Genomic DNA, 108,225 nt, shown 5'->3' with positions numbered 1-108,225 from the left:
GCTCGCCGTTTACATGTGAATTACCAAATTCCATGGAGGCAAGCTAGAGAAATTGTAGAAAACTGCAACATATGTACACCATTAACAAAAAAGACTCACATAGCAGGAGCAAACCCAAGAGGCTTACAGTCTAACGAACTTTGGCAAATGGATATAACTCAAACAGATTTATTTCCAAGAAAACCTTATCTTCATGTTGTGATGGACACTTATTCTCGGTTTATGTGGGCAATTCCTATGTCTTCTCAAAAATCTAAGGCTGTTTGTAGTTTTCTTTTACAATGTTTTTCTGTGATGGGTATTCCATATTCTATAAAAACTGATAATGGGGCCAGCCTATGTTAGCAAAACTTTTGAATTTTTTTGTAAAGAATGGCAGATAAGACACCTGAAAGGAATTACTTACAATTGTAGGGGACAGGCCATTGTAGAAAGGATTCACAGAACCTTAAAAACTCAATTACAAAAAAATAGAAAAAGAGGTTTACCACCAACAAATTTGCTATCTTTGACTCTTATCACACTAAATTACTTAAACTTACCCCAAGGGGAAAGTTACACTGCAGCGGAAAGACATTTTAAAGAAGATATTCAGAGACAAGAAAAAACCCATAAACCTATTTGGATCAAGGAGGATGAAAAATGGATAGCTGGATATCTTCTCCAAAGAAAAAGGGGTTATACCTATGTTTCTACAAATGACAACCCTCCCAAGAAATTTTGGGTTCCATTACACCTTGTTAGAAATAGGCGAATGGCTAAAGAAACTGGTACATATACACAATGGAATATTATGCAGCTGTCAGGAGAGATGAAGTCATGAAATTTTCCTATACATGGATGTACACGGAATCTATTATGCTGAGTGAAATAAGTCAGAGAGAGAGAGAGAAAAACGCAGAATGGTCTCACTCATCTATGGGTTTTAAGAAAAATGAAAGACACCCTTGTAATAATAATTTTCAGACACAAAAGAGAAAAGAGCTGGAATTCCAGCTCACCTCAGGAAGCTCACCACAAAGAGTTATGAGTTTAGTTAGGGAAATAACTACATTTTGAACTGTCCTAATAATGAGAATGTATGAGGAAAATGGAGAGCCTGTCTAGAGTACAGGCGGGGGTCGGGTGGGGCGAAGGGAGACTAGGGACATTGGTGATGGGAATCTTGCACTGGTGATGGGTGGTGTTCTTTACATGACTGAAACCCAAACACAATCATGTATGTAATTAAGGTGTTTAAATAAATTAAAAAAAAAAAAAAGAAATAGGGCTAGCACAAATGATCAGGTTCAGACTATAAACTCCCTTCAGAGCAAAAACAGAATATTCCAGACACTAACAGCAGTAATATTGCTGAGGTTTCTGGGGCAAGGAACAAGGATTTAGCTGTCACACACCATACATTGAGACTGACGGTAGTGATAAACCTTTATACTCTGAGATGCAAAAGGAAAGACAGGAACCTGTCTTAACTGGGCTCCAAAATATAGGAAACTCTTGCTACATGAACTCAATATTGCAATGCTTGTATAATATTTCAGACTTGACTCAGTATTTTCATCAAGATCATTATAAAAAGGATATTAACAAGAAAAATCCAATGGGGCATGAAGGTAAATTAGCCAAAGAATTTGGTTGGCTCATCAAAACCATGGGAAATGGATTTCATAGATATATTAACCCTGAAAGCTTCAAAGTAACAATTAGTTTACTAAATGACCAGTTTGCTGGACACAATCAGCAGGATCCACACGAACTACTGATGTTTCTAATAGAGGGACTACATCAGGACTTGCTTACTGTAAATCTAATGACAGAAAAACTACACATCTTATGGAAAATGAAAATTATGAACAATTTAGTCCAGAACACCAAAAGGCTCACAAATCTATCATTTATGATCTTTTTCAAGGACAATTCAAATCTATACTACAGTGTCTCACATGCCACCAAAAGTCTGAGGTTTATGAGACATTTGTTCATTTGTCTCTGGCTGTTACATCTACAGATAAATGTACATTACAGGGATGCCTCTCTGAATTTTTTAAAGAAGAAGAGTTAAGGGATGACAACAAAGTTCTGTGCAACAGCTGCAAAACTAGAAGGGATTTTTCAAAGAAAACATACTTATGGAAACTGCCACCAGTACTTATAATACATTTGAAACTTTTTGCTTTTGATGGTAAACAAATAAAAAAAAATTGCACACTTACGTAGATTTTCCTTTAAAAAACCTCAATTTAGTAGAATTCACTTCAGAGAATAAAAGCAATATTAAGAAATAAAACTTGGGGCCGGGTGGTGGCGCTAAAGGTAAGGTGCCTGCCTTGCCTGCGCTAGCCTTGGACGGACCGCGGTTCGATCCCCCGGTGTCCCATATGGTCCCCCAAGCCAGGAACAACTTCTGAGCACATAGCCAGGAGTAACCCCTGAGCGTTACTGGGTGTGGCCCAAAAACAAAACAAAACAAAAAAAAAAAAGAAAGAAAACTTATCATCAGTGTCAAACCATTATGGTAAAGTTCACTACGGACACTGTACTTCATACTGTAAAATTGCTGCAAAACAACACTGGATCAATTTTTATGACAAGAAGATCAAAAAAGTCCCTAATACATTGGTGAAATCTACAGCAGCATACATCCTGTTTTATACTTCTTAAAGTTCTACAATGAACACCAGATAATCATTTCACTTCTTTATCGGTTGCTATTAATGCACTAGGATTCTTTCCACAGGCATGATCAATGAATATGGATTGAAAATCATGGACCCTCAATGTGTTTCCTTGTATGATGGATTTATGTCTTAATTTCATTATTGCTCTAGGTCTCAGTTAATCATGAAATCTTACAATTTAATTTAGTCAAGGTTCACCTGAAAGAAAAATTTCTCATCATATTAATGTTGTTTTTCTTTCTGAATATACTCATTTAACGACTTTCACACTTTTTATTTTAACATCATTGCTTTATTTCCCTCAATTTAGGTTTTAAGACACTGACATAATGATAATTTTTAGGTGGACTTTCTTCACAGTGCTTCTTTTTTTTTTTTTTTTTTTTTTTTTGTGGTTTTTGGGTCACACCTGGCAGTGCTCAGGGGTTATTCCTGGCTCCAGGCTCAGAAATTGCTCCTGGCAGGCACAGGGGACCATATGGGACACCGGGATTCCAACCGATGACCTCCTGCATGAAAGGCAAAAGCCTTACCTCCATGTTATCTCTCCGGCCCCCACAGTGCTTCTTGCCTATGATTGATTATCAAAGAGTTACTGTTATACAATAACTTTGTATATATACTGTTATACACTTATAGTAGAGTTGTCCATATTTGTATTATGTATGAAATTCTCTTTCAGATCTGCTCTGCTCTGCCATAAAAAATTTTTTTTTGAATTTGAAATGATTTATCTAAACAGTTGCCGGCTATTAAATTTTAAGGTGCTTTTAGTTGATTCAGCTGAATTCTTTTTTCTTTTGCTCTATTTTGGATCCTTTCCAACAAATAGTTTTTGGTATGAGTGAGTGTTATGACCATATTTTTTTTTGTTTTTTTTTTTTTTGTTTTTGTTTTTGGGCCACACCCATTTGACGCTCAGGGGTTATTCCTGGCTATGTGCTCAGAAATCGCCCCTGGCTTGGGGGGACCATATGGGACGCCGGGGGATCGAACCTCGGTCCTTCCTTGGCTAGCGCTTGCAAGGCAGACACCTTACCTCCAGCGCCACCTACCCGGCCCCATGACCATATTTTTTGTGAAGTCTTTATGTGTATGTCTTGTTCAGTGTCTGTCTGTTTTGCATATTTTGTATTTAGTTCCCCTTTTCCTAACTTTATCTTCCCCAATTTAGTCTTCCTTATCCTTCCTTCCTAGTCCTTAACATTTAATTCTCAGGATTCCCTTCACATGTGCAACTCATCTCCTTCACCCACAACTACAAGTCTCCTGATCTCGGCCTGAGGAAGAAATCCGTGACCGTTGGAGTTTTGTACCATGTTTGCTGCAAACTTGTTGGAAATGAAGCCACCTGGAATTTGTGTCACAATATAACCCCAGAGAAAAGATCCATGGATAAGACCCACAATCTCGATCCCAGTTAAACTGTGCTTTCTAAATTTCTGGTTTTCTTTTTTTTTTTTTTTTTTTTTTTTTGGTTTTTGGGCCACACCCGGTAACGCTCAGGGGTTACTCCTGGCTATGCGCTCAGAAGTCGCTCCTGGCTTGGGGGACCATATGGGACGCCGGGGGATCGAACCGCGGTCCGTCTCCTAGGCTAGCGCAGGTAAGGCAGGCACCTTACCTCCAGCGCCACCGCCCGGCCCCAAATTTCTGGTTTTCAATCCACATACACAGTGCTATTGTTGACCATTTCTACAATGGCTACCCCAAGATTGCACCGATCCCAAAGGAAATACAGAAGCCCAACCAACTCATGATGGCTTCAACCCATTTTTCCAGACCCATCAAGTGTCTTTTGCCAGTCTTCTCAGAGTTCCAGACCCCTCTTCTTTACAGATTGGTATTGGACTCTGTAGAAATTTCACCTTTTGTATTTTTCTTATAATTGTAATCCTTTGAATTTATATTTGGTACTACACTTCTTTTGACTATTAGTAATTAATGTTTTTCTATTTTAGTTTTTAATCTTAGGAATTGATGTTGTATTACATTAGGGTTTTGCTTTTTTGACTTTAGGTTAGTGGGTTAGATATTGTTGTCTATAATTTCCTAAATGATATTTTTGTCTGGTCTCAGGGCTTTTTGCATGGGCGCATCATAGGCAAAATACTAGGTTTATAGGAGGTTCCATCCATTTTGGATGGGCCCTCAAGTTGTTTATTTACACAGGGAGGGTCTCTGCCTTAAACATTTTATTTTGGTTTGTGACTTAAGCTCCCATCTATAAATAATCAACCTTATTGGTACATCAATTTCAGACATCATATGGACTTCAGCCTGGATTAAGAACTTGGATTAAGTTCAGAAGCCTATTGATCATCATTGCAGTGGCCCCCCACTGTGCAGGGGGTATATGCTTCTTCCTCCAAAATAAGGGCCAATGACCTCAAAGATGGGCTTTCTGGTCTACCTGGACTTGAATGAAAATGGGTTCGGAGAGATAGCTTGAAGATAAGGCATTTGCCTCACATGCAGAAGGTCATTGGTTCGAATCCCGGTATCTGCCAGGAGTGATTTCTGAGCGTGGAGCCAGGAGTAACTCCTGAGCACTGCCAGGTGTGACTCAAAAACCAAATACCAAAAAACCACCACCACCACCAACAACAACAAATAAAGAAAAAGTGCTTCTTCTCACCTGCTACACAACCTTTCTGGCATCTCTTCGAAGGATCTATGTACGTCTTAGATTTATCTTCTCAGGAGCTTGATACATGTTTTTGGTTTTAGACACCCTGCGTTTAGGTTAGAAGTTTTTCTTTACATTTTCCTGTGATGCGCTTATGCAAACAGCAGCTCTTTTATTATTGACTAGTTTTTCCTTTAATAATTGTAGACAATATTGTTTGTTTACTAAAAACAAACGGGGAATTGTTGTGTATGTAAACATTTTAGGGGATTATTATATTACTGACCCTACCCTGATCGGTGATTGTGCCCTACCCTAGGGTGTGACCTGGCATTCTGCCTCCACCCTAGGGTGGTACCTGATTCTGCTCCCACCATTGGGTGGTATCTAATCCCACCATTGAGTGGTACCTGATTCTGGGGGATAAAAACAAGGGTCTGTGGAAGGCGAAGGGTTTTTGGCTGGAACTGATGCTGAGACGTTGGACTTCAGTCTTGTCCACTGAATAAAGCTAATATTTCCACAAGCCTGACTGTCTGCGAGCTGTTTACCTGCCGTTTCACCTCAGAACCGCCGGCGAACAGGGTGGCAGACGCGTGCTCTGAGCTGGAGGGGAAAGATCTCATCTTCCATCCCTCCATCAGTCAACCTCTTCAGGGATTGACTTGCAACAGTAGACGATGGAGAACAATCAAGATATCGTAAATACAGTGCCCTCACTCCTAAGAGGCACTATTACGTGTTGGTTGGCTGAATAAACTTCACTGCTCCAACGATTCCACGAAGTCGTGAGTTGCTTAAGAGAAACTGGGATTCGAACCCGCTTCGCCCCGACCTCGACCACACCCACCTACCGTGCAGCAATACTGTAGTACCACCTCCACGCCTATTCCCTTTCCTTCCGGGAGGTGGCGCTCGTGAACCAGCCTGCGAGGGCGGGACTTCCTGCCTTTTGAGCGGCATTTCCTGCCAAACCCGGAAGAGCCTTAGTGTCCGCTGGTGCCGTGACTGGTGCAGCGAGCTGATTCCTCCGTCGTGGGTGGCGCAGAGGGGGTGCGGTTCGGGGGCTCCCTCGGCCCTCGAGGGTCCCGCAAGCAGCTCACTAAGGCCCGTTTCCCAGGTGAGCGGTGAGGTGGTGGCGGTTTGTCCGCGGCTTTGGGAACGATCGCCCCGTTTGAGCACGTGGGTTATTGGCAGCACCCTCCTAGTTTGACTCCCTGGGGAAGTCAGCTGCAGGGCGGAGAGGTGGGCTGTGTGATCGGCCCTTCCAAGAGCAAGCACTGGTTCTAGCCAGCAGTAGATGCCAAGGCACTGGGGCCGGGACATGATTTTTTGCGGGGAGAGGTGTATGAATCCCCTTTTTCAAGGGGACGAGCCAGAGAAAATTTTGTGTTTTGTTTTGGTGCCACGTCTGATGGTGCTCAGGAGTTACTCCTGGCTCTGCGCTTAGAAATCACTCCTTTACAAGTTCGGGAGACCCTATGGGATGCCAGAAACTGAACCTGTGTCAACCACTTGCAGGGCAGTTGCCCTCCCTGTTGTGCTATCGCCTTGGCCCCAAGAGCTGCATCTTTACCTAATCACACTTGGCGTGTGTTTTCTGGAAAAAGGAGCCAGGGTGTTGCAGGAAGGTGGGATGGAATCTTGGGTTAGAAATTGGAAGGACAAGGTATGTTTGAGGAGATGGGAATGGAGGTCAAGTCTCTGTTAGTAGGTAGGAGAGCAAGTACAAAGGTCCTGTGGTTGGTTACTAGAAGCCTGGTGAACTGTGCCTAAGCCCAGAAGTAAACTGGGGTGGTGGATTGATCAATTGAGCCGCCCCTGGGATCTATGGAAGGCTGATGCCCTTTAACAATGTAGCTGTTTTCGGGGTTGTTCACAGCATTCCTGAATTTCAGCCACTGCCCTGGCCTGTAGTGGAAAAAGTAACCCCATGGAAGGAAGCCGAGCTTGTGTTCGCTGTAACAAGGGAGGAGGGGAGCCTGCAGTCTGAGGAGCACTCAGATCCACCACAGAGCACAGATGAGAGCAAACAGGTGGGCATTGGCTAGACATGCATTTCCTGGTGTTGTGAGTTTAGGAGCAGCAGAGATTAGAGCTTTGGTCTGTGGGTCACAGAGCCAATCTTTTCTTCTGGTGACAGAGTGGTGGGACTTGAGCTGTTGGTCTGTTTTTTTTTTTTTTTGTTTTGTTTTGTTTTGTTTTTTTTGGTGGGGGTCACACCTGGTGATGCTCTGGGGTTACTCCTGGCTATGCACTCAGAAATCACTCCTGGCTTGGGGGACCATATGGGACACTTGGGGATTGAATCGCGGTCCATCCTGGGTCAGCAGCATGCAAGGCAAACACCCTACTGCTGCATCACTGCTCCGGCCTCTGGATTTTTTATTTGTTTTTACTTGGTGGGGGGGTCATACTCAGCAGCACTCAGGGGTTACTCCTGGCTCTGAGCTCAGGAATCACTCCTGACACATCAGGAAGTCAGATGGGATGCCAAGGATCAAGCCCAGTCAACTGCATGCAAGGCAAATGTCCTCTAGTTATGCTATCATTCTGGCCCCAGTTAGTCTGGTCTTTTTTTTTTTTTTTTCCCCCCCATTCTGACTGCATCCTCTCCCTCTAACCTTTCCAGAGGAAGGGAAGGATGATCATCAATGGCAAAAGGCAGTTGCAGAAGTAACATCTAGAACTGGCTTCTTGCTTAGGAGAGGATTTTCTGACTCCTCATGGTTTTGGGTGCTCTACAAGATCAGAGAAACTTCTCTAGTAACAAACTATAGAAATGATCCGAATGTATAGTCTTAGTCTGGTCTTTATTGAACCTCAGTTTACTGAGATGAAGACTTGGGCCTGGGGAATGCTGCCAGGGTTAGGGTCATGCTTTTATAGTCCAACTTGGGTTTGCTTGTCCAACTTGGTCATTCAGATACCCTACTAGACTTGGAGGATCCTGTTGGTACTCAGTACTGCACCATCACATCAAGCACTGACCCATGTGGTTACACAGCATCACCTGGAGTGTCCTGGCCCTCTGAGCACTGTTGCATTGAGTTCAGGAATGGCCTCCCACACTGCATGGAAGACGGGAGACGCCAGGTGCCTGGACAGTGCTTGAGCTGGGACTCTGGCGCTCACTGCTTGCAATTTGTTCTTAGTCCTATGCCTCAGGGCTCTGCCATCTGGGTTCTGCTTTCAACAGGTGCTGAGCATGTGCTCATGATGCCAAGATGGACTTTCCCAGTTCGCTGCATCCCTCGTTGTTTACCACTGGCCCCCTGGGCCTGAGTGAGACCCCAGACCTGTCTTTCACAAGCAGCTGGAGAGACACATTGAACCTGTCCCAGGCTCTGCCACTTAGCCCTGAGGTGGGAAGGAAGCCTAACCCTGCCCCACCCTGTGTGTGCCCATCAGTGGGACATGGGTGGGTGGAGACAGGCATTGAGCTGCCAAGATGTACAGACACACATGGGGGTGCCCAGGCTTTGTCTCGTGTCTCTCCAGAGATGGCCATGGTCATCCCATGGCAGACCCCTGGGGACGACCAGCTCAGTGTGTGGGCTCACACCTGTGCTGTCCCTGCACTTCCTCAGATCGAGGCACCGCTCTCAGCCAAGAGTCTGTTCTGGGTGCCAGAGACTCCAGGGCCCCTGCCTCTGCTACCTCCTGGACTGGGTAAGGGTCTCTGTGTGTCTCCCCCAGTTTTCACCCCCATCCTGTTTTTCCACCTGGACTCTGGTCCCACTCTGCGCCCCCACTCTTCCCTCAGACCCTTGGACTCCTGGAGTGACAGCTGTGGACCTGCTTTTCCGCGGACGTCGCCCCTTCCGGAGGGCACCCCGTGCAGTGCTCGATGCCACTGAGCAGGTGGGTGACCCTGTAGCGCTCGTGTTGGGGGTTTAAGGGAGGGATGCTCATCCTGATTGTCCTCCCCCAGATCAGCCGTTTTCTGTGGGACCATGGGGATGTGGCCTTTGCCCCACTGGGGAAGCTGATGCTAGAGAACTTCAAGCTGGAGGGCAATCGGGTGAGTGAGCCCTTCCCACCGTTCAGGGAGTAGGGGGTCCAGCCTGGGATCCGAGAGTGACCAGCCTGTCCTTGCAGAGCCGCTCTAAGAAGAAGACAGTGGTTAGTGTGGAAACGCTGCTACGGGACCTTGATGGATACCAGCCCTGGGGGCAAGTGGCCAGGGAGAGGCACCAGGCCGGACTGGGCAGGGGTCGCCATGAAATTGGTTCTGCTGGCCCAAGGGGAGAGGGAACTGGGATTCGTGGACTGCAGATCTGACTGCGTCTAGGTGTATCTAGGTGTTAATTGTATCATTAGGGTTCTACCTAGCAATGCTTTACAATGTTTCAGAGCCATTGTTGTTTCCTCCTGCCTGTGAAGGCCTGGGAGAGGGGTGCTTGGCTTAGCAGGGCAGGGTTACTTGGTTTACCTGGGAGGAGAGGGGTTGGCAGCATGAGAAGAGAGTGATGCGGTCTCCCCAGGGAGGGAGGGGGAGTCAGCTGTGCCCCTTCCCTGGGGCTGTCCCCTCTCACCACCCCTGCGGACCCTCAGGTGCCCCTGGGCCTACATGACCCACCGACAGCGGCGCTTCTCCTTGGTTGGGGGATCAGTGCTGGGGAGGTCGGTGGCTACGCTGTTGGCAGAGCTGCTGCAGGAGGAGCTGGCCCTGCGCTGGGAGCAACTACTTCTGGATGATGCGTTCACGGGGGGCGCGCTGGCCTGGCTTCCGGGCAGGACACCCCACAACAGGCAGCTGTTTTACCCCGCAGGTGGCGCCCTGGACAAGCTGTGTATCCTTGCCTGGGACAGGTTTCTTGGCGTGGCCGTTGGGGGGTTGAGGGCTTGATGGGCATTGCTGTCTGGATACGGACAGGGTTTGGGACGTCCCCGAGGGCCTGCATTGTCCTGGTTCCCAGGTTTCGCCTTGACAAGGGCCCAGATTTCCTCGAGGTCAGTGTAAATGCAGAAGGTGACCCCCAGATCCTTGGGGAGCCGGGCCATATCCAGCTCCGGGGTCCTATTCGGCAAGTGGTGGCTTGCACTGTCCAGGGAGAAGGTAAGGGCCCAGTTCCCCTTTTAGCCCACACACCCTACCTGCCACATGGATGCGGGTCCCTCACCCTTTGTGTGTCCCCCAGCTCTGTTGGCTGTCCGCTCCGACTACCACTGCGCCCTGTGGAAGGTGGGTAGCCAGGGGCGGCCTGCCGCTGTTCAGGTGCTGCAGGTCACAAAGGGCGCCACCGGAATCAGCCTCAGGTGAGGGGCCGGGGTTGGGGGGGGAGGAGCATCTGTGGGAGCTGGTGGGGCTCAACATTGATGTCCCCGCCTTGCAGCCCACACCTGCCTGGAGAGCTGGCCGTCTGCAGCAGATCGGGAGCCGTCTGTCTGTGGACCCCTCAGGATGGGTACATGAACCCCCACATGTGGCCCCACACCCCGTATGCTTGACCCCCATCTCCTCCAGGATGGGTGCATTCCCCATGAATCCCCACACGCAGCCTCCATCCCCCCCAGTCTACGGCAGGTGTACAAGGATCCCAATACCCTTGTGTTCCGGGACCCGTCTCCTTGGCGCTGGGCAGACTTCTCTGCGCATCCTCGGGTGCTAACCGTGGCTGACCGTACGGGTGTGAAGATTGTCGACACGCAGGTGAGGGTTGGTGTTGGGACCGACAGCAACCAGAAAAACAGTGCAGGGCTGTTGGGCCACACTCAAGACCCCTGGTATTTTCGTAGGGCCCTCCAGGCTGTGGTTTGCTCCTTTTCCGCTCTGGAGCAGAGGCCTCGTGCCAGAAGGGAGAGCGTGTCCTCCTCTCCAAGCATCTGGGGGAGTCAAGCCCCGAGTGTCTGCAACCCACACTCCATCTCGTATGTACCCAGGTGAGCACTGCCTTCTCTGTGCCTGTCCCTGGGACACTGGGCTCCATTGGCTGATGGAGGGATGGGGTGCCTCCCACTCCTGGCCTCTGGGGGCCCAGCAAGGGTCCAGTAGCATGGAGGTGGGTAGAAGTGACAATGGTGGCTTTCTTAGCTGAGGCAGCCAGAGACCTAGGCAAGTTTTCTCGCTGCAGTTCTCTCTGTACTTGATGGACGAGCGCATGCCCCTATTGCCCATGCTGAAGTGGAGCCATGGCCTCCCCTCCGCGCCTCTGATGGCTCATCTGCTACCTGCACCTGCCCCAGGCTGCCCATGCCTGCTGCTTCTGGGAGGCCAGGGAGGGCAACTGCAGCTCCTGTCCATCACTGGTGAGGGCTGGGAGCCAAGGTGGGCAGGGCATTGTGGGGGATTAATGCCGGTGGGAGGAAGATCGAGGTGGGCAGGGCATCTGGGAACATCTGTTTCTCCTTCCAGGAGGCAGCACCTCTAGTCCACGTCTGACAGGTCCTCCCCAGTCCCTCCCTTCCAGCCAGGACTCTCTCTCTGCCTTTCCACTGCTGGAGCCCAGCAGCCATCGGAGGCTACAGGAGCGGCTGGAAGCCCCAACCATAGGTGCATTGGGCATGGGGTCTGGGGTCTGCACACTTCCCAGGCCTGGGTGTCACCGTCCTTGTTCTCTTCAGGTCTGACCGCCACTATCCCACACTCCACCAGCGCGTCTACCACCCCTGCCCTGTCGCTCTTCCAACTCTCTGCTGCAGGCGACATCTTCCACCAGCGCCTCCACCTCCAGGCAGACCTCCAGGCAGACCACAGGCCTCCCAAGAACTCGGGACCTGCCTCCTGGAGCCCCCAGGCAACGGCTTTCTGCAGCAGTTGGCTGAAGGCTCTGCTCAGGGTGCCTGCCACACCCCCTGCCTGGACTGCCCCTACCTTCTCCCACCGCTATCCACTGAAGTGCAGGGAGCTGCGGGGTGCAACCGGACAAGTGCCTGAGGGTCTGCGGGCAGCCATGGCCAGGGGACAGCTTCTGCGGAGGACAGACCTGGGCCAGTTGCAGACCCTAGAGTCGCCGCCAGCTCCCGAACCGGGTCCCGAGGACGAGCTCACGGAGCGCCTGGAGACTGCCTGGGAGGGCCGGCTAGACGCCTGGTGGCAGCAGCAGTATGGTGGGAGCATGAACTCCGGGAGGTCGCGCTGCAGGGCCAAACGCCGCACTACGCTGTCCAGCACCTTCTCTTCCCTCAGCTACTGCTCAGACCCCCCCAGCCCACCACGCAGCCCCGATCCCGAGGACTCCGAGGCCAGGCCGCTGCCCCCTGCTACCCCCACCCCGCTGTCACAGGAGCTGAGCCAGGAGTCCTGGGTGCGGGACATCCCCTCAGAGCGGCAGCAGACCCTCCGCGACTACATGGCTCAGCTCCCGCTGCAAGAGACCACACTGGCTGCTGCCCCCTCTCTCAGCTCCCAGACCCGAAGCCTCCAGGCCACCCCCAACAAGACTGCTGCCCAGCGGCGGCCCCAAGGAGATCCCTGGGATGGCACTACCATGTCCCTATCCCAGACCTCTACCGTGGCCACCCCGTCCAGGAGGCAGGCGCCCCGGAAGAAAGCGCGCATGGGCTTCTGAGTGGCACCTTAAGACCTGGGAAGCAGAGGGCCTGTGTGATGTGTAAGTGCTACATACCTGCGTGTGTTCACGAGTGCCTTTAAACATATGTACCTGTGTGAGCCTGGTGGTTTCTGCCCAAAGGGGATGTGACCACCGGGCTCCTACCACCTACCACTTGCGGGGTCTTGGTGTGGATGAAGACCCCCCTCCCCCCATGGAGTGGCTGGTGTCAGTGTCGCCTGAGACCCACAATGCTCTGGACCCCGTGAGGACGAGTAAAATAAATTTGCATTGAGGACCCGGGTATGGCTGCCTCTGCAGAAGAAAGGCATGGTCTGGGGGAATCATGGGGTGCACATGGACTCCAGGAGATGTTGAAATGATTGTAATGTTCAAAGGGGCAGCCTGTGCCTGCCTGCAGTGGGGCTGAGCAGGCTTGGGCCAGAGCACGCTGCAGAGTGGGGAGTGCCAGGGGCTGTACTGTGCCCCCCCACCCCCATGTCTTCCAGTCTGAGAAGAGATGGGGCAAAGTCAGTATCAGTCCAGGCCAAACTCAATGTCTTCCTGATCCTCTCTGGTCTCAGGGGGCTGTCCCTGCTCCACCACATCTGGTCCTGCAGGGAACAAATGGGGCCCATGGTCCCTTCGCATCAGGTTCTGCAGGGAACAGAACCAGGGTGGCCCTTTCCCCTACCTGAGTAGGCACGCAAAGAACCTGGTTCTCTACCCTACTTTCCCAGCCATGAAGTTAGAGTCCCCTGAAACTTGGGTCTGTGGGGTCAAGAGTGGAGTGGGAGTGTGGCCCTTAGTATATATAGTGACAGGGAGGAGTTTACTTTAGACACTGGTAGGAGCTTCAGGTAGCATGTGGTGCATCCCTTTTCCAAGAACATGGGGTTCTTGAGCCACAACCCCAGGGCTCCCCCACTCTGCTCCCATTCACCCTGCAGTACCTGAAGGAAAGGTGGGAGATGGTGAGTCCCTGCAGCAGGTTGGGGGTATGGGTAGGTCACCCACAGGCTTCTCCCCGTCCAGCTCCTCCACCAGTATTCTTGGAGGCCTGGGGTCCCTGTATGGCCCTGTGGCCCTCTCCCTCTCAGAGCTGTCTGCCAGGATGTGTGTGAAGAGCCTTTCTGGCAGCTTTGGTGTAGCCTTGTGTGCCTTGAATATATTGCAAAGGGCGTCTGTGGGCAGGTGTTCCTGGGGGGGATCACCGTCGTCCTCGTCGCTCAGGCTGCACAGGTCTGTGATCTTTGGGTGACAGGTGGCCTTGGGGGGACAGGACACATCAAAGTACTCAGCAGGCACCCACTATTTCCTTGAGCCAGGACCCCACACTCAGCTCTTGGGACTCAGGCCACCCCACCGAGGCCCCTTACTTGGTCCTTCCAGAGCCCTGACAGTGTCTTCTGCCCCCCCCCCCCTGCTTGATTTGGAAGCTCCAGGACTCAGCTCCTGGCTCACAGGGTCTGCACACCCCATACCACCATGGCATGATGTCCGGGAGTTGAGGACATGAGCCTCAAACCCCTACTCCCCACACCTCATCCCTGTGAGGGGCCATGGCCACTGTGACCAGGGCAGGGCAAGTGGGAGCCAGCCCAGGTTTGGGGACACTGCAGTGTGGGGTAGATCACCTGGTCCTGGGCATCCACGTCCACGTCCTCCAGGTCAGGGAGGTCCTGAAACCAGGGGCACGGGTGACATGGGGCACGAACAGGAGAGTGGTGGCCTCCTTCAGCCTACTAACTGAGCAGGGTGGGCTGAGCTGCTTTGTGCGCACACAGGCAAGCAAATGTGTACGCACATGCACACCCAGCCACACCAGCACACACATTTCTCTATGCCACCCCCCCCCCACACACACACTCACACACTGCCTGAAGGAGGAAGTGGCACTGTGCTTTCCACCCTGGCCCTCCACATCTCTGCCTCTCTGTTCCAGCCCCAGCTGTTGCCTCTGGATCCAATAGAGACATGTTTCCATACAAATTCATCTCAGGGTGCCATGACTCAAAGCCTGAGTGGGCCACTTCAAAGCAGGGCTCTGTTTTTGGGGAAAGCGAAGTGTCTTTGTGTATAGCAGTGGGCCCAGGGTCCCTTTCCTCACAGTGCCTCACTTCTCTGGTTCCCAACACCACCACACCGTGTGAGATGTGAGCACTAGACCATCCATGACAGGCAGAGCAGTACCACTCATGTTGGCCAGTGTGTGTGAGTTGGGATGCTCTACCCTGCGTGTACACTCGGCTTCTTTGATTCCAGTGGCCACGTGACTGGCTCGATGGGCGAAACAAGTAAGGGAGTGTGAAGCTGGTATCAGACACAGAAACCCGGACCTGAGCAGCGCTGGGCCAGGAACTCGGGGGTGGTCAGCACCCATGCTTCAGTTTCCTGTGAGTCGGGGTAGGGGGGGCTGAGTAGTGACTGGGTGAAAAAGGGCGTCTGTTTTCCGGGGCCTGAAGTCCTGCTTCCCACCTGGCCAGGGACCATCACTCATCAGCCTGGCACAGCCATCCCATCTGCCCACGCCTTTGACACATACCTCAATGAAGAGCTTCTGGGCTGCTTGCTCTGTCACTTCTGTCACAGCAGCAACTCTGTTGGGTTCCGTCCCCTGCACTTTCTCTGGGGTTCCACTCAGGGAAGTGGGGTCTAAGGGACGGTGACAGTTAGTGGCCAAAGTTCTTCCAGAGAGGAAGCAGAAAACCCCACTCTGGGTGGCAAAGGGATGCCCAGGGCTGGCTCCAGGCGATGCAGTGGGTGTCTGTGGGAACCTCTGCAATGGGGCTGGCGTGAGGCCAGAGGTGACCCTGACCAAAGCCACTGCCAACCAACCTGTCAGGGACTTTGCCCCTTCCCCCAAACACCTTGAGATCCTGGGCCATATTGAACAGCAGAAGGGCGTTTGCCTTGCATGCAGCTGACCTGGGATGGACCCGGGTTTAATCCCTGGCTCCCATATGGCCCCCCAGGCCTTCCAGGAGCGATTTCTGAGCACGGGTCCAGGAATAAACCTTGAGTACCACCAGGTGTCGCCCCAAAAAACAAAAACAAAACCTTGAGATTCCCCAGGGCTGAGTCCTGGAATCCTGCATTCTGTACTCTCTTGGGTCTTAGGGTTCTCAGTGAATGCAACTGGGGTGACTGGTTTGTGGCCTCATTTTCAGACAAGCTTGGGCTTGGAACCACATCACGGCCTCAGTGGGAAGTGAAAACTGCCTGGATCCTTGGCCCTTCTCAGCTCTTACCAGGCCAGAGAGCTTCTAGGGGTCCCAGGGCTGGGGTTTTGTCAGGCAGCATCTCACCTGGCTCCCAGGCCTCGGTCTCCCCATTGGCACCTTGGGGCATTTCCCTGATTCTGCAGGGCTCTTTTGGGTAGAGCTCATCCTTGGCCTCAAAGCTCTCCCTCACAAAATGCTCCATCTTCTGCTGCCGCTCTCTGTCCTCTGGGGACCTCTCTTCCTCCTCCTCCTCCTCCTCCTCCTCCTCCTCCTCCTCCTCCTCCTCCTCCTCCTCCTCCTCCTCTTTCTCTTTCTCTTCCTCCTCCTTTGGGGCATTGGCTATGATGGCTTCCACACCTTCCTGCTTCTCTCCTGAGGAGATACACCAAGGTGAGTACAAAGGCCCGGAGGACCCAGTCACCAATGCCAACTCCAACCAGGGCAGAGTGACTATGTGATGCACCAGACTGATGAAGTCAGAACCAGGATGGGAGTCCCTTGATACCCTGAAGCTGTGACCATGCTGTGGGGGGCTGGGAGGCCCTAACTGGCCTATTCTCAGGAGTCATGGACAGAGGGGCTCTGCTGCTCTGGCTGAGGGGGCAGGACCTAGAACAGCCCAGTGAGTTCATGGCATTCATGGCATGGGTACTAAGGGGGTAGTGATGACATCCAGTGGATCTTGAAGCCAGAGGAGGGGAAGAGGACAGTTTCCCCCAAAGAAAAGGCCTACTGGCCTCACAGGAAGTTTGTGCCCCCCAAAAGCTGCACCCAGAGTCCCAGCTGCTTCTGTGGGCTGTCTTATCTGCCTGTTTATCCTGGGCATCATGATGCTCCAGTATCTTCCCAAGGAGGTTGTGCACTTCCTGGGCATGGGTACTCAGACCTGAGGGAGGAAGGGAGGTCGCCTCCTGGCCTACCTTGCCCAGCTTCCCGCCGCTTCTGGGCCTGCTGGCGGATCAGGGACAGGGCTTCGAGGCTGTCGGTGATCCGCTTCCTCTCCCGACTGTCCCAGAGCTGCCGCTCCTCCCGCTCAGCCACTGGGCCGCCCCGTGCCCAGGCCTCAGCACAGGCCCTGCAGGGTAGTGGGACAGAACAGCAGGTCCGGGATGCGTATGCAGGTGGGGGGCTCAGGTTTTGAATAAGTGTTGTGTGTGTGGATTGTGTGGTTTGTTGAGTGATAGTAATGTATATGTGTGTGACCATGTATGTAGAGGGGTGCATCTTGAAAAATCTTCAGCCTCGGTGCCTGCAAAAGGGAGCTGGGGGCACACGGACAGCTGTGAAACCAGTGCTTGCAGAGTGTCCATGATGGCTCCTCCTCACCTGTCCTTGGGAAAGATGGGCCTGTCATCCAGGTAGGTGAGGTGGCCCAGGCGCACTGTGACTGTTTTGCGGTAGTGGGGGATCAGGCGGATCACTGGGTTCCCCATCAGGTTCAGCACTCGCTGCAGGCAAAGGCAAGTCATCCATGAGCATGTGTCCTGGGGAGTGCTTGGCCTTGGGCAGGAGCTGAGTTCCTGGGGTGAACAGACTTCACAACTGGGACCTCCCTGCCTCTTCCCACCTGGTGGACAAGAGGGATCGCATTCCCCTTGAAGTCCTCAACCATGGGCTGAGTGCTGGTGTCCCCTCACCCTGTATATGGGACTACAGTGGGGTATGAACCCCAGGATAGAGGGGCCTGTAAGTGCCTTGATCTCACTCTGGCCCTCTGCCTCCCATCCAGCTTTCTTGCTGGGATGGAGATGACCAACCAGCTCAGGGGCTTCTTTCCCGGTTGCTTCCCACAAGACTCAGTGGTCAGGAATGCCTGTCCATCTATCCTTCCATCTGACCTGCCCATTGAGCACTGGCCAAGCTTCCTTCCTTCCTTCCTTCCTTCCTTCCTTCCTTCCTTCCTTCCTTCCTTCCTTCCTTCCTTCCTTCCTTCCTTCCTTCCTTCCTTCTTCCTTCCTTCCTTCCTTCCTTCCTTCCTTCCTTCCTTCCTTCCTTCCTTCCTTCCTTCCTTCCTTCTTTCTTTCTTTCTTCTTTTTCTTTCTCTCTCTCTTTCTTTTTCTTTCCTTTTTCCCTTTCTTTCTTTCTTTTCTTTCTTTCTTTTTCTTTCTTTCTTTCTTTCTTTCTTTCTTTCTTTCTTTCTTTCTTTCTTTCTTTCTTTCTTTCTTTCTTTCTTTCTTTCTTTCCTTCCTTCCTTCCTTCCTTCCTTCCTTTCTTTCCTTCCTTCCTTCCTTCCTTTCTCTCTCTCTCCTTCCTTCCTTTCTCTCTCTCACTTTCCTTCCTTCCTTCCTTCCTTCCTTCCTTCCTTCCTTCCTTCCTTCCTTCCTTCCTTCCTTCCTTCCTTCCTCCCTCCCTCCCTCCCTCCCTCCCTCCCCTCCCCCTCCCTCCCTCCTTCTTTCTTTCTTTCTTTCTTTCTTTCTTTCTTTCTTTCTTTCTTTCTTTCTTTCTTTCTTTCTTTCTTCAGGCCACACCCGTTTGATGCTCAGGGGTTACTCCTGGCTGAGCGCTCAGAAATTGCCCCTGGCTTGGGGGGGACCATATGGGACGCCGGGGGATCGAACCGCGGTCCTTCCTTGGCTAGCACTTGCAAGGCAGACACCTTACCTCTAGTGCCACTTCGCCAGCCCCTGGCCCAGCTTTCTTTATGCAGTAACATGAAAGCGGGCAGAGGGGGAACCACGGGCACTGCTGGTGACGTGCCGAGGTAGACATCAGCATGCAGGAAGAAGTTCGAGTGTGGGGGATGCTGACTATCCAGGGTGCAGGAGTGAGCTCCCAGAGTTGAGCTCCTGACCCAGATTCTGGGGAGTGGCAACAGAGCCAATGACAGATCAGCTCCACAGCAAGTTAGGAGCTACAGAGTCTGGGGCCAGAGCCATAGCACAGAAGTAGGGTGTTTGCTTTGCAAGCGGCCAACCCGGGACAGATCCAGATTTGATCCCCAGCATCCCATATGGTCCCGAGCCTGCTAGGAGCAATTTCTGAATGTAGAGCCTGAAGTAAACCCTCAGTACTGCCAGATGTGGCCCAAAAACCAAAATAAAAAGAGCAGCAGAGTCCAAACCTGCATTATTGGGGATGGAGAACTAGCACAACAGTAGGGCGTTTGCCTTGCATGCGGCCAACACAGGACAGACCCTGGTTTGATTCCCAGGATCCCATATGGTCCCCCATGCCTGGCAGGAGCGATTAAATTCTGAGCACAGAGCCAGGAGTAACCCCTGAGCGCCATTGGTGTGACCCCAAAACAAACAAACAAACAAAAAAATCCTGCATTCTGGGTGGATCAGAGTGAGTCTGAGTAACACCAGCCAGACATCTAGAGATCGGGTACTAAAATCATCATGCACTGACTAGATATACTTGCACTGGCTGGACCACCCCACCTGACACCTGGAGCCTCCCGCTGCCATTGGGAAGAGTGCATAGTGCCACTGTGACTTGTTACCAGGTCAGGCACTGCCTCCAGCACGCTCAGGATCTCAGGGTCACCAAGCCTGTTGTGGGAGAGGTCGAGGACGCAGAGCTTCGGGCAGTGACGCAGGTGCTCGATGTCCTGTGCTGTCTCAAGACAGTTGTGCGCCATCTGCAGTGTGTCCAGAGCTGGCAGACAGGCTGCAGGGACGGGTGGAGGCACAGCCATGTAATGGAAGTGGGTCCCATCTCCCCACCAAAACCGGAACCTTTCCACCATCCCCAGGGATCTCTGAGCTGACCAAGGTTTTCGATGGTCTTGATGTAGTTATTGCTGAGGTTCAGGGTGTCGAGCTTCTGCAGTGGCTCCAAGTTCTCAATCTTGTGCAGCAGGTTGGTCTGCAGGAAGAGGCAGCGCAGCTCAACTTGCGCCCCCAGATTCTCAATCCTCTGGAGCCGGTTACACTCTAGCCAGAGGCAGCGCAGCCCTGTATACTCCTCTAGGTTCTCGATGCGGCTGAAGCCTGTGGAGGCAGGAGGACCAGGGCTTCTGAGGTGCACTGGCACACACACATGGACACACACATACATGCTGCTCACTTCTGGCACAGCCCAAGGCTGCCCCTATTCTTTGAGCCATATATCACTCTTGTTTCTATTCCATGGCTCTCTGGTGCTCCATTAAATCCTAGGGATTTGGGACCAGAACAATAGCATAGTTATAAGGCATTTGCCTTGCACGTGCCAACACAGGACTGATGGTGGTTCAAATCCCGGCATCCCATATGGTCCCCTGAGCCTGCCAAGAGCGATTTCTGAGTGTAGAGCCAGAAGTAACTCCTGAGTGCTGCCTGGTGTAACCCAAAAACCAAAAATAAATACATAAATCCCAGGGATTCACTCCAGGCTGGTCCCCCAAAACATGGAAGACCAAGGCAGCCCTGCAGGGCTACTGAGAGGTGACAACCCTCCAGTCTGGGCATTGGAGCCTGGCTTAGACAGAACAAAGGCCAGGTAGCCAAGCGTGGCCCAAAGCTGAGGCTCGTTTCAGCATCTGTCTCAATTCTAGGAACAAAGTTTAACATCAGGAAAGCAAGATGTTGAACTGAGATGCTGCTAGTCCCACATCAGTCTGTGATTCCAGAACTGTCTAATACCAATGCTCAGAAAAAGTGACTCATTTTCTTTGGGAAAGTATGTGAGTGCATGTATGTTTGTACAGGTATCTATGTGAGTCTGTATGTGTACATGAATATATGTAAATGTGTATATGTAATTGTGTATTTTGCAGGCTGCATCAGAAGTGTTGAGAGACTACAGCACTCAGTTTGCTGCCTGAGGATGGTTCCTGGAAGTGTTTCTGCTAAGCCTCCAATAGGGGAAGCTCATTTTTCTCGCCACTGAACTCTCCCATCTGCTGCCTGTCTTGCCCCTCTCAAATCTCCCCCATAGCTCCCTGAATGTTTATATTTGAGAATGGAATAAAATCAGATGTCATAGAGTTCTCAGGTATCCTAGCGAATATTTACCAATTGCTGTGATGGCTTGATAGTATATATTATTTAGCAACTTATTCTCAAAATTATGTCTGCAAAAATGTTCTAATGTCTTTATCCACAGAAGTAGATGGAAAAGGAACTTGAATACAATAAACTCTTATTACAGTGCTCGTTATAAGAATGTTTAGCAGGGGCCGGAGAGATAGCATGGAGGTAAGACATTTGCCTTGCATGCAAAAGGACGGTGGTTCAAATCCTGGCATCCCACATGGTCTCCCGTGCCTGCCAGGGGGCGATTTCTGAGCGTAGAGCCAGGAGTAACCCCTGAGCGCTGTCAGGTGTGACCCAACAACCAAAAAAAAAAAAAAAAAAAAAAAAAAAAGAATGTTTAGCAAACTTATTTTCAAACTATAGCAAAAAAAAATATATATATACTATATATTCAGATTTTTATATCTGAAGACATGTTCTTGTAATTTTGTTTAGGGAAAGGAGTTTGGATGGTCTAGATTTGTATTACTGTGCTTCGTGTAAGAATATTTAAGACTTTTCTATTTAAGTGTATTTGCAGTAAGGTTCTAATATTTATGTTCAGAAAAGTCTATGAAACATTTTTTGATATGTAAAGACAAAGATATGGAAAAGCTGATTGTTTTGAGAATGATATATACAATTTAAACTTTGATGCTATTGCAGCCAAGTTTTACTGTTCCTATGCAAAGTAACAACCACCTTTTATAAGTTCTGATCTGGGGTTTCTGTCTCTGGTGGAGAAAAGTAGAACAAAACTTTTGTAACTTTTCTCTCCTTTTTTTCTGCTTGGTGTTTTTTTTTTTCTTTTCTTTTCTTTTTGGGTCACACCCAGTGATGCTCAGGGGTGACTCCTGGCTATGCACTCAGAAATTGCTCCTGGCATAGGGGACCATATGGGATGCTTGGGGATCAAGCCTCTGTCCATCCTACATTAACGAATGCAAGGCAAATAAATGCCCTACTGCTTGTGCCACCACTCTGGTCCCTTATTCTGCTTGTTTTAAACAGAAAGGGTAGAATTTTAAGATGACACCCAGCTATTAACCTAAAACAAAAGTGTTCCCCATCTCCTTCTTTCCTGTAACTCTCTTTTAATATGTAAAAACCCATCTAGATTACCTTTCCCCCATTCTGGTATTGGAATTCTTTATGAATAAAGAAACAATAGTCTGGTTTTTGGATCTGGATGGGGCTTAGAAACAGTGCCTTACAACTCGTGGATTTTATTTTACAATAGAAATGGAGACATGGGGCCGAAGAGATAGCATGGAGGTAAGGCGTTTGCCTTTCATGCAGGATCATCGGTTCAAATCCCAGCGTCCCATATGGTCCCCCGTGCCTTCCAGGAGCAATTTCTGAGCCTGGAGCCAGGAATAACCCCTGAGCACTGCCGGGTGTGACCCAAAAACCAAAAAAAAAAAAAAAAAAAAAAAAAGAAATGGAGACATCAGTGATTGAGGGCAGGTTCTGTCTTCATGGTGGAGAGCCATATTAGTCCCTCACAACTCAGGGTGTGGCCCCAAAACAAACAACAGCACCCCCAATGTACCCATGGTCATACCATCCTAATCTTCAAACTTGTGCGTTTTCTCTTTCGTCTCCATTCCAGTTTGTCAACACTCATAGTGCTCACTGGTTCTGAGGGAATGTGCAGACTGGGCATGCAGGCTAGCCTCGACCTCAGTGCAGCTGCACACTTCACACTCAGGGTCACCAGCTTTTGGGGTGGGAGAGGCATGAAAAAAACCTGTGGCTTTCCCCAGATTTGTGACTCCCTTCAGATACTTTGCATGTCTCACCTTTAAAGTGCAGGTACAGGGTATCGTTGAGTGACGGTGTGATGTAGAGCTTGTGCTCCTTGCAGAAGTTCCTCAGGAAACTCTTCGTCATTCTGTGCATGGCCCAGACATGATGAATTCCCTGAATGCATCACCACCCAATCCTTCCCTTCCTTGCCCAAATTCCAGAATGCCCTCCCATTGGCTGAACTTATCCTTTTTCGATCTAGCTCTGGGGCCTCAGCCAGGTACCATGCTTTCACTGTGCATGAAAGTGCAAGGTATGCGTGAATAATAAAGATGTTTCTAATGTCCTCAAAAACCTTAGAGATAGGTCAGAGTGACACAGCACAGTGAGTAGGGTGTTTGCCTTGCATTCAATCTCCAGCATCTCATATGGTTCCCCAAGCCTGCCAGGAATGATTTCTAAGTACAGGGCTATGAGTATCCCTGAATATCCAAGTATGGTGACTCACAGACCCAACACTTCCCTCTGCAAGACCCCCGATACCCTCTGCATCCAAGGGCTCTGGGGAGTACTACCCAGCACTGGTCTGCTGCCTACCTGGGGCTCCGGTCCTCCTTGTCATCTCCCTGAATAGATGGAGCATCCAACTTGCTGTCACCGCTTTGTCTGTGCTGGCTCTGGCTCAGCATGTCCCCAGAACTGCTATAGTCACTTGATTCTGGAAAGCACAGGGGTCGTTTGTGCAGAGGTCAACAGGACAGGACAAGAGCTGTGTCTTAGCTTGGCTCAGTTGTCTACTATAGAGTGGTGTCTCCTGAGCCCCCTAATATTGGGCTCAGTGACTCAGATTTTTGTCCCTTTCACCAAGACCTTCCACCCTGAGAAAGCTTCTGGGCAGACACCTATGGGGGAGGACACTTTCTGTTATTTCTCACAGCCTGGAGCCAGCCAGAGTGTGTGGTTCTATCCAATGATGACTGTTCCTCTGCTTGGGCATCGAATGTGCTGGATGAAGCTCCATGCCTCAATATGCCAATTCTCCAATGTACATGGAGGGGATGGTGGGGTACAGTGGGATGGGGCGGGAAGGTGAGGGGAGCCTAAGAGCACAGGCCATCAGTTTAAGAAAGAAAAGCACATGGACGTAGGATGTAGCTAATTGGAAGAGTCCCAGGATTTAATCTTCAGAAAGCATGTGTGTGTGGGGTGGGGGAACAGAGCCATTGCGCAATGGGTAGTGTTTCCCTTGCATGTGGCCAACCTAGGTTCAATCCCAGCATCCCTTATGCCCCCAACCTGTCAGGAAGTGATTTCTGAGCACAGAGCCAGGAGTAACATCTGAGCACCAACAGAGCTACCCCCCCCAAATAAAACCCAAAACCAAACAAAAATGAAAGCATGTGGTAGCCTAGTGTCCCTGATTTGCATTTAGGGGTCCTGTGGTCAGTCGCTGGCACTGCATGAACTCCCCCCAGAATTTCTAGGAACAACCCCCAAGCACTGAGTCACTGAGTTGGGAGTAGTTGGATAATAAGTGGCTCCATGGTTAGCGCATGTGCGCACACACACACAGCATCTTTGTTCTTACTGAGAGAGAAGTGGTTGAGAGCATCCAAACAGAATTCCGGGGTGTGATGGAGAAAAAGGAACACCCACTGTCTCTAAAAATGTTGAATTTAGGGGCCAGTGAGGTGGCGCTAGAGGTAAGGTGTCTGCCTTGCAAGGGCTAGCGTAGGATGGACCGCGGTTCGATCCCCGGTGTCCCATATTGTTCCCCCAAGCCAGGAGCAATTTCTTTTTTTTCTTTTTTTCTTTTTTCTTTTTGGTTTTTGGGCCACACCCGTTTGATGCTCAGGGGTTACTCCTGGCTATGTGCTCAGAAATCGCCCCTGGCTTGGGGGGACCATATGGGACGCCGGGGGATCAAACCGTGGTCCGTTCCTTGGCTAGCACTTGTAAGGCAGACACCTTACCTCTAGCGCCGCCTTCCCGGCCCCATCAGGAGCAATTTCTGAGCACGAAGCCAGGAGTAACCCCTGAGCATCAAACAGGTGTGGCCCAAACCACCCCCCAAATAAAATAAAATAAAAAATGTTGAATTTAACGAGTATTCAATATGATCAAATGTGGCTCACTGTCAATATGTGGTCCAGAATATGAGTGTTGGTTATAAGGGTCTTCGTCCTGTCTGAAGATTTTCTTGAATCGGCTGCGTGCAAGGCACATGCCCTACCGTTGTGCTATCTTTCTGGCCCGTTTGAAGATTCTCAAAGGGAACTTTCAAGAAACTTAGGGTGGGAACTTATAGGGGAAAAAATATTAAGCAAATGCACTTAATTTTATTTTCTAAAGATAGACCTAAATCCCTGGATTCAGGGGCACTACACTTGAAGACTGCTGCTGTGGATTCCTGAGCTGGTTCTGTTCTTTTTTTTTTTTTGGTTTTTGGGTCACACCGGCAGTGCTCAGGGGTTACTCCTGGCTGTCTGCTCAGAAATAGCTCCTGGCAGGCACGGGGGACCATATGGGACACCAGGATTTGAACCAACCACCTTTGGTCCTGGATCGGCTGTTTGCAAGGCAAACACCGCTGTGCTATCTCTCCGGACCCGGGTTCTGTTCTTTTTCTCCCTAAACTTTCCCCTTACTGGCAGCAGAGGCTAAATTCTTTTTATTTATTTTTTGTTGTTGTTGTGGGACAACTCTGTGGTGCTTAGAGCTTACTTCTTGCTCTGTGCCCAGGGATCACACCTGGTGGTGCTCAGGAAATCATGTGGGATTTCCAGGAACAAACCAGGGAACCAACCCAGGTTGGCCTGTGTGCAAGGCAAACTTCAACTTCTGAATTCTACCATTTAATTTGGGGGGGGGGGATTGATGGTGATGGTGCAGAACTGACAGTCCTCAGGACACAATGGGGGTGCCAGGAATGAAACCTGGGGGGTCAGCACCAGCACTCCAGCTCTGGAAGCTACTTTTCTAAACTCATTTGGGAAAAGTTGGATGAGAAACCACAACTTTCCAGGCCACTTCTCTATGGGTCAGACGGTCCTGAATGAACGTTCTCCATGGTGGGAGAAGCCAGGGGTTCTCCCATTCGGTGCTAGGGCGCAGGGAGTGAATGGGGGCATATTCCAATGCTGGGTGGACGATGGGGGTTGGAGTTTTGGGGACAAGCCTGAGGTCCAAGGGGGACTCCCAGGCATAGGGGAAAGCGTGGAAGGTTCCAGGATCTCTCAGCAAGAAAGACTATCCTAGGGCTGGGGGGGGGGGGGTGTCCCCGACTTAGGGGCTCGGCTAGGCCTGTGGCTGGCGCTTAGCTCGGGTGGGGGGGATGAGAAGAGCCGGTGGGTGGCCCATTGCCCCCTCTCTTCGCCTCGCCTCGCACCTTCCTTGCGCCCCTCTGGACCTGCGTTCGGGTGGTCGCCCGCCGACTCCTGCAGGCCCGGCCCGGGCTCCGATTCATGGGAGTTCATTGCGGGAGTCGCAAAGTCTGGGAGGCCTCGCTAGACGCTACCGGACTCCACGGCAACCGCTGCGCACGCGCACGCGCACTGGCACTCGGCGGGCGCAGGGGCGGAGCTATATGAGGCCCCGCCCACCTCTGGGTCACGTGAGGTCTGGGTCACGTGGGGGCGTGGCGGCGGCAGCGGCGGCCACGGCCACGGCCACGCGGGGTTCTGCAAGAGCTGCTCCGGACCGCGCTGCTTTTGCAGGTACTAGGAGCCCCGCTCCCCCCCGCACCCGACTCCAGTCCATCACGCCCTTTGCTCCCCTCTACTACGACCCCTGTCCCCCCGCTGTGGCGGCCGCCCACCCGGGTCCCTCTAGAGGCCGTGACAGGCGGCCCGGGGCGGGGCGTGCTTTGGGCGGACTGTGCATTCGTCATCTGGGTCTCCACCTGGGGCGGTGGCCGCTGCTGATCCTCCGGGCAAGGGATGCCAGGGCCGCCGCCGGTGGTCTCCACGCTCTCTGTGCAAGGGAAGGGAAGTGGGGCGTGGGCCGAGGGGCGGGCCCCGGTTACCCATCCCTGGGTGCCCCCAGCATGGGTTTTCCCGTGCCATCATCATCAGGGGGCGTCTTCTGGGGAGGCGGGTACCAGCCTGGCCTCAGGCCCTTGACCTTGATCTTTATTCCTGTGCTGCTTCTGTGCAAGGGCCCAACCTGTAAACCTGTTTCTTGGTCGGTCTGCATGCTGGGGGGGGGGTGTGATTAGATCTCTGCGAGGCTCTGAGACTGGCAAGAAGATAGGAGTAAGCACTTTTTTTTTTTTTTTTTCACTTGCAAAGCCCTTTGCTCACTCAGCGATGCTCAGGACGTTGACTCCTGGCTCTGCATTTAGGAATTAACTCCTAGGGGTAATTGGGGGACGCTATGGGATTCCAGGGATCGAACCCCGGTAGGTCCACTGTACTATCTTTGTTTTAACGATCTTTTTTTTTTTTGATATGTAGTCAGTAGCCAGCTGACATAAACAATAGAACTGATGGGCTGGGCTATTCAATACTTCAGCCTAAGTGCTTTCTTTTTTTCAGGAGATGGGGTGGACCACTTCTAGGGATGCTCACTGATAATTCCTGGCTCTGCGCTCAGGAATCACTCGTGGTGGTACTCAGGGCACCCTATGGGATGCTGGGGATCAAGTGCAGGTTACCAGTGTGCAAGACAAAACACCCTCCTGGTTGTACTAATGCTCTAGTTCCCTAAATGCTTTCTGTGTCTTTACCTCATGCAATCCCCGCTAAGATCAAGCAGACACTTTTTCCTTTGTTTTGAGGCCACATGCAGCAATGCTCAGGGATTACTCCTGGCTCTGGGCTCAGGGATCACTCCTGGTGAGATCAGGGAACTCTATGAGATGCTGGGGATCAAACTGGGAATCAAACTGGGGATCAAACTCCCTCCAGCCCTTTTGCTCTGGCGCTGGTACCTAGAGTTTCTGTCCCACAGATATTAATGATGTTGAAAAAATAATGGCAGACTTGGTGTCTGCAGGGGACAGAACCTTTCTGTGTAGTTCCCTGCTGCTGTGCTTGTCGTGGAGGGAGATGACACCCACCCCCCTCAGCCAGACCCTTCATCATCCCCATTGCCTCGTGCAATAGATTTTTCTCACAAGCTTTGCTCTGGTCGCAACCCACCGTGGTATGACAAATGGTATTTAATTGTTCATTAAAAACTTTATGCTGCAGGGTCAGAGCAATAACACAGTGGGGAGGACATTTACCTTGCACATGGCCGGCTCGGTTTGATCTCCGGCATCCCATAGGGCTTCCAACTTGCCAGGAGTAATTTCTGAGTGCAGAGCCAACAGCAACAAAAAGTAAGGCTAACCCGGGGTGTCAGACACAGCACTGAGCAGCTCTCTAGGTCTGGGAAAGGAGTCAGAGGCTGTCAGGTATGGGGTTCACTGCCTACTCCATGAATGCGATGCCTGTATTTTGTTGTGTGTCTGGTTGGGAGAACGGACTTTGCTAGGCCCAAGGTCCGGTGTTTCTGTTTTTTGTGTGTGTGTTCATTGTGTGTGTTCCTGGGTTTTATGTGTTTGTTCTGTGTGTATGTGTGTATGTGTGTGAGTGTGTATGTGTGTGTGTGTTTATGACTGTTGTATAGGGTTGCCAGCTGCTTGCTGCCACCCCTCAGCCCCCAAGTTTATGGCCCAGACTGAGCGGAGGCTGCCTGTCTCCTTTCTTACAGGCACCATGGCTGCTGTGGACAGCTTCTGTCTCTTGTACAGGGAGATCGCCAGGTCGTGCAACTGCTACATGGAAGCACTGGCGGTAGTGGGCGCCTGGTACACGGCCAGGAAGAGCATCACGGTCATCTGCGACTTCTACAACCTCGTCCGGCTGCACTTTATCCCCCGCCTGGTCAGCAGGCCTGACCTGATAAAGCAGTATGGCCGTTGGGCTGTCGTGAGTGGTGAGCAGTGCTGGGTCAGAGCTGGCTCCCCCGGGAGCATGGAGGGAGTGGTGGCATCTGCCATTTTTAGATCCCTTATCAGGGGATCTGCTGGGGAACGTCAGTGATGGGACCTGGGGGGAGCGCAGAGGACTATACTTTGCATGTGGGGACACGCAGGCTACAGGGTTTCCTGAGCACTATTGGGAGTGACCCCTTCCAATGCTGTCAAGTGTGTCTCCAAACCACAAAATACCTCATTATGATGAGGGCCTTTTTTTTCCTTACCTGAAACAAATTTATAAGCAAGATTTTGTTTTGTTTTACTTTGAGGCCATACCTGGCGTCACTAAGGGGTTACTTTTGGATCTGGCACTTTGAAATCACTCCTGGCAGGCTTGAGAGACCGTATGAGATGCTAGAGATTGAACCTGGGTCAGCTACATTCATGGCAAATACCCTCTCCACTGTACTATCACTCTGGCTCAACTCTTTTTTTTTTTGGTTTTTGGGCCACACCCGGCGGTGCTCAGGGGTTACTCCTGGCTGTCTGCTCAGAAATAGCTCCTGGCAGGCACGGGGGACCATATGGGACACCGGGATTCGAACCAACCACCTTAAGTCCTGGATCGGCTGCTTGCAAGGCAAACGCCGCTGTGCTATCTCTCTGGGCCCATTTTTTTTGTTTTCTGAGCCACACCTGGTGGCACTCAGGAGTTACTCCTGGCTCTACACTCAGAAATTGCTCCTGGCAGGCTCAAGGGACCATATGGAATGGCAGGGATGGAATCTGGGTCCCTCTCAGGTTGCCTGTGTGCAAGGCAAATGCTCTACCATTGTGCTATCACGCCGGCCCCAGAACTCTTATTTTATTTTTACTTCGTTTGGAGCCACACACAATAGTGCTCAGGGCTTAACCCTGGAAGGGTTCAGGGATCACACCTGGTGAGTCTCGGGGAACCATATTGGGTGCCAGGGCTGGAGAGATAAAGTAGCAGGCAAGGTGCCGACCCAGTGAAGTTAATCTGGCTTCTCCAATCTCACAGCCAATCTCATGTCCTGCCCTGGTGTGTCCGAGGAGCTTAGGGCCTGTCCATGTCCTCTGTGTTGACTCCTTCCATTTCCCTGGCTGGTGTGTGTCTTGTGTTTTTCGGTGTCCTGGGAAGGACGCGTAGGAGCTCTTCCCGAGGTCACATTGTCCCTGACTTGGTTCGCAGGTGCCACGGATGGTATTGGTCGGGCCTACGCAGAGGAGCTGGCTGACCGCGGGCTCAATATCATCCTGGTCAGCCGAAACAGGGAGAAGTTGCAGGCAGTGGCTCAGGCCATCGCCGACACCTACCACGTGGAGACCGACATCCTGGTGGCCAACTTCAGCCAAGGCCGTGAGATCTATGGCCCAATCCGGGAGGCCCTGCAGGACAGAGACGTGGGTGTCCTGGTGAACAACGTGGGTGTGTTCTACCCCTGCCCGCAACCCTTTGCGCAGCTCTCCGAAGATGGGCTTTGGGACATCATCAACATTAACATGGCAGCGGCCAGTGCCCTGGTGCACATGATACTGCCCGGCATGGTGGCGCGGGGCCGTGGTGCCGTGGTCACCATCTCCTCTGGCTCCTGCTGCAAGCCCACACCCCAGCTGGCTGCCTACTCGGCTTCCAAGGTACAGTGTCCAGTAGGCATGTGACACTCTGGATTTTTATCATTGTGGCGGGGCCCCTTATAGAGTTCTTCATTTTTTTTTTTTTTTGGTTATTTGGTATACCTGGCAGTACTCAGGGATCACTCATAGCAGGCTTGGGGACCATATGGGATGCGGAAGATTGAACCTGAGTTGGCTGAGTGCAAGGCAACGCCCTGCCCCCTGTGCTATTGCTCTGTCCCCTGATTTTGGTTTTATGTTTTGTTTGGGGGACATACCCAGTGATGCTCAGGGTTTCTGGTTCTATTCAGGAATCATTCCTGTCAGGGCTTGTGGGACCATTTGGGATGTTGGAGATTAAACCCAGGTTCACCTTGTGCTAGACCAGTGTTCTCCCTGATGTGCTGTCACTCTGGCTTCCATATGGAGTTGTTTATTTAGAGACAGTTTGCTTAGTCTGTTTTCTTTTTTTTTTTTTTTTTTTTGGTTTTTGGGCCACACCCGGTGACGCTCAGGGGTTACTCCTGGCTATGCGCTCAGAAGTCGCTCCTGGCTTGGGGGACCATATGGGACACCGGGGGATCGAACCGCGGTCCGTCCTAGGCTAGCGCAGGTAAGGCAGGCACCTTACCTTTAGCGCCACCGCCCGGCCCCTTTAGCGCCACCGCCCGGCCCTGTCTGTTTTCACCTGTAGTGATGATGCTCAGCACATCCCTGGTCTCCTGTATGTATATATTTCCCCAACCCCCTCATGAAGTCTGCCTGTTGTTTGGGGGGGTGTTCACACCTGGTGGTACTCAGGGCTCAGACCTGGCTCTTCACTCAAGATTCACTCCTGGTGGTGCTCAGGGAACTGTATGGGATGCCGGGGATTGAATCCAAGTCAGCTGTGTGCAGCTGTACTGCTCCTCTGGTCCCCTGCACCCCCCCCCCCATGAAGTCTATCTGACCCCTGCTGTGTCTGTGTCTGCACAGGCATATCTGGACCACTTCAGCAGAGCACTGCAGTACGAGTATTCCTCCAAAGGCATCTTTGTGCAGAGCCTTATCCCCTTCTACGTGGCCACCGGCAGTCCTGATGGCTTCCTGCACAAATGCTCATGGCTGGCGCCTTCGCCCAAGGTCTATGCCCACCACGCAGTGGCCACCCTGGGCATATCGAAAAGGACCACTGGCTACTGGTCCCACTCCATCCAGGTAATGAGGCACCTCTACAGAACTCTCAGGTCTGGGCTGTTTCTGGGAGTGGAGGGGCTTGAACCATACCTGGTAGTGATCAGGATCTGTGAGGTGCCTGGTGTCTGGCTCTGTGCTCAGGGTCACTCCCAGCAGGCTGTGTGTCAGGCATGTGATGTGTGAGATAAACATGATGGCACCTGGTTGGTTCTGGGGAAGGGCTGGAAGGAGAGGAAGGGGTCAGACTGATACCCTAGAAGACAGCTGTGTACAGACTATGGGGATGAGTCCGGGATGATCAGTAAAGCTCTCCTGGATCTTCAGAGGGGAAAACCATTGTGTTCAGGCCTCCAGAAACCCATAGTCTAGGGGACATGGGGTCCTCTGACGTGCTGGGATTCTGCCCAGGTCCAGCACACACCTGTGAGTTGAGAGGTTGGAAATACTGTTACCTTTCCGGGATGCAGTGTCAGAAGTCACCCCAGCAGCTGGTACCATGAAGAAGGGCCAGTGGGAGTATGGGGTGCAGGTGGCTCTGCTGAGCTCTTGGGAAAGGTCCCAGGGAGGTTTGGGCCATGTGCAGCTTGGAGCAGGTGACCCAAGAGGCTGGGGACCTCAGCCCCAGATAACTGGGCTTTGATTGAAAGTCTAGTGGGGAAGGGCTGGAGTGATAGCACAGTGGGAAGGGCATTTGCCTTGCACCTGGGTTCTATCCCCGGTATCCCATATTGTCCCCTCAGCCTGCCAGGAGTGATTTCTGAGGCAGAGTCAGGAGTAATCCCTGAGTGCTGTTAGGTATGGCCCAAAAAAACAAACAAACAAAAGAAATGAAAGCCTAGTCGGGAGGGTGGCTGAGTAGGACATGAAGTAGCAGATGGTCCAGAGTGTCTCCCCTCAGCAGGACCCTCTGAGTACTGTGCAGTGCAGAAGGGAAGCAACAGTCTCTTCCACCTGGATGCTTGTGCCATTCCCAGTAGGGACCATGACAGTTTCTGGGTGGTACCAGGCACCCCTGGGAGAAGCCCAGGTGGAGCAGTCTCAGCAGCTCCTCTCCATGGCCCTCACCCCTCAGGTCACTGACCCCAGGTCCTACTGCCCTGCATCTGTGTCCTCTCTTTCTCTCAGAGGACAGGCACCATATGTGCCCATCTGCTGCAGCATCAGGAAAAAGCAGGTGGTGGCCAGCCCTGCCGTGCTGGCATGGGCACAGACAGGGACTGGATTCGCCTCATTTACATTGGACTAGGTGTGACCCTGCATCTGTTCCTTAGAGAGTCACACACAGGAGACTTGGGCCCTCATAGGTGCTCAGAAAGGAAGAGGCAGGCGGGATGCAGGCAGCTGACCTGGCTCTCATGGCTCCACCTATCTCTCCTTTTCAGTTCCTTTTTGCACAGTATATGCCTGAATGGCTCTGGGTGTGGGGAGCGAACTTTCTGCTTCGTTCCTTCCGCAAAGAGGCCTCTTCCTTCGTGGCCTGAAGCCACAGTGGTGGGCAGTTTCGGCAGCAGCAGCTACCAGGACCGGTGGGACTGTGACATTCCTAGGAGCACGGCGGTTTCCCTTCCATGCTCATCTTGATGGACGATTTAGCCAAGGCACACTTGACTCACCTCATGCAAAGCGAACAAGTGCTTCCGGTGAATCTGTGGCTGACTTTCAGGGGCCACGCTGGGCATGGATTGAGGACGCCTAAATGGTGATGCTTTGTCTGTCCTCAAATGTTTAAAAGTCATGTTGAGTGATACCAGTGTTAGAGCTATGGTAATGTAGTTGTAACGTTATCATCTGTTAGCTCTTATTTCAGACTTTTTTTTTCTTTGCCTTTTTTGGGCCACACCCAGCGGTGCTCAGGGATTACTCCTGGCTCGGGCTCAGAAATACTGCTGATAGGAACAGGACATATGGAATGCTGGGGGCTCGGTCTTGGGCCGGTGGTGTGCAAGGCAAATGCCCCACCTGCTGTGCTTTCCCTCTAGCCCCAATGTTATTTTTTAATGGCAAATGACCTGTTTTAGTAGCTGATCAATACATACAGTGTTGGTTTTCCAATGCTCGTCAGGAAAGACTGTTGAAAAGCTACTTCATAAGTATTATTGACATTGTGAGCAACAACAAAAAACTATATTCTGTAGTTCCAATTGTGTGACTCTCTGGAAAATGCTGCTTTTCACTTGATATTTCTTTAGGGACCTTATCTGTATGTATATGTGTATATACTGAACAACTTTATTTATGGGTAAGTTGCTTTAAAAATAGATTTCTTGTCAAGATGGTTTCATGTGGGACCTTATGAGGTATTAAAAGTCTATCTTAATCCTTTTCCTGCTAAATGACCCAGCCAGTTTGGGGTTATTAATGTATATTATTACTGTATTCTCATTTTAAAAAATCTGTGGAATTTATTTCTAAATTGAGATTTGACATCTCTCGATTGATAGTTTTTGTGGGTGAGTATTGATCTCAGGCTGGGACCCATTTCACCCCTAAAATTTAACCCATTAATTAGAACTTAATTAATTAGAACTTAATTGTTCTCGTATAATAGTCTACGTAATAAATTTCTATTCTATTAGCGTTATTGGTAGACACATCAAGTATTACGGGATAATAGTTGCAATGTGGAGAAACCACGTGTGTTCTGTGAAGAAATATCACAGCTTGTTTTGGGTTGATGTGATGAATCTGTATGCTCATGAATACATTTAATCAGGTAAGATTGTCCTGCTCGAACTCCACACAGAGTTCGTCTCAAAAGCTACTGTACAGATGTTCTGGGCTCTGGCCTGTATAGCCAACCCTTTGGACGACCCTATATTTAGACAGCTGTTGACTAATGGAGGCATCTGGTCAGATGTGCAAGTCATATAGGCAGAGACAAATATCATGACTTGGATGCAGGCACTTGTGAGTTGGCTGATGTTAGGACTTGAGCAACTTGTTTTCTACTGAGTCTGATACTCCTTCCCCCTTACCTTTCCCCCAGCAGGCCTCACTGCCACAGATGGGGCTTGGACTTTGGTCCCTTAGGCCATCACTTTGCTCCTGTCTTTGTTGGTCAGCACTTGAGAGGGAGACAGACTGATGTGGAATGAAGACACCAGCCTGGTTTAGAAAGAGCTGGCAAGTCAGTGTTTAGTTATTTATTTGGTATTTTGCATCTCCCAACGATGATGATTCATGATGGTCACATAAGACTAGACCCCATTGAATTGAACTTGAACATATAGAAGCAGTAGCCATCACTTGCTAGATAGATGCTGCTTGGTAATTCATTCAGTGACTGCACACTGACTTCTGTTTGGGCATTAGGGGTCACTGAATTGTTCCTTTCATGAGAGTAAATCAGTCTGTCATGATGCAAACTTCCCTACTTAGCAGATCATTGGTACATGTAAAGTTGCTAAGTTAGAGAAAGCTCAAAACTCACATTTCCCCCCTCATTTTCCTCTCACACCAAAATGCGTTCTCCCGAGCATTCAATTAGGACTTAAGATTGGGTCTCTGTCAATGTGATTTCTTACAAGACTATGGACAAAACCTTTGAAACAATCTGAACCAATAATTCATGCCCCCCCCTTTTTTTAATAATTTACCCTTTGAAGTGTTCTCACTTCCTTTGGAACACTTTCAGCTATAGGTGTTTGTAAACTGGTAGTTTGTAATGAAAATATATAATGATTCCCCCCTGAAATAATTAATTGAAAATTTACAAAAATTCTGGGCCTGTTTGTGGTAGTCATTAATTAATAGTTGATGAATTTGGGGACTTTGCACTGCTGATCCAAGTTTGATCCCCATATACTCTTCCAAGCACCACTAGGAGTAATCCCTGAGTATCTCCAGGTGTAGCCTCAACCCATCCCTCCAACCAAAAAATTTTTGATTAATTCAGCAAGAGGATTATATATGACCACACATTTAGTAAGTCTGGAAACTACTTGAGTATTTGACCTTGTCTTTGTTGGCCAAGTCAGAAGAGGGTGCGTTGCTTCCATTGACAGAGATGGCGGCTGGTTCTGCAGGGTTCATCCAGTGCTGAGGATGCACACGCAGGGTGGATTGGAACTGGCTTTTGGAAAGTAGGAAGGAAACGGGGCTGCAGGAAGTCCAGGGAGGAGATAAATTTACATCTGGAAACCAGAGGGTGGCCTGTGTTGACTGTATGCTGTGAAGCCAAAACCTTGCTGTGTTGGTCTCAGTATTGGTGTGACCATGTGTCTTACCTGAATAAAGGTTTGCCTTTCTGTGGAATTCCAGTGCCTGTGCTTTATTAGACACATTGAATATGAGCTTCGGAAGATGTTTTAGAAGCCAGAGTGGCAAGAAACCGGTAGTCTAAGACCCTCATTCTTTTCTGGTATACTTCCTTGTACTGTCAGGTCCCAGAAACTGGGGTATCCTATCATAAGACATCCAGCTCCTAAAAATCTGGTTGAGTAATCGCGTGACATGGGAAGCTGGTGGACACCCATTCGTTCATCCCAGGTTAGAATGGCACCTCTGAGTTTCAGGTCAAGTGCTAAACTCTTGAATTTATAAATGCAGGAGAAGAGAGGTGTCAGAAACTGGTCCTAATTGGCTGCTGCAGTCCTGGAATGGAGGCGGGGGGGGGGGGGGTGGGTGGGGGTGGTGGTGGTGGTGGTGGTGGTGCACTTAACAGGTGTGGGTTAGCCTCCATCACACATTGCACTGCCTGTGTGTCCCTGAACTTTTGTTTTGTTTTGGTTTTTGGGTCACACCCGGCAGCGCTCAGGGGTTACTCCTGGCTCTAGGCTCAGAAGTCATCCCTGGCAGGCACAGGGGACCATATGGAATGCTGGGATTTGAACCACCATCCTTCTGCATGAAAGGCAAACGCCTTATCTCCATGCCATCTCTCCGGCCCCAGAACTTTTTATTTTATGATCACAAATAGGCTTTTATTAATATATTTGTTGACAATTCCATTTGTCACTATGTTGTAACAAGTAACATGAAGTAAATTTTCTTGTGCTTGACAAGGAGTTGGTAGGCTTGGGGAATGGGTGGAAAACTGGGGATTTTGGTAAAGGATCACACTAGTGGTGGAATTCAAGTTAGAACATTATACTCCTGAAACAACTGTACTGTGAGTAACTGTCATGGTATTTCCACTTTTAAAAGTTCCTCCCTGAACTTTCTTTTTTTTCTTCTTTTTGGACAGGGGGGGAGGATGGGAGAGGGGAGAGGAGAGGAGAGAGGGGTGAGAGGAGAGGAGAGAGGGGAGAGGGTTGAAGAGGGGAGAGGGGAAAGGAGGGAGGAGACGAGAGGGGGGAGGATGGGAGAGGGGAGAGGAGAGGAGAGAGGGGTGAGAGGAGAGGAGAGAGGGGAGAGGGTTGAAGAGGGGAGAGGGGAAAGGAGGGAGGAGAGGAGAGGGGAGAGGAGAGGAGAGAGGGGAGAGAGAGGAGAGGGGAAAGGAGGAGAGGAGAGGAGAGGAGAGGGGAGAGAGGGAAGAGGGAAGGAGAGGGGAGAGGAGAGAGAGAGAAACCAGAACTTTCATCCCACACGGTAAGCACGACTTTGAGGACCAGAAAGGAAACGTAAGAGTGGAGCACCGACCAGCCTAAGGTCCCAAAGCCTTAGGCTGTGCTCATACTGGTGCTTGTGCTCGGGATGAAGAGTTGGCACCGTGATTTTTGGATTTACACCTGGAGGTGCTCAGGATGCTGGAGATCAAATCCAGGCCGGTCGCACGTAAGGCCTAGGACGCCTTTCCCATTGTTCCAACACTTGGCTGGCACTTCGATTTCTTGCTCTATTGGTGTACTGCAGCGATCCAGTGTCACTTTTTTTTTTAGCACCTCTGAATCGTGACTAGCGCCAAGAGCTCCAGTTTTTAGTGTGGAAATCTCCCAGACACAGATTTTGGGGAGCGGCAATCTCTGACGTTTTGCATGCTGTTCCCCGTTTCTGATAAGCGCGTCCTAGAGAGGCGCTGCGCACGTTATGAACAGATGCACTTGGGACTGCAGAGAGGAACTCGCGAAGCGACCGCCGAAGTCCATCCCCGCGTCGGAGCTGCTCTGAGCTCAGGGCCCTGGTTGGATTTGCAGCGAGCAGGCCACGCCCCCTAGCCTCAAGTATCGCGAGACGCGTGGGGCCGCTGTCTCGAGACTGCGCACGCGCGCAGGGCGCGCAGGGCTGACTGCGCCTGCGCGACCCGGCTCTCGCGAGACTTGCGAGTAAACAGCCCCCCGAATGTCTGCGAGTGTCTCGGCCGCGGAGGCGCCGTTCCTCGGGGCGCGCTGCTCCCGAGCGTGAGAGGCCGCGCGGGTACGTCAGGGCTCGGCCGCGTCCCCGCTGTGCCCGGACTCTTCCCGCCCGCACGAGGCGGGACACGCGGCCTTCCCGGGGCGACAGACCCGCTGTCGGTCGGACGCGGCGTGCGGGAGAGCCGGGACTGGCTGGCACGTCGGGAGGCCGCGCGGGGCCGGGGGCTCGGCTCTCCTCGGGGTCGGGTCCGGGTCCGGGGAAGGAGTTCGGGGTTGGCGGGCACGGAGCGGCCTCTCATACTTGCCAGTCGGGTCCCGGCCGGGCCCCGAGACTCTTGGACCCCCCTCGGCGGTGCTCGGGGTTCATCACCCCGGATCTGTCCTCAAGACCTCTCGCTCCTTGTTCAGTGCTCGGGGCTTACTCTTGACGCTGTCCTTGGGACTCATTCCTGGCTCTGCCCAGGCTTACTCCTTGCTGTGTTGAGGGCACACTCTTGGGGTGCACCTTGCATTCCATCTTGCAAGTACGTGCCCTGCCCCCCTGTGCCCTTCCTCCAACCCCACATGACTAGTATTCACCAGCCTGTCACCCCATAAGTTTTCTAGTGTGTTAAAAATCGAGGGGGCTAGGAGACTCTGGTTTCTCCCCCACGCTTTGAGCTCCCTCACCTCTGATTTTATTGGGAATTGCTCAGGCAAAGCCCGTGCGCCATGCATGCATACTCTTTCAATTTGTTCAGTGATTTATTATTATTTTTTCCCTATAAATTTGTCCTGTGGGGACTGTAACCCACTTGACTACAGTTCTACCCCTGGGCCCTTTGCAGTCCCTCCCGCTAGCCCTTACCCTGCACCCCTTATCTGCTTGGTCTCTCTGGATGTACCTTTTTCTCCATGCTTTTAGAAATAGGTAGAAGCAGCTAGCTTTCTGTGCCTATTTTTTTAGTTATTAGCAGGCTGTTGGAGGAGGTGGGGAGCCTATTAAGGCACATTTTTATACTTGATTTCTTTCTCGGGCTCACTTTGACCTCAGGAATGCTTTTTGCAAATAAAAACAAATTCCCATCCCCGTGTTTGTTATAGGCTGCAAGCACTTTTTTTGGCGGTGGGAAGGGAACAGTCGAGAGGACTCTTGCCTGTCCCGTCTCTGCTACATCCACTACTGTACTTGGTCCCGCCTGTGATCAGTCCTGGACCCGCCAGCCCAGTAGTCAGTTTCCTTGGGGATCCCTGTGTTCTGCTTCTGTCCTCGTGGCCTGTCAAGTGTCTGGAGAGGGCCACAGCTAGGTGAGCAGAGGTGACCTGACCTGCAGCATTGAAAGTGGGTTTTCAAGGGGAGGGAATTGGCAGTTACCTTTCTACACCAGGGAAGTAAGAGCTGAGGTCTTGATTCTGCCTTTGGGAAGGGCCTTTACCCCCTTCAGTCCTTGGCATCAGGACAGATTCAAGCAGGAAGCAGGGCCTGTTTTGGAGTGTGTGTCCCCCCACCCCCCATCTCCAGTGCAGCTCCAGGCACTGGCAGCTGACTCTTGGGACAGTGCCTGCTGGTCTGGGCAAGTTGTACTTGGCTGCTGAAATCCCATAACTAGATTTCCTAGTTTTGACAATGTCCTTTTGCTCAAGCAGGCAAGTGCAATGTTTCAGGGTGTCTCCTCTGTGATGCCCCATTGGAAGATTTGAGGCTAGAGAGGAAGTGGCACCATTGATAGGACTCAGAGACGGTTGCCTACAAAACTGGTTTATAGTTGATCATTAGGGGGACCCCTTAATTCTCAGGCTGCACCTCCCAGCAGTGGAAATACTGTGTGGTGAGCAGTTATTGACAGAAGTGCGTGCTATATTCTGGGGCTACATTTTCATTGAGCTGAATGGTGTCCTTTCCTGGCCTGAATAATTCTGTTTTTTTCTGAGGCTATTTTGGTAAAATAGCTTGTTAAGGACATGGCTGCTGTAATCAGAATGGTGTGCTGTTGGTGTCGAGGCCAAGTGACTCACTGTGGCACAGAACTGAGAAGTATCGAGCTTGCTGGGGCACAAGGAAACCTTTTGAGCAGGCTGGGAAGGTGGGACAGGTGTGTGTGTGTCAGAAACTGCCTCTGGGCCCTGCTCTTACCACTTATACAAGTTACTGGGGTTTTTGCTTTGTTTTGGTTTTGTTTTTGTTTTGTTTCTGTTTGTTTTTTTTTTCCCCACACTCAGTTCATGTGTCACTCCTGGTGGTTTAAGGGACCTGGGCCAGTTGCATACAAGCAAATGCCTTACCTGCTATAACTGTCACTGCAGCCCCAACGTGGTTTAGATTTTGAGGCTACTCTTGGCTGTGTTCAGGCCTTAGTCCCTGACTCTGTGCTCAGGGATCCCTCTTGGCGGGTCTCTGGGAGCCAAACGTGATACCATGCCAAAGATGAAATAAGGGCCAGCTAGCTATGCCCCAGCTGTTCACATATGTTAACTCAAAAGTGAATTAAAGATCTTGAGCTTTGATGGAGCCCACACTGTATTGAGGAACAAGTAGGTGGAATGTCTTAGATGTTTTCATAGATTAGATAAAGATTAAAAAAAAATAGTTGGACTATATCCATTTAAGAGAGATTCTTTTTACAAAAGAAACTTGGGTCAGAACTAAGGGCCACTCTACTGAAAGGGGAGAAAACCTTCCCACCATGCACTAGAACTAAGGCTACTCCCTGAATGAGGAAAAAAACATTTATCCACGTAAAGAAAATAAATAAATAGGGGCCCACAAGGTGATGCTAGAGGTAAGGTGTCTGTCTTGCAAGCGCTAGCCAAGGAAAGGACCAAGGTTCGATCCCCCGGCGTCCCATATGTTCCCCCCAAACCAGGGGCAATTTCTGAGCGCGTAGCCAGGAATAACCCCTGAGCATCAAACGGGTGTGGCCCAAAAAACCAAAAAAAAAAAAAAAAAAGAAAGAAAATAAATAAATAAATAAATAAATAATATACAAGATTAATATAGATTATTCACAAAGCTTGCAACAGAATAAATCCCATCAGAAATCAGGAAAGGATGTGAAAGTTCTGGCAAGAAAATTTTAAGCAAAAATAAATAAATAAATAAATAAAAAGAAAAAGAAAATTTTAGGCAAGAAAAATGTTGATTGTCACTTGTTATCAGGGAAATGCAAGTCCCAGCAGTGATATTGCTCACACAGGCCAATGGCCTGTATCCAAAAGACTGACCTGATAGTGTGGGTGGGGATGTGCTGTGCAAAGGAATTTTACCACTGAGTCTGCCTCAGTGGAAAACAGTAAGAATAGAGATTTTTTATGACCCAGCAAGTCCATCCCCAATTACTAATTTGAGGGGATATATGCATGCCTGTGTTAATCGCAGGGCTTCATAAAAGACAGGATAAGAGAGCAACCCAGGTATCCAAGGACACATGAACGGATAAAGAAATTGAGGTATAGAAACCCAATGGAATCCTGTGCAGCTCTAAAATGCATTTTGTTGTGGAATAGATTAAGGGCCGAAGGCAGAATATAGCAGGCAGTATGTTTGCCTTGCATATGGTTGACCCGGCTTTGATCCCCGGCATCACACTGTCCTCCAAATCTGCCAGCAGTGATTTTTGAGTGTGTGCCAGGAAGAATACCTTAAAACTGCCAAATGTGGCCCAAAAACCTAAAAAAACAAAACCAGGGAAAAGTACAAATGATCTCACTCACTTAGGGTATCTAAAAGAAGTGAAGCGGAGGACAGTTTTTACAAGTTATCTCCAGAATTATAATTTTAAGGGTAGTTTACATGATAGAACAGTCAGTAGAAGAATCTCAAAGCAGCAAACAAAGTTGACCAGAAATGAAATCAAGCTCTATTCGGTCCCTCCATACATCTTTCTCTCATTAGCCCCATCATATGAGTTGGTCTGTTTATTTTCCATTTAGTGTTTGATATATATATATATATATGTATATATATATAAATCACAGGTCACACCCTGTGGCGCTTGGGTTACTCCTGGCTCTGTGCTCAGAAATTGCTTCTGGCAGGGTTGGGGGACCATATGGGTTTCTGGGAATTGAACCACCATCAGTTGGGTTGGCTGCATGCAAGGTTATTAATATAGTGTAAAAGCAGGATAAAGATGGAAAATTTATAATTATGAATTTATGGTTAATACCACCCATTTTGAAATAAATAAAACTTAAAAAAAATACCACCAATTTTTTTTCTTTTTTTTTTCTTCTTTTTTTTTGCTTTGATTTTGGCCACACTGGGTTCTGCTCAGGGCTCACTCCTGGCAGGGCATTAGGGACTATATGGGGTACTGGAGCTCAAACTTGGCTTGTCTGGATTCTCAGGTTCCAGTGTGATTGCAGGAGTGGTGGTGGTCTGTGTCCCCCTGTGCAGCAGGAGCTCCTTTGCTGCTTATAAGCCTCTTGGAAAGAATCTACTGGCATTCGAGTAGCTTTCTCTGGCTGCAGCTTTCCTTTCCTTCCAACTGTCACCGCTTATCTCTTCGCTAAAGAGATTATGTGGTTTCATAATGTGCAGTCCTTAAAGTTATTGATTGAACCTTCTGATAAAAATTAATTTAATAGCAAGTAGAAAAACCTTTTTAGGTTGTCTCTGTGGACTTGGCAGGACATATTTTAGACTCTGGAAAAGTGAAGGTGTTGTTGAAGGGATTTTATTGGGGTTTGTTGTTTGGGGACATACCAGGTGATGTTGGTCAGGACTCCTTGCGTGGTATTCAGCAGATCCTGCAGTGCTAAGGATGGACCCCTGAATGCCCTGCAGTGTGTAGTCTACTTATTGCTTGAAGCTACTCCCCTGCCTCACTGGAGTTATTTTATTTTTGGGTTTTGGGCCACACCCTCTAATATTCTGGGCTTATTCCTGGTGGTAATCAGGAGACCATGTGGAATGATAGGATTGAACTTGAACTTGGTTCATCTCCATGCAAGGCCAGTGTTCTGCCCCTGTTGGAGTGATTTTTTTATGTAGTTTTTCCTTTGAGGGCCTTAAGTACATATATAGAAATGATTTGTTTTTAAGTATTTCATAGTGGAAAGGGTTGAAAAATGTTAGATATGAGCCATGTTGTTGCCCGAAAAGGGGTGAAGTTTTTCTGAGCCATGCCAGGGACATGCCCAGGAGAGAGAGGGTTCCAGATAACAGGGAGATGAACCCCTGCCTTGGAGACAGGGAAGGACCAGATGTTTCCAGGGAGCTGGGCAGCCTTCATCCCCTCCTCACCTCCTCCACTGCTCTCAGGTCTCACTGGTCTCAGTCACCTGGAGAGCCTGAGACTTTGTCCCCAGTGCTGTTGCTTTTGGTAACTGGGGTGTTCATGCACTGCCTTTGTTTTGCAGGCTGGCCCACTTAGTCCCTGAGGACTCGCTTCTTTGGTGCCCATGGCTCAGAAGACTTTGTCATCTGGCCCAGAGTGAGCCGTGCCTGATGCCCAAGATGGAGAAGAAACGAAGAAAGAAATGAAAGCCTCTCCTCTCCTCAGGCCCGCCCACAGAAGGCCATGGAGCCCCACCTTGGTTTGGGTCGGACAGGAGTGTGAAATGGCACATCAGTGATGTCTCGGCTCTCAGCCGAAACTCAGAAGAACTTGTAATCAAAGGAGAAACAGTGTGATTTGAATTTATGCAATTTCCTGACCACAGCCCCACCATGAAGCTGGTCAACACCTTGCTGCCTTTGCTGGTAGTTCTGCTCTGGGGGAAGGAGCACCTGGGTGACAGGCTGGGGAAGGCAGCTTCCACAAGACCTCATGTCCCAGTTGCCCACCACTGACGCTCAAGGTGGGATTCTCCTCCACCGTCGTGGAATATGGTAACTACCTTGTTTGAGTTACTTTTCTGTGGTTGTCGTTGATGGGGGCCTGCACATATGCCCATGTGATCACGCCTGACCTGGACCCTCAGCCATGGCTTGTTTGCACACTGCTATGGCACTTTGTCTGCACCTGGCCTTGAACATGTGTTTTGTTTGTTTTTTGGTTTTGGGCCACACCCAGCAGTGCTCAGGGCTTATTTCTGGCAGGCGCAGGGGGACCCTATGGGATGCTGGGGACCTGGGTTGGCCACATGCAAATCTGTGTTTCTGAACCTGAATTGGCCACATGCAAAGCAAATGCCCTCCCCACTGTGTTATGGCTCCAGCCCAGCCATGTGTGTTTAAACCTGGCCCTGGGCTCACACTCCTTTTGCTGTGGAGCTCATACTATCTCTCTGGGGTACAGTTGACCAGGTCATGCAGATTCGAGCCATTGTTTTCCTAGGTGTCACAGTTCCAGCTGTGGCATGCACACATCTTTGTTAATTGACGTGCTGGCTAGTGGACACACCCTTTTTTTTTGTTTGTTTGTTTTTGGGCCACACCCGTTTGACACTCAGGGGTTACTCCTGGCTATGTGCTCAGAAATCGCCCCTGGCTTGGGGGGACCATATGGGACGCTGGGGGATCGAACCGTGGTCCTTCCTTGGCTAGTGCTTGCAAGGCAGACACCTTACCTCCAGCGCCACCTACCCGGCCTGGACACACCCTTTTCATTTTTTGATTCCTTTTCATGTCGCTCTGAGATGCAGTGGAAATGTCTTGCAGTGCTGGGGATAACAGGCAGCAGGGTCACCAGGCTGGGCTTGGTACTTATGATGGAATCAGAGTTGAACTCGGTACTCTATGCTTGCATGGCAGGGGCTCTATCTCTTTGGACCATGGCATTACTTAAGTGTCTAGGACTGACAAGTTTTGTTTATTTTTGGCATCCTCCCAGCCCATGTTCTCAGGAGGTCTGGACGTCCATTCTGGTGACTGTCGGCCAACTTGCCTGGTGATTTGGGCCAACACTCCTGTGATACTAGGATTCCCAGGCCTTCCTGGCTGTGTTTGGGGTAGGGGATACTCTGTGGTGCTGGGGACTGAACCTTGGTTGACCACATTCAGGGCCTGTACCTGAACTCAGGGTCCTCATATTTACAGTTATTTCTTAGTGTAAAACATGATGCTGCAACACTGGGGCCTTCACCTGTGTACACTTCCCTTCACTGATGGCCCCAGTTTCCTTGTGACAGGTACTGGGGTCATGGGATTGTCACTGGTCTGCTTCAGGCAGGTCATTTCCCCTCCTGCCTGCTGTTGGGCGGCCCTTCTGGCCATGTTGTCAGTGACTGATGAGTCTTTGTGTGTCTGAATTGTTTTCATATTTGAAAAATTGCTTTTTTTATTTTTAATTATGATAACAATGATGCAAAGAAAGAGGATAAGGTAAAGTTACAGGGGAAGGACAGTCACCCATATATAGAGTTCTCAGAAGAAATACCCTTGCTGACGCCTAAATTTTGAACTTACAGTCCAAGAACATTAAGAAAGATAAAACAGAACCCATGTACAATTAACTTTGTCCACAAGTCTCCAGATTGTAGTACATTATAACATTTCTTAGCAGTACACAAAGCAATCTAAATCCATGAAATTTATGTGACTCCTTAAACATTGAAGGCATAGTATTTTTTTACATTTTCATGCACATGCATATTAATTTGAGTTAACATCAAAAGTTTAAGTGTTTGTTTTTTTTAAGGTTTAGAGTCAATTGAGCATAGTAAATGGTGTTAAAGTGGCAAATATTGTTTTCATAGGCCCACCAAAATATGGGGGACATGGAAAGGAAAAGCCTTGGCCTAAATACAAGGAGACTACCCCTGAAGTTTCCTGGCATAAGACCAACTCTAGGTTTCAGGCAAACTAGTTTGTTCAATCCAAGTCGTTGTCTGTAGTGTCAATACAGTTTTATTTTTCACGCAGTCTCTATTGTTGGCATCAGGTTTCTGTATTAAAGATCCCGGGATCTGCATATCCTACATTAAAGTCAGACTGTTGTGGAGCATCCTCTAGTTTCACCTCACAATTAAAGGGCAATGCAGAAAGCCCTGTCCAGTAAGCTGGTCGTTGTTGATGTTAAGTCTTCTCAGTGTTAATGGAAGTCTCTTTTGAGTAGGTCGATGTCAGAGCAGCAGTAGGATCTTCCCTGGTAGAGGATTGCTTCCAGGTGATGTTATAGACAACCTTGGATGTTTCATAGATGGCTTCCCTAGATCAGGGGTGAATGGAGAATGCCCATTCTTCTGAGGCCTGTGCCAGGTCATTAGGTCAATGTTTAGGGTGTAAGGTCCCATTGCACTACAAGATTTGTGTGCTCCTATCTCTATTAGATAAGAACTTATTTGTTTGTTTAGTATTTTCCTGTTTCAATGTGCCTATGCAAACAAGAAATAAAGCCACGTGGCGTTATCAGAGTATATGGGGGCGTAAGAACACGTCCAACAATACCCGGGACTTGGTTCAAACATAAACATTAAACTGAGGGACTCTTTTATCAAATTCCCTATTGAAAAGTTCACAGAGAAGATAAAGAATGGGGAAAATCGTCACTGTATAAGAAAATATTCAGCGGGCTCAGAGAGATAGCACAGCGGCGTTTGCCTTGCAAGCAGCCGATCCAGGACCTAAGGTGGTTGGTTCGAATCCCCGTGTCCCATATGGTCCCCCTTGCCTGCCAGGAGCTATTTCTGAGCAGACAGCCAGGAGTAACCCCTGAGCACCACCGGGTGTGACCCAAAAACCAAAAAAAAGGGCCGGGTAGGTGGCGCTGGAGGTAAGGTGTCTGCCTTGCAAGCGCTAGCCAAGGAAGGACCGCGGTTCGATCCCCCGGCGTCCCATATGGTCCCCCCAAGCCAGGGGCAATTTCTGAGCGCTTAGCCAGGAGTAACCCCTGAGCGTCAAACGGGTGTGGCCCAAAAACCAAAAAAAAAAAAAAAAATATTCAGCAAGAGCTATAGCTGTCAAAGAAAACACAAGTAAAATGTTGAAAAGACATACGTGTCCATTTTATGCCTTTTGAAATAGTTGGGGGGGGGGTGTTAACTCCAGTGCACCACTTTGGACTGTGACTAGGACTCTGCAGTACTAAAGTTAAAAAGGGTAAATGTGGAGTAATGATGGTAGGGGGTGAGAGAGTTAAAGAGAAAAATGAGCTTTTGTAGGGGTGTGCGAAAGGGCAGAGTACAAAATGGACATTCTTGACCGTACATTGGAACATGTTATTTGTGCTTTGAAACCCACCCAGTGTCTAGTTTTTTATTGCCATCATTGAATTCACAGCTGCATGTACTGACCTGGGTGTCTCGGCACATTTTCTGCCTTTTGCAGGTGCTTTCTTCGAAGAAGTTTTTCATTTGAGAACTTTTTCAGGAATCTTGCCGTTACATGTATGTCAATTCTCACTTCTCTGTGGTTATTGATTTTAGAATATATCGTGGCTTTCAATGGATACTTTACAGCCAAAGCTAGGAATTCCTTTATTTCAAGTGCCCTGAAGAGCAGTGAAATAGATAATTGGAGGATCGTTCCCCGAAACAACCCATCCAGTGACTACCCGAGTGATTTTGAGGTGATTCAGATCAAAGAGAAGCAGAAGGTGGGGCTGCTGACACTCGAAGGTCACCCGAACATCAAGCGGGTGACACCGCAGCGGAAGGTCCTGCGTTCGCTCAAGTTCGCTGAGCGTGAGTATCGCTGCCTTTGTTCCCTTCCTCTACCTTCGCTCTGCCATTCTCTCATCTGCAGGGAAGGTTTCCTGGGCAGAAACAGATTTAAAAAGCAGCTTGTACTGCTCTGCGAGGAGACACTTGTATTCAGGATGGGAGAGGCCCCCCGTGTGTGACCCCTCTCCATAGGCATTTGTTTCTGTCTCTCTGCATGGCACTCTTGATTCTTTGCCACTTCACTCCTCTCTCTGAGCCTTATCTTATGAGTGAAGCCACACCTGGGCTCTAAGCTCTGGATGTGCTGCTCGGTTCCAGGCCAGATGGACAGACCAGGCCATGGCCCCTCCCATCTTCCAAATATTGTTCTTCCGTCAAAACCTCCTATGCTCCCTGCCTGTTGACTTAAAGATCAGAACCAATATGGGCAGTTGCACTCAGTCATTTCTTGGCTGTGCAAACAGTCTCTTCTGCTAGAGTCCTGTTGCCAGTTTCCAGGCCCGGGACTTTGCCCAGTTGTGGCCTGTGAGGACTGGGGTAGGAACAACTGCAGGGGCCAGGGGAGAGTTTGGGCTTTAATAAATCTGCTTGCACGAAGCCTACCCTGGGTTCGGTCCCCAACACCAGATATGGTCTCCTGAGTACTGCCAAGGGAGATCTCCAAGCACTGCCGGATGAATTTAGTTCTCCCTTTGGTGGTAGGGATAATGACAGTACTTCTTTGGCAGCATTGCAGCTTTATCCTCTTTTTTTTGGGGGGGGGGTTTTATTTGATTTTATTTGGGGCTTCACCCAGAAATGCTAGTGGCTCACTCCTGTTCTTGGGTTATTCTGTGGTGTTGGGAATGGAATCATTTTGACACCTGTACAATTTGAACTCCAAACCCCGTCCTTTGAAGACTGAACTAGTTTTTACTTAGTATATCTTAGTATTGGGACACCGAAAGGGGTAAACTTTGTGGTGTTTCTCTTTTTATCCTGTCCATTAAAAAAAGGTGTTTATGGCTAGTAAAATGGATGCTTTTAATCTTCAGAGTGACTTTAATAAGGCACAGTTGGGTGCCTGCCATCAGAATCAGGGTGCAGGTCCTGTGCTCTGTCCAAGGGTTGCCTCAGTCGCCTGCAGCCCTGTTGGGGGAAGGCAGAGTTCAGAGTTCATGCCTCAGTGCTCTACAGTTCCACTGGGTGAAGGCTGAGTTCTCATGGTCTAGCCCGACTATGGAGAAGAGGCCCTGGGTGTAGGACCTAGCCACAGGGTCACTGCCAGGTTCTGAAGTTAGTTGGTGACTTTGTGTCTCCAAAGGCACACCTGTCTTTGTGTGTCTTTACTCGTGTGCACACCCTATACCACAATCACCACACACACACACACACACACACACACACACACACACACACACACACACACACCCTATACCACAATCACCACACACACACACACACACACACACACCCTTCGCTGGTTCAGTGAGAACAATAATCTTTTGTTTGTTTTTGTTTTGGGGGCACATCTGGTGAAGCTCAGAGGTTACTCCTGGCTATGTGCTCAAGAAATCGTTCCTGGCTGTGGGGGGAATCATATGGGACATCAGGGATCGAACCAGGTCTATCCTGGATCTGCTGTGTGCAAGGCAAATGCCCTACCACTGTGCTATCGCTCCGGCCCCCAATAATTTCTTTTTTTAAGAGAAAAAACAAAGAAACATTCTATTTCAGTATCGCCATAGACTTTCCTTTATAAAACTTGATTTTATCAGTTCAGTTCTTCTCTGTCTGAAATTGGTGGCTAAAAAGTTCTGGGTCAGTGAGTAGAACTTTCTTCTGGCATGGGGAGGTCCTGTTTCTTCCTTCAGGGCCCAGGGTCACTCCTTGGAGTGCCATGTGCCCCCTGACCTTCTGGTTCTTGCCCCAGCGGACCCTGGCGCACCTTGTAACGGCAGCCGCTGGAGCCAGAAGTGGCCATCGTCTCGCGCCTTGCGCCGTGCTAGCTTGTCCCTGAGCTCTGGCTTCTGGCATGCCACCGGCAGGCACTCGAGTCGCCGGCTTCTCAGAGCCATCCCGCGCCAGGTGGCCCAGACTCTGCAGGCTGATGTGCTGTGGCAGATGGGGTATACAGGTATGTGCTCGGGCCCAAGCCCTTTCCTGCCTCGGTTGCAGTGCTGGCTGCACAGTTCATCCTGTGGGCCCTAGGGTCTTTCTGTCTTGGTCCTGAGGGCTGGTCTGGTGCTGGACACCTCCTTTCAACTTTCCTATTTGCTTTGGGCACCCTCGTCAAGTCCCAAGCTGACCGTGTCTGCTTGCTCTGGGGGCTCAGGTGCTAACGTCAAGGTTGCTGTCTTCGACACTGGGCTGAGTGAGAAGCACCCCCACTTTAAGAACGTGAAGGAGAGAACCAACTGGACTAACGAGCACACCCTGGACGACGGTGGGTGCAGGATACGACTTGGACTGAGCGTGGAGGTGGAGCATGGTGCTTCCATCCACATAGTTTATCCTTTTTCTGTGCTTGTTTTCCCTGGCAACAACAGGGCTAGGCCATGGCACTTTCGTGGCAGGCGTCATCGCCAGCATGAGGGAGTGCCAAGGGTTTGCGCCAGATGCAGAGCTCCACATCTTCAGGGTCTTCACCAACAGCCAGGTGCGCTCCCCCCTGGAGCCCTGTGGTGGGAATTCTGGGGGGAGGGGTGGCCTTTTATTTTTCTGGTGGGTTTAGTGTGGGAGCTGCACCCTTCTGCCTGAGGCTTCCCAGTGTGACTCTCAAGCCACTCTTTCTGTTCAAGGGCCTTCCCAGGCATCCTTTCTTCATTTCTCTTCTGTCTCCTCGAATTGACTTTTGTTCATAGGCTGTAGCTAAATACACAAGAGAGCCTAACCGATCAAACACCTTGTTTTTCTCCCTAGACAGAGCCAACATCCTGTTTTTCTCCCTAGATAGAGCCCACATCCTGGTTTTCCTTTAAACAAAGTACATAACTTCTTTTTCCCTTACACAGAGCACTTACCCTGTTACTTCTAACCTGATTAAATTCGTTTTTTTCTCCTTACCTGGTTGGATCCTGTTTTTTCCTATTTTCCATGTTTTTCTCCTAACCTGATTGAGACACATTATAAATATCTCTTCTAAAATAAAGGATTGTTCACATTATTCTCCAGAAGTGGCTCATGGATAGATTTTTGAATCTGTATGCTCTCTACTTGTCTGGGCTCCCACTTCACCAGCCTCATTTACAATAGGCAAGAAAATAAATGATGGTGAAGGGGCCCCTTAGATTTAGGGAGATAGCCACCCCCCCCCAAAAAAAAAAGTAGTGCTCTTCCTGAATCTAGCTCTAAGGGCCCAGAGTTTCATGCTGGAATATCTTCTTCAGAGCACTATTTGTTAGTAGAGTATTTTCTCCTTCAGTGAAGTATTTGATAGTGGAATATTTTCTTTCTCAGTACAATATTTGCTAGTGGGGCATTTTCTTCTTCTAATAATGTTTGTTTGAGGCATTTTCTTTCTTAATAAGGAAACAGAGACTCTTATGGCCCCTGGTCAGCCAAAGAATGTTGCTGTCCTTTTAAGGGTCAAGATATCAGTTACCAGAAGCCCACCCCTTGTAATTGCTGTAGGATGGCAGTTGTTGGGGGGTGGTACCCCAGACTGAAGTGCTGGAGGAGGGGAGGAGACTTTGCCAGTTCTGCCAGCAGTATTTGTCAGTGAAGTATTTTTTTTTTCTTAGTGGAGCATTTTCTTACCCAGTGCAGTATTTGTTCATGGAACTTATTTCTGTAATCTAGCAGAACTTTATTACCAATCATCTGTAGAAACAGACACAGCTGTGGCACCTGAGGCTATGTCCAACCCCTCAGGGCTGCTTTCATCCCTCCCCTCAGGTATCCTACACATCTTGGTTCCTGGATGCCTTCAACTATGCCATCTTAAAGAAGGTGGATGTGCTGAACCTCAGTATCGGCGGCCCCGACTTCATGGATCATCCCTTTGTCGACAAGGTCTGTGGTGCAGCTGTATTCGGGGTGTGTGTGTGTGTGTGTGTGTGTGTGTGTGTGTGTGTGTGTAACAGGTGCTTCCTTCGACAAGGTCTGTGGTGCAGCTGCATTCGTGTGTGTGTGTGTGTGTGTGTGTGTGTGTGTGTGTGTGTAACAGGTGCTTCCTTCATGAGACATTCTTGTTTGTAGGTGTGGGAGCTGACGGCCAACAATGTGATCATGGTTTCTGCCATTGGAAATGATGGTCCTCTCTATGGGTGAGTGGCCAAAGGATCCTCCTTCCCACCTATGGAGATAATGCAGAAATATTTCCTTTTTACGTTTTTTTGTGGGGAGGGGGTTACCACACCCCGCAGCCCTCAGGGGTTACTCCTAGCTCTGTACTCAGAAATCGCTCCTGGCAGGTTTGGGGGACCATATGGGATACCAGGGATGAAACCCGGGTCCGTCCCATGTTGTCAGTGTGCAAGGCAAACACCCTACAGGGGTTCTATTGCTTCAGCCAGAAATGTCAATTCTGTGTGGAAGTGCTTTTGGGGGAGATTGGTCACCTTTCCTGGGGGTCCTGGGCTGCACAGTGGGGTGCTCTGAAAGCTGCTCTCAGGTGCCCACAAAGGAAAAAGTAGTTGGGGTCTATCCTCAACATGCTTCAGTCCCCCTGAAACAGAACTGTGTCTTCTTCGTGTGCACGGGGGTTCCTGGCTACCTGTGGATGATCTATGGGAACTCCTTGATGTGCTGTGAGGGAGCAGTGAGCCAAGGCACCTGGACTGTTTGAGATGCTGCTTTCATAGGCCTGATGCTGCACTGGGCAGTCCTGGGCCCCTTGTGTTTGCCTAGCTAAGTCTGCCTCCCTCAGAGGGTATTGGGTTTTGGAGTTTGCTGTGCTCAGCTCCAACACTCAGAATGAGAGATGACTGAGTGCCCATCATGGTACCAGGCATCCCGGAGCACTCTGAAGCATTGTACATAATTTTTTCTCCATTTCTCCTCCATTCTCTGCTTGCTCAGCACTCTAAACAACCCTGCTGATCAGATGGACGTGATTGGAGTTGGCGGTATTGACTTTGAGGACAACATTGCCCGCTTCTCCTCCAGGGGGATGACAACTTGGGTAGGTGATTGCCTCTCCTTATAAGTGGATGTGACAGACCAGGAATGGGGCCTGTGTGCAGGAACCGAGGTGGATTGGGTCTCACTGCCCACTTTCCCTGTGTGCTGACTCTGAGGCACATTCACCTGTCAGCACTTTGGGCTCCAGTCTAAGAAGCCAGAGAAACTGTAAGAACCCATATGTCAGCTACACTGCCCTGGAGGTCACAGTGTGTTGCTGGACCCACCTAATTACATCTGGGTGGGGAGTGACTGACTCAGTTGACTCTCCCTCTGTCACCCTCAACAGGGCTCCCCAAATCCTGAGGGTAGGTCCTCTCGGGGACTATAAGTTCAGGGGTCCTGCCTTCTTGTGCACACTGGGCCTTGCCCCACATGGACCTTCTTTCTTGAATGAGGTCTGCCCACTTGTCCTTTGGTCTGGTGTCTGCCCAGAAAAGCCATCTTGAGAATCCATGTGGTCTCGGTGCCCCTGCACTGTCAGGATCCCTCACCCCTCTACGGGAGTCTGGCTTGGCCTCAGTTCTTCAGTGAGGTTCTAGATGGATTCCAAATGGCTACTGTATCCTTGGTCACTGCAGATGCAGGTGGGGCCTGGCAGTGCAAGTCCTTTTTTCTCATTTGAACCTCATTTTTTTTTTTTTTTTTTTTTTTTGGTTTTTGGGCCACACCCAGTAATGCTCAGGGGTTACTCCTGGCTATGCGCTCAGAAGTGCCCTGGCTTGGGGGACCATTGGGACACCGGGGGATCGAACCGTGGTCCGTCCAGGCTAGCGCAGGCAAGGCAGGCACCTTAGCGCCACCGCCCGGCCCCAGAACCTCATTTTTAATGATCTTGACTTGCCTTATTGTTTAGTGGCCACAACCAGCAGTGGTCAGAGGCTACACAAGCTTGGTAGCTCAGGGTCAGTCCCAACTGTGCTTGGAGATCCTTATGGTTCGGGCTGGAATTTGGGATGCCCTCATGCAGAGCCTGTGCTCTACCCTTTCTGTCCTTCCCTGGCCCTCGTATTTCTGGTGTTTGGGATCATCTGAAGAGAAATCTGCTTGTTTCCCATCCTGATTGTTCCCATATGAAGGTGGCTAATCGAGTCTCAGTATCTTAGCATTGCTGTCACTCCCATGCCTTAAGTTAGTGTAGCATCCACATTTTCAAGCAGTCATGTCTTCCCGATCCGGGTTTGGCCCAGCACCTCACTGGGGTGTACTGTGTCTGTCTTTGCATTTCTGGGCTGTTCCCACTGCTGGCCACTTCTGCTCCTAGGAGCTACCGGGAGGTTACGGCCGCGTGAAGCCTGATATCGTCACCTATGGTGCCGGGGTGAGGGGCTCTGGTGTAAAGGGGGGCTGCCGTGCCCTCTCTGGGACCAGTGTGGCCTCGCCTGTGGTGGCTGGTGCTGTCACCTTGCTCGTGAGGTAAGCATAGATGCATGGGGGGATTGGTGGCAGGGCCTGAGGGAGACCAGGGCTCTGGCCCCTGCCAGTTGGGTGAGTCATGGCTTTTTCCCTCGGAGAATATGTGTGTGATTCCACAGCACGGTGCAGAAACGGGAGCTGGTGAACCCTGCCAGCATGAAGCAGGCCCTGATCGCATCCGCCCGCAGGCTCCCCGGTGTCAACATGTTTGAGCAGGGCCATGGCAAGCTGGACCTGCTGCGTGCCTATCAGATCCTCAGTAGCTACAAGCCCCAGGCCAGGTGGGACTGCAGGATGGCCTTTCTCCCTGACCCTGGATCACACACCAGTGCTATTCGGGTGATCTCTTTCACCTGTTGGCAGAGGGCCCCGTCGGTCATGTTCTATGTGCTCTCAGAATTCCATCTCAGTCCCCAAAGGGAGATGTTGCAGATCTGAATTGGGTTCTGAGCCCCCGTGGAGTGGGGGAACAGTGGGTTTGGGAATCCCACAGGCGTGGCCCCCCACGTCTGACACTTATCTCCTCCAGCTTGAGCCCTAGCTACATCGACCTGACCGAGTGTCCCTACATGTGGCCCTATTGCTCACAGCCTATCTACTATGGAGGCATGCCAACTATCGTCAACGTCACCATCCTTAATGGCATGGGTGTCACTGGCAGAGTCGTGGACAAGGTGAAGTACCCATCCCTCTCAGTCCTTCTGGCCTCACCCTCAGCGGGCCCAAGTTGCAGACCACCCTGCATTTGTCTGCTCAGGTCTCCTGGGTCCGCCTGACGAGTGGACAAGTCACATTTGCTTGTCCTCAGTACATTTTTTGCCTAAACTTTAGGGCCTACTTGGAATTTATTGTTTTATTAACAAGCACAGAGGAGTCTTTGACTTTAGGAAGGATAGTCTGTGTTTGCATTTTGTTTCAATTGTTGTTTCTGTATAAACATCACCATAAAGGTTAGAGAAACTGCCCAGAGCACTGATCTCATGTGATTTTTTTTTTAATTTTTAATGTGAACAAAGTGAATTACGAATCTTTCACAGTAATATTTAAGATACATAGTGACAATGAATCTGGAGCATTCCCACCACCAGTGTTGTTCTCCCTCCTCCCCTGTTCCCAGCATGTATCCTATATATCCCTCCTTTGCCCCCCAGATTAATAGTGTAACTGGTTCCCTCTGTGTATAGCTTGTTATAGATTGGGTATCGATCCTGTTCTTGTTGATCTCGTGTGATTTTTATTGTTTGTTTTGCTCAATCTCGAGGTTTTTTTCTTTTAACTAGAAACAGCTTATTGAATCCCCTTCCCCATTCAGCTTTCTTTTCTTTTGACAGGCTTAAAGTCAGCCACCCTCTCGCTGTCCTCTGCCTTCTACACCACCTCTCTGTTGGTCATGCCCTGGCTCTTGAGACTGCGAGCACAGTCTTGTCTTTCAGCCCAACTGGCCTCATGGCACTGACTTACTGGCTCTGGCCCTGCCTTCCTGGCTCACAATCTGTCAGTGTGGCCGGGCCTGCACTTTCCTGCTCAGAGCCGTGGTTGCCGGGGTGCCTCTCAGGCTCATGGCTGCCTTTGTCCAGGGTGCTGGGTGGGTGAGTGCTCATTCTTCTGGGCTTAGGGCTCACACGGGCTCCCCACTCCTGAGACTCTTCAGAGGGAGCCTGGTTTGTACTTTGTCTAGTTTTCCTGCAGTTATAGTGTATTCTTTTTTTTTTTATCAAAGACTTAGAAACCCTCCCATAATACAGAAAACGTTGACTAATTGGGCAGGGCCAGTGCACGGCTATGAACCTGCCCACCCACCACTCCCCATTAAGCCCCTCAGGAATGGTGGTTCCAGCAGAATCCCTCTGATGGCCACATTGTTCCCACTACTTGGGGTCTGGTGTGGCACTCAACCCCACAATGTCTGCTGCCTTCCCCAAAACCTAGTGTCCCCTTCCTCCAACAGCCTGACTGGCAGCCCTACCTGCCCCAGAATGGGGATAACATCGAGGTTGCCTTCTCCTACTCACCTGTGCTCTGGCCCTGGTCGGGCTATCTGGCTGTGTCCATCTCCGTCACCAAAAAAGCAGCCTCCTGGGAGGGCATTGCCCAGGGTCACGTCATGGTCACCGTAGCGTCCCCTGCCGAAGTGGAGGTATGGGGCCATGGCCTGGGGGAGTGTGGGGTTGGGGGCACGGTGTGGTTGAAGACCTGAGCCAACGTTCTGTGCTTTGGTACCTGTGCTGGGCAAGGCCAAGCATTCTGGGAAGTTGCCAAGAGGCCACAGACTGGCTTGTTTGGTGCCACTTTTTGTGACTTAAAACACATTTCTGTGAAGGCCTCACCCTGTGTTGGGAAGCCTGTGCAGCCTGTATTGTCTGACAGCCCTTCTGGATTCTGAGTAGAAGGGATGGTTTGAAGCGGAGACTCCTCCAGATGGTTACTGGAAGCTTAGCTACTGAGTTGAGAAGAGGCTTTTTTGGTCATACCTGAAAGCCCTGATGTTTGGGGCTGTGGAGACCCATCTGGCCTATCTTCCCAGTCCAAGGACGGCGCCGAGCAGACGTCAACTGTGAAGCTGCCAGTGAAGGTGAAAGTCATCCCTGCACCACCACGGAGCAAGCGGGTCCTCTGGGACCAGTACCACAATCTCCGTTACCCACCCGGCTACTTTCCCCGTGACAACCTTCGTATGAAGAATGACCCCCTCGACTGGTGAGACACCCCAGTGTGTCCTGTCTCTCCCTCCCCAGCCAGCCTGGTCTTCGTCCCAACTTTCCTTGCTGGTGCTACTGCTACCTGTGTGCTCGCTATCTCTGTCCCCTATCCCCTCCATACAATGCAGCCCCGATACCTCATGGTTCCCTGCACAGGCCCCACAGCAGTGTCTGGTTGTTCATTCTGCAGACTCCTGGGGTTTCCTGCTTGTGGCCGTGCAGCTGCACATGCCCAGATGTGCACCTGGACTGCTGAGTGGCCCAGCGGTTGGGTGCCAATAAAGGTGTCAGCAAAGTTTTGAAACTTAGTGTGTGAGAGGAGCTAGGGAGGCCTGTAGGTCTTACACAGGCGCTGACAGAGACCAGAAGGGAGCTTCAAGATGTAGAGATGGTTTTGGCTAGGAGTAGGGCCTGGGTATGGCTGTGCTGGGATGTGGGCATGTCTGAGTGCCCTCTGTGTGCCCCACCCAGGTCACTCACCATGGGCCTTGCCCTGTCTGCATTTCTGCTCAGCTTGCCTGAGCACCAGGGGGACAGCAAGCCCCCAAGCCCTGACTAAGCCCCCAGGGCTCTTACAGCTTTCTCTCCTCATCATCTTCCCTACCCCGGGTTTGTGGGGCTGCTTGGGAACAGCCACCTCACTTGCAGCCTCTGCCACTGCTGCACTGGCCTTCCAGGAACGGCGACCACATCCACACTAACTTCAGGGACATGTACCAACACCTCCGGAGCATGGGCTACTTTGTCGAAGTCCTTGGTTCGCCCTTCACATGCTTCGACGCCAGTCAGTATGGTGAGAAGTGGGGACCGTCAGTGGAGCCTCACCTGCACCCACCTCACGGAGCTGGTAGAGGGTGGGGGTAGCTGTCCGGGCACCTGGCAGGATTCCTGATAAGGAGGGATGAGGACATTGATGTTCTCTCTCTTTTATTGTTTTGGTTTTAGTTTTTGGGCCACACCCGGAGTCACTCAGGAGTTCCTCCTGGCTCTGCACTCAGAAATCGCTCCTGGAGGCTCGGGGGACCATATGGGATGTGGGGGATCAAACCTGGGTCTGTCCTGGATTGGCTGCTGTGCTATTGCTCCGGCCCCATTGATGTTCTCTTGTGCTCACAGATGTCGGCTGCTTTTGCTTCACCAATAAGTGGGACTGTTTTATTTTGTTTGTATTTGGGGGAGTTTCCCAAGTGGTACTTAGGTGATTTCTTGGCCTGTTGGGCTGGCGATTGAAGTAAGGGGCTGAGGACAGGTGTGGGGGCTTGGGATAGACATACCTCTGTTGGAATCTCACATGACCTGAGTCCACAGCACATTGTCCTTGCTAGAGGGCACCACCCATGTTCTGGGTCCAATCCTGTGCAGGAACCTTGCTCCTGGTGGACAGTGAGGAGGAGTACTTCCCGGAGGAGGTGGCGAAGCTGCGGAGGGATGTGGACAACGGCCTCTCACTCATCGTCTTCAGTGACTGGTACAACACATCAGTGATGAAGAAGGTGAAATTCTACGACGAGAACACCAGGTACCACAGCCCTGGGTGTGGGGTGACCCAGCAGCACCTCATAGCCTGTGCTCTGGATGGGCTCAGTGGCCACCTGGGCCAGCTTCAGGTGACCACGAGAGCTGCCCCTTGGGGCACCTTGCTTACACCCCCATGCTCTGCACACAGTCCTACATCCCATGCTCCATTCCTGCCGAGGGCTCAGCACTATGTGCTGGCCACTGGAGTCTTTTAAGTTCTCTCATCCTGGCTCTGTTTCTGCAATCAGAGGGCTGTAGTTAAAGACACTTCCCCTTAAATTAGTAACCAGACTCCTTTGGGAAACTTATCCTTATAACTTATCCTTATGGGAGAGTTGGAGTTTTTATTGATTTTTTTTTTTTCTTTTGGTTTTGGTTTTGGGCATACCTGGTGACGCTCAGTGGTTACTCCTGGCTATGCACTCAGAAATCGCTCCTGGCTTGGGGGACCATATGGGATACAGCAGGATCGAACCACAGTTAGTCCTAGGTCAGCACATGCAAGGCAAACACCCTACTGGTCCCAAGAATTGGAGTATTTTAAAAATCAAAGATCTTGGAGCCAAGTAATAATACAGCAGGCAAAACATTTGCCTTGTACACAACTTAGGTTGAATACTAGGTTTGATCCCTGATATCCTATACAGTCCCTCAAGCATGCCAAAGTGGTCGCTGAGCACTGCCAGGTATTGTGATCTTAAACCCAAAACAAACCGAAACACCAAAGGTCTTTGTTGTTGCTGTTGTATTGAAGATGGGACTTAGCTTCTCATATTAAAGCTTACGCTCTGCCACATCCCTACTGACCTAGGCCTTTATTCTTCAAAGTTTGAGTAAGTTTCTTCTCTCTCTCCTCATTGACCTCTGTGTCTACATACTGAACAGTTAATGAGACAGCTGTAGTCTTTGTTTTGGGGCCACACCCAGCTGTGCTTAGGATATACTCCTGGCTCTGCACTCAGGGATCACTTCTGGCAGTACTTGGGAATCATGGGATGCCAGGGATGCTGGGTCAGCCATCATGGAAGATGAGCATCCTCCCCATTGTGCCATGGCTCTGATCTGCGTGTTCAGTGTCGACACAGGCCAGGGTGTGTGGGGTGACAGACTCTCCTCTGTACAGACAGTGGTGGACGCCAGACACTGGGGGTGCCAACGTCCCAGCTCTGAATGAGCTCCTGTCTGTGTGGGACATGGCATTCGGTGACGGACTGTATGAAGGGGACTTCACCTTGGCCAATCATGAAAGTAAGTGAACTTCAGAGCCGGTATTGGTTAGGGTGGGACTAGGTACCCTGTAGCCTCTCCCAGTGATCGTGGCCCTGCTTAGTCAGCCGTACTGGCCACAGTAGTGTGCAGGGCATTGAACGTTGCGCCTTCCACCTCCTAGGCATGAAGCTGGAGATCTGAGACACTGCCCATACCTCTGCTCTGAGGTCTGATGTGGTTCCTAGTGTCTTGGTCTCTGAGTCTGCCAGGGGCCTCCAGGAGGCACCTAGGTCAGCAGCTCCTGTGTCTATCACTTGTTTAAATTAATATAAAATATATTATTTATATCTTAAAATAAAATATAAAAATAATATAAATTAATATAAAATGGTCTAGAGTTCTAGTGTTGGGATGAGTCCTTTCTCAGCATGGTGCCTTTACCCCTTCCTCCAGCGGGTCTGGAGAAGGGCAGTAGTGGCGAAATAAATTCATAGGTAGTCAAAGTTTCAGGAGTCAGCCAGCTTTATTTCACGGCCCTAACTGCCATGTGCATTTCCTTATATGGCTAAGCTAAGCCTTTTCCAAGCCTTGTTTGCTCCTCCTCTGGCTCTTATCTGCCTCTACCTCCCTTTCAGCTGCTCCCCATGTTTCCTTGCTGCTTTTCTCTCTCCTCATTCTCCCAGGTCACACCTTATATTCCTTACTCCAAAACAACCCCCCCCTCTTGTGGGTGGATCTGACTATCCAGGTGATACTAACATTTCAATAGAAAGTTTAGGCCTTTGGGTAAAGGAGTACTTCACTCGTCACAACTGTCTGATGTCAGTGATCCTCAGTCATCTTCATTCCAGAGGTTTCTAAATAGGAAATGCAAGGACTTCAGCTGGCCTACATACTCATATCTGCAGCAGCTTTGCACGGTCCTTTCTAACACTGCCCTGAGATTACAGACTGGCCTTCTTGAGTGTTAGTATTACTGGTCCAACACTGAATTCAGGCATGTCCAATTTGGCACTTCATGCTTCCATAATTACTCAGGAACCTCCTTTTTGCTGGAACTTTAGGGTGGTTGTACTTTAGTGATCAGGCTGTTGTAGCAACTCCTCTTTTAAGACTAAAAACAGCTTTAGAAAACACCATCTGGAGGAAGCATTTGAGGCCAGTCAGTATCTTGGGCACCTGCTGTCTCTAACCTAACGCTGACTCCCTTGTTGCAGTGTATTACGCATCCGGGTGCAACATCGCCAAGTTTCCAGAAGAGGGCGTTGTGATCACACAGACGTTCAAGGACCAAGGTAAGGGATACTCGGTGCTTGGACGCCAGTTCAGGCTCCTCAGGGCAGTCTATAGTTAGATTCCATTGACACCCGGGACACGGTCACCATGCTGTTTATGTGGGGCCAGTTCACCACCTTTCGCTCTAATCAAGCCCCCTCCCAACTCTCATGCCCACTCTAGGCCTTTTTCCCCCCCAATATTATTGTATGGTCCTTGACTTAAACATGACTGCTGGGTAGTTGCTCTGGTCAGTGAAAAGAGACAAGACAGCCCCTTGCTGCTGACTTGAAAATACATCTTTGGGGCCGGAGAGATAGCATGGAGGTAAGGCGTTTGCCTTTCATGCAGTAGGTCATCAGTTCGAATCCAGCTTCCCATATGGTCCTCCATGTCTGCCAGGAGCAATTTCTGAGCATGGAGCCAGGGGTTTCCCCTGAGCACTGCCGGGTGTGACCCAAAAACCACAAAAAAAAAAAAAAGAAAAGAAAAAAAGAAAATACATCTTTACCAATCACTATGAAGTCAGTTCAGTTTCCTATAGAAGTGGCATTTGTAGTGTAAGCACTATCAGAGTTGCTGAAAATTTTTGTTGCTGTTTATTATCTATTAAATAATGCTATGTTTAATGTCAATATGTTTATGTTGATTAATATTTAATCACCGAATGCTTCTATGATTTGTGAAAATATATATCAAGTCATTGAAAATTTAAAAATGTTGACCATTTTTGAAGATACTGTTTGTTTTTTGCGGGGCGGGGGGGGGGGGGTCCACATCGGGCAGTGCTCAGGCTCACTTCTGGCTCTGTGCTCAGGGGTCACTCATGGGGTTCAAAGGACCCTATGGGGTGCCAGGGATCAGTTGTAGGTCAGCCCCGTTCAAAATAGGTACCCTTTTGTGGTGTGGGGGTGAACAATAAGGAAGGGACTAGAGAGGGAGTTCGGAGGGCAGGTTCTGGGAGGTCTGTACAAGTCCCCGAGTTTCACCCACACACTTCAGGGTGGCTCCCGTAGGTTTTTCAGACCCCATTCCTTTAGATGACAGATCCACCTGGGGGCCTTGCCCTGTAGCCTGCCCGCTGGGCAGCGTGCGGCTCAACCAGTTCAAGAGCCCAGCACTCCCTTCTCACACCACTTCCCCTTGCTGTGCACCTGCACTGGAGGCCCAGACTGGGGGCTCCACTTTCCCATATGTGGGCAGTCAGAGATGGCCGGTTCCTCGTGTTAGTCCTCCCTACTCATTCTCTTCTCAGGATTGGAGGTGCTGAAGCAGGAAACAGCCATGGTAGAAAATGTGGCTATCCTGGGTCTTTACCAGACACCAGCAGAGGGCGGGGGTCGTATTGTGCTGTACGGAGACTCTAATTGCTTGGATGACAGTCACCGGCAGAAGGGTGAGAGTGTCCCTATGCCCTCTGGGCATAAGCACAGCGGGGGTGGGGTGGGGGGTGGGGGGGGTGGGGGCGGGGGGCACCCTAATTGCAGGCCCCCACAGCTTGGGGACAGCTTTCTTCCTGTCCACCTCTTTTTGGCTTCTGGTCTGTCCCTACTGGGGGTTGGGGTACCCCCCCAGGTGTATCCTGACCTTGCTGGGCCGTGGTACGGATTGAGAAACCCTGTGGGCTGACTGGTCCCGTTATTTCCTGCAGACTGCTTCTGGCTCCTGGCTGCACTGTTGCAGTTCACAGCCTACGGAGTGATGCCACCCAGCCTGAGCCACTCGGGCAGTCGACAGCGTCCCCCCAGTGCGGGCCCAGACTCTCCAGAGCGGATGAAAGGTGAGTGCCTGACCCCAGCCACATAAGAGCTCTGTACCCCAGCTGCTCCTGACTATGCTCAGGGGCCCCCATAGACTATTCTGGTCCTTCCACAGGAGAGTCAGTGCCTGTGAGTAGAGAGGTAGCTTGCAATGTTATGCCTGGAGCAGTAGGAGAGGAGGCAAAAAGCAGCAGGAGCCTGGAGACCAGGAGTTCAGCAAATAGTTTCTCCACCAAACAGGCAGTGACCATCTAGCAGCAGTTTCCTTGTGCTACCCCCTCCTTTGAGTGAGGGGCTTTATATATCTCTGGTCCAACTGCCATCCTGCAATATTTTCAAGAGGCAGGCTTCTGATAACTGACTTCTTCACCCTTAAAAGAACAGTAAATTTCTTATAGCTGACCAGGTGCCTTAGAATCTGTTTCTTTATAGTGGCTTTCTCCACTCCTGTGACATTGCGCCCTGCCCCTCTGGGGTGCCATGGGACCTGGGGCTCTGCCAGCCATGGGGCCCATGTCAGACACATCAGGCTATACTCCTCAGGTTCTCTGCTTCACACTGCCAGCAGTGCCCCCATCTGTAGAGAGCATCTCACCAGGAAGTTTCAGCCTATGTGGTGTCTTCTGTTTGCACTGTGTCACTGTTGCAATCTCAACAAGGGGCCAGAGCCTTAGGATACTGCGGTGGGCGCCAGCCTTGCATCTTATATAGTCTTTCAAGGAGGGAATTCCTAATGGGTGGGCGCCAGCCTTGCATCATATATAGTCTTACACACACACACACACACACACACACACACACACACACACACACACACACTCACTCACACACACACACACTGACACACACACACACAAACACTCACTCACTCACTCACTCACTCACTCACTCTCTCTCTCCCTCTCTCACTCTCTCACTCTAACCTCTAATGTCCATTAAGGCCTGCCTGTGGCTTATGCACAGAAGTCTGAAATGGGCCCGGAGAGATAGCACAGCAGTGTTTGCCTTGCAAGCAGCTGATCCAGGACCTAAGGTGGTTGGTTCGAATCCCGGTGTCCCATATGGTCCCCCGTGCCTGCCAGGAGCTATTTCTGAACAGACAGCCAGGAGTAACCCCTGAGCACCGCCGGGTGTGGCCCAAAATCTAAAAAAAAAAAAGAGAAGTCTGAAATGGGAGAAAACTTAAGTTCTTAGCATGTTGTTACCTGAGAATGAAATAAAAGAGACCCTAGGCAGATTCGAGGACACCCCACAGCTTTGTGGGGTGTGACCAGTGGGTTGTGGAGCTAGCCAAGTTCCTGGACCTGGCCCCTGTCTGTCTCCACTAATGAACTCTGTCTCCTCCTTTTTCTCCAATATCGCCTCAGGGAACCACCTGCACCGCTACTCCAAGGTTCTGGAGGCCCTCCTGGGAGACCCTGAGCCACGGGCTCTGCCTGCCTGTCCACACTTGTCATGGGCCAAGCCACAGCCCTTAAACGAAACAGCACCCAGGTGAGTGGCTGTTGGTGTCGCTAGGGACAGTGGATCGACCCTCAGTGCAGCAGTGCTCACTGGGAAAGCCAGGCCCAGGAGACTTGTGAAGAGCATCTCCATCACCACTTCCTTTTCCCCATATGTCCCCCTTCATCCTGCCACTGTGGCCCCCTTTGAGGAAGGTCAAAGAGGGTCCTTATTCCTGTCTCCCACTCCCTGACCTTGGGAGTGTGGCTGTGTCACAAGGCCCTTTGCCGCAGACTTGTCCTGGCTGTGTAGTGACCCTCAGAGTGGGCCTTGCCTGGCACTACAATCTGGCCCATGAACTTGGTGCTGGCATCTAGACTGGGGGCGCCTATGGTTCTGAGCAGCCTGCAAGGCTCTGGAATATGTGCCTACTGCCCATCACTTGATGCTTGTTTCCTCCCCCCCTGCCTTCCCGGAAGCAATCTCTGGAAGCACCAGAAGCTGCTCTCCATCGACCTGGACAAAGTGGTGCTGCCCATCTTCCGGTCGAATCGTCCACAAGTGCGGCCCTTGTCTCCGGGGGAGAGCAGTGCTTGGGACATACCTGGAGGTCAGTCCTGGGCACCTCATTAGTGTTGGAGTGGGGTGGGGTGGGGTTGTGAGTTGCCTACATTGCCAGGAGGCCAGGTAGGATCCTGCAGCCTTCCTGAGCATCCCCCATTGTCTTCTGCAGGGATAATGCCTGGCCGCTACAACCAGGAGGTAGGCCAGACCATCCCCGTTTTCGCCTTCCTTGGTGCCATGGTGGTCCTGGCCTTCTTCGTGGTGCAGATTAATAAAGCGAAGAGCAGGCCCAAACGAAGGAAGCCCCGCGTGAAGCGCCCACAGCTGGGGCAACCGGTCCACCCCCCGAAGGCCCCGTCAGTGTGACCACCCTCAGGCCAACTGGGACAACCACAGTGGGGCTTGGGTAGCAACGTAGGGTCCCCGTTGAAGGGGCCCATCCTTCAGTTGCAGTGGGTAATCCTCTACTGAGGTGTGTCCCCCTGGGGAACAGACATCTGGAGGTTCCTTCCAATGCTCACTGGGCTGTTTCATCTATTTATTGTTAAGAGACACTTTGCAGACTTGGACTGCTGGGGAGCAAAGCTATTATTTTGTCAGTGGAATGCAGTTTTTTACTCACCTCATGAGGACTGGCATGGATCGCTTGCCCTCCCACCAGTGGGCGGCTGTCTGTGAGAAAAACCTACCTGGGCTTTATTTTTCTAAGTATCACCTGCCATCCTATTTTGTAATTTGGGGTTTGGATTTCACCATTGTCGGTGATGAGAATTCTCAATAAATGTGCATTACCTGTATGAAGCAACCGCCGCCTGCCTTGCGCTCTCTGCCTTCCTGGCAGCCCCCTCAGGCAGGCATTGCAGGGAGGTCATGTGTATGTGCCCTGAGAGTCTCTGTTTTGCCAGCTCAGCATCTAGGTTCTTCCACAAGGCAGTGCCACCTTTCCCTCAGTAAGTTCTAGAACATTCTCCAGAGCAGCCTCAGTTCTTGGCCATGCACCTGCTCCTCCCACCTCTCCCATGATGGCTCCTCTTTGTGTCCCTGACTTTCCTGTGTATTTCTGTGCATGTGGGGATGGGCCCTGTCTGTTTATCGCCATGGCTGAGTGTTATCCCTGGGCATGGGGCATGGATTAAGAGATGGGTGGGTGGATGATGGACAGACAGGCAGCTCCAGGAACGGCAGCTCCCTCAGTGCAAGAGGCATCTCTGCCCATTGGGACTGTGCTCGGGACCAAGAGTCACCAGCTCGCTACATCCCCCAAGTGCTATCGATACCTTGTGTAATAATGTGGTTGAAGCAGTGGCCCGGGGAGCAGAGGGCAACTGTGTCTCAGGGAGAAGCGGGGCTTTAGTCACCTGGAAGGAATGCTATAGAGAATATGTCATTGTCCAGGACACAGGTGATGCCCTGCAGCCTGGCCAACCTCAGACAAGGGGCTTTGTGCCCATTGGCCTTACTCACTCACTGTGACCACTGGACTTGGCTGAGACATGGCAGTGTCTGTTCCACAGACCGTGAAGCAGGGGTCCCCAGCATGGGCTCTGTGGAGCAGGGCTAGAACCTGCATCTATTATGCATAGAGTTCCCCTCCCCCAGTTCTTCCCCGTACCCAGCACATTCTCCCAGCCCAGGCACCACCACCCTTGAGAAAGGTCAGTGAGTGCCTGCCTGTCAAAGACACCCCCCCTCCCCACTAGTGGTCTGCAGGTCTCAGCACCACCACGCTCCACTCATGCACATTAATGCACTTAATGAGGGGCCCAGATTAAGGGGTACAGAGCCACTCAATCCCAGTAAGATTTGACCTTCTGCCCTGTCTCAGGCAGATTTGGAGGGACAGCAGGCAGCTCTGTGGGAGGAGGGACCCTGTTCAGGGCCTATGGGTGTCCCAAGGGTCACAATAGCCTCGAGGTCCCTGCACCCAGGCCTGGAGCCCCTTACCCCAGCCCAGGAGATAGGAAAGCATCTCCCTCAAACTTTAGAGATAGGTAGGGTCCCTGGGTTCCCCCAACTGTGTCCTGGAAGTCACATGGTCCTCCACCTTGGAAGCCGTTTTGCTCTAAGCTCATAACCCCCACCCTCAAACTAAGCCGTGGATACCTCAGAGGATACCTAAGGGGGATGGTGAAGTCGGGTCATGGGAATCAGGGTTCCCCACCCCCCTCTGCTGAGCTCTGAGTGGGGCAGCCGAACACCCCGCCCACAGCAGCTGGCACTCTCTGTGTCCTTACGTGCTGGGCCCAGGGAGAGTTGAGTCCTGAGTCCTCAGCTGCAAGCTCTGGAGACAGGCTTGTACCTGCATCCAGGCTTTGGGAGGAGACCCCCTTCATGCCTGACTCTGATCTGGAATCTTCCTTCTGCAAGGTCCCAGGAACTGCAGCTGAAGGCCCAGAGCAAGCCTGAGTCGCTGTCCACAAAGGCCAGGAGGGTCTCTGGGCTCAGCCTGGTTCTGATGGGAAGGCAGGAGAGAGGTGGAGGTGGGGGAAGGGAGAAGAGAGAAGAGGAGAGGGGAGAAAGAAAAGAAGAGAGAAGAAAGGGGGAGAAGGGTGGAGAGGAGAGGGGAGAGAAGAGGGGAGGGGAGAGGAAGAGGAAGGAGGGTTGGGCCAGGGCCAGGCTGCTGTGCTGGCCTTTCAACAGAGCCCTGACTATCCCAGGACTGGGTGAAGACCCTGCGCTGGCAGCCATGGTGGCACCAACCTCTGAGGAGCCGCCCCCTGCCCACTTGTCCTCTGTGGGGGCCGTCTTCATCCTGCTCAAGTCTGCCCTGGGTGCCGGGCTGCTTGCCTTTCCCTGGGCCTTCCACAGGGCCGGTGGGGTGCTTCCTGCACTGCTAGTGGAGCTGGTGAGGACTGGGTCATGAGTACTGGGTATACTGTGTGGGCTCTGGGGATTCCCAAGACCAGCCTCATCCTTGGGGGTGCCCGGCTATTTCCCTGGTGTCTATCAGCGTGGGTCGGCCTCTTGGGCATATTGAAGGCTCCCACGACACCTCTCAGTGTCTGTGTCTTCTCACCTTCCTATTAGTTTTGTTTGGGGGTATCACACCCCAGGGTGCCCGGGGGTCTTTCCAGATGGTGTGGTGGGCCACAGGGCAGGCCCCTTCCCTGTCCTCTGTTGGCCTCTCAGTTTCCGACTTTAGACATACGTGAAGGTTGAGGGAGTGAGCCCTGGGAGGGGCTTTGGATACCCAGCACCAACCTTGGCCCCCCAGTATGGCTGGGAGGGGGTGGCTTTCCTCTGACAAATAGGGAACATGGGGCTGGGGCTCAGGCAGGCATCTACACTCAGCCCAGCCCCCAGGAGGTGGGGAGGTCCCTGCTGTGCAGGGCAGGGCATGATGGGAGATCCTCAGGCTCTGCCCCACTGCCCTACCCGGCGCCTTGTCCACAGGTGTCGATGGTCTTCCTCAGCACCAGTCTCCTGTCCCTGGGCTATGCGGCTGCCACCACTGGCAGTTCCTCTTACCAGGGCGTGGTGGCCACACTGTGTGGTGAGGCCATGGGACGGCTGTGTGAGGCCTGTTTTTCTGCCAACCTCCTCCTCATCTCTGCTGCCTTTCTCAGGGTCATCGGGGACCAGCTGGAGGAGTGTGAGTGCCATGGTGGTATCGGCTTAGCTGGTCACCACCCCCCACCCCCTGCATTGTCCTCCTTCTACCCTAACTGGGAGGGTTAGGCATTTCTAGCCCCTCTTTTGTTTCTCCCTTCATTGCCTCAGTTTCCATCTCAGGGTGTTGGTTGAGACTGAATGGGGGCCCAGGATGAGCTGCTAGAATGGCCTATGGCCTATGGAAGGACCTGAGATTGGTGTGGTGTTGGTGGGGCAAGGAGAGCTCCCTATACCTTTACCCTTCCTTACCATTGCAGGGGACCCTGATCTCAGGCCACACCCCTCTTGGGCAGACACAGCCCTGGGGCTAGGGTGGTCACAAGGAACCCCAGGGCTCATGTCCTGCCTAGCCTGAGAGAACTCAGAGCCTGGGCCCGGTAGCGGAATGTGAGGCTCTATGTTCCCCCAGTGTGTGACGTCCTGCTGCCCAGAGCCCTGCCTACACCACAGCCCTGGTATATGAACCAGCGCTTCTCTCTGAGCCTCGTGTCACTGCTCCTGCTCCTACCACTGTCCACCCCCCGCCACATCCGAGGACACATGTTCAGCAGGTGCCGACATGCCAGCAGGCTGCCCATGGGCACGGGGCACATTCTACACAGTACTGGGGCCTGTCCATGGAATGCAGGGCACTGTTCACCCACTACTGGGGCCTGTCCATGGGATACTGGGCACCATCCACCAGAGCTGGGAGGCCTGTCCACTGGGCACTGGGAATCCCTGTTCACTAGATACTAGGGGTCCCATGGGGTCCACTGGGAACTGGGGGTCCCCTGTTCTATGGGTACTGGGGGGGGGTCTATCCACCAGCCAGTCCTGCCCAGGTGATGGCAGGGAAGGCCCCAATGGTAAGTGGATAGTGGCTCTGAGGGTGCCACTCACTAATGCTGTGTCAGATCTTCATGTTCCTGCACAATGGTGCAAATATGTGCAAATATATCCAGACATAATTGCACTTAGGACATGTATACACACATAACATGCATATATGCCTGGACACGTGTGTGCACACAACATGGACATGTGCACATTGGTACACAGACGCAGGACACAGCCCAGAGCCAGCTATGGGGAATCCACATCTCCGAAGCTTGGCCCTGCCCCCAGGCCTCAGCCTTGGGACACTTTCACCCCGGAAATAAGATGGAGGGTGGGCAGGAGACTGAACCTGAGGCAGCCCTGGTCTCAGCATCTCTCAACTCTCCAGAGACCTGCCCCGCCTCTGGGGTGTACCCTGTAGTATGCTGACTACCCCTTCCCTCAGCATCCTAGGCACACTGGCTGCCTGTTACCTGGTGTTGCTCGTCATGGGCCAGTACTACCTGGGACCCCCACACCCCCTCCCGGAGCCCCGCACTTTGCCCAGGTGAGTGCCAGACTCATGTTTGGAGATGGGGAGGGATGCCCTCCCTGGGGTGCCCCGGTTCTGTCCTGATACCCTAGAGCTCCTCAGGGACCGAGTAAGGTTGGGGTCCCCATCTAGATCCTGAGGTCCAGCCATGCTTCCTGCCCAAAGCATGGACTCTGGAGCAGTTCTGGGGGACTTCCAGCAGAGCCCCAGGGAGCCCCAGCCCTCTGGGTGTGTTGGGCAGGGTCTCACCAGATGGGCCAGGTGGGTGCACTTGGCCTTCCAGGTGAGGCTGCAGAGCTGGTTCGTTCATCCTGACAACTCACTTTCCTGGCAGCCCCTCCTGGGCCTCGGCTCTCAGCGTCTTCCCCACCATCTGCTTTGGCTTCCAGGTGAGTGGCAGTGGTGGGGGGTGGGAGTCTGAATAGCTGCACTCCCGAGCCTTGGCCTCTGGGCCTGGCCAAGTGGACTTGCTCTTGGACATTGGACACACACACACACACACACACACACACACACACACACACACACAGCCAGACATTGGACACACACACACACACACACAGCCAGACACACACACACAGCCAGACACACATACAGCTAGACACACACACACAGCTAGACACACACATACACACACACACATACACACACACACACACACACACACACACACACACACACACACACACACACACACACACACACACACAGCCAGAGAGCCAATAGCAGCATAATTGCTGTGGGGTGGAGATAGGGGCTCAGGATCCATTCCCTGCTGTTTCCTAGCTCAAGGCTCACTGGTTGCCTCTGGAGGACTGGGCCTTTTATTCTCTTATCAGGGCAGGCTCTGTCCACAGGCTGGATGTGGCCCAAGGCTAGAATATTAGGGATCTAAGGCTGTTCTGAGCTTTTTAGGGTTCTGGGGGCAATTCTGGGAAAGTGGGACCTCCCCTGGCAGAGGGCAGCAGTGCCAAGCTATCTGAGGGCAAACTTGGACCGCAAAGTCAGATCCTTGTCGGACTGGTAGGTGTGAACTCTGACCTCTGCACTCTGACCTCTGGTGTTAGTGACTATTTCTGGCTGGAGAAGCATTTCTGGAAAGAAAACCTTAAACATTTCTCCCTTCTAGAAGGATCTGAGGGCTCAGCTGGTCTGGCTTCTCCCATCCTCCCACAACCCTTTGAAAGGCGTGAGAGAAGAGGGGAGGGGAGGGAAGGAGAGAAGAGGAGGGAAGGAAAGGGCAGGGTGGAGACAGTAGGCAGCAGGCAAAGCTGGGCTTTGGTGTCAGCACAGATGGTCTTGGGCTCCCCTGGGGCCCCTCACCTTTTCCTCAGCTCTCCCCTTCTCCTAGCAACCCAGGCTGAGGCCAGTTTCAGGGACACACAGTGGCTGGTGTGTGGCTGAGATGGATCAGGTGGAGGCGGGAGCCGGCGTGTGCACGCATCCTCTCTGCACTGAGGTGCCCCTGGTCTCCATTAGGAAAACTCCCTCTTGAGGGGCGCAGAGAGGGGAGGTCACGACTGCAGGGCATCGAGCATCGAACCCTGGGCCTCACACCAGGCTGAGCCCGTCTGCAGCTGCATCAGTGAGATGGAAGCCACATAACTTCAGGCTCACCCTCACTCTACAGAGTGGGCAGTTGTAGGGGCGTATCACAGGATGTGAGGCCGGAGAGATAGCATGGAGGTAAGGCATTTGCCTTGCATGCAGAAGGTCGATGGTTCGAATCCCAGCATTCCATATGGTTCTCTGGGCCTGCCAGGAGTGATTTCTGAGCACAGAGCCAGGAGTAACCACTGAGTGCTGCTGGGGTGTGACCCAAAAACAAAAGATTCACAAGATGCCCTATGGAGTGAGCTGGCTCTTCTGCTGGTCACCCTTAGGTGCCTTTGCTCCCTCTTAACACATATCCCTCTGTGGGATCAGAACCTGTCTGTTCTTTGGGGATGCAGCTGGTCTCCCCTGCCCTACTGCCTGCCCCAAGACTCCCCCTGGTGCCTGTGTGAACCCAGACAGGGTGCAGGGCCAAGGACAGGACTCCCCAAGCAGAGAACTGGGGTGCTGGGACTTCCCTGCCTGCTGATGTTTGGAGTCTCTAGAAGGTGGAGCAGTGCACAGTGCCAGGCTGGGATCAGTGTCCTAGGGGCTGGGGAGGGAATGTCAGGATCCCCAAAACTCTGTCTGGGGGGACAGAGCTGGGAGTCTCTGCAGACTGGGAGTGGATCTTAGGGGTGCCTGGCCCCTCCTGGTTGAGTTTTATACAGACTGGAGAGTTCCCACTTGTCCCTGTGACAGCCTTGGGTTGTCCCTATGTTGGAGTGTGAACCCCAGCATGTTCAGGACCCCCCAGGAAGCTCGTTCCAGAGGCTCAGTGTGCATCCCCATGACAATCACGTGACAGCATCTGTCATCAAGTGGATGTGTCTAAGGTTCAAGCATCATCACTCCCCCATCCTCGCTCCGTAAGAGCCTCTGTTCCCAACCCCGTCAGTGCTTCTCTAGGAGCCGGCTCACACTGTGGGAAACTTGTCCTGGTCACAGTGGGACCCTGGCCCCCCTGCATGTGAAGGCCACTCCCCTCTGCACTCTACTGGAGGTGAGACACAAGGGCGGACCAAACACTATTGGTGACTAGTACATGGACCTGCCTGTGTCTTTCAGTGCCATGAAGCCGCTGTGGCAGTGTACAGCAGCATGAGCCGCCGCGGCCTGTGCCACTGGGCCCTGGTGTCGGTGCTGTCCCTGCTGGCCTGCTGTCTCATCTACTCTCTGACAGGTGCAGAGAAGGAGGTTGAGGAGAGGGAGAGAGAGAGAAAACATGGATTGGGTGTGTTCTAGGTGAGAGAGAGAGAGGAAAGAGAGAGGAGAGAGGAATGAGAGAGAGAGGAGAGAGAGAGAGAGAGAGAGAGAGAGAGAGAGAGAGAGAGAGAGAGAGAGAGAGAGAGAGAGAGAGAGAGAGAGAGAGAGGAGAGAGAGAGAGAGAGAGAACACATGGATTGGGCGTGTTTTAGGCTCCTGGCCCGGGCAAACATTGCCATTCAGCAGTGCCCTGGGCTGTTTGGCCCACCCAGAGAATGGGCTTGTTCTGTGGCCAGAAGCCAAGATCTGGCTTAGTCTGGGAAGTCAGGGAAAGGGACACTGATCTGTGGGAGAAGTTTGCTTGCTATAAAGTGATGAGGATGGAGACAGGAGTGCACCAATTCAGGGAATCCCAGAGATGTTTCAAGGGAGACACCTTCCAGAGCCTTCTGTCATTGTGGGGAAGCATTGGCCTGCTATAAAGTGCTGAGGGTGGAGATGGGGATGCGGCAACTGAGGGCAACCTGGAGAGATGGTTCAAGGGAGATGTCTTCCAGAACCTTCAAGAGCCTTCTGTCAGTGCAGGAAGCTGAGTGCTCCGAGGGAGACCATGACCTTTCTGTCTCCCAGGGATATTCGGCTTCCTGACCTTTGGGGCCGGAGTCTCCACTGATGTCCTGATGTCCTACCCTGGCAGTGATCCATCTGTCCTGGTCGCCCGCCTCCTCTTTGCTGTCTCTGTGATCACTGTGTACCCCATTGTGGTCTTTTTGGGGAGGTGAGCCCTGCAGGAGACACCCATCCCCTGGGTGCTCTGCATCTGTCCCGTTCAGTGCCACTGAAAAGGTGGGATTGGGGTTGAGGGCTCTACCCAGCTGCTGCTCATGTGGCCACTCCCCGTGGAGAGGGTGTATGTGGGAAACGTCGGGGCCCCCCCTCCCCGCCCACCTGAGCCCATCCTGGGCCTGCAGGTCAGTGATGCAGGATTTATGGCGGAGGTGCTGCTGTGGGGCTCGGGGGCCTGGGGCCCTGACTAATCCATCAGGGCTGTGGATCCGGATGCTCATGACGGCTATCTGGGTGGCGGTGACACTTGCCATGGCCCTGTTTCTGCCTGACCTTGGAGATATCATCGGCATCATTGGTGGCATCAGCGCCTTCTTCATCTTCATCTTCCCTGGTGAGTATTAAGTGTCACTGGGCCTGTGATGGAGGCAGTGGGGCCTGCTAGGGCCCCTGAGTGGTTCACAGAACACCGACTCCACTTCGGCTATATTGCTTGTCATATTACACTGGGTGGGGGGGAGCGGAGGGCAGAAACACAGGCCCTTCCCAGCATGGACCAAGTGCTACCTGTCTCCTGGGCACTGAGATCACACCATGGGCAGAATATCACCAAGCCTGGCTCCTGGGCCCCCCCCCTACCTGCTGAGAGGCTCTCCCCAAGATCTCCCTTCCATCTTTTTCCAAGTGAATGTAGTCTCAAAACTCTCCTGGCGTGAGTGGTGTCTGATAGAACCATCCTGAGAGCCACTCCAGATGGGGAAACAGAGGCCAAGATAGGGCTCCCAAAGCAGAATGGCATGAAGGCAGCTAGTAGTCAGAGCAGAAAACCCAGATCTGTGGTGGGGAACATAGCACACAGTAGGTGCCTTGTACAAGTAGGTGTTGTGTACACAGCAGGTCCCTGTAGAAGTAGGTCCCTGCACAGGTAGGTGTCATAGACACAGTAGGTGCTATGCACAGAGTAGCTACTGCATAGTGTATGCTCACACACAGTAGGCATTATGCACAGTAGGTGCTGTGAACAAGGCAGATGGTCAGTATAAGTATAAGCTGCACACAGAAGGGTCTCTACACACAGTAGTCCCTGTACATAGTGGGTCACTGCACACAGTAGATCCCCACACCCAGTGGGTCTCTACACACAGTGGGTCTCTAGCACACAGGTGCTTTTACACAGTGTTCCTGGCACATAGTAGATGCCTGCATACAGTGGGTTCCTGCACATAGTGAGACCCTGCGTAGAGTAGGTGCTCTGCCAATATACTCTGTCCCACCCTGAAAAACTAACTCACATTGAACCTGGGTGACTCCTGTCCTCACCCCAACAACAGTTCATGTCTCCAGGATAGAAGCGGCTCTGTGGGTGATTGTGGAAAGGGTGGGTGGCAGGGGTGGGAGAAAGAGACAGAGAGAGACAGAAAGAGGAGTGCAGGCCGGATATAGAGAGAAAAAAGAGAGAGGTGAGAAAGGTCAGGAGAGAGTGAGCTAGGAGCCTCCCTGGTGGGATCCCTCACTTTCGCCCTATGCTGGCTCTGTATCTGGGATCTGGTCGAACTGGGGCTCTGAGGATCCCTGGGACCTGGGCAGCTTTGGGCTTGGTTGACATGCTTCCGTGTCCCTTCCTGCAGGTCTGTGCCTCATTTGTGCGGTGGGCACTGAGCCCAGGGAAGTCATGGGAGCCAGGGCCAGGTAAGCTCTGCTGGAGGGTCTTGAGGTCCCTTGCTCCTCCTGCTCTAGGCATGGCCTAGCCCCTGCAGACTTCGGTGGCCCTTGCAGTGCAGGGTAAACTCGTGTGTGAAGAGAACACTTGGTATGTGCAGGGAGAATCCGATGTATGTAGGGAGCAATCTGTGTGTAGGGAAGGAGCACCTAGTGTGTGCAGGCAGTACTCAGTGTGTGCAGGGAGCACCTAGCATGTGCAGGAAGTACCCAGTGTGTGCCTGCAGAGCGGGCCTGGCCCCAGAGCCCCACTGATCCCTTGAGTTATTTTCTGGCTCACAGAAGGTCTCAGGTCTCTGGGGGTGCACTACAGACACCTTCCAGCTGAGTCACCAGAATCTCTCAGTGTCCAGGGGTGGGGAGATGGTGCTTTGGGGTCCCTGGGCTCCATGCAGGTGCTCTGGGGAGGGGCAGCATTTCTAGATGCCCTGTCCTGCCCAGGCCTGACCCCACTGCAATGATGAGAACATGCCATCCCTCAATGACCTCCTCTCACCCTGTCTCACCACCTCAGTCTCCCTCCTCTCCTTCCTCACTTGAGAGGACAGTACCCACTTCCCAAATAAAAGGGGCAAAAAGGGAGTTTGTGACTTGAGTTCCCAGACCCTATTCCATGGGAGCACTGGGGGGCAACGATGAAGAGAGGTTAGAGATGGTTGGTAGCTGGAGAAGAGGTGCACAGGGACCCTATGGATGTGTCCTCTCATTTCCAGGTGCTGCCTGCAGGTCTGGGGTGCCATGTCGGTGCTGGTGGGTGCCTTCATCTTTGGGCAAAGCACAGCAGAAGCGGTGCTGGGGCTGTTCTAAGGGGCACCCCAACATGCTCTGAAGATGGACACAGGGGTGCGGGGCATTGATCACACCAGAGCCCCCAGAAGGACATGGGCAGCGCTACATCAGTCCTCCCTACTGCCCAGCGTCCCTGCTGCCTCCTGAACCTCCTTCGTGGGGGGCCCAGCCTTGGGGTTAGGGTGACCCCATTTTTGCAGCATTTCCAGCATCAACAAAGATCCTTGTGAAAGCTCATGGAGGTGTCTGGGCTGAGACTTCAGGGACCCCTGAGGGAACCTGTTTCTGGAAAGGCAAGTAGCCTGAGCTTTCTGGTAGTAGCTGGGGGCCATGACCTTGGCTGCGAGGTCCGGTCCTGGGGTGGAGGGTCAGGTGGGAATCAGGTGGTTTATTCTTTTTTTTTTTGGTTTTTGGGCCACACCCGGTAACGCTCAGGGGTTACTCCTGGCTATGTGCTCAGAAGTTGCTCCTGGCTTGGGGGACCATATGGGACACCGGGGGATCGAACCTCGGTCCATCCAAGGCTAGCGCAGGCAAGGCAGACACCTTACCTTTAGCGCCACCGCCCGGCCCCGGGTGGTTTATTCTTAACCGCCTTTTCATCCCAGGACCCTCTTCCTTTCCTTCCACCCTCCAGAGGGTGAGACCAGGGTGATCCACTTTCTGCAAGTGAAGTCAGGGGGCCCAGTCCATGCCCTGTATCCTCCCATCTTCATCCTAGCTGCCTGTTCATGGCCCTTGACCACTCCATGCCCCACCTGCCACCCCTGCTTTGAGGATAAACTGAAGCAGGTGTAGGAGTGAGAGGACGAGGATGGGCTGCTCTGCTCAGGCCCTCATTGTGTTCAGGAATAGGCTCAGGGTCACCCCACATGGCCACCGAACAACTCCTGTTGTACGTCTTAGTGCTGGGGGTGGGGGTTGGCCAAGACTGGCAATGGGGTCACTTCAGGGAGGGGGCTTGGTTCTACTGGGTCTCCTGCAACCCTTGGTGCCTGATACAGAGCTCTAGGTTCAGGAGGGAATAGGGTGGCTTGCTGTATGGCTGTTGGCAAGTTCTGACCCTCTCTGTGCCCACTCCCTAGTGTAAACCCTGGGGCACGTCCTGCTGTGCATTGCATTCACCCCAGGCCCAGCTCAGACAAAGGTGTGCTCTGGGAAAGGAATAGATTAATCCCTGTGAGTCTTATCAGAAACTGCCAATGAAAAAAGTTTCATTGGGAGAGACAGCCCTGCTGCCACCAGGCGTTATCTGCTCCAGCCTCACAGAGGGAAACTGAGGCCGGAGAGGTCGAGACCATCCCTGCTGTTAGCACACACCTGACAGCTCGCTGAGTCCAGAACCTTGCATGTCCCCCCAACCTCGTGGGCGCCCTTACCTGGGCCCAGTGGACTGGGGGTCCCAGCCATAGTTCCCTTCATACCGAGGTGGCCAGCACCCCCGAGCAGGCACTTCTGGCTCTAGCCCTGCAGCTGAGCCATCTGAGGGGACCCTCCCCAGCCCCCCATATCTGACCCCTCTTTAGCTGCCATAGACAGAAGCAAGACACGCCATGGGCAGCCAAGTTTATTGGTCTGCGTGGACAAGTCCCACAGGAAATGGGCTGGCCAGAAGGGAGCAGCACTCCTACCAGGGAAGGGGGCATGCGTGGGGGAGGTGGGAGCCACCTTCAGGAGCCCCCATAGCCCTGGGAGGGGTCCCCTTCATCAGACTCAGCCACCGGCATGTCCCCGGTGAGGTTGCTTGGGTACCAAAGTTCTAGAAAAAGCGGCGTCATCAGGGCAGGGGATGGCTAGGTGTTCAATCTTGGCCCATGGTGCACCAGACGGCTGGAGGGGGTGGGAGTGTGTGATGTGGTGTGTGGGAACCCCCCTACACCCTCTTTACTGCCACGCCACCCTGGGCTCTGACCCTCACTACCAACCTGGCACAGAGATCCGGGACAGATCTTCTGGCTGACTCAGCGCATCCACCTTGGTGTGCCGGAAGCCCTTGCACACGGGGCTCTGAAGGTGCCTGAGGGGTCAGATAGTTAGGGGGTGCCAAGGAGACACGTGGGCCCTGAGTCTCAGCCTAGTACTCATAAGCTCCCAGGTGCAAAGTTCAGAGGCGAGGAGGGTTGGGCTGGGGAGTAGAGGTTGGTCATCCTCAGAACTGTCCTGTCCCTTTTCTAGATGTTTCCCAGGGGGTGGCCTGCTCAGCACTAACCAAGCAGCACAACCAAGCAGCCTCAGTGTGAAGTGGGCCCCATGATGGCAGGCCCAGAGGGGAAATCAGGAGGGCTTCCTAGAGGAAAGTGCCTTAACTGGAGCTATAAAGGACAGCCACCCATGATCCCTGCGAGAGCCCTGAGCAGAGATAGGGCGGGGCCCCTTGTGCAACCCTGCATAGCCAAGCACCAGTCACCAGCACCTACCGCTTCCACTCGGCCTCCGTCTCCCAGAACTCGTAGACAACGAAGGTAAAACCGTCTGACAGTCTGACAGCGGCGACGCTGCAGGGAACAGTCTGGGCAGTGGGGACTGGGGCCTCAAGGTCGACAGTACCCATGGCCACTTGGACCCCAGGGAGCCCACGGTGAGGGCCTCACCCCCATGAGAGGCCTCCCCCAAATGCAGGCTCTGCACCCCCACAGCTCTACTCACTGGACACAGGCACTCGCCCCTGCTGTGGCCCGTAGGTACTGCCGCAGGGACTCCAGGAAAGTGCTCAGCTGCTCGGGGCACACGGCCATCTCCTGCCGGATCAGCTGCACATGCTGGGACCCCGGCCAGTGAGCGTGGTGGGCATTCTGCTGCCCTCCCCCCATCGGACCATAGAGGCAGGCATGGGGTCAGCACATGAGACACTCATGCCCCCCACCCCTACCTCCCCTCTGGGCCTGGTGTTTCAGACACCCTGGGAGGAACAGCTGCTGGTGAGCTGACCAGGCCACAAACATGGACTCCCCGAATCCTGGCCCAGGGACGGGCCTCACCATGTCACTGCCCTCCTCGTCTGAGAGCCGCTGCTGCAGGTCAAACCAGAGGGCCTAGAACACAGCACAGAGGTGGAGGGACAGAGCCATCTCCTCCAGGCAGCCCTCCAGCACCCCCGCCCCCCCCCAACAAGGTTCTGGAAGCTACCATTGCTAGTTGGGCTCAGTTTCCCCTCCACACTCTGTTGGCTTGGCGGGGTAGGGCAGGGGCGGCAAAAGGAGAACACGCCTGGGTGGAGATGTGGGTGAGGCCCTCAGAACCTGAGCCTAGGACACTGGGTGATTGTGGGCTGCCGCACTCCAAGATGGATCCCCAAACTCTCACCCTCATGCACCCCAATCTCAGAGCTGGAGCAGGGGTTTGTGTTTCAACTGGGAAGCCTGGATGAAACCTGCATAGACCCAGCCATGCACCCTGGGTGACAGCTTTGTGTCTTCTCTGATCTGGGCACCCCAATAAACGCCACCCATTCCTGGAGAAATCACTACTGGCACCCTCCTGGTCTGTGTAGGCACCAGGAACTGACCTGGACCAAGTGGGACTAATTGGAACTTATCAGGACTAATTGGAACTGACCGGGATTGATAGAAACTGACCAGGTGTGGCTGCTACCCTGTGTTCAGCTGGGAGGAGGAGGCTGACTCAGACCAGACCTGGGGATCCCACCTCCCGCTCCCTATCCCAGAAAAGGAAGGGAAGACGGCTGCAGAGGGTGAGGCCAAGAACCAGTCTCGGATTGGCTGCCTGTTCCAGGCCTGGGCCAATCAGAGCCCAGGTGAAGCCCCACCCCAACCTGGTTGTCAGGTCGATGCTAAAAATAAGCTTCAAAGCACCTCCCTCCAGGTACCTGAGTTGTCATGACAACCAGACTGGAGGGGGGGTCCCTAAGGAACCTCAGTAGCAGGGTGAGGTGCAGGCTTCCAACCCCACACCCACACCCCCCCGCCTCCGGGGTCTCACGTGCTTCCTGGTGGCCTCCCCCTGGGCATTCCCAACCACATCTACAGTGTGATACCAAAGTACTTTGTGCCTGGTTTCTTTCTACAAGTGTGAAAAAGGGAACCATGGAACCTGCCCGCCAGGGGCCAAAGCAGCTGCCACAGCAAAGCCCGGGTCAGAGCTCCACAAGTCCAGACAGTCCGCAAGGGGATTCAAGCCGGACAGTTCACATGGGGATCCAAATCTGCAGTCAGGGCCCAGACACAGTCCACATGGGAACAGGCCACAGGCCAGAGTGTGAGGCGGGTCAGGTCAGGCCTTACCTTGCTCTCCAGCCGCCCGATCAGCTCTGCCAAGCGGCTGACCTGGGCTTCCAGGCCCTTCTCTTTGGGGTCCCCTGAGCCTGGAAAGGAACAACAGTGTGATGGGGTGGTAGGCGGCTGGGTTGGTGTGAGCCTGGTCTCCCTGGGCAGAGCCCACTAGGGACACCCCTCAGACCCCAGGGGAACCCCTCTCAGTAATTGCCCACCTGGCTCGGGCCTGGCCCAGCTCACCCAGCAGCGCGCCCCTCTCTTGTTCCGGGGCTGGGAGCTTATGGTTGGGAGATTCCGGGTGGGGGGTGCCCCTAGACCAGGTGTCCACTGTGCCGCAGCTAGGGAGGCTGTGGTTCTGCCTGTAGGGCAAGAGGCACACATTGAGAGGGCTGCAGGGCCTGGTACCCCAAGACTGAGAAGTTCTCTTGCCCATTAGGGCCAGACCGTGGCCACAGGGCATGATCATGGCAGCCATATCACTTGGAAGCTGCCCAGATGCCAAGCTGCATGTTGAGGGGGTCCCAAGCAGTACCCACACCCTTGTGCAGTGCTGACTCCCCAGCCTGGCTCTGGACATGCCACTGGAACACTTGGCCACATACATGCCCTCCTTTCTGCTCTGTGTCTGGCTGGTGCTGCCTTCAGTATTCCTTCCATTTCTGGGGACCCCAGAGCTCAGCCAGCTGTTCCCTGCAGCTGGGCATACCAGCTGAAGGTGGTGCAGAGCAGATGGGGTGAAGTGAAGTCCCCCATGGTGTGGGCTGTGTCCAGGAGCTGCACCCGAGATGGATCACAACAGTTTGGGGGCCCTGCAGGATCTGAGATTGCTGAGCCCAGGCTGGGTTGTGCAAGGGGCAGGGGTCTCCCCAATAATAGACCACCCCCTCACCAATAGCCCCAACTTTAAGGTAGCACATAGGGTGCATCTCAGACACATGAACCAGGGCTCCTGATGGGCTAGGAGAGGGCTAGATAACAGACAGCACTTTTGTTCCCATACTGGAAAAGACAAGTTCAAGTCAGTCCAAACAGACAGAAAGAAGGGGTCTGGGCCCTCACAGTGAGACCCAAGACCCTTAAGCTGCCAGACTAAGGGTGAACATGGAGTTCTGGGCCCAGCTGGGCATCTGTGTTCCATGGGACAAAGAGGGGACCCCTGATGTCTTTCTATGGCTCAATGGACATCCTTCCCAGCACAGAGGGTCAGCCCCCCAACCCACTCCATCCAACGGGATGCACCGGATCTGGCTGGTCTGCTCCTCAATGGCATCCACAGCACTCTCCACAGAACCCAGAAGGGCCCGGATCTGGCTGGCTGTCTCCTTGAGCAAGAAGCGTGTCACGAACTGATCCACGCTGCTGCCACCCTCGTACACCTGTGGATAAGGACAGGGGTCAGTGCAAGCTTGGGGCCCCAGGATCATGGCCAGGCTGTGAATTCAGAGCAAAGGCACAGTGCCTCCAGACCCACCCGTGCTGCCCAGGTCCTGAGTCACGACTCACAAGAGCAGGACAAGTGTTGGGGATGAGGGCAGAAGTGCCCTGCCTGGTGCCTCTCATGGGCTCGTTGAGGGCAAAAGCTTCTGTGACAGAGATGAACGAGGAAGACGGTATTTGGGTTGGAGACGGTGGTGGTGAGATGGCTTTAGTGGCAATGATGGTGATAGAAGTGACAGCAATAATGGTGTTTCAGGGGTTAAATTTTAGGGAGGAAGAACTCACATCTTCCCTCTCTCCTCTCCCTGAGGAATTCTGGGGCCTATGGAGGGCTCTTGAGAAATGAGCATGAAAAGCCCGGAGCCACGGGAAGACTCACCAGGCTGCCGAATTAAGTCCCAGGCACAGTGCTGTTGTGGGGCACAGTCCCAGAGGACAGTGCTGCTATGGGCAACCGGGCACTGGGTCTCAGAGACAATAAGTGGCAACCCTCCATCACTGACTGACTGGTCATGGCTGCTTGAAGGGAAGAACGTAGTGACATACCCCCCTCTTCTCCCACCCAAGACCTTAAGGAGCAAAGCCCAGCAACTCCTCCGAGATGATAACAACAGTGCCCTGTCTGGGTGTGAGGACTGACATCAGCCCACATGGCATCTGCACTTTCAGGGGGTCTGCAGTGCGCCCAGAACACAGAGTCCCGAGGAACCACATCAAAGGGACAGATGGAGGAGCCGGGAAGATGCTGGCAGGGGTTGCCATGGAAACACGGCTTGGGGAGCCAATACTGCTTTGGACCAGCCTGGCACTTTGTACCAGGCACCCACTGGGCTGTCAGGCAGTGGTGATCAGGACACAAAGGTGCTGTGTTCAGGAAAACCCTGGGCCACCTTCATAGGGGTAGAGGAAGGTCCCAGAGATGGGTCCAAGAGAGAGGATGGCAGGGAGAGCTTTTGCCTTGCACAAAGCCAACCCCAATTCAGTCTTGGCATCCCATATGGTCCCCTGAGCACCATTAGGAGTAACCAGGAGCCAGGAGTAACCCGTAAGCATAGCCAGTGTGGGAGGAGGGAGGTAGGGAGGAAGAATGGAAGGAAGAAAGAAAGGAAGGAAAAAAAAGAAGAAAAGGAAGGAAGGAAAGAAAGAAAAGAGGAGGAAAAAAGGTCTTACTTGGACCCTTCTAGGCTGTTTTGGGCCACTCCTATACTTGTCCCTGATGGCTCAAGAGGCTATGTGGCCCAGAGAAGGACCAATGGGTCCTCTGCACAAAAGCCTGTGATCTAGTGCTCTGAGGAGCCTCAAACTCTAAGAAAATTTAATGATGCAGACATCCCCCACCACACAGGACATCCCCTCACATACGAGACATCCTCGCACATGGGGCACCCACACACATAGAATATCACCACACAGGTGTGGGACTCCTTGCAGTTATATCTGCCTGTCTCCTGGGGCTATAACCAGCTCCACTTTATTCATCATTCATCCCTAAACTTTGGGCACACTTGGGAAGGCTCTTCCCCTGCCAGTTGTGATGGCTAACAGAAGCGCAGGTTCATGTGGGCTTTGAGAATCCCCAAGTTTGGAAATGAAAACTGGAATTGGACACCCTCGCACTGCAGTAGGTCAGCAGGTTCCCAGGGTGGCTGCCAGTCCTCCGAGAAACGCAGCCTCTTCCTGATAACACTGCAGATGAGGGAACAATGCTTTTTTAGCTGCATCTGATGAGGCTAAAATTATGCTGATGGTAAAGACAGATAAAGACATAAAAAAAGAAATAATTATAGGCCAGTGTCTCTGATGAAGAGCGATGGAACATTCTCAACAAAATGTTACAGAGCTCACAAACACTTGGGTGCAGAAACAGAAGATGCACTTCCAGGGCCTGGAGCAAAGCACAGTAGGGAGGGTGTTGCCTTGCTTGTGGGATCCATCTCTGGCATCCCCTGAGCATTTCTAGGAGTGATTCCTGAGCACAGAGCTAGAAGGAACACCTAATCTCTGCCAGGGATGGCCCCCAAATAAACCAAAACAAAGATCCACTTCCACACTATTGTATCAAAAGTACCTAAATCATAATAAGTTGTGAAAAAAATGACATTAATTAGAGCAGGATTTATTCAGGGATCCATAGATGGCCTGACCTGCAGCAATTTGCATGACACTCCCACGTTGACATGGGTGCAGGGTGGTGAGATGCAGCAGGTGGCAGGGAACATCCAGGGGACAAAGATTCCAGGGGTGGAAGGGGCCAGGACTGCGTGGAATTCAGGGTGCCGTCCCTCCCGAGCAACACAGCCTGGCTAGCTGTGCCCTGAACCCACGTCCATTCAACTCAGCGCTGGAATTCAAGCATTCAGTCACCAAGAGATCCAAGGACCGTAGGACCGTTGCTGTGTGACACAGGGTTGGCCCAACCAAGTAAGACCCTGAGGCTGAACTATGCCAAATAGCAGTTTTCTGAATCATTGCCCAAAACTCGGGGCACTTCCTGTATGCAATGAGTGATCCAGAGAACAGAGAGACAGGCAGACAGACACAGACCAACAGACAAGCAGGCAACAATCCCATTCCTACTGAGAATGGGAAGCGATAGGGCAGGGTGGAATCCCAGGAAATGGGAAGTCAGAGACACTGTTCAGAGACAGAGCTAGAGAGACAGAAACACAGGGACATGGGGCCATGGAGACATGGGGACACAGCTATGGATGTGCCTAGGCAGAACAGTACATCAACAACCTTTTTACTCAGTCTTATTTTTTTTGTTTGGGGCTACACCTGGTGGAGCTCAGTGCTGACTCCTGGCGGTGCTCACGGGAAAATATGGGATGCCGGGGATCAAACCAAGTTCAGACATGTACAAGGCAGATGCCCTCCCCTCTGGGCCATTGCTCCGTTCCTGATGTCCTTGCTGCGGAAGGCTCCTCAGACTCAGTGCAGCCCTTTACAAGGGCTCAATGATTTCAACAAATGGTGTAGCTACAGCTCACAGAGCTTGTGGGTGACCCAGGGGTCCCACATGCTGCCTCTTGGTCTCCTACAAAGCCCCATCTCTGAAACCCACTGATTTGTTTCTAAGGTAACAACAACACAACAACAACAACAATAAAAACCAAAACCAAACACTCTAGACGATAGTGAAAGATTTGGAATCACAAAGTGATCCTGAGGGAGAAAAAATCTGGATAAGTTGTGTTATTATATATTAAACAGTGTTACAAAGGGGCTGGAGTGACAGGACAGTGGGGAGAATGTTTGCCTTACATGTGATCAATCTGGGTTTAATTCCCGGCATCCCATATGGTCCCCCTAGCTCTCCAGGAGTGATTCCTGAGCACAGACCCAGGAGTAAGCCCTCAGCACCCTGGGGTATGGCCCCTAAAAACAAAACAAAACAAAATGCTTTTGTTATTCTTTTGAGCAGTGCTGGGGACCACCAGTGGTTCAGGGTCACTTGCTGTGACATTTGGGGGCCAAGCAGTGCTGGGTTATATGTCAGGGTCCCTTTTATCTGGGTGCATCTCCCTGGGTCACGACTCTGGCTCAGAGCAAAGAAATGATTGCAGGTCAGAGAAGCAGATTCTGACAGAAAATGGTCCAGAACCATCTCCCAGTTCATCATCTGTCATGCCCTGAGCCCCTTTCTGAGAGACGGGGCTCCCTGAGTCCTTCCCGAGACAAATGGGGCTCACGGAGGGCTGGTCCCAGGGAGCAGGGGTTGTTCCCTCAGAGCGAGCCTAATAATAGAATCCACCCCATCAGGAGGCTCAGGGAAATGGGAGATGATTTCAAAATACCAAAAAGGCATTTGAAAAACATCCACCACCACCTCCCAGAGAGATGGGGACAAAGAGAACAGAAAGGCCTTTTCTTATAAAGTGGAAATAAAGAAGCCAGACAAGGTGATGAAGAGGCTCTAAACTAGGAGCAGTTATTAATATGATAATGAATAGAGAGATGGCGGAGGGAGGCTCTCGAGGCCTCGCCCAACAACTCAGAACTTTCTAGAATCTGGGTGGGGTGGGGTGGGCACGACATGGCCACAGAGGGAGGGGGTGAGTGTGGAGCTTTAGAGTCCAGGGTAGCAAGAGAAAGGCCTTGGGGAGTAGGGGAGGCCTTGGTCGGCTAGAGCTAACCCCACTTCCAACCCCAGTACTGCCAAGGCTTTCCTGAGCACTGCCGGGTATGGCCCCAAAACCCAACACAAAGAAAACACGAAACCCAATTTCTATCAGTCATTGAGAAGAGATTAGACAGGAGGAAGGAAACAGGGCTGCCCAGCTCCTGAGCTGACCCTGATCGAAGACCTGTGAGGTCCCCTACACCCAGGGGAAAACAGGCTTCAATAAGCAAGCACAGCCGTTTGGTGCTGACACCCATGTGGTGAGTCTAGAATTGGGGTCCATTTTGCTGTCGGTGCTGCTTGGTCCGACGTGCATGAAAATGTGTGTTCAGGCAGGCAGAATCCAGCCTGCATGGGACAGGATACGACTGGGAGAGGCCTGGGCTATGCCTCTGTATTAAGGGTCTCCTGGGTCAGCTGTGGGGTCAGTAGAGCTGGAGGCTGCCCTCTGCCAGCCCTGCACTCAGTTGCTTCCCTCCACCCCCCAGGACTCTGGGCAAGGAAGGATCCTGGTATAAATGGGAAAACATGACTGGGGAGGTAGACAGTTAGAAAAATGGGCAGTCTCCCCATAATGGGGTCTTCTCCAACTGTCCCAGCCTGCCCATTTCCATCAAGTGGATCTGGAGCCCTGACTCAGTTTCTATATATGTGCCCAACAACAGTCATGAGCTGGGGCTGCTGACGTCTGCCCAAACCAGTTCCTGGCTATGAGATGGGGGTTCAGATCGTGTCTCCAGAGTCACCAGCAGATTTGATACCATGCTGAATCCTAGCCCCTTTGCTCTGTGGACACAGGAACCCCACTGACCTTGATGGGTGCAGACTCGAAGGTGGGCAGTGAGGTTGGGGAGCACCCCTGGGCTTCTCATTCTCTTTCAGGATCACATGCCAACACCTTGGGCAGAGACTCCCAGGACATGCAGGATCCCCAGGCCCCCCAACGGGAAGGATCCAGGCACACAAGCCCACGCTTCCCCTGACCCCTGATCCTTTCCAGATCCCCATCCCAGAACCATTAATTCAGAAAAGGACTGTTCACATGGCTGGGTTACTCACTTCAGAGTTTACCCAGCTCCCTCCAGGAGGCAAAGGGATGTCAAAGTCTGGCTCCCTCAGGCAAGTATGGCCCCCACACCTGGGGGAGTCTGGAATAGATTCAGCACTCTGGTCCCCCAGGAGCCCCCTCACCTTCTTGGTGTAGCCCATGGCCTTCAGGACAGAGTGGTTCAAGGTTTCCAGGGAAGCCAAGACGTCTTCATAATCTCCCATGTGGCCCACAAAATAATCTGAGGGGGAGAAGCTGCGGTCAGAGGTCGTGGGGCCTCCAGCTCCCCACCCCCAACCTGGCCAGTTCTTACCACACAGCTCTTTGGTATCCACATGGCTGCGGAGAGAGTGAGGATAGCTCAGGACACAGTGCTCTCTGCCCCACTGCCCCCAGTAGGCTCACCAGCCTTTCTTCCACAGAGGTGCCCCCACAGGGTCAAGGGTGGGGGGGGTTTGGGTCCCCACATGCTGCTCCTGCACACCCAAGTCCTGATTATGTCCTGGGTGAGTGGAGGAAGGCCTGTCCTGGAGGGTGTGTCCAGAGGGTGCTGCCCACAGCCAGCTTGAATCCCCAGAATTCCAAGGAGTGGGCAGTCGGCAGAGCACAGCCCAGAGAGCCCTTGAGATGCTTCTAGGGAAAAAAGTCAACCGAACTGTAGCTAGGGAAACAGGGTGCAGAGGTTTGGAAAGCGTTCCTGGGGTGGGACCTCCCCATTTGCGGGCAGTCGGCAGGCCAAGCTGTTTGCTCTGTGGCCAAGAGTTTGCATATGGAGGTCCAAGGATGGAAAAGGGTTCACAGGAGCCTGATCTCCCTCCCTCCTCTAGGAGGGTTGGTCCATTCGGGGTGCATGGGCTGGATCTAGGACTCTGCCTCAGAAGTGCTGTGGTCCCCTAAGCCCGGACACGGACACGTGAGATCTGCCTCTACTGGCCCTCCCCACCGGGCGGGGTTGAGCAGAGGGTGAGGAGGAGTTGGGGGGTGGTGGGGGAGGAGCAGCAGGGGCAGAGGGGGGCTGGGCCCTCACTTGGTGTTGTCCGAGTCAATGGCATGGAAAAGGCCCTCCAGCTCTGGGCCGCTGAGCACACCGTCAGCGAAGAAAAGCTGGAACTCATCCAAGGACAGCCGCCCATCATCTGCGGGGAGCACAGGAGTGCTGGGTCAGACCCGGAGCCCCGGGGCCCTCATTGCACTGACGCCCCCACACTCTGCTGTTCAGGCAAGGGAGCCCCCAGGGTTGGTATTCAGGGGGGCTGTGGTGAGCAGCTGCTTCTTCGTCTAGGTGCTGGGATGACACTCTCCCACACACAATAAAAATTGTAGGAGGTGGCTGAAGGGATCTCATCATGGGGCTGTGGGACCCCTCAGTGGGCACCATAATGTGGATACTCGAGGCCAGGGTCCTGTGTTCTTAGGGGAGGCAGCCAGCAAGTCCCCACCCAGAACTCAGTGCACCACCTAGGATGTCTATCCAGAGTTGGGGTGACACTCATGTTTGAGAGACTGTTCGCAGCAGCGGCTCTGGAGGGGCTCAAAGCTTAGTAAAATGCCAAGCAAGGAGAGGAAATGCGGGCATTTGGTTTCTCCCCAGGGAGTGAGAAGGCTGAACATGTACATGCACATGCGTGTGTGTTGTGTATGGGGGGTGGGGTGGAGGTCTTGCCCCCCTGCTCACAGAGAAGGAAAATGCCATGTGCTGAAGCTTCTCTGCCCCAGTTAAACCAGCCTCATGCCCAGTGCCCCAATATGCATGCAGTGCACAGAGACACATACACACAAACATGCAGATACATATATATACACAGACACATGTGTACACACACCTACAAACATGCACATGCACACAAAGCTACCCTACAAGGTGCAGCGTGAGTACAAGCTGGGTCCTGCAGGATCTGTCAGGGCTGCCATGGGGCGCCTTCCAGCACCCCAAGCCTTGTCCTCACGGCAGCCATCATAGGGGGCACTAAACCCCTTCCTCAAAGGGTGAGGCAGGCCTAGTAGGCTGTGCCCCATCTGCTCAGACCCTGTTCACTGTGCACACCACGGGGCAGCATCCCTGGAAAGGTGCAGAGGCAGCTGCCATGGTTACCATGGCTGCTGGCGAGCAGGGGCTCCTGGCCTGGCAGGGCTGCCCTCCCGCATTCCCTCCCGCCTGCCCTGCTGCCCGGCTCTGCTCAGAACTGCCCAGCCGGGCATCATTAAAGCCACCTCTGGCTGACATTTACCTTCAAAGCTGCCGGCAACCCCCTTCCCTCAGGTCAGAAGAGCAGCAGGCAGGCGCCCCACTACTGAGCGGCCAGGCCTTTGCAGGGGCCTTTCAAAGTGCCTGGGGAGTAAAGCGGCCGGGCACTTTGCCTCCATCTGTCCTGGGGACCCCAGGCCCTATCCCAGCCCCATCTTTGAGTCCCACCAGCCTGGTGTGAAAGCCCTATTCGGCAGAGTTCTCCCATCTCTCCTGAGAACCCAGGCAGGATGGGTGGGCAGCTGTTGTAGGCTGGGTTCTCTGTATATACCACACACACAATTGTCTACACAGCACTCTGCCACATCCATACAGACTTGTATATGATGGAACTGGGCTGGGCTCTCTGAGGCCCCTCCAATTGGGTGGGGGGGTGATGCAGATCCCTGGGAAGGGCTAAATCAGGAGGGCCCTTTGCCCTCCTATGTGCCCACCCCACCATGTGGGCGCTGGGCTGGGCCATGAGTGGGTGTTGGTTCAGCTGTGTTTGTGGAAACCTTCCACAGGAAGAGAGAGATGAGTCCACTGGTGCCTGAAGGAGCATCACCGGACACCCTCATGTGGGTACAGATACATAGGAACACAAAGGCATGTACGCAAGGCAGTTACATGCACAAAGACACCCATATGTTCACAGATACAGACAGATACACATGAACACATGTTCACAAGTGCATGGAAACATATATAACCACACATACAAGACCATACACACAGTCACACATATGTACAGGTCTGCACACATACAGGCATATCAGCATACACATATGTACACAGCCACACACATGCTATGCTGTCATATGTCTCAGCCCTGCACCCACTCGTGTGCCAGAGTGACAGAGAGGGAACCAACTGTGATCCATCACTGTCCCCAGCTTTGAGTCCAGCCTGGCTCAAGTGAGGGGGTACGGGGAGCTGCTGTCCACCTCCCAGGTCTTCCAAGTGCCAGGACATGCCTGGTCCCATTGTGTGCCCTGGGACAGACAGGGAGTATCTGCCTTGGGGGCTTGGGACCCCAGATCATGGTGCTCCTCAGGCTACCATGCCCCCAGAAGAACATGTGACCCACATATAACAAGTATGTGACTTGCCTGTGGCAGACATTTGATCTATGTCACATATGTCATGTGTCACATATGTCACATATGATCATGTGACATACATGTGACTGCATGTGACCCACATGTGACAGCCCCATGAACAGCATGCGACCGGCATTTGACCACATGTGAACTGCACGTGACCCACATGCGGCAGACATGTGAATAGCATGTGACAGACATTTGACCCACACGTAACCAGCATGTGACAGGTATGTGGCAGGCCTTCCTCCAGAGGGGTCTCTGCTCCCCAACACTGCAGGACAGGGAGGGGTGCAGGCTAGGGGGCTCAATGGCACCATCTGCATGAACCCTTCTGCAAGAGGCAAGAGAGAAGGAGGGGGTCATGCCATGTGCCGAGTAGGGGGACTGTGCTTGGGTTGTCCCGAACCTGGGTTGCCTCCATGGGCTACTGCAGGGGGGGTGGTGCTGAGGGATGCAAAGAGGGTTTAGCCCAGGCATCTACTGCCCCACTGCCCAGCTTCCCCACTCCCACTTTACATATAGGGAAACCAAGGCATGGCGCGGGGGGGGGGGGCATAGAATGAGGCGACTTCTCCGGAGCTCTGGACACACACAAGGAAACTCACCATTTTTGTCCGCTCGGCGGAAGATCTGCAGAGAGAGGAGTCATAAGCATGGGGATCCTGCTCAGTGACCCCTAAAGCCCAGGCCAGGATGTGGGGGACTGTCTCAGAAGGGCTCCCCCTGTGGACAGTGGACGAACTGAGGGATCACCTGCTCACCCTCTGCACCCCACCATCGGTCCTCACTGAGAGGCATAGTGGGACACCCCCACCCTGCTCTCTCTAGAGGTATCTGGTAAGATTCGTTGGGGTCTGGCTTGGAGTGATTAGGGTACCAAAATTGGGGGCTCAAAGAGTTCAGGCTGCATCACTGGGGGGACACAGATCCCCTCCACCATCCCCTATCTGAGCTTGACAACATAAACTCCAGCTTGAGCATTTTGGGGACCAGTGATGCTGCTAATGCTGGGGGCAGTGCACTCTTTGGTCCAGCTCTGCAGCCTTTCCAGGGCCCTGCAAACTAGGGGGTACCTGGGGGGGGTAGCACGTGACAAACTCAAACTGCAGTTGATTGCAGCTTCCCCCAATAACCACCCCATTTCCTCAGCTGAGCCTTGTAGAGTAGTCAGAAGGGTTCCCTGCGAGTACAGGGGATCATAGTCCAGAGTGTGGGGGAGACCCATGGTACTGGAAGTCTGGGAGGCTGGCCTGGCCCCGTCCCAGCACAGCGCCGCCGAGGAGGCTCAGCTTAGCTTGGGAAGGAGCTGGGAGAGAGATCAGCTGTGTGGGCGCTGGCTGCAGAGGGCGTGGGGGTTCTGGGGACAGTGACCGCCCCCTCTCTCTCCACAACAGCCGCCTCTGGGGGGAGCAGGGCAGTGTAGGGGGGTGCTCCCAGCTCCCCTCTCTTGGCTCCCAGCCCAGGGTGCCTAGGCACGCCCACCCCCACTCCCAGGACTGTGTTCCCACCCCGCGCTGCATCCCACCCCGCGCTGCTCAGATCCGATCCCAGAGAGGGTCGAGGGTCGGGGAGCAGGGTGGTGGTGATGGTGGGAAGCGGAGTGGCTGCCCCAAGGGGAAGGGAGGGGCCCTTTCAAAAATCTCCCGCTGCGGAGAAAGGGTTTTGGGGGTCAGAGATAAGGGTCCAAACGGAGGAAGGCGGTAGGAACTGAGGGGCGCAGGAAAGAAGCCCCCGGGGCAGGGATCCCCGGAGAGAGGAAGCAGGGCTGCAGGAGTGGGGAACACGGGGGCTTGCTCGGGCAAAAGTGGGGGGAACGACAGCAGGCTGGGAGCGCGGGACCAGATAGGACTGGGTCTTGAGAAGCGCTTGGGGAGAGGGTCAGCGTCTGGTCCTGGAGGAGACGCGCTTGGGGTGGGATCGGGTGGGTCCAGCTGCGGGAAGTGGGGGTCCCGGGGTGGGTCCGGCTCCGGGGGGCTGAGGGTCTGGGGTCCCGGGGTTGGATCCGACTCCGAGAGGCGCCGGGTCTGGGGGTCCCGGGGCTAGGTTTGGCTCCGGGAGGCGCAGAGTCTTGGGGTCCTAAGAGTGGGTCAGACTCCGGGAGGCGCAGGGTCTAGGGGTCCCAGGGGTGGGTTTGGCTCCGGGAGGCGCAGGATCTGGGGGTCCCGGGGGTGGGTTTGGCTCCGGGAGACGCAGGTTTTGGGGGTCCCGGGGGTGGGTCCTACTCCGGGGTGCTGAGGGTCTGGGTCCCGGTGTGGGTTTGGCTCCGGGAGATGCAGGTTTGGGGGCTCCAAGGGTTGGTCCGGCTCCGGGGGGCTGAAGGACTGGGGGAGGGTCTCAGGGGTGGGTCCAGCTCCGGGATGCGCAGAGTCTGGGGGTCCCGGGGATGGGTCCGACTCTGGGGGGCTGAGGGTCTGGGGGTCCCGGGGCTGGATTTGGCTCCAGAAGGCGCAGGATCTGGGGGTCCCGGGGGTGGGTTTGGCTCCGGGAGGCGCAGGATCTGGGGGTCCCAGGGGTGTGTCCGGCTCCGGGGGGCTGAGGGCCTGGGGTCCCGGGGTTCGTTTTGGCTCCGGAGGCGGGGTCTGAGGGTCCCGGGGATCGGCCCGGTTCCCGCTCCGGCTGCACCGGGGTGCCCCGCGGGCTGCGGCGCCGGGTCCGGGGGCCAGGGTCCGGGCGCGCGTACTCACGTCCAGGATGACGGCGGTGCCCCCGTGCGGCGAAGGGGGCCGGGGTCCGGGCCGAGGGTCGGCAGCGGGGGTGTCGGGGACCAGCGGCGCGCGGGGCTCCCCCATCCTGGCGCCCACCCAGCGCAGCAGCCCGCCCAGCGCCCGGCCCTGCGGCGGCGGCTCCCGGAGCAGCCTGTGCGCGCCGGCCCTGCACAGGCGCGCCGCCCGCTCGCACATCGCGCCGCGCCCGCCGCCGCCGCCGCCCGGAAGCCCGCCGCCCCCCGGAAGCCCGCCGCCCCCCGCCCGCGCCGCCCCGCCTCCGCCTTCGGGCCCGCGGACACGGGGGGACGCGACGCGCGCTCCTCCCGGGCCCCGAGCCACGTGTCCGTCCGCCGCCCCCGCTCCACCCCTCGGCGAGCGCGGCGGGGGAGGCCGCGGGAAGCGCAGGTTCTGCTCTGGCCGGTCCGATCTGGGGGTGGGGGCACCCCGAAAGGCCCCCACGGTGCCCCCTGCTGCGCCCTCTCCCGACGGTGTCCCGGCTCGCGTCCCCGTGCCAGGCTCTCCCATACCCCGGGCAGCCCCTGCCAACCCTCAAGCAGTGGCTGCGTGTGCAGTGACACCCGGGAGCATGAGATGGAACCCCACCCCCGGGGGACCCTCCTTCCTGGGGAAGGCTCTGGGATGTGGGGTCTCCACGCTCTTCACCCCACTGGCCCTCCTGTGAACCCCTCACCTGCTCCCCCTCCACCCAGAGGCCCCAGCCCCTCGCCTCCCCTACCACCCTGAGCTTCCCTAGCACTGAGCCCTCCCAAGCTCGTATGCAGACATGTGCTGTGTTTATTGGGGTTTATTCTGACCCTGATTCTGGAAGGAGCCGAGTCCGAAATCCGGGCCGGATGCCCATGCCCAGACACCCCGTGCAAACCCCACTCCATAGGGCCAGACCTCCCCAGTGTCTGTCTGGGTAGCAGGCCTCCACGCGGTCACTGCCTGGGGCCGGCCACCTGTGTTCCTGCCGCTAGCAGCTGCTCTTCGTTGGGGGCCGGTTGCAGCTGGGAGAAGCCCCTTGCCTGGGGGTGGGAGTGGGGGCGCCCAGCAAGGCTGCTGGGCTCTCCGCCCGGCTCCTGTGGGCCTGGGTGGTGGCCGTAGCAGGTGCTAGGGCGGCCTGGGGGCCTCCTTCTTCAGCAGGGAGCTGGCCGCAGCCAGGGCGCCACCCTGAACAAAGCGCACGAAGTTGTCCCCTGCCAGTGGCCCGAGGGCGTACAGCCCCTCTCTGCGGGTGCTCTGGTACGTGTAGGGGTCCACATCAATGGGGTTCTTCTTGGCGTTCAGTGGCTGGCTGGGGTCTGTGGCCAGGTCGGCGCCTGCCCCAGGGAGGAAGGAGAGATCGGGGTGGGACCCAATGAGCACCAGCACCAGGGACACCACGAAGCCCTTCTGAAGCCCCTGTGGGCCCTGGAAGACCACCTGGTGGTCATCCCGGCAGAGTAGGAGCCGGTGCTCTGGGAGGCTGCGATAGCCCAGATATGGGCTGGGTCCCTCTATGGACCGCTCCCTCATCATCTGGTGCACCTTGTGGTACTCGGGGTACAGCATCTGGGGCAGTTGGTTGAACACCAGGCCCGGGTCGTCCACGGGCCGGCGGAAGGCGTGGAGCACTGGGATGTTGGCATGGCGCGCGAAGAGCACCGCGTCGGCCGCTGACAGCCCGGCGCCCACCACGAGCACTGGGTCCGAGGCCGGGGTCACTGTGCCTGCCCGCCAGGCCGCCTCCAGCGCCGATAGCTCGTGGTGCACGTAGGGCAGGGTCTCCCCTGGGATGCCCAGGCGCGCGGGGCTGTCAGAAGTGCCGGTGGCCAGCACTACGTTGCGGGCCCGTAGAGAGAAGGGCTCTCGGCTGTGGTCGGCGGCCATCAGGAAGCCATGCACGCGGAAGCAGGCCTCGGGCTCCTCGGGCGTCCCCCATTCCACGGCTGTGACCACGGCACCGGACACGAAGTTGGGGCCCAGGCCCTTCTCGGCCACATAGTCCTTGTAGTAGCGAGCGATGTCACCTGCTGTGGCTCGGGGGTTGCGGAGTCCTCTGAGGGTAGAAGTAGAGAAGTGAGGAGGGGACAAGAGGGGTTGTGGGAATGTAGGGCGCAGCCTGCCAGGATAGGGGACCATACACACCCTGGCCTCAGGGTGCAGCTGAAGTGATAATGGAGCCAGTGAGAAGGTGCCACCCTCCCCCCATCCTGGTCTTGCACCTCAGTTTCCCCCTGTGGTGACACAGCACTGAGGGTAGCATTAGGGAATACGGAACTGGTCTGCCACTCAAAGGGGTTCTATCCTATGATGGTGCAAGTCCCTTTGGGGGTTTGGTGAGGTGCCAGCTCCCAGATGCCAGATGGCGGCTCTTGGGGGACAGCGACAGAAGGTGTGTGTGTGTGGGCCATTGATCTGGTATCCTCACCCCAGAATCTCTCTCACTGTGGGTCTCCCCTGCAGTCCTACTTCCCTGGACAGGCCGTGGGCTGGCACTGTTCTGAGTAGGGGAGGCACAACGCTTGGTATAAACTCACTTCCTGTCTAGTTCAGGGACCAATGGTGAAGGACATCCCTTGATGGGGCAGACATCCTGGATGGGGACCTCCCTCCTCCTTAGATGCCCCATTTAGGCAGGGGAGCTGGGAGCCTAGTGATTACTGTCCAGCCTGAGTGGCTGGGGGCTGTTACCCCATGCTGCGATGCCCCGTGTCTCCCTGGGGGTGAAGGTAGCCCGAGTGCCAGGGGATCGGGGATCGTGGGGTCCCCGCCCCCTGTGGCCACTCACCTGCGTTTCCAGCACAGCCAGTCCTTCACATGAAGGTCAGGGAGCCCCATCCACTGGCCACGGCTCAGGGTCACCATGGAGCCCTCTATAGACTGCATGGAAAGGGGGAGCTTTAGCTCGGCAGGCGAGTTGGAGATAGCAGGGGGAATAAGGGGTCATGGTGCATCCTGTCTCCCCAACATCAGCATCCCCCCATGCCCCAGGATCTGACCCTGAGCCCCTCCACCCAGTCCTCTGCTCACATGCCAGGCGCCCCCCGGCAGGTTCCGGCCCAGGACCACGTGGGGGACTGCTCGCTCATTCTGCCGTTGCCACGTCAGGACTGAATCCATGGTGCCCCCGATGTCTGTGTCAGGGCGCAGAAGGGCATCAAAGAGCAGGGCTATGGGGCTTTGGCAACGTCCCTCCAGGCCCTCTGAAAGGTAGTCCAGGTCCTGAACAAAGGGGTGCAAGTCAGGGGAGGGGTTCTCCCATTGGGAGAAAACTGGTGGAAGCTAACGAGATGCTCAGAGGCCTGACAAGTTCTGCAGGGGGGCACTGTGGAGGGGTGCAGGGAAAATGGGGATAGGGGCCCAGCCCTGTGCACATTGGAGCTGCCCTGAGCATCAGGGTGCCCCCTGGTGGAGAGGAAGTGGCAGGTGCACACACAGCAGCCCTTTCATAAACACATGTTGGGGTCCCCCATGGAGAGGTATAAGCCCCCACCTCAGCACACCTGGTCCAGGATGGAGACGCCCGAGGCCTCAGCCAGCTTCTTTTGCAGTAAGGGGTGCGGGTGGGCAGCGCCCGGCCTCACGTAGGGCGTGTACCCTGACAGCAGGTAGGACAAGCAGATGCCAGATGGGCCATTTCCTGCAGAAGGGGAACAGGGGTGTCACTGGCCTTGGTGGGCCATGAAGATCAGATCTCAGGCCTCACGTGTGGGGCCCTGCTCTATGTCCCTCACCATGAGCTCTTCAACCTCATCAGTGACAGAAGGAACACTTGGGTGAGTGCAGGTCATGAGCTGCACACAGAAAGGCAGGGCCAGAACCTGCTGGTATTTAGTCCTCCTTCCTCCCTCCTCTTTTTCCTCCTTCCTTCCCTTCCCATCCCCCTTTTCCCCCTCTTCCCTCCTTCCTTTTCTGTTTTTTGTTTGAGATCGCACCCAGCAGTGCTCTGCTGGGTCACTCCTAGGCTTGGTTCTCACCATACAGAATGCCCCGCCTGCAGCTTTCAGACCCTTGCTTCTGCAACTTCAGTGTATGTCTTACTTGTACCATGACTCGGATAACCCCCTTCCAGGTGGTGCTGAGCAGTGCTGCGGGGGGAGTGTCCCTGGGGAGCCCCATGGTGAGCACATTACTCTCCTGGGTGCAGGGATCCAGCCAGCGAAGGCTGTGCATCTTCTGCACAGACACAGCAGTACCTCCTCATTTCTGAGCTGAGCAGGTCCATCTATCCTCCCCCAGCTAAAGCGTTTGGGGGTGAGGTGGGGTGAGGTGAATCACTGGCCAGTGAAATATGACAATACGGATTGCTCAGGGGCGCTCAGAGCCCTGGGGGGCCGGCTGCCCCCACTGGGAACGGAGCAACTGGCCTGGCAGGCAATGAAACGTTTGACATTTGCCGCATCTGATCTGTCCCTTCTCAGGCTTATCTGGCGCAAGGCAAAAGGTAGATCCCACCAGGAGGGCTCCGTAGTGTCTTGAGCTCGGCTGCTTGACCGTCCACACTGGGGTGAGGGGGTGGCATTTTATGCAGGATCTCCCCTTTAAAGACAGAGCCTCCTATGCACAGTACCCCATCACCACTGTGGACCCTGTGCCCTTGGGTCCTACAAGGCTCCCACATCCCCCACAGAAGGCACCGAGGGTTCTCACCGATGATGATGGCTGCGAGAGGCTCAGAGCTGCTGACACGAAGCAGGTCTTTCTGCCCGTGATTCATGGCTGGTGCTGCTGGAAGCAGGTGGCAGGCCTGAGGGGGAGGGCAAGATGGATGAATGGACAGCGCTGGGCACCTGGCATCTCTCCTAGCTCTCACCTGCTGATTCCAAGCAGGCTTGGAGGTTCCTCCCATTTTAAGGGATTCCCCCAGGTCTCTGCCTATGAGGCCACACTCCTGGTTCAGGTCCTGGCTCAGCAGGTTTGAGACATTTCATGGGTCCTGGGGAGGGGATGCCTGATGCTCCTTGGGTTGGCATTTTTGGCTCCAGATTTTAAGAGGGTCACCGCTCCTATCCTAGGGGTAGCAGGAACCCCAGTGAAAAGCTTTTGCCCACAGAGGAAACTCTCATCTAAGATGTGCCCCCTGCTGGCCACGGGCTATCACACTTGGGGAGCTGTCCCTTCACCGGGCTGCAGTTCTGAGGGGTTGGGGTCTCCACACTGCACACCACCACTTCTCTTAAATCAGTGCAAGCCGCACCCACAGCCAAGTGCATGTCCCAAAGACCTTGCATGTCCCAGAAACAGCCCATAGTGGTCCAGTGACCATGAGCCCTGCAAACCCCATACTCACAGGTGGGACCTAGAGGTCCCCACCCTCAGGCCTCCTCCAGACTGGACAGCTGAAACTGTGCAGGGGGTCCTGCAGTCACATCTGATGCCCAGGGCTCAGGGGGTCAGCGAGGGACAAGGCAGAGGGACCTGTGGTGCCCCTTATGGTGTTCAGGCTGCCACCATAGGTATGGGACCCAGTGCCCAGATGGAGTTCTCACACCCTGGTGAAGTAGGGGGCCTGTTATGATCTGTGTGGGTTCTCTTGTGGGGGTATCAGGTGGGGTCTTTGTGTGGGATCTGTGTGGATTTTGTACAGGGTCTGTGTAGAGTCTTTGTGGGGTCTGTGGGGGGGAGTCCCATGTAGAGTCTGTGTGGGGTCTGTATGGGGTTTTTGTGGGGTCCTCTGTGGGATCTGTGTGGATATGTGTGAGTCCCATGTGAAGCGTCTGTGGGGTGTTGGGTCTGTGTGTGGCTCCCATGTGCGTTCCTTTGGGGGGTCTGTTTAGGTTATTTTTGGAGTCTGTGTGGTTTGTGCGGGGTCCTATACGGTCCCATATATGGTCTATATGTGGGGTCTGTGGGGGTGTTTGTGGGTCTTGTAGGTGTGGGGTGTGTGGGGTCTATGTGGGGTCAGTGTTGGGTCAGCGTGGGGTCCTTGTGGGGTGTGAGTCCCATTTGGGTCTACTTGGGTCTGTGAGGGGTCTTTGAGGAGTCCTAGATGGGTCACTCTCACACATCACCTTGCCCTCACTCCCGATCTCCAAAAAGTCTCTCACAGGCTAGACCCCAGAGATCCCCTTGTAAGTCCCCCACTCCCATCTTTTGGGGGCCATGCTCAGGGCTCAACCCCCAAGTCTGTTCCCAGGGCCACAACGTCCTGGGGGTACATCTGGGATCACCAAGGCTGCCGACTTCTTCCAGTTTAAAGTTTGGCAGCACGAGCTGCCAAACCGACCTTCCAGGTAAAGTCCAGCCCAGGGAGTGAAACTGTCGTGGGGACTTCCTTGCTCATTTGACCACCTGCAGCCCCCAACCTTTGGGGTCACTCCCCAGCCCTCCCAAACAAATCCTAATCCCTTCTGCAGAAGAGGAAAGTGAGGAAGAGGGAAGTGAGACTGGAGGGAGGCCTGGCCTGGCCCTGAGGCAGCTGAGGGACCCAGGGTGCACTGAGCCCCCACACAAATGGAACGGGGTACTTGCTGGAGCCAGGACAGAGCACTAGGGGGCTGCTCTGAGCAGGGCAGCTGAATGAACTCAGAGTCCAGTGCTCCTTCTCGGAAATCTTTGTGAGCCACCCACAGGAGGCCGCTGCTGGCAGCCAGGGGCCATTTCCTGTTCGGAGCACTAAAGGCCACACCATGGTTTCCAAGTGTCATTGACCCCGAGTCATGAGCAATCTGGGGTGACGTGTGTGTGTGTGTGTGTGTGTGTGTGTAGGAAAGTGGATGATGACACGTGTGTGTGTGTGTGTGTGTGTGTGTGTGTGTGTGTGTGTAGGAAAGTGGATGATCCCCAAAGTGCTCAGCAAGGAAGAGAGAGGGAGATGGGTCTGCACCCTCAGCACTGAGGAGACACTCTGCCAGGAATCCCTGAAATTGGGGATCACGCCCACAGCCCAGTAGCCCAGTGGCCCAGGGGACCCTCTGAGGGGACAGTTCAGGGCCCCCAAGAAAGTGAAAGAAGGGATATAAGGGGCATGTGCCTCATCCTGCCACTTTCAACATTTCGTCCGGACTCTAAGGACTGCTACCCCTAATCTTACATACTCAAGCCTTTTGGGGGATCCCAACTCAGCTGTTTGGGGGACTAGATGGTGGAACTGGCCACGCCTCCTTGGAACACCTGGAGAGGGTTATGGGCACGGGAGGGTGTGGGGGAGTCCCTCCTGCTGGCTGCTGCGTTCAGGACACCCCACGGGTCTCTTTGCCTGGCTTAGGGGCACCCCTTAGCTGGCCCAGCTGCTGGTGGGGGCCGCCGGCTCCCTCCCTGGCCCTGACTCACCTGATGGGCAGGGGCTGAGGGACAGGGGGCCCAGGCGCAGAGGGGAGCACGGGCTAGCGGGTCACGGGTCACGAGCGAGTGGGGGGCCGTTGGTGCAAGGATCCCCAGGCCCACAGGGCAGGGGGAAGCCCGTATTTCAGGGGCCGGCAGGAGGGGAGGCGGGAAGAGAGGCGGGAGGGGGCGGATCCAGAAACATTTTCGTAAGCGTGACTCAGCAGGACTGGCCGGCTGGGGCTCCCCCTCTCCCCGCGCCCCGCTCCCGGATCCCTGAGACCCTTTGTGCCCGCTTTAAAGGGGCCTCAGGATGGGTCCCTTTAGGGGGCCATCTGGGGCTTCATTGCACGGGCTCAGACCACACCCGCACCCTTCCCCCTTAGAAGCCCAGCCTGGCCCCTGTCATTGCAAGAACAGGGTGAAGGGGCTGGCTGGCTTCCCCTGGGCATGGGAAACAGGACCCAACACAGGACCTCGCCCTCCGAAGGCCACCCCTGGCCCCTTAGCGCCCGAGAACCCACACCCACCTTTTACTGGTGTTTGCTTAGTTCCCAGCTTGCAGTAGGGCTGGCTTCTGAGCCGCACAGATCAGCCTGTGTCTGCTTTAACCTGGGCATGGGCAGGGCTGGCACATAGGCAGGAGACACACCCTGGCTCACCTGGGGCTGTCCTGCCAGTCAAGTCCAAGACTGGGGGTGGGGTTGGGGGTGTTAGGTGAGACACGCACTTTGCTGCAGAATTTAAGAGGATTCCCCAAACACTCAGGTTTCAAGGAAATAATATTCTGGGGCTGGAGCCATAGCACAAAGGGGAGGGAGTTTGTTTGCATTGCATCTGGCAGATCTGGTTCGATCCCCAGCATCTCATATGGTCCCCCAAGCCCCTCCTGGAGTCAGCCCTGAGCACCACTAGGTATGGCCCCAAAACAAAACAAAAAAATCTTGATGGTAATTTAAAAGGGAAGAATATGGAACACAAACATCCAGGATAAACAAAACATTCAAAGTTTCCCCATGGCAGGGGGTCACAAGAGCAGGATTGGAGGCCTACAAAGGGGAAGGGAACAGTAGTCCCAACACCACCAGCTAAAGTGCTGTTACTTCCTGCCTCGAATCATATGACCCAGTCCCATGAGGAGGGACCCAGCACCCTGTGCTATCTCTAGTCTTGGCCCTGGGGACCCCCGGGGACACAGGCCCTGGAGCATGCCCACCACACACCACACACATGGAACACACAGCTCATACTACACACGTGACATCTAAACAGAACAGATCCAGCATGGAACATGCACACGAAACACACAGATCACAATCATTCCTAACACACCAGAACATGTACACAGAACATGCCAACCACATATGGAATGTGCACATGAAATACATGTGGAACATGCAGAGCATGGAGTGTGCAACAGAATACATATAACAGCCAGAGCATGGAACATGGTCAGCAGGCACACACATGGAACATGGCTATGGAGTGACATGTGTGGCATGAACATGGAACACATGTGGAACACACAACTAGGAGCATGTCCATACAGCAGAGTTGTGCATGGACTATGCCCAACAGGAACACATATGTGGCACATGCTTATGGAATACACAGCACAAGCAGAGCAGGAACATGGGTGGGAGGGATATACATGTGGAACATATACATACCACACACAGATCAGGAACATAGGACACACATGTGAAACATGCACCATGTACATAGAACACAGAATAGAACATGAAACATGCCCAGCAGAAACACACATTGGAATATACACATAAAACACACAGCACATGGGACAGGAACATGTAGCATGCATGGGATACCATATGGAACATGCATGTGAGCTGAGGGGGGAGCAGGGAAGTGCAGGGGCTTTGGGCTCTGGCCATAATGCCAGCTCTTCCTTCTGTGCCAACCAGCACCTCAGTGCACCCGGACCCCCCTGTTCCCTCCCAACTCTGAGAATCTGCTGACAGATGACAGATGGTGCTTCCCTTTCCTGTAGCTGTGCTGCCCCAGGAGATTTTGAAGAGCAGCTGGGAGGCCAGAGACTAAGAGAAGGAAGAGGTGGTTCAGAGTGATCCCAGAGGCAGTGGGACAGGGGGCATGGAGACCCTAGCAGTGGAGTCTGGGGGCTGATTTCAGACTCAACTGTATCCCTTCTTCCTCCAGCCTTGCCCTGACTTTTTCAGGCCATAAGTTCAGTGGCTGTGAGGCATGAGTCCCACATTCAAGTGCACTCCAACTTGGGATAGAGAGGTTTTTGTGGGGCCGAGAAGCAATGCATAGGTTGACCATGTGCTGTGCAAACTGATGCCTGAGTTTGAACGCTCCAGCTTGGAGCTTGGCTGGAAAGGATAAAGCACAGTCCATCCCCTACCCCACCTCCAGGTAACCTGGGGTCTAGATAAGCAGAGAGAAACTACCATATTTTCCGATGTATAAGACAACCGGAGGATGGACCATGGTTCGATCCCCCGGTGTCCCATATGGTCCCCCAAGCCGGGAGCAACTTCTGAGCGCATAGCCAGGAGTAACCCCTGAGTGTCACCAGGTGTGGCCCAAAAATCAAAAAACAAAAACAAAAACAAAAACAAACAAAACCAGCCAAACAAACAAAAAGACAACTGGACATATAAGATGACCCTTAATTTTACAGTTAAAACATAAGTTTAGGCCTATGTTCTCTGTATAAGACAGATTTTCCTGTGCTGCAACTGTATGTACCACAATGAGTCAATCACAAGAAGCAAAGGTTCAAAGGTTATACTGTAATAGACTTCCTCTCTGACTCTGGCCAATCTGAGCAGGCTTTTTACAGTGTAGATTCGGGTCCAGAACATTGTCTCATTTGCATGCATAAAAGCCTTCTTGGATTGGCTGAGTTAGAGAGGCGGTCCGAGCAGCCTGGCAGTGATTTGTGCAGGATTGAGTTGGAAAATTTGTTTCGTGGAAATATCCAGACAATTTTTGTTTAGCGGCATATGGAAACGTTTTTCGGTATATACTCGGTGTATAAGACGACAGTTGATTTTTGGTTGACTTCTTTTCGTTTCAAAAGTTGTCTTAAACGCCAGAAAATATGGTAACTTCTAGCATCTATAAACCTACTTTCACAGCACGGAGACATTCTTGCACAAAAAGCTCTTGTCGACACTCATCGTAAATGAGCCTGTTGGCTGGTAGCTCCAGTGGCAAATGTACTCTTGGACCCCCACCCCCCAATATTTCAGAGCCACTACAGGAAGACGCACAACAGGTCCGCAGAGGTGGAGAGGAAGTCCTGGCACTGCCCTGCTCAGCCTCAGTTTCCCCCCATGCACATGTTTATCCTAGTAAGGTACTTGCCCAGTGCTGAGTATCTCTGATGGGGTGGCAGATAGAGAGGACCAAGTTTTGGGGGGCACAAACACAGCAGATCTTTCCCTCACAATACTCATGAGCTGGAGAAACCCAGAGATGAGGGGGCTCTCCAGAGGTGTCTTGAGGGACTCCCACTCAAATTCACCATAATCAAGGGTCTTCCTCTATGCTCCCCCTGTGTTGCCCAGGCTCTTTACATGAAGCCTGACTCAGGCTGAGCCCAGCTTGAGAATGACGGGAGAGAGGGCTCAGAGCCGGGTCCAGTGTTGGCCAAGGCCCTCAGGGAGGAAGCAGCACCACTTGGATCCTGCCCATGTCCCTGCCCTGATTAGGGGTGCATGATCTGGGTCAGCTGTGTAGACCCCACCGATCCAGTCCTGAACCCATAAAGGCCCAGGACAGCCAACTGCAATGCTAACATTGACTGAATGCACCTGGGGGCATGTAAATAAACCAGAGACTAGCTCAGTTTGCAGATGGAGAAACACCAGCCCCAGCTGGGCCAAGAAGTGGGGAACCGGGTCAGACTTCAGCGTATGACCCTTCATGCCCAGCAGGTCAGTATACAGGAGGGCAAAATGTGGCTCTCAGGGCTGCAGATCAATCTCTGCTTCCTAAACCCTAGTCTCTACAGACAGTCTATCTGTGCATCCATCTCAAGCTGCCTGATGCCACTGTCTCAGTCACCAGCATGTCTGGTGACCCCTGTTCCTCGGTCCGGTGATCAGCCCCTTTAGCCCAGTGACCTCTCCTGGCCAGTTCATTGCCCGCCTGGCTTTGAGCATGGAGCCTCTTTCCAGCTACTCTGCCCAACCCCCTGCCCCTTGCCTTCCGCTGACCCTGAGGGTTTCACAAATGCTCTGACCTTGTCTTTGGGGTCAGGGCCTCATGATACCCCAGTTCACTGCACCGGGAACAGACAGACAGATGGGTTGAAAGTTTGCCCTGTCCTTGGACAAAGGGCCCAGACTGAGCCTTCCAGGACCTCCTGCCAGGGGCCTGGGCAACTAACCCTCAGAACCAGGCCTGTTCAAAGCTTTTGGGGGGCAGGTCTCTGCATGAGAAAGAGGGACCCACCCTATACCTCACACTCAATGCTATGCACTTCCTGGCCACCCTGTGACCTTTTTTACCTGCACCAAGACAGGAGAATGCAGTGCCCTGGACATGACACCTGAGAAAGTTGGTGCAGTTGGTGCCCACCAAGGTGTCCCCAGCTCAGAGCAGGGGGACCCAGCTCACAGAGCAGGCAGAGCACTCAAGGCCAGTGCACAGTGGGAGATGCAGGTGGATCTGGCACAGTGGGAACAGTGAAGGGTAGTGGGGTGCAGGGCATGTTGGGGCATTGTCAACTTCCCCCAAGGCTAGGCCTGACTGTACCCACCCCCCCCCCAGCCCTCCCATGGCCTGCTGTGTCCCTCCTACCTGGTAATGCCCAGGCAAGGCTGGCAGATGACTGCTGGCCAGTGGCCACTGGCCCCCCACCGGGGTGCGGCTACAAGGATAGGGGTGGGGGGACAAGGCCAGACTGGTCTCTTTGTGGCATCACAAACCCCCTTCCCAAGGGCCCATTGGGCTACCTCCCCCTACAGCAAGGCTGGGGCAGCTGCTATGGCTGGCCTAAGGGAGTGTGGGTATGTACGGGCACATACTGACCCTGGCAGGGCTCATCTTCATCTTCAGGGTGTGGTGTGTGCCAGGCCCTGAAGGCGCCAGGGCTCCAGTCCTCCACAGGGAAAGGGGTGGTGGCTGTTTTCGGGAACTTTCTAGAAGGAGCTCCAAAGCAGAAGTGGGTTGTGCGACTCCCAGAGTGGCAGTCTGCAGCTGGGTCCCAGGAGGCCTGAAGCAACCCAGCTGCCCACAGCAAACCAGACCAGCACATGGGGAGGCCAGGGCCTCGTGACCCTTCTGCAGGTCCCCACTTTTTCCAGAAGCCGCCTGCAGCAGCCACAGGAATGAGTGCACAGTGGCCTTAAATAAAGCATTTTCATCTGAACCCTAGGCCAGCTGCTGCCTTGAGAGCCATGGCCCAGCCACTCCTAGCCAAGGGGCAGTCATACCCTGGCCCCAGCCCCAAGAATACTCTGGCTATGCCACAACCAAGAGTTAGTTACGACCCCAATCAAACTTCCCTCACGCCCAGCCACGCTCTGGTCATGCCCCAGCTATATTCCATGGCCCAGCCAATGCCCTACAGGGGTCTCAAACTCAATTTACCTGGGGGCCGCAGGAGGCAAAGTCGGGGTGATCCTTGAGTGCAAAGTCAGTAATAAGCCTTGAACATTGGGTGGTGTGACCCAAACAACTAAAACAAAACAAGACCAAAAAGATTCCTCTAGGGCAGGGCCACAAAATGTTGTACGGAGGGCCACAAACGGCCCGCTGGCCTCGAGTTTGAGACCCCTGCTACCAGGAGTTTAGGGCCTGGGGCTGCCCCATCTCTGTAGCAGGGCCCTGGGTGCTGAGGGTCTGTGTGGCCCAGGCTGCTAACTGCACCCATTGTTTCTGAATTTGCGGATGATCTGCACATGTCTGGCATGGTTGTGTGCACACGTGGGCGCTATTTGCTTATGTACACGTGTATGTCTTGTGCATTGTGTATACATGTAGGGTGTGTTGCCTTTGTGGTGTGTAGCATGTTCTGTGAGGCTTATAAGCAAATGTGTATTATGTGCATCTGGGCATATATGCTGTGTGTGTCTGTGACTCTATGTGTGTGTGTGTGTGTGTGTGTTGTATGTGCCGTGTGTGACCTATGTTTGAGACACTTCTGCTCACCTCCTGGTTGTCAGGTCCTGTGTCTCTGGAGTTTATGCCCCTGCTTTGGAGGTAGTGGCTCAGGGTCCTGGGTTCTGGGTCCCAATCATATCCTTCCTGAAAGTGATGCCCCTAGGGGAAGGAGGCGGGAACTGGGGTTTAGGATTTGGGAAGGGCTGAGCAAGTTCCAGCAGGGCTGCCCGGGGAACACCTCAGGACCTGTTCGTTCCTTTGTGCTGCTGCTGTGGCTCATGGACAGTGTGATACAGTGGGGTTCTGGGGATGGCACCACGGGTTCCCTGTGGGCAGTGGTCCAGGAGTGTTTGCCATGGGGTCAGGCCCCCTAAGTGCCCTGGCATGTGCTGCATCTCCATGTCCAGCTGGGACCCTCACAGCCCTTCTCCAGGTTCTCAGCCTGGGCCAGGGGCTAAATGCCCAGGAGCGTCCCTCACCTAGATTTGCTGCTCTTACTCATTCTGTGTTTGATGGACAAGATACTGATAGGAAATCCAGGGAGCCCCACACAGGTGAAGGGCACCCAGCCTGGACAGCATGTGAGGTCTGACCACTGTCCAGGCTGCACCTGAGCCCCACCCAAGGGGCCAGACTCTGCCCACCCTGCGTCACTCCCACCCCCAGAGCTTTGAGGCAGCCCTAAAATCTCCATTTCACCCTGGTTGTTCCTCAGCTGGTGGGTGCCACTCTCAGAGGGACTGGAGAGAGGTGAGAACCGCCATCTAGTGGCCAGCGTGTGGGCAGCAATCAGGAAGAGGATTGGGCCTAGTGGAACACAAGGACTTCCAGCTCCTCTCCAAGCTGGTCTGTCACATCAGTAGGGAGTGGGAGTTGGCTCCAGAGGGTGTGCTGGGGTTTGGTTCCAGGTCATATTTGGGGCTGGAGGGTGCAATGGAGCCCGATTCTCCCAATTTCCAGGGCTAACTGTGGGCAGGGCAAGGTCTCCTACACTCAGAAGGCAGCACTCCCGCTGCTGCCAGTCAAGGAAAATAGCCAGGCCAAGGCAGGGCAGAGTCTGTGCCCACCACCGCTTGTCAGCTCCCAGAGACCTCACACTGTGATTGCACACACATTCCCTACACACATGAATACATGCTCATTTATATACAGACTCATAGTGCACACAGATCCACCCACTTCCATATGCAGGCACTCACATACATGTACAATCTCACAATCTTACACAAACTCGCAAGCTGTACAATCACACAAACCTATATATTTCCACACTTGCCTTGCATGTGATTAATCAGGGTTTGATCCCTGGCATCCCACAGGGTCCCCCAAGCACCACCAGGATTGATTCCTGAGTACAGAGCCAAGTGTCAGCCCTGAGCATTGCCAGGTGTGGTCCAAAAACAAAACAAAACAAAACAACAAAAAAAAACAAATGGTCATTCTGGGTTCTGGAGACCCAGAGGCAGGGCCCAGGCTCTGGTTGTCTTGGATGCAGTCCCATATAGGCTTGCAGTGGAGGAGAGTTTCCCCCACCCCCGGCACAGGTTTCACTTAACACCCCACCATGTCCCATAAGCCCCCAATACCTGCCCTGTGGATTTGAGGGCTGCCACAGACACTGGAGGCACTGAACACCCCACCTCCACCCTTCTAGCTACACAGACAGGAGCAGCTAATTTGGACAGGGGAGGCCCAGGGAGACTCTGGAAATTCCCTGAACCTGAGGGCAGGTCAGAGCCTGGTTAATAGGAAACAGCAGAGGTGGAGAAGAGAGGGAGAAAAGAAAGGAATGAGGGCAGGAGCAGGGGAAGCGGGTCACTGGGGACACTGAGATCACAGGCAAACACACAGACACACACAGATACACCTGCTTGGGAACATGCCCCCCATGTACACACATATGTTCATGGCCAGATACATCCATGCACATCCATCACACACCTTCCACATATACACACAAACACATCTGTATAGCACCCAGGCATATGACAGCCACATACATCCACATTCACATACATCCAACACATGTAAACTCATCCACACTCATGTGCACACATGTGTTCCCACAAGCACACACTTATTATCTACCCTGAAGCCATGGTCTTCTCTCTGGCTTTTAGGCAAACCACCACTCCCAGCACCCACAGACACCTGTTCTGGGACCAAGGACAGAGATATCACTGGAGAGTTGAGACAATCCTGTTGATGCTTAGGAACCACAACTGTTGGCTAGGGCCTTGAATAAATCCGTTGTCTCCTGAAATCTGACTGCCTGTGAGTTTTCTCCCCGCTGCTATCTTGAACCTGCAGACCTGCTGGCTGGAGGGGTTGCAGACACAAGGCCTGGGCCAGCAGAAAAAGGCTCCTCCATCCATCCATCACCATCCAGCCTCATCTAGGGCTGTTATTCAACACCCGGTGACCAGAAGAAATGCAAATGGCCACAGGTCACTGGTCAACACAGTGGGATCAGACAGCTCTTTAAGTCCTGCCACTGGGGCCCTGGTCCCTGGTGGAAAGCCTGAGCAACCCCTGGATGTTGAGAGACCCAGAAGAGGGGAACTCTGTATAGTTGGGAAGTCACGTCTATTCACCAGGACCCCCACAGCTTCAAGTTGGAGATGTGGCCGGGTCTGCACATGGGCACCTGCCTTGTGGGGCTCAAAGCTGAAGGGCCTTTGACTTCCCATCTGTGGGGATGTCTGAAACAAGGGTGCTCGGCTGCAGCTCCTTCTCAATCATGTTCAGTGGGAGTTTGAGGCACAGG

General features: G+C 53.2%; 7 protein-coding genes and 1 non-coding gene across 9 annotated transcripts; 4 read left to right on the top strand and 4 right to left on the bottom strand.

Annotated features, from left to right (window-relative positions):
* The first annotated feature begins 7,193 nt into the window (after nt 1-7,193).
* On the top strand, nt 7,194-12,902 carry TAF1C (TATA-box binding protein associated factor, RNA polymerase I subunit C). The gene is made up of 15 exons (XM_049786722.1): nt 7,194-7,343; nt 8,507-8,672; nt 8,898-8,979; nt 9,074-9,171; nt 9,242-9,331; nt 9,409-9,482; nt 9,865-10,103; nt 10,253-10,369; nt 10,452-10,569; nt 10,647-10,718; nt 10,828-10,963; nt 11,050-11,193; nt 11,385-11,559; nt 11,666-11,803; nt 11,875-12,902. The coding sequence occupies exons 2-15, from the start codon at nt 8,535-8,537 to the stop codon at nt 12,819-12,821; spliced, it is 2,568 nt and encodes an 855-aa protein (XP_049642679.1). The 5' UTR covers nt 7,194-7,343; nt 8,507-8,534; the 3' UTR covers nt 12,822-12,902.
* LOC126028937 (small nucleolar RNA U3) lies at nt 7,902-8,110 on the bottom strand. Its single transcript, XR_007502609.1, has one exon. It is a non-coding gene; the product is annotated as a small nucleolar RNA U3 (small nucleolar RNA).
* A 438-nt stretch (nt 12,903-13,340) lies between the features above and the next one.
* On the bottom strand, nt 13,341-23,381 carry DNAAF1 (dynein axonemal assembly factor 1; the record flags this gene model as incomplete). Its single annotated transcript, XM_049787380.1, has 13 exons — nt 13,341-13,460; nt 13,640-13,756; nt 13,821-14,072; nt 14,441-14,485; nt 15,129-15,230; nt 15,349-15,458; nt 16,112-16,342; nt 16,948-17,102; nt 17,354-17,475; nt 19,473-19,639; nt 19,741-19,962; nt 22,770-22,861; nt 23,314-23,381. Coding segments are annotated over 13 exons (1,803 nt in total), but the record flags the coding sequence as incomplete, so codon positions are not given.
* Nucleotides 23,382-26,340: 2,959 nt separating this feature from the next.
* On the top strand, nt 26,341-33,362 carry HSDL1 (hydroxysteroid dehydrogenase like 1). The gene is made up of 5 exons (XM_049786776.1): nt 26,341-26,432; nt 28,414-28,638; nt 29,835-30,280; nt 31,235-31,456; nt 32,818-33,362. The coding sequence occupies exons 2-5, from the start codon at nt 28,419-28,421 to the stop codon at nt 32,914-32,916; spliced, it is 987 nt and encodes a 328-aa protein (XP_049642733.1). The 5' UTR covers nt 26,341-26,432; nt 28,414-28,418; the 3' UTR covers nt 32,917-33,362.
* Nucleotides 33,363-37,653: 4,291 nt separating this feature from the next.
* Nucleotides 37,654-64,985, top strand: MBTPS1 (membrane bound transcription factor peptidase, site 1). The gene is given in 24 exon segments (XM_049786714.1): nt 37,654-37,729; nt 43,009-43,397; nt 43,400-43,480; nt 46,957-47,214; nt 49,106-49,309; nt 49,508-49,618; nt 49,722-49,831; nt 51,070-51,186; nt 51,373-51,440; nt 52,195-52,297; nt 53,561-53,712; nt 53,832-53,993; nt 54,242-54,386; nt 55,661-55,849; nt 56,237-56,409; nt 57,089-57,204; nt 57,774-57,930; nt 59,053-59,177; nt 60,356-60,433; nt 61,669-61,809; nt 62,065-62,193; nt 63,541-63,667; nt 64,096-64,226; nt 64,350-64,985. Coding segments are annotated over 23 exon segments (3,180 nt in total). The 5' UTR covers nt 37,654-37,729; nt 43,009-43,291; the 3' UTR covers nt 64,547-64,985.
* Nucleotides 64,986-66,866: 1,881 nt separating this feature from the next.
* On the top strand, nt 66,867-75,254 carry SLC38A8 (solute carrier family 38 member 8). The gene is made up of 10 exons (XM_049787379.1): nt 66,867-67,025; nt 67,574-67,772; nt 68,202-68,343; nt 69,057-69,158; nt 69,478-69,532; nt 71,805-71,919; nt 72,573-72,720; nt 72,914-73,122; nt 74,357-74,417; nt 75,161-75,254. Exons 1-10 carry the CDS (start codon nt 66,867-66,869, stop codon nt 75,252-75,254), a joined length of 1,284 nt encoding a protein of 427 aa, XP_049643336.1.
* Nucleotides 75,255-76,787: 1,533 nt separating this feature from the next.
* NECAB2 (N-terminal EF-hand calcium binding protein 2) lies at nt 76,788-92,306 on the bottom strand. The gene is made up of 13 exons (XM_049786825.1): nt 92,091-92,306; nt 90,012-90,036; nt 87,104-87,212; nt 86,390-86,415; nt 86,220-86,317; nt 80,708-80,844; nt 79,709-79,827; nt 79,478-79,557; nt 78,215-78,268; nt 77,883-77,995; nt 77,654-77,731; nt 77,162-77,253; nt 76,788-77,066 (listed from the first exon to the last, which is right to left on the bottom strand). The coding sequence occupies exons 1-13, from the start codon at nt 92,304-92,306 to the stop codon at nt 77,038-77,040; spliced, it is 1,176 nt and encodes a 391-aa protein (XP_049642782.1). The 3' UTR covers nt 76,788-77,037.
* Nucleotides 92,307-92,902: 596 nt separating this feature from the next.
* Nucleotides 92,903-99,955, bottom strand: OSGIN1 (oxidative stress induced growth inhibitor 1). 2 transcript variants are annotated; one of them, XM_049786756.1, is made up of 6 exons: nt 99,890-99,955; nt 96,747-96,843; nt 95,600-95,736; nt 95,127-95,318; nt 94,885-94,976; nt 92,903-94,152 (listed from the first exon to the last, which is right to left on the bottom strand). In XM_049786756.1, exons 2-6 carry the CDS (start codon nt 96,811-96,813, stop codon nt 93,225-93,227), a joined length of 1,416 nt encoding a protein of 471 aa, XP_049642713.1. In that variant the 5' UTR covers nt 96,814-96,843; nt 99,890-99,955; the 3' UTR covers nt 92,903-93,224. The 2 variants fall into 2 exon arrangements, with proteins under 2 accessions (XP_049642713.1, XP_049642714.1); XM_049786757.1 differs by lacking the exon at nt 99,890-99,955 and adding an exon at nt 99,369-99,469.
* Between the last annotated feature and the right edge of the window lie 8,270 nt (nt 99,956-108,225).

Source organism: Suncus etruscus, chromosome 14 (assembly GCF_024139225.1).
Source record: "Suncus etruscus isolate mSunEtr1 chromosome 14, mSunEtr1.pri.cur, whole genome shotgun sequence".
Taxonomy (NCBI): Eukaryota; Metazoa; Chordata; class Mammalia; order Eulipotyphla; family Soricidae; genus Suncus; species Suncus etruscus.
This window is presented reverse-complemented; position numbering and strand designations above follow the sequence as displayed.

What these genes read in the sequence shown, in the direction of transcription:
- TAF1C (XM_049786722.1), top strand. Translation starts at nt 8,535, where the DNA reads ATGGACTTTCCCAGTTCGCTGCATCCCTCGTTGTTTACCACTGGCCCC. An exon ending in CTCTGCCACTTAGCCCTGAG is followed by an intron (nt 8,673 to 8,897) that starts GTGGGAAGGAAG and finishes GCACTTCCTCAG; the next exon opens with ATCGAGGCACCGCTCTCAGC. An exon ending in GCCACCGGAATCAGCCTCAG is followed by an intron (nt 10,570 to 10,646) that starts GTGAGGGGCCGG and finishes CCCGCCTTGCAG; the next exon opens with CCCACACCTGCCTGGAGAGC.
- HSDL1 (XM_049786776.1), top strand. Translation starts at nt 28,419, where the DNA reads ATGGCTGCTGTGGACAGCTTCTGTCTCTTGTACAGGGAGATCGCCAGG. An exon ending in CTGCCTACTCGGCTTCCAAG is followed by an intron (nt 30,281 to 31,234) that starts GTACAGTGTCCA and finishes GTGTCTGCACAG; the next exon opens with GCATATCTGGACCACTTCAG. An exon ending in ACTGGTCCCACTCCATCCAG is followed by an intron (nt 31,457 to 32,817) that starts GTAATGAGGCAC and finishes TCTCCTTTTCAG; the next exon opens with TTCCTTTTTGCACAGTATAT.
- SLC38A8 (XM_049787379.1), top strand. Translation starts at nt 66,867, where the DNA reads ATGGTGGCACCAACCTCTGAGGAGCCGCCCCCTGCCCACTTGTCCTCT. An exon ending in GAGCCCCGCACTTTGCCCAG is followed by an intron (nt 69,159 to 69,477) that starts GTGAGTGCCAGA and finishes CTTTCCTGGCAG; the next exon opens with CCCCTCCTGGGCCTCGGCTC. An exon ending in ATTGTGGTCTTTTTGGGGAG is followed by an intron (nt 72,721 to 72,913) that starts GTGAGCCCTGCA and finishes CTGGGCCTGCAG; the next exon opens with GTCAGTGATGCAGGATTTAT.
- NECAB2 (XM_049786825.1), bottom strand. Translation starts at nt 92,306, where the DNA reads ATGTGCGAGCGGGCGGCGCGCCTGTGCAGGGCCGGCGCGCACAGGCTG. An exon ending in CCGCCGAGCGGACAAAAATG is followed by an intron (nt 87,213 to 90,011) that starts GTGAGTTTCCTT and finishes TGCTCCCCGCAG; the next exon opens with ATGATGGGCGGCTGTCCTTG. An exon ending in CCATGGGCTACACCAAGAAG is followed by an intron (nt 80,845 to 86,219) that starts GTGAGGGGGCTC and finishes CCTTATCCACAG; the next exon opens with GTGTACGAGGGTGGCAGCAG.
- OSGIN1 (XM_049786756.1), bottom strand. Translation starts at nt 96,813, where the DNA reads ATGAATCACGGGCAGAAAGACCTGCTTCGTGTCAGCAGCTCTGAGCCT. An exon ending in TCTCGCAGCCATCATCATCG is followed by an intron (nt 95,737 to 96,746) that starts GTGAGAACCCTC and finishes CCCCTTCTGCAG; the next exon opens with GAAATGGCCCATCTGGCATC. An exon ending in TGGCTGTGCTGGAAACGCAG is followed by an intron (nt 94,153 to 94,884) that starts GTGAGTGGCCAC and finishes TTCTACCCTCAG; the next exon opens with AGGACTCCGCAACCCCCGAG.